This window comes from Pezoporus flaviventris, unplaced genomic scaffold, assembly GCF_033815535.1.
Source record: "Pezoporus flaviventris isolate CSIRO_AGI_PZ_B2104156 unplaced genomic scaffold, CSIRO_AGI_Pfla_v1 ptg000002l, whole genome shotgun sequence".
Classification (NCBI taxonomy): Eukaryota; Metazoa; Chordata; class Aves; order Psittaciformes; family Psittacidae; genus Pezoporus; species Pezoporus flaviventris.
The window spans coordinates 2849601-2962133 of NW_026892550.1; the positions used below are offsets into that span (position 1 = coordinate 2849601).

The 112533-nt window shown below is 44.6% G+C and overlaps 3 protein-coding genes across 11 annotated transcripts; 1 reads left to right on the forward strand and 2 right to left on the reverse strand.

The window, feature by feature from the left end:
- Positions 1-7095: 7095 nt before the first annotated feature.
- On the reverse strand, positions 7096-34127 carry RMND5A (required for meiotic nuclear division 5 homolog A). 2 transcript variants are annotated; one of them, XM_061466367.1, is made up of 10 exons: positions 33730-34127; positions 28769-28911; positions 22122-22256; positions 21855-21955; positions 16475-16641; positions 15249-15414; positions 12509-12611; positions 10191-10345; positions 8771-8857; positions 7096-7492 (listed from the first exon to the last, which is right to left on the reverse strand). In XM_061466367.1, exons 1-9 carry the CDS (start codon positions 33869-33871, stop codon positions 8794-8796), a joined length of 1176 nt encoding a protein of 391 aa, XP_061322351.1. In that variant the 5' UTR covers positions 33872-34127; the 3' UTR covers positions 7096-7492; positions 8771-8793. The 2 variants fall into 2 exon arrangements, with proteins under 2 accessions (XP_061322351.1, XP_061322340.1); XM_061466356.1 differs by having other exon boundaries at positions 7096-8857; positions 33730-34125.
- A 7138-nt stretch (positions 34128-41265) lies between these two features.
- Positions 41266-75623, forward strand: LOC133275990 (charged multivesicular body protein 3). Of its 4 annotated transcripts, XM_061466409.1 has the most exons (7): positions 41286-41583; positions 43539-43678; positions 64964-65024; positions 69199-69378; positions 72312-72433; positions 74193-74307; positions 75089-75623. In XM_061466409.1, exons 1-7 carry the CDS (start codon positions 41358-41360, stop codon positions 75220-75222), a joined length of 978 nt encoding a protein of 325 aa, XP_061322393.1. In that variant the 5' UTR covers positions 41286-41357; the 3' UTR covers positions 75223-75623. The 4 variants fall into 4 exon arrangements, with proteins under 4 accessions (XP_061322363.1, XP_061322393.1, XP_061322374.1 ...); XM_061466399.1 differs by lacking the exons at positions 41286-41583; positions 43539-43678 and adding an exon at positions 61959-62101; XM_061466379.1 differs by lacking the exons at positions 64964-65024; positions 69199-69378; positions 72312-72433; positions 74193-74307; positions 75089-75623 and adding exons at positions 53673-53788; positions 56590-58707 and having other exon boundaries at positions 41266-41583.
- A 1024-nt stretch (positions 75624-76647) lies between these two features.
- KDM3A (lysine demethylase 3A) lies at positions 76648-112235 on the reverse strand. 5 transcript variants are annotated; one of them, XR_009745756.1, is made up of 27 exons: positions 112114-112235; positions 111415-111603; positions 108763-108918; positions 106439-106549; positions 104640-104742; positions 103420-103544; positions 102855-102927; positions 102682-102770; positions 100516-100667; positions 94585-95147; positions 93118-93319; positions 91238-91452; positions 88122-88274; positions 87799-87894; positions 87347-87474; positions 85507-85690; positions 84873-85042; positions 83848-84084; positions 83101-83272; positions 82633-82723; positions 81771-81901; positions 80576-80695; positions 80349-80488; positions 78954-79130; positions 78733-78867; positions 77630-77845; positions 76648-77083 (listed from the first exon to the last, which is right to left on the reverse strand). XR_009745756.1 is itself a non-coding variant. In XM_061466422.1 (26 exons), the coding sequence occupies exons 2-26, from the start codon at positions 111583-111585 to the stop codon at positions 77765-77767; spliced, it is 3975 nt and encodes a 1324-aa protein (XP_061322406.1). In that variant the 5' UTR covers positions 111586-111603; positions 112114-112235; the 3' UTR covers positions 77085-77764. The 5 variants fall into 5 exon arrangements, 4 of the variants coding, with proteins under 4 accessions (XP_061322406.1, XP_061322420.1, XP_061322429.1 ...); XM_061466422.1 differs by lacking the exon at positions 76648-77083 and having other exon boundaries at positions 77085-77845; XM_061466436.1 differs by lacking the exons at positions 76648-77083; positions 108763-108918; positions 111415-111603; positions 112114-112235 and adding an exon at positions 108177-108719 and having other exon boundaries at positions 77085-77845.
- Positions 112236-112533: the final 298 nt, after the last annotated feature.

The following is a 112533-nucleotide window of genomic DNA, read 5'->3' on the forward strand; positions in this document are numbered from 1 at the left end:
GGAGTTTGCTTGTTTCATCTCATAGGGTGGTTTGGCTTGGAAAGGACCTTAAGATCATCCAGTTCCCAACCCCTGTCACGGGCAGAGATGCCTTGCATGCCTCATGTAACACAGTGCTGCACTGAGAAGGTAATTGTGGATTAAAGGACTTCACTTTTTAGGTTTATACAGTCCTGGGGGCTAAGGTTTGCTGCTTCCTCTCCTGATGCCCTTGTTCTGCTGTGAGCCCCCACTTCCACTGACTTCAGCAGCAGTTCTGCCTGAATCCTGGTGGGAAGAAATGGTTGAGTGGTTCACTTCACTTTGGTTAGGGAGGACTTAGAGCTTCCTGACCTGAGACATGTTGATTGAGTGCAATGAGTTCTGGTTTTTACAGCTCTGTATACGACGTAGGTATCTCCTTACTACACTTGCAAATCATGAACAGAGACACAAAGCAATAAAACACACTTTCGAGTCACACTCGATGATGTTTCTTTCTTTCTTCGCCTCCCAGCCTCAGAAAAGCTAAAATCCTTTGTGAAGGAAACAAATGAGGGTTTGAGGCCGTGATTTATGCACCAGCCTGAGCTTTAGGATGCCAGAGCTCAGCTTCCAGTTTACCACAGCCTAAAACAATCTGAAGTATCTTCCCAGGGACTTGCAAACGGGCCCCATAACACTCCGCCATGGCAGGGAACTGCTATGAAGGTGGAGGAGATAAAGGCTCTGGAGGTTCTCAGGTGTTCATGCCAAGGGGCTGATAAAAGCCTGGGGGGGAAAGGAAAAGAATGCAAGAAACCCTTTGCTGGTCTCCTCCTCTGCAAACGAGCTGGGAAGGAGAGAAATCCAGAGGAAAACAAAGTCCTTCTAAACTTAGTTTGCTTTAATATATAAACATCAGGGACCAGGTATTTTAAACAGTAGCAGGCAAGCACTGAACGACAAGGGTCCTTTCCAACCCTAACTGTTCTATGATTCTATGTACCTACATCAGTATGAAGCAAGAGAAAAGCCTTAATACTGCAATGACTGGGTTCACAGGCACTAAGAAACACTGAGATTCATTCAACCTAGTAAGGGTGAGCTCATTCAAGCCCCAGGGGCTCAGCTGGGGAGAAGAGAGGGTCTCACTGCATGTGGCCCCAGGGCAGTCAGCTCCTCACCAGTGTGCAGCCGCAGTGTGAGAGCATGAAGCAGACCTACTCATCAACCTGCTCCTAAGCAGGCTGGCTCCAACCTTTACCTTTATTTTAATATGCAATAGTTACTTAAACCAGGCCAATCTCATCCTAGAGTCAGCTCTAACCATGCAGAGGAACAGCTCACACCTTTCCCCTCTCTCCTATAAGCATCAAGTTCATTATTAACTTGCCCCAAGTCTCCTGACTTACTCTGAGCTAGAAGTTTTCACTTACAAGGCTTTAACTCAGAGTGTTTCTGCAGAACAGTTTCCAAGAGGCAGGCGCATCCCTGCCTCACTGCAGCATTCTCTTCCCTCACTGTTCTCCATCGCTTTTACACTCAGCTTTCACATTACACAGAGCTTTGGTCTACATCATGTCACGTTCCTGTAACCCAGGTTGCCAGGCAATGCTCCTGATCCAGTACTAACCCCCAGACCTCACTCCTCTGCCAAGAGATCACCTCCACACTTCCACAGGGAACTTCCCACCCCACTCTAGCTCTTTTACATGATTTTGTGGGAAGAAGGTGAAACGATCTCATTGCATCCACCTATTGCTGTTTGCCCACAACAGGACACACATTGTGCATGGGAAGCACTTCCCTCAAAATGCACTTTCTGAACTCAATTAGATTAACTGTCTAGTGTTAAACACTGAGCAGAAACCTAGCAGAAGTGGTTCTGACCATCATACAACTCCCTGCAGCAACTAACAGCTGCTGGGTCACAGCCAGATGCCTTAAAAGATACAGAAATCTCTTTGACAATAATGAGCCTTCACTCATTAATTCATGACCCCAGCAAGCTCCCAGCAGTTTCAGCACTGCACAGAAAGGACTTGCATTGCGTTAGTACTGCCTACCCAGCACATTCCCTTTTTAGAAGGTGTGTTTCACGTACAAAGGAGGCCCAGTTAAGAGACACAGTACAAATTCTCCTGCCTGCCAACATCTGGACAGTGGCATCACAGCTGTAAGCAACAAGGGCTGGGAACTGGGGGTAATCAAGCTATTCAAAATACGTGACTGATCACTCAATCCTATTAGCAGCTCTCAGCTTCTTACTTACTATCAGCCAGGCAGCATCTTCTTTATCTTCATTCATGTCTTTGGATCTCTCTAGAACACAGATCTTGGTGGTCTCTGATTTTGGTGCTTAGAGGGATAGGTCTTGGATCTTAGATAGCTAAAGGGATGGCTCACCCAAACTGCACATTAAGCTTGGCTGCAAACTGCATATAAGGTACCAGTAGAAATATGAGCCCTCTGTACTATTGTAACAGATATCATAAGCATAAACCTATCAAGAAATTAATTCTAAATGCATATCCAACCCTCCATCTGCAGACTTGGAGAGATACTACAAGTACATGTCCATGGACTGCTGTCCGTCCCAAGATACCCGGGGTAGAAGTTGTTCACTTGTGTCTTCTTACGTGGGCTTTTCTATGTAAGAACCACTGCCATTTAATGTGCTTTGGAAATACACCAAATAGGCTGGACTGAACTGCTGGGATTTGCCTTCAGCAAAGCTACCTCTGCAGAAGGTCAGAAGGCTGAGGGAACCAGAAGCAGCAGCTGGGGGCATGCACCAGAATAAACACTTGCTCTTCTCTAGTCACTGCCCTGAGCTTCCTGTTGAATACCCCAAAACTGAGGAACAATTCATGGGCAGAGAAGTTTGCTTTAAGCCACCAGCCTGACTTCACCGAGGAACCTCCAGCAGAAGTGACACAGCAACAGCTTTCCAGAGCAAGACTGAGTTTCCTTCACTAGCTCTTCCTTCCACGCAGTCCCACGACTGATCCATCTTCCAGTTCAGTCAGCTGCAGCCAGCACTGCATCTCAGAGCTAAACCTACAGCTCAGAAAGGTCAATCTTCCATTTACATGCAGAGCTGAGAAGAACATTCTTTACAATCAGCTTAGTAAGACCCAGGTTCTTTGCACAAGACATTTACCTTGGCACCCCTATTAATAAACTACCAAAAGAAGGCAAAACCCAAACCACACCTTTTACACTAAAACCTTACTAACCAGATGCAAATACCAATGCAGCAGTGAGAAGGGCAGGAGCCAAAGGCACCTCCAGCTCTGCTGCAGAGGTGACTGACTAATACAGCATCAAGCGAGAAGGCACGGAGATGCTTCTAGCACATCAAACAAGTTCAGAACAAACCTGACTGGGTTTGTGGCTGAGCAGCAATGCCTGGCCTGCTCCTTGCACCGGCAACAAGAGGAGGGCTGGCTGAGCTGCAGTTCAGAGAAGCAGCTCAAGGGTGCTTGTTTCTCCCGTGCAGGAAGCTGTTGCTGGACAGGCCTGCAGATCTGACAGCTTTTTGCTAACAGCATGGGGAGGAGGTTTTAGGTCAAAGCGAGTTGACTTTGCAAAGGCAAAAGCTGGAAGCTGTTACAGGTTAATACGAGACAAGAGTCTCAGCTATAGAATGACTTCCAAAGAGAAGAGGAAGGGATTAAGTTTGTTCAGAGATTGACAGTTACCTAACTCAGAGTTGAAAATACCACTGCAGCAGCTCAAACCTCTCAGAAGCCGATGGACTAAAGGCAAAAACCTTGGAGTTAACACTTAGTGATGGGAAGAGCAGGAGCTGATTTACAGTTTAAGCATAGCCTCAACTAATAAAGAACAAAAGGTACAAGATAGTCACTGAAAGCCCTGTGAAGCTGAGGGAGGCATGGGATGCCCTCACAACACAGAATTTGTTGGCCTCGTCAGACACATGCTTCTACCCTGAAATACTTTCTGAGTGATAAAGCATTTTGATGAGTTAAGTAAGCTCCAGATAAGTAACACAGCCAAAATGACCCCAAAAGAGCCAGTTACTGGAAGGGTTGGTTAAAGTCACTTTGTCCAAGCCTGGATTTTACTTGACAGATGAGCTGGCACAGTGAATGCAGCTAAGCTCAACCCAGACTCCTCAGACTAATGCTGGGGTGCATGTAGTGCAAGTGCTCAGAAGCCATCCCCTGGCTGCTGTTTCTACAGCATTCAGCACAGAAAAGCAGTGTAAGGTGAGGAAAGCATTGTAGAATCACAGTAATCTCTGTCAGAACAGTAACCAGACAGTGAAATACAGCCTTCCTGTAACTAGGTTTCTTCTTCTGATTCATCTGAAATCCAATCTATGTGGCATGCAGGGTCAGCATGACCTATCCATCACTGGATTCCCACCCTGAGCTGAGCAAATCAGATACTTATGATTTTTGTCATGGGAGAGCTATCACATCTGCTTGTGCTCCACGCTATTGAAAACCTCCTGAGTAATTTAGAAACCTTGGAAATACTGGAATTGACTTTCTGAAGTGGGGGGAAAATGTGAGACAAAAGAGCTGTGTTCGTATATTTAGTTCCTCCTCCAGCATGAAAGTGTCTCATGGATGATGCTTAAGACTTGAACTGAGATACTGTTTGCATCTTCCCCATCCCTTTTGTTAGCCAAAGTAAAGGAAACCCCACAGCAATAAGGAGAAAACCAAGAGCAGTGTCACTAGGTCTGAAAATAAACCTGAGGCAGATGAATGATGCTGGAGAAAAGGGGATATCCATTTCCAAGGCTGAGTTCAGGTAAGCTCTGCTCGCTCCAGACCAGGTCACAGCACACACCAGCTTCAGCGCCGATTCTCTGTTCCAGTCTGTGCTGGAACTTGTGCTACGTTCAAATTAACCCTCTAGAATGTGACAAACTCTTTGTTCTAAAGTGGAATAGGAACAATAGGAACAGGAACTGGACAACACTACCAGGGCTTTTGCATGTGAATACACAGATACAGCTGTCGTCTAACAACTGCTACAAGTCAGTATGATCTGAAAACACCAGTTGCTGCAAATAGCCCCAGCAGGATTCAGTAAGAGCTTACAGTAGGCTGTAAACAGCTCATTTCCACACTTCCCTACAGGATTGTGAATTCAATGCAAACATGAAGTCATAAGGTATATTAAGTCACCCTTCTCTCATACATATGCATTTTGTAAACCACTCTTCCTTTACACATCTTAGGGCTTGAATTGAATTCAGAATAGCAACACTACAGCTTTACTCACTACCAATCATTGCTGCCCCTCTCTCAATTTTCATTCTTCCTTTCCCTACACTGCAGTCTCCATTTCACAAAGGAAAAGGACAAGAATTTGGATAGATTAAGGTGCATGATTTTTTTCTCCTTCAAGAGACAAATCAACCTCTGCAGTGATAAGCACTGAAAGGAACACAGTATCCTGCAGCAGGCAAACAGACCTTCCAAGGACAATCTAACCCAAACTAACTGTGAAACCTGGTGAGATGGCTCTGAGTAGTCATAAACAACTTCAACCTTCTCGAGCAGCAGCCATCCTGTACAATGTTAAGAAGAAAAGCAACAGGATGGAGACAGGTGTGAGCTGACAGGGATGAGAAGCTCTAACTCGTAACACAGAGCTTACACCGCAGCTTCTGCACACATTAATTGACTTCCACAGAGAGGCAAAAATCAATAGTGTTTCAGGAGTGAAATGCTGCTTTCTAGGAGAGAAGGCTGGCTGTTCAACCTGAACCATGGAGTGCTGAAATCACTGCAGGAAAAGGCTTCACCTGATTAAAAAGTACTTCACAGAGCAGGCTAATGGGAGGTGAGGGTACGAGCTCTGTGGTAGATGACAGGCATAGTACTACAGAAGTCAGCAATACCCTTTGAGATCAAAAAGGTTAGGTACTCCTTTCATTTCCTACTACCTGTTTGTAGTGTTTGATTATGTTTGATAACTCGAAACCCCACAAACATACAACAGATTTCCTTCCCAAGAGATTTAACAGAATTAAAACTCAGTGTATTAACAGACACAGAACTAACACTACAGAGGTGCCGTGCTGCTACAGGAACCCTGCTTATAAACATCCATTACTTCTGGAGTACCCGTAAGTTAAACTAAACCTTTTATGTAAGTGTGGTGAAAAGATTCCTGGCTTGAGGCCCACCTACATTACCAACCGGTGCACTTGCTGCTGCAAAGCTGCTGTTCTGACATGTTTTGCAGTTGCAAGCCTAATGCAGTATGCAGAAGTGACACAGTGATCTGGATGCAGATATAAATGTCCACAATCTCTTATTATGCAGCAGCCTCTTGCAAAGGCACTAAGGGACTACTTAAAGGCTTCACAATCTGCTCCAAAAGTGTAATAGAGGCAGTCCTCAGATACCACTGTAGTTTTAAAAGCAAATTATTTTTTACTATGGATATTCCCAAACCCTGTTAGAGAAAATGTATGTGTATCAGGTGCTAACCTTTATGCAAACCTCAGAGGTCTATTCACTTTTTCTCCCTGCAAACTTCCTCTAGTTACCAGAATCGTATCAGGCAGTGGTAGGAGACAACCTGCATCACCTCAGAGGGCAAACTGGAGAGCTGTAACAACGAAAACAGATGGGTTTCATGAACACCCAGCCCCATATTCCACTGCCGCAAGCACGTAAGTGCTCCACATCAAACTGCTAGCATCATCTGTCGGTGGAGCTTCGAAACTGCAAGCAATTATTTAAGCAAGAGTTAGGGAAACAGTTGCAATTATGTGAAGGTTTGAATTAGATATGGCTCTGTAACATGCACTGTTTAAAAACGAGAACAGGACCAATCTGTATTAAGAACATTCTACTATGCAGGTTGAATTTGTACCCTATTGACATTTAATAACTGTGCCATTCTTGCACTTTAAGTAATGACACCATCATCACTAACCAGTGTTTGCACCAATGCCAAACTACCAGCAGCATAATGGAGGAAGAGATGCAGCACTTACTCTTAAGGGTGATTTGGGACAAGGGGGAGAGTGTATTATAGGGGTTTTTTAGATACTTCATCTGGCATTTCATAAAACTCCAAAGCAGTAAGCAATTTGACTCAAAAGATTAAGAGTTATTTCAGCACAACTAGGAAACCTACATGGAAAATAATCTCCTCACCCGTTTATTGTTGCTTTTACCACTTGGTAACGCGGTTGTTTGGAACCTTGTGTGAATACAATTTCAGTTCTGCAGAAAAAAATCACACACCTGTATTGGTCTTCCACACACACACCCCCCCCCCCCCCATGTATCAAACACATTTCAAGTTTCAAATTTGTGTGCCTTGACTTGCTCCTTTTAATGTCTCTTTAGGGTTGTCCACTGTCACTGATCCAACAGAGTCCGACTCAGTCTCTCACGTCAGGTGACAACCAAATTCAAAAGGTGTAGATTTTCTCATCAAAGACGGTCTTCTCTGTAGTGCATTGTGCTAAGTGCATTCAACCATTGTGTCAGGACTCAACCATAAAAGCTCGGGTTGCCTTTTTGAACTACACAATACAGAAAGAGAATTTTACATGTAGCTTTGCATGCCACAAGGCTGCTCGCCCTACTATAGGACAGTGCAATAAATACAAAGATATGCACACTAGAAAAGATCTAACTGCCATGATCTACGTCTGGGTTAGGAGTACAGATTTAGCTACTCAACAAGATGACAAATTCAGCAGAAAAGGTGGCAATGGCAGTAATATTCTACTACAAAAACAAGGCTAGAAGCAAAGTGTTCTCAAGCTACAGAAAACTTGCTACCTCCTAAGATATGAAGTAGGGCCCAGTTCTGCCAAGTGCAGTCGTGATCAGTAGGTTGCATCAGAACATGCTTCTCCCCCAGTTAACAATGAATACTTGTACAATTTATTTGGTTTTGATAACTGTTTATAAATAATACACTCTAATGACTAGTAAACTATACAGCAACATGACATTTATAGCCTAATCCTGAATACAAAGTTCAAAGAACATGACTACAAAGGCCAGAGAGCAAATGGCATCGACTAAAAGCATTTCCACTTCAGGGTTTATTGAATGTTCTCTTACACAAACACTTCTCCACCATGAAACCAAAAGGAACAGGCTTTCCTATTCCCTCTCTGCTCCAGTAGTAACTTAACCACGCATCACCCTTATAAATTAGTGATGGATTTTACCATGTAGCCCCTGGGGGCTATAGATTTTATATACTTTATATATATGCACATTTACTTTGCATTCTATGTAAAAGTTGAAAAAATGTTTGAAAGGAAAAAGCTCAGAATATATCACAGCTTTGTCAGCCAAAAAAATACAAATTACTTTTATAACCACTATTCAATTTATCAAACTTGGTTGGGTTTTTCTGCTGAAGTATTTACCTTTAATTATATACACGTTACAGGAAGGAAAACTTTGTCCACAAACATTCCCTAAGGTGACGGTTACCAATAGAATGACAGAATAAAAGCAGGAGGAATAGCCAACACATGGGGGTGGATCAATTTCTGCTTTTAAAAAGTAAAAAGTCACCATATCATTAAGTACAAAAACCTGCATTGAATGACAACTGCTGGTGTAGTAACTTGATCAGGTATGGAGACCAAGAGTATAGTAAAGCCCTATGGTAATAACATTTCTGTAGCATTTCCACTTGGTATGTATATACTAAATGTTGGCAAAGTTTCTGTAGCATTAGCTTATACAAACACAGGAGTCCTCAGTCTGCTGCATAAAAGGGAACGAGTGTGTCTGAACTCTCCTGAAATGCACCTGAAATCCAGAGTGTCACTTACAAACTGCATAATGAAGCTTCTCTTCAGAAAAATATCTGTTTGGCATCTCCAGGGCTCTGTTCCATAGGACAATAAGGGCATTTTAATCTGGGGACAAAGACAATGTGTTAGAATTGTGGCAGTGGGTGAGAACTAAGCATTAAAGGTATCGAGTTTGCAGTGATAGCCCTTCCTCTTTTTCCCCTGAAGCACTAAACAAATGCACTCTGAAGCTATAAAGCTTTACTTGGCTCCATTAAAAGTCACCTTTAGCTCAGAGAGCCCTTAGCATGCTTTTTCTTCTAATTGCACTTTCTCGCCTTTCACCCACACACTCCTAAATTATTGAATACCAAGAAATGAGTCTTCCATCTATTATTTCTACTTCTGGATGCGTCTGTTGCATTTTAGGCATTTTTAATAGGCTGCCAGCTTTCACTTTGACTTCCTCAGCATCCAGAGTAGTGTTTGTCTAGTCCCCAAAATGTTGTGTGATTTTACAACTCACTTAGACCAGCTCCTGCAGGCTACAGCTGAAGAGGTCAGCCTGGCCTCCCCCTGCTGAGTTCTCCACTGATACAATTCCACCTGCTTACAGTATTTCTTCTAGCATTGATCCATTATTCCCCATCTCTAAGTTTGGGCCTTTCACCCCCCCTGCCTGAGTTAATACTGTCAAAGCTGTGCTGTCACTAAAGCTGATCAATGAAAGCACCAGGGATGAGTGACTGGAGACGGGAATAATGCAGCAGCAAGTTCAGTGGCTTCAAATGGCTAAAGTCATCCACAAAGACTTTTCTGACAGGGCAAAGAATGCAAACATTACTCAACATTTTCATTCACAGCATCACTTATTTGCACACTGGAATTCACAACTTCTGGCTCTAAATGAAGCTGACAACCTCCATGGAAGCTGCTTGTCTTCAATCCAAATTACCACTGGTTTTTCCTCAAGGAAATCTGTATAGATCTCTCCCTCCCATTTCCTCCTTCCCAAAGGCCTGTAGGCACCTCACTGGTATCTAAGAAGGATTATTTCCACAGTGATAACTCAACTACCTGTTCAATTACAAAGCTTTATTTCCCCAGAGGTTTAATTTTACCTTTTAAGGGCTATTTCACACGTTACTAACCTTGCTCCCAAGGAAAACCTGCGTGTGTAAAAGCCTCCATTTTGAGTTTAAGACAACACAATGGTACTTACAACTTGGAAAATGACTGTGTTCATCAAATTCCTTCACAGAATCTCAATTGCTACAACACCAGAGGGTTTATTATGCTTTTTTCCAGTGCATCAACCAGGCTTATCTAGCTATTAGTTATCTTCCCAAGATTAACAATTCCATCAATGATGGACTCAGTTTTCCCAAAACACAGTATTGCAGTCTTAAGCTGAGTCCTTGTCTGTACATGTTGCTTGAAACAAAAGAATTGTACTTACTTGCTGCCATTAAACATTTTATTCAAAGCATCTCTTGATATAATATGACCACAGACTAATTTCATAGGTGGGTTATTATCTGTCGTTTGCTGACGAAGAATGGGACAGGCAAATATTGAATGATACCAGCACTTCTTCCCAAGGTCCACTTCAATCTGTGAGAGAAATTAACAGAACAATTTATATGAGGGAAAACCACATTTCCAGACAATTATCCCTTTAGGACATGGCCCTTACTTAACAGATTTCACAACTCAGCTGTGAAGGCAGCACAATCCATTGTGTGGATGCCTGACAATTTGCCAGCCAAAAATACACTTCACTGTGATCTTAAATGGTGATTTCTGTTGCTTCTCCCCATCCCAAATAAAGCAGAGGATTCTGCCAAGAGACAAGTGTGTATTTTAGTGCAGATCTATGCCCTGGCAGGAAAACTAAACTGATGACCCAGAGCAAGACTTTGTGTGTTTTCCAGCCAGTGATTTCCACAGTGGTTTAGATGACAGATTTCATTTAAGATGGGGGGAATAAAAGAGAAAAATCCATGGATTGATCATGTTAATGTTACACAGCTTCTTGAAAGACTCTCCCAACACCTACATGTCATGCCAACAATGAAATGTATCCAAACCCCTTATTTGCAGTGCTACCATTGGTACAGCGTAACTCTTGCCATAGTAACAAGAGGACAAAGACAAAATGATTTCAGAAAGGGACATCTCACAGCAAATAATGGGTCTGTGACTTCAGGGATTGAGAACTGCAAAAATCACAGCTTCTGTACCTGAAGCTCCTGGCTCTGACCAGTGCTCAGTTCTGACAGGTTTAACCTTCAACAAAATCTAACATGACCTTTTCATACTACTTAATCTATGTCTTTGCACAATGAAAATTAGGCTTCCTGTCCCCATTCTGCCTCAGCAGTACATGCTAGAGAACCTTATGCTTAGAAAATGCAAGGAGGCATGTATGTATTATTAACTGATCTGCATCTGACAGCAATCTTCTCCCAAATGCTCCCTAGTTGATCATTCCTGTCTGGAGAGCAGGGCATGAATCTGTCACAACTGCGGGTTATGCTCTCAAGCACTACAGGAAACATCACTGGGAGAAATTCCACACATGCACTTACACTACAAATGAATCTCTTCCAGCTACAATCAAAGAGGCTAACTCAGTTCATGCCCAGTTTGCACAAAATAGGTTTTCTCTCCAAATCAGGAGCAGGCCACTGGAGAGCTGCACACACTTGGTAAGAGCTATAAAGGGAAACTGGGGGTTTGTAACAACTGAACTTCATTTCAACTGATATAAATGAGTTGTGCTGGAAGCACAGTGCACTGGATCCCAGTTCAGCTTCTGTGTCCCCAGACGTAGCACTAATTCTTTCATCTCATCTCCTATCTGCCTGATAAAGAGTCAGTGTAAAGCAACCCGTGGACAGAGCTCAAGGTAGCTAAAGAAGTTAAATGTTTCTCAGTGGGATGTATTTCATTTCTAGTTATACAGAAACATCTCATACATCCAGTGTAAGGCTAAGTGGAAGGTGTTGATCAAAGGTAATCTGATCAAAGACCTTTTCAATGTGTAAGGGGATAATAAGTGAAAGGGGGAGCAAAAAGCAAAACTCAGAGACACAAACCTGACAGATCAACATAATAGAGACAGTAACAAAAAACAACCTTGCTGGACATCAAGAAACTGCAAGCAAACCCAGACTCTGCAACAGGCAAGAACACAAACCAAGGGTCTTGGAGGAGAGGGAGTCAGTAGAACTATACTGCAGAAGGAAAGTGCAGGGAAAGGATATTGGGGTGGAATGGCCAGAAAGGGGTATAAAGGGGGCTGAAAAGGCCTTGCCAGTATTTGAGGGCTCATGAATATGCATTTGTTTGTGACTGCGGAGTGGTGCACGTGTGCTTTCACCAGTGAATTTCAATCTTTACCAGCCAAAGGGGAGGAAGGGATCTTGGCTGTCTTATGCAAGCCCTGTACGTGGGTGCTGCCGAAGGCAGTGCCTTGTCTGTGGCAGCCTGTGCAGCTGGTTGTATCAGTGTCCTTTGTGTGTGTGTGTGGGCGCGTGTCTGCCATTCAGGCTCAGTTTAGCTACTGGTTCCAGCTACGAAGGGGAAAGCAGCAGTTACATCCATCAGCCTGGGATGGAGACCCCTGGTCTCTCTACAGCAGGAAGCCCCAAGATGCAGAGCTGCTGGAGGTGGTGGCCACATATAACATCCCTTAACATTCAGCACAAAAACCCTCTGAAAACAGCATTCACCATTAGAAACCTGTCCTGGGACAGCGCAGCATCAACTCACCGGTAGTTCATCCTTCTGGTTCCAAACACCAGTGCACTGCCTTTGTTCAATAACTGCCTTGATATTAATTAGAGCTGGTAATGCTACACAACCTGCTGAAAAACTGCAGAGAGAGGAGATGTTAACATAAGGTGCCTGTCAGGAAACCAGTACTTTTGTATTTCTACTTTAAAGGCTAAATGTCCACAAGAGTGTTGTTGTACTACTACAGTCAGTTCTTGTCTGTACTTCTAAGCTCCCTTCAAGTATAACAAGCAAGATTTTGGGGGCAGGTTATCAGTTACCCTGCACCTTAGACTAGGGTCCACATTCTGGACTGAAAACAAGAGTTAATCCCAGCTTTGAGTCTTATAATGAACTGATTTTAGCGGTGCACTTGGCAGTCCTGAGGTAAAGACTGGACTTGATGATCTTAAAGGTCTTTTCCAACTCCATAGATTCTATGATTTTCTGTAACACCTACTTTGATTTTGAGCTGTAAAGGAAGACATCATGTTGGCTTATGCAGATACTGGCTCCCAACCATGGAAGAGCACATGCAGCCTAAGAGTTTCCGTGTAACCCACACATACACACAACCCATAATCCTTTAATTACACATAATTACCATGTAAAGAAACATGTCTTTCCACCTTCCCCTTAAAGCACATGTAAGAAAAACAGAGGAAGGCAAATGAAGGAAGGAAACCACAGCCTGTGACAGGAATGGCACTATACATGTGCCCAAAGTCATGTGTCCCAACAGCTGAGCTGCTCTGGGCTTTACCCACTAACAGCACTAACATACCCATTAACATGATTTTGAAATACTTCACTGTGTTACAAAAGAAACTGACACTGAGTTTCCACAAAATAACACATTTTGATGGATTTAAGTCTAACAACAGTACTATAGGCCTGGTTTTATTGTCTCCACAAGTCATGACCTTCCTCTCCACTCTGCCCCTCCAGATACTTGGCTTTGTGTTTCTGCAGGATCATTCTAGCTAGCTTACTTTTGAGGGATGTGCCTGAAACCTATGGATCTCTTGCCTAATATTAATAGAGATCACATCCCTCACCTTCAACTGGCCATTTTAACCCTTACACTTGGCTTTTTGGTGATTTCAGCTCTGAGTGTAACCTGTGTTAAGCCTGTGGAAAGCTTAGATAAATGGTATTTGTAGAAATAAAAGTGTTATTGCTTTAATGGCTCTGTGTGAAACATGGGTTTCAGACAGAAAACACTGGTTCTGGAGCAATGGCTCTGGAAGAGCCCCTGAAGAGTGTAACAACTCAAGTGAATAGTAAATTCAAATGGTGTCCTGTAGTCTGTCAAGACCCTGAACCACGACCTCCTTAGTACATAAGAGTTTTCCTACTGAGTCCATGCAGTAAATCAACCCAAGAGGCCTGTGCAAGATTAGATAAATATTGGAGAATCCAATCAGCCTGAAAGAAGTGACCACTGCTCATGTTCTTATGTTTCACTTCAAGCTGGTTTTATTTCTAAAGGATCTGCAGCACACAAAAGTCACACCAGCTGAAAGCAGTGACAAGAGTATTGATACCACCTATGCAGTAAATACATTTCGGTGCAATCAATTTCACACACAGAGCAAACGTCCAACCAACCCCAACATCAGTAACAGGGATTTTCCACTTCACCAAAACTCTCCTGGCCATCTGTACTGAAAACTGCATTACAGCATCAGTGCAGGAGCAATTCACATGTAAAGCACTGCTGTTTGTTTGGCTGCAACAGGGAAAAGATGAAAGCCAGAAGCAGAAGTCTTATGTATCTATAAAACCCTGATATTGAAACCTGTAATGTTTATTGTGGAAAGGCAATCTGATAGTGCTCCCTTTGCTGCTTCTCTTGCGTGACAAAGGTGCACAAAGGAGAAGTCTTGACAGCTGAAATGCTTTAAACTAAGCACATTACTAGTAACAGTAACATGCAAACGATTACTATAGAATCATAAAAAGCCAAAACACCCTCCCCCCCCAAAAAAAAAAACCGAGGAAGAAGCAGCAAAGCTTCTGCTAATACCAAATCAAGCCAGAAACATAGGTGTAATTTATTCTATTTAATATCTGGCTGGTGTATTGGAGGAATTGACATCCAAAGGCTAAAGAGCAGCTAATCTCTTCTCTTCAGAGAAGCGAGAAGGAGATTAGGTTGGGGGGTTTATTCCACATTTCCAACTGCCTCCTACAGATCTGCATTTTGTCAGATTAGCTCCTTAGCTTGGAAGTGCCTCTTTCTTCTTTGCAAATGGGTCTAGCAAACAATATGGGACTTTTAGCAGCTCAAATCACAACATCACTCTTCAGCACTCTTCTGAAGGGAAAAACAGGTAAAGTAACATGGGGATTTAAAACCATGATGAACCAATGCTGACAGATTCACAGACACAGTGTTAAGGGTTTTTGCAGTTAAACAGCAGGGACAGTTTTCACACATTTGCTGTGGGAATAACTGGCTGATTGCCACCCTCATCTTTCACGCTGATGTCTGATACAGAAGCCAAATTCCATCCACAAATGCTTCCTCTTGAGCTGGGACAGTGCAGGATAAAGCCTAGCACATGGGAACCTCTGATTTCTAATCTTTGCAGATCTTGCTAGAGCTAAATGTAACTATACACTTAATTTAACATGAGACGACTTCTCAGAAGCCATTTCTTTTGTCCTGAACAAGAAATAAACCAGGGAACACTCTGTACCTGATGTGAAAAGCAAGTGAAAAGCAGCATACCTAACACTGAGAGGTGATTCAACAGAGAGACCCAGAAGAGCACAGGCATCTCTTGTAAAGATGTCACAGATGTCCGCCCACTGGTTGGCATCTAATAGATGAACGTACGGAGAGTTCTCTATTCCTTGACGCAGGTACACCAGGCTGCCCATCAAAACCTGAATATCTGACAGGGACCAGGAACACTCAGTCAGTTTGTACTACAAATAAAAGCTAGTGGCTACAGTTTTAGCTGTTACATGGAAAACAGGGAGATTGGGAGCAGCCTTCCAGTATCTGAAGGGGGCTTACAAGGATGCTGAAGAGGGACTCTTCATCAGGGACTGAAGTGACAGGACAAGGGGTGATGGGTTTAAAATGAAACATGGGAAGTTCAGGTTAGATATAAGGAAGAAGTTCTTTACTGTGAGGGTGGTGAGGCACTGGCACAGGCTGCCCAAAGAAGTGGTGAATGATCCATCCCTGGCAGTGTTCAACGCCGGGTCGGACAGAGCCTTGGGTGACAAGGTCTGGTGTGAGCTGTCCCTGCCCATGGCAGGGGGTTGGAACTTAAGGTCTTAAGGCGCTTTCCAACCCAAACCATTCTGTGCTTCTATGATATAAACCAAATCAATAATTGATTCAGTATCAATAACATCCTCACCTCTACAAAATACAATGACTGATGTCTACAGCCACAAGGGCTCCAGTCCACTATGGACAGACTGGGGGGGGGGCGTTATCTCCCGTCTGCATGCACAACATGCTGCTTACCACCTGTTTCAAACAGGTTCACCCTTATTGTAAAGCTTTGTCACACACAGTACCTAAAAACTTAAGCTTTACTGGATTCAGTTGGAGAGGATTCACTTAACTCTCATATTCCCCAGCTTTCAAGTTTCATTTCTCTTTGTATTACCCCACGCAGCAGAAAATAGCAGATGACTATTCCAAGAACATTTCTGTGCATTTTTAACACTTCACCCTGGCAGCAGGCCTATTCTGGATGTAACGTATGTATTATTTAAAGAGTCACAAACCTTAAATTCAAGCAAATGTGCAGAAAATATAATTTTCTGCCCTCTTTTAGAAAAAAAAAAAGCAGGAATTAATTTAAATTGTAAAGATTCAAGTTATACAAGATAAATACAAAATGGAGTAAAACACTTTTGGAACATGATTTATATTTTGCTATGAAGTGCCACAACCAAGTGCTTTAAATCCCCTTAATGTGACCAAAACCTCACCTTTCTGATGATTTAGGGCGAATGGCTGGAAGTTTTTTGCATACTGAAGGGCTTCTCTTTGATTTGCTGTTCCACCCATCAATAAACTAATGAAATACAATCTGTGTAGTTTAAATTCCAACGAACTATTCTGTGCCATGAGCATTTCTCTGTTGGATACGGCCCACCTGGAAGAAAAGAAGAGGTACAATGACATACTACCCAAGAGTAATTGTCAGCCCACAACGTATGAAATCATTACAATTAGCAACCATCTATTTCTGCCAGAAGGGAGACTGAGATGAGCTCTTAGGCAGAAGCTCTTCCCTGTGAGGGTGCTGAGGCGCTGGCACAGGGTGCCCAGAGAAGCTGTGGCTGCCCCATCCCTGGCAGTGTTCAAGTCCAAGCCAGGGGCTTGGTTGGAGCAACCTGCTCTAGTGGAAGGTGTCCCTGCCTGTGGCAGGGGGTTAGAATTGGATGAACTTTAAGGTTTTTTCCCACCCAAACCATTCTATGGTTCAACACTCACTGGCTGGAAGGAAAGACTGAATATCAGGTAGAGATACTTAGAATCTACTGTATTTGAATTAATACCACTCTGTATCTAGTTACAGAGAGTATTCAGCTGCATGTTGAAGAAGCCTGACCAAGCCTTTTCCAATTTCCTCATTCACCAAACACTTTCTCTAAGCCACTATGTTCCTGTGTACGCATATGTTGCCCTGGAGAGGGAAAGTGTGTCTATGGGGGCTTCAGAAAAAACATCAGAACAGGGGATAGGGTAAAAGAAAGGAAAATCAGTTTAAATTTCATACTTTACCATACTTAAACTTTGCTTTCTGTGTTATTTTCAACTAGGACAATAAAACTATTTCTCACTTTCTGGGTCTCATTCACCATGACAACTAATATTTGGCTCTGAAATAACATGGAAGAATTCTTAAACACACACCAAGTAAAATGAGCTGGAATTTTCAAAGCATTTCACTAGAAGTTATTATTTAGATTTTATCCATCCCTTTCTTGGGTGTTTTTTTTTGGGGGGGGATGTGTTGTTATGTTTTGTTTTCTTAATGCAATTTAATCAGGCCTAAATCAATCTAATCTTTCTCTTAAGAACTAAGTTTCAATGTTCTTCAAGTACATCTGTTTCTCATTAGTGTTCATTAGTTGTACTATTTTCACTGTGGGGACCCCATTAAGCAAAGAGCTTTTCACTTTTTAGCAAGGAAGTGAGGTAATCTCTGTCCCTTAAAAAGAAGGGCTATGTGAGGCTTCTGTTCTTTTCAATCAACACTAAAATTAAGCATTCTTAAGAGTGCTGGGAAACCTTTCAATGTAAGTTAGCCTTGTGCATTAAGATGCAGTGTCAATGAGCAAGTATCTAATTTGTTGTGGTGAAAAGGTCAGGAGGAGTTTGACTCTACTAAAGGCTTTGTCATGACAGCAGTTACCTTTCTGTAGGGAACAGTGGAACTAAGAACAAGTCCTCCTAATCTCAAGCAGTTTCAGATGAGCAGCCTCAGAGACTGTCACCTCCATCAGGAGGGAGGGACACACTCACTAACCATGGGTGGGTTTGTTGTTGTGATCAGTGTCTGCAGCTTAAACTGGAGACAGCAGCAATAAAGCTCATTCCCATCAGAAAACTGGAGTTAGAAAACACAGACCAATAAGCAGCTGAAAGACAAAAAGGCTGTTCTCTATAAACAGTAAGGCTAATTCAGAGTCCCATTAACGAGATATTAATCTGTATTGCATCAAACCAGCATCCATCCTCTCCCTGCCAATATTCACAGCCACATGACACGACACTTCATCTTGCTGAGATCAAGTCTATTTTTCTAAATTAGCTTTTAGGCAGGATTGCCATTTTTAGTTCTTTGAGTGGCAGCACAGATTTGTATCAGAAGCAAACAGCCACAGAAGAAAGGTCTGAGGTGTTGGGTCTAGGATGTGCTGCTCCCATTTCCGATGGAAGGATAGAAAACCAACAAGTGACGTCTAAAACATTCAACCCACATACTCCCTACCACCATTAAATCATTGGTAATCACAACACCCATGTTCCTGCCTACCCTCAAACCAACACTTCCAGAGTAGTTTTCACTTCTGAGACTCAAATACATATGGATTTTTTAAGGTTTACAGTATCCTGTGAGGGTGCTGAGGCGCTGGCACAGGGTGCCCAGAGAAGCTGTGGCTGCCCCATCCCTGGCAGTGTTCAAGGCCAGGTTGGACACAGGGGCTTGCAGCAAGCTGCTCTAGTGGAAGGTGTCCCTGCCCATGGCAGGGGTTGGAACTGGATGAGCTTTAAGGTCCCTTCTAACACAAACCATTCTCAGATTCAGGATTTAGTTAGAATGAAATCACAAAGATTAAGTTAGGTTTAAACCATATCCCAAAGGTCTCAGCAAATTCCTGGACCTGTGCACATTGCTGTTTTCCAGACACAATAGAAGAAACTATCGCTTCTTCAGGAGAATACAATCAAAAGCTTTGAACCTGCAAGTCATTCCCACCAAACCTTCACATGGGAACCCACCTGGGCTCAGAAGAGCCAGAATCTGCCCAGGAAGAACCTATGGATTTCCCTCCCCATCATTAAATTACAGTGAAAAAAGTCTCTGGAATTTAATGGGATCCTGCAGAGATAAAGGGATTACACAGCTTAGGGTGCAGGGCCAGACTGGGCAACTAGAAGTCAGATATGAATAGCAACTTCTCTCTATTACCACGGGAGGCTTTTGAAAGTCTTTTCACAAAGCCATTAATCTGACACCTCCTTTTAGATGGCAGTGACCAGGAGCCACCCATGTTTGCTTGGTTTCCAACACTGAATTAAGGTGAGCACCAGCAGAGCCAGAGAGACTGGTTATTGTTTTCATCCCAACCTTCTGCACAGCTGAACCCTGCTACACTCCCCTTCCTGGTTCATAAGCCTGTAATTCATTATCCCTATGTAACACCACTTCGCCACCACCAGCACTAGGCTACCCTAGAATAGGCTGATTTAGGGACTGCTTTTATGCACCCTGAAGCTGTATTTACTGATGCCAGCTTTAGCCATTTATTAGCTTTCTGCCCTAAGAGCACACTGTCAGAGGCCATCCCTCCAGGAGCAGTTTCTATCCCTCCAGGAGCAGTTTCTATCCCTCCAGGAGCAGTTTCTATCCCTTTTCCTGAACACCAAATCTGCTGTGAAATAGTAAGAGAATACAAGCATCGGCAGTTCTATGGAATAACCAGGCATTTAAGACATCAGTTACCACCTAAACTGTATAGTTTTGTCACATTTTGGTCCTCCTCACTAACAACCATGGGTTTTACATAAGCATCACTATAATTTTACATAATTACACAATTTTACATAAGCATCAGTATATGCCCAGAAAAGCTGTGGCTGCCCCATCCCTGGCAGTGCTCGAGGCCAGGTTGGACGGGGCTTAGAGCAACCTGCTCTAATGGAAGGTGTCCCTGCCCATGGCAGGGGGTTGAACTGGATGAGCTTTAAGGTCCTTTCCAACCAAAACCATTCTGTCAGTCTATGATTCTACGAATAAGGACCCTCTGTGCCCAGCAGCAAGGAAAGAGAAGCAGCTTCAGCACTGAGGAGTTCAAACACAGTAAACATCAGAAACAGAAATGAGATGGGATGGGGAAAGGAGCCCAGCATACACACTGGGCTGACAATACACCCTATTCTCTGTCCATTCAGCTGTCTTTGGAATAAGAGTTCCATTGAAGAAGGACCATGCCTTCTCCTTCGTTTGAAAAGCATTTAACACATTGCAGGAACCACAAGACACAACTAAGTAGCAACAAGTGAGGCATAAGGCCTGGCAAACCGGTGCTAAATGAATTCAGTGACTTCAAGTGAATGGCCATAACAGGAAGTTACTGTTCCTCAGAGGACCCTTCACAACAGCTATGTTATTACTTAAACCACAAGAACTACATGGTGTAGCTGACAGTAAATCCTGTTTCAGCTGTAACACCAGGCATTGCAGTGTTGCTTCCCTTCAATCAGCTAATTCAACAGCAATCAACCACCTGAGCTTGTAACTATATTCAAAGACCAATTATTTAGGTCAAGCTCTGTATGACCCAGAGACATAATCCAAGATTTAGTTTATGAACACCATGGTTTGAATATCAGAGTATCTCTGCACTTGATTTAGATGCCAATAAGCTTTGAACTGACATACCTGTGTTGGCTCAAATTAAAAGGGAAAATAAAGTATTTGTTAATGTGAAGATGTGCTTAACTGAACAATGGAAAAGGGGATCTTAGGAATTTCAATTAATGCTCTGCAATGAAACACAGATTATGAATTTGCTTTGGTTTCTTTGTTTCTATTTTTGAAAGGTCACTTCAGAGTTGGTTTAAGGTTTTTTTTCCTTGTTTTGGGTTTTTCCTTACTTCCAAGACCAACCCAAGCTTACCAAAGCTCTTATAACATGTTAAAAAACAACCAACCAACCGGCTGAGGGCTTATTTGGGTTTTTCTTACTTTCAAAATAAAAGCAATTCTGGAATGATTCTGCACAGTTATATATCTACTGCTATAAATCATCAAATAGTAGCCCATGAGACATTTCATCACCTTTCCCTCCTTACTGTCACTTTCTGCATCAGCTTACATTTCTAATGACTGTAAAGTCTACTAAGATTAAGAAAATACCTGGTCTAAGGTTGCTCAGACACTCCCAGATTTGGTGTTCAACTCAAGAGTTCAGCATTACCCACTGACTTGCATTAACTGAACTGTTTTGTTCAGAAGAAACCTCACTAACAGATCCCTCCATCGGTTCAGGCTCCCAGCGGCAGCTCACATCTCACCCAGCGTTCATCAGCACCAACCTGGCAGCAGCCTGCAAAGTACCCCTCTGTCCTTTCATTCCCTCTTCCCACCCTGTGGTCCTTTATCTGGAAAGGGAGAGTGACTTGAGGAAAAGTAAGAACTTTGATCCTGAGTCAAGTTGTGCTCACCCCAAAGTGAAGCCACAAAGACTTGGTGGTACCCAACACCTTTACTAAGCCCTGATATCCTTCATAATTGGACCTTTTAATATAAGGCTCACTCAATATAAGGCTAAGTACCATCGTGGCAGATAACTGTTCCTCCAAGTCATGTGTCTTCCTGAAACCTTAAAATACCATCAGAAATGATTCAAGATAATCTTTAATCTAAGAAAGGCACCCTTACTTAAGCACTGCCTATGGGGAGGGACAAAGAGGGGACAAAGGAAGGAAGGGGTTTACTCAGTAACTGGACCATTCAAAAGACAAACAGGGACATATCAAAATACACTAGAAGACAGTGTTTAAAGTGAAACACTAAGGATTTGTTAAAGCATTCAAAAAAAAGGGAGAAAATCAAGATCTGAGTAGACTCACTCTAGAGCAGGTCTCAAAACTCTGACTTTTAATGCTTCCAATATTCGATTTAACTCCACAAATGGTTCTTTTTGGCTTTGATCTATTGATAGACCAGACTCCTGAAAAAAACAGAGGCAGTTTTCAGTTAAACCACAGAACCCAATGGGATTAAAATGCTGTTTTCCTAACAGTTTAAATATTCACCTGGAACATTCAAATAAGGACACTAAGACAAAGCATAGTTCTCCAGGGTTGATAACATTCAATATCTACACTGATGGTTACCTGACAAAGCTCCTCTGCTACATCCAACATCCCCTGCCTGAAGAAGTGCTCCACCATCACCTCGTTGAGGATCCGCTGGCTGTCAGCCTGCCAGCACCCATCTATCCCCACGCTGCTGATGTCCGAGTCAAAGTTCTGAAACACACAAATCAACAGTTAATGAGCTGGAACAAATCACCCCAGGGAATTCTTTGTTCATTATGCAGGACACCACCCTGGTGCTTTCTCTGTCTTTTACTCAGTTAGCCCTTGATTCCCTCCTGTTCAAAGTGAAACCTATCAGCTGCTTCACTATCTCCTGTATACAGAAGAAGAAATCCTTTGGTTTGCTTGTTTCAAGTCTGAATCTTATTCACTATAAAGAATTACACTGACAAAGTACAAGTGTAGCAAATTAGAAATGTAGTTAATTAAGAAAGGGGTTTCCAGACTATGATGCATTTTTGAAGGAAGTATCTGCAGAAAAAGGCTTTTTCCATATGGGAAAACTGAAAATGCAGAGGGAACAGAAAACAAAATCGCCTACACTGGAATGGAAATAGCGCTATCAATGTATCACTGTCACTACAGTGCACCAAATTAGAAGGAGAAGCTTTAACTCAAGAATTCTTTTACATAGCTGGGGGGGGGGTTAGGCAATGCTGGCAAAGGAAAATGTCACTTCTCCCCACCCCCAAACAACAATGACATTCAAATCTCTGAAGACCTCAGCATCCAGGCAACAGGACGAGCTTTGAAGATCTGAGAGATCTTTAGCAGATTTAACCCCGATGATCCTACTGCCACGTATTTTTAGGCCAGTAGCCTATGGACATATTCCAGGAATAGGTAAAAATATTGTCACAGTGACTACAGTAACACTTGGCACTGCTTTGGCACTGTGCCTCTTGGCAGCAGGAGAGCAACACTTACCCTAATGCAAGATATGAACCAGGATTTAAACTGCCAACACGTTTTATGGTAAGGGCAGGCAGGTTAATTTGAATGGAAAACCTCACCCATTGCCTGAAACAAATCTCTTGTAAAAGAAATATTGTCTAGAAGTCAGTGTGTCACTTGCTGCTTGATCTGATGACTGTGGCTCTCTTCCAAGAGGGAACTTCAGAAATCAGAAGTTTACTAGAACAGCAGTTCAGCAATGTGAGAACTGACAGTCCTGCCCAGTGCAGGAACACTGACCCAGCACAAACACCTTCTCCTGCCAAAGCCCACAGGCAAACACAACAAAGCTGGTACCAGCTACCTTCCTCCTCAGCTTCACATGGCACCTTCTTTCTATTTGCCACTTATTAATTTCCTTCATCGGCCACCTTCACATCCACTTTGATGCTGCTCTGTGGCATCACGACGAAGGGGCATCATCCTGCACACGTGGCTTCAAAAGCACCACTCCCTTCAGGTCAAACTGTCAGTAAAACAGCAAGTTCAGGCTAGCAAATTGTGTCTTTATCTTTCAGAGATGGTGGAGCAAGATGAGCACTTAGGTTACTACCACTGACTCAGGTCTCACATTTAACATCTTCACTTGGGTGTTTTAACCTGTAAACTCCTTGCCATGCTGTTCATCTTTAAGCTGTATCTCAAAGAAACTTAAGCACCTTGATGACTACGTAACACTGTTCTTATTTGTGCCAACCCTTTGAAGCCTTTAAGGTTTGCCACCATTGCTGATTCTGGTATCACTGTCCAAACACCACTATCAGGTAACAAATCCACTGACAATGCATTAAAGAAATAGCAGAGGCAGCATTAACACATGAAGTTGCTTTTATTACTTCAGTTCCTGGTGAGGATCATCAGTAATCTAAAAACAATCGACCTTTAAGTCATTGTTAATGCAATTCAAAGTCCTAGCTAACATAATCCATAAGAAGAAACTGCATTCTTCTGGGTAGTTACCAACCATCAGAGCCGAACCTATACCTTAACCATCTTCACATCCTTCTCACTGCCTGGGGGCAGAGGTGGCAGTGCCACTTATTTCAGTTCCTTCACAAACCCCACATTTTGTTCTGAAACAACAAACCTCTGAGCCTTGAGAACCTTTTCCAAACCCCATCATAAATTAGAATCATAGAATAGTTAGAGTTGGAAGGGACCTTAAGATCATCCAGTTCCAACCCCCCTGCCATGGGCAGGGACAAATTAGACCTTTTAAGTCCTATTACAGATGGTAACAGTGAGCCACATAGACCCAGGTGTGCTGTAGATTCAAGTCACACCATACAACCTGGAGGCCTCAGTTCTTCAGCCTCAGCGATTCTCTGATCAACCCAGTCTTGATCAGGTTCTCATTGCAGTAACTTATTATGATTTTAACCATTTCTGAGGTCTTTACTATATGAGATTCTACAGCCCTCCCTCCTCTGGGTCCTGGGAAGCTTCAAGAACTGACTGCTCATACAACAATGACTGTCACATGTCAGAACAAATTACTGCTTGCTTTTAGCTTACATATTTCATAACTGTCATGCACACATGATATGCTGGTGACTACACAGCTCTCAGTTTTGTTTTCTAAATGCTAACAGTATGCTAACTGACAGCACGTGGGGTTTAATAAGATAGCAAAAGTTGAAATAAATTCCCTAAGTTGCAAACTCCACAAAGGTTATTTTGTGCCTTTTTTGGTATGGTTTTAAGCTTAGAAGAGTGTCAGTTGATATTCCCAAGAAACAAAGCTTTCTTTCAGAGCCTAGGGCTAAAATGTGAAACATTATGTGCCAAATACACTACTGATACAATTGAAAGAACGTGTGTAAATTGCTAGGGTGTGAGAAGGACTTCAGGATGCACACACACACAAGAAGGATCATTTTAAACAACATCCAACCTTCCATGTTATTAGTGATATAGAAACATAAAATGGTTTGGGTTGGAAAGGACCTCAAGATCACCCAGTTCCAACCTCCTGCCATGGGCAGGGACACCTCACACTAGACCAGGCTGCTCCAAGGCTCTCTCCAACCTGGCCTTGAACACTGACAGGGATGGAACATTCACCACTTCTCTGGGCAACCCATTCCAGTGCCTCACCACCCTCACAGTAAAGAACTTCTTCCTTTTATCTAACCTAAACTTCCTCCGTTTACATGTAAACCCATTCCCCCTTGTCCTATCACTCCAGTCCCTGATGAAGACTCTTCCTCCAGCATCCTTGCAGGCCCTCTTTAGATACTGGAAGGCTGCTATGAGGTCTCCACGCAGCCTTCTCTTCTCCAGGCTGAACAGCCCCGACTTTCTTAGCCTGTCTTCATATGGGAGGTGCTCCAGCCCCTGATCATCCTCGTGGCCTCCTCAACAGCATATGAAGAAGGGTGATGATTAAGGACAGTTTTATTCCTCAGCTTCCCAGTTTTTTTGTGCATTCCTCCCTTCTTCTGAATTCTGACCCAAAATACAACTAAAATGCATTTGTTCACCTTCTCTGTTCAATTTGTTTGCTCCTAAGATAAAGCTCAGCTTGCAAAGACTCTATTTACTAACCCATAATTCACAGCAACACAATTAAATGATGTTCAGTCAAGGTTTTTAGTTTGTTTGTACACAGGTTTTTACATTAAACAAATGCTACATTGGGTCAAAGTTTGGTTTCCCAAAACTAAACTGGATTAAAGTGGTGGCCTTTTAAAAACAGGTTTAACATTCAGGGATAAAGTGGAGCTACCATTTACTCCAGTTTCCTCAATGGAAGTATTTAAGCACTACTCAGATTGCTGCTAGAGGGAAAATGTTTAGTAGCCCCATCAAACACGAATTCAAATCATTCCAGAAGAGTGACTGATTTACAGGGAGACTGATGAGTGAGCTACCTGATAGCAACCTGCTGAACAACAGTGACGTGATGAGTTCTGGAAGCAGAGGGAATGCTACTACAATAAAGGAAAAACTGGATGTAAACATTTCCTTTCAAAGGACAAAATGCTCTTTGGAAGAAAGGGTAACCCTTCATGGAGCAGAAGCATGGAATCCAACTAATATGAAAGAAAAAGGTCTAGTTTATTAGGTAAGTTTTCCAGGAACTGGTAACTTAAAAGCAATGCACAAAGTTTGGGCATTTCAGACTTTAACATAGATCATATTCGATGCCAAATTTGACCTTCGTTTTTCAAACACTCAGGAACTTCTGTTCTCAGAGTGAACTCTGCAGGCAGACAAATCTAGGTCCCATCTAAGTACATAAGCAAAAACTATATTAGCGTAAAAACCAACCAGGTAAAGTTTTAGATATAGGTATAACCCTGCCTTAACATTGCCTTAATAAATAGAGCAAGTTCTTTTGAAATCCAGGCTTGTTAAGCAGGAAGTTTGTGAATCCTACATGTAACAACAGCTGTCATTTGGATGTGTGACATAAAATTGGTACCAATATTAACGCATTTCCCAATCTCAACCAGGCAATAAAGTAAGGAGTGATATTTATCTGTGCTTGAGCATAAGAAGGCCATAAGCAGTGTTCTCGAGATGTTAATGTGTCTGTAAAATAGATGAGGATTTACATGCGAGAGAATGAAATCTTCTGCATCACCAACAAGCATTTTATTCAAGAAGCAGTAGGATTTTGCCCAGAATGTATTGACAATCAATGCGCTACATCAATTCCACTTAACTACTTCTGTTGGTTAAAGCTGAAGTATATTATGATGAAAGGAATGGGGAGAGAGTGATTTCAAAAAATGCTTGGCTGGCAGGTTTCAAGCACATTTTCCAGCAGCACAGGCAAATCACATGAAGTACATATGGAACATGCCCCTGTCCAGGGAAGCATTAAATTCCACCTGGATTTAAGCGTTACACACATTCACCTGACAAACAAGCCAAGACTCCCATTTTAAACTACTTTCTTTAAGGTACTTCAGGCAGGGAAAACTAATAAAATTCAAATTTACTTGCATTAAGTTCCCACTGCTTCCCAGGTTTTGGATGTAAACACCACTGACAACCCAGCAAGACTGGAGGAATGAGCACAAGGAATGCAGCAAGCTGAGCTTGGTTTTTAACACCTCCCTGGAACAGCCCTTCGGACCCTCAACAGGCAGGGAGCAGACTGTTGGTTGGTATCCTTCCTATTTTACAAAACCACACGCTTGCCATTTTAACAATGCTTTTATTTACAGTTGTCCTTTTCCAAATAAAAAAGGTAGATAAAACAGCAAGAGAGAAGCAACAGTGGACAAACTGCACACAAGAAGTAAACCAGCTATTTGGACATTAGACTCAAGCCTAAACCTTAAGCTTGCAAGTGCAATTTTCATGGGCATCTAGGAAACACTAAGACCCATTTCCATTGAATATTCACACCCTCTATATATGACCTAGGGCTGTTCTACCTCTGAGTATTTAAATGAGAAAGGTATAGCCAAACCTGAAAGTACAAAGTCCACTTGCTAGAGCAGAAGAGGAAAGATTCAAAGTTAGGACAAGATTACACAGATTTCTTTCAGGCTTCAAGCCAGTAATAAGGATGGAATTGTACTCTAGTTAATTGGTTTAGATACAGCAGCAAGGATTAGAGACAGATGCATCCTTAAGCTTTGAGTACCAGTGACGCTTGGATTAAAGCTGTTAGTAGCAGGTTTGAGCTCTCCATGATGGTCAATTGTAGATGTAAGCAAAAATACAACAGTTGCACAGACATTCTGCCCAACAATGCAAGCATTATGTGCTTTGTGTCTTCACTGCACATCACACTTTGTTTTACCATCACAATTAAATGATGCTTTAACAGATTATCATTACTAACAAAGTTTAAATGAGATTCCCAAAGGATAACTAACTATTCTTCAATGCTGCAAGCATCTTTGTCTAGATGAAGAGACTCATTTACTAGTGTCTTCCTTAGTATGATTATAAGGTGCCCCTCAAACCAAATGTTTAGATCCTATCAACATAAGCGTGTTCTGATATAAAACTAGCCCAAAAAAGCAAGGACAAGACTCCTTGCCCACAGAACAACTTCCACACAGATGGAAAAAAGCATGGCATAAAAGCATACATCTAGCACCACAAAAAAAAACCAAGCAAGTTTTGGTGTAATTTCAAAGAATTGTAAATATCTACCTACACAAATACATTCAGATTCCAGTTATTCTTGAACCTGGAATCATGCATCTCATATGCAAAGCTTCAAAGATAAGCTGCCCTACCTTATTATTTGTTATGACATAGACACAGATACTTTGAGAAGTTGAATCTACTCTACTCACATTAAGAGCACTGTGTGTTAGAAAATTAAGCCCTGAGAACACACATGAAACAGGTACAAAACACCTTAAATCTGGTTTTGTACTGCCTTCTAGAACAAACTGCCACCTTTGTGTTATTTGCTAGTGACAACTAGAAATGTAATGTATATTACAACTCCGTATTTCTGATTGAGACACATATTGAAGAAAATATTTTGCTAAACTGACAGAACATATACCAAGTCTAGTAACAGCTACAGGGAATGATCCCTTGGAAATCAAAAGACTTGAGCTGCCCCAGAAAGAATACTCTGCACACAATGAGTTCTGGAAGCATGTACTGTACCCCACTGCCCTGCCCCAGGCACTTGGCAGGAAGATTTAATTAAGATTCACTGTAGTATAAATCCAAATTTTGCACAGAATACAGGCAATAATACAACCAAACCACACTATAAATACCTTATCTATGGCTTTTCCAACTCGGGATACGCTGCTGTGAATGTCTTTATGATCAGAGGCCAGTTTCTGAACTGTGTCTTTTATTCTTTTACAACACTGTGTCATAACAAGTGAAATTGTCCCCGATAAGTCTCCATCTTGATCTAGACAAAAGAAAGGAAAATTAGTGACTTTGTTACAAATAAATTATAACCTTACATCTCTTCATATGCAACAATACATAAAGACAAGAAATGGTATTAAAAGGAAGAAATGCAATCTAGGGAAATGCAGTCTAGGGAGTACTTGTAATGCAAGATGGGTTTAAATGAGGGAGGATACACCTGTGGAATTAGGAATCCAGTCACAATAACAGTGAACAAGAGCAACAGCTTAAAAGATTAACGTAAAGTTCTCATGTGTCTCAGTCACAGCAGATTAACAAACACATCTCAAAGAAACACCCCAACCCACCAAGCCCACCGAAGGTAATGGAAAGCTACTGAACTTACTACAGGGTTAGTTTTCTTGTAGACAGTTACCTCAAGATACAGCCTGTTTAACCTCCAGGTGGAAGCAAAATTTGGATCAATGAGGGCCCAATTCACTCTTTCCCTGCAAGCTGCTCACTCATATCAGACTCTGCCTGACACAGGGTGCCCAGAGAAGCTGTGGCTGCCCCATCCCTTGCAGTGTTCAAGGCCAGGTTGGAGTGGGCTTGGAGTAACCTGCTCTAGTGGAAGGTGTCCCTGCCCATGGCAGGGGGCTGGAACTGGATGAGCTTTAAGATTCCTTCAAACCCAAACCATTCCATGATCCTATGTAACTTTTGCTTCCTGGCTTATGGAAACAGCTCTAAACAGCCAACCAGTCTCCAATTCCCCTCAAGGGACAAGAAGCAGCACATAAAGGACCTGCCTGTGAACATCAGACCTACTCCGCCTTGTAACAAGATTTATTCCCTAGAAACTGAGACATTTTTAAGCTGTTGTCCAACCAACAGGGACAATGGTGGATGACTCATTCTGCAGACAAAATGATATATACAAAAGGTCTGCATGCCCCTGACCACATCACCACACTGAACAGTTTATATCGCCTCAATTCAAACATCACTCAACAGCTTTAATCAGATAATAAAATACACTTTCTTGTGCTTTACTCTAGAGTCCTTTCTTCTAGATTTTGATTTCAAAATCCAGGGAGAATCTCTTTTCCAGTCTTACCTTCCTCAAAGTTCATTCTACATGAAGAATTTTCCCTGTAGGGACACAGACTTTGCAGCCTGCAAAGGGAAGGCTCATTTATGTGGGAGAGCGGCCCAGAAACACTTCCCTAACATTCCGGATCCAAACCCTTCATGTGAAAAAATAAAATCCCCAGAATATCTCTTTAGAAGGAAGATTTTAAAAGCAACCACATTTTCCATAAAGCCTGTTCCTATCTCATGCTGTATTTTAACGTGCCTTTGGTTTCAGCAGCACATTAAGAGTCCAGTTTCTGGTATTATGTGGAAAGCAAAGCACCGGTGCACCCAACTGCTGCTGCAGGACCAGGAAACCAGGAACAGAAACAAACACAGCTTACACTTAACAATACGCCCCAGAGAGCAAAGAAAGAAGCTGTAATCACAGGGGAAGGTAATAACTGACCAGCCACGTACTCTATATATCTTCCTTCATGCATCCCAATTCTCAATCCTGTTGATAGCAACAGCAAAACTACCTCACTGCAAAGCAAACAGCTCCTGTTCAGCCCCACAGCTGAGGAAGCTTTAACAGCACTTTGCAACCGCCATAGCTTTTAAGAAATACTACACAATAAAAGGCTTTAACTCTTTCTCCCTCCAGTCCCATGAAGCTACGGATCACCTTACAGGCAAACAACTAATGGGGTTCTGTATTCTTCCTAGTGGATAAGTGAGGAGTTATAGCACTGAAACAGCCTCTTCACATTCACCAACTTGACTCTGGGCATCCTGAACTAAAAACGTAAGACTCACTCAACTATCCCATCTAATTCACCTCCTCAATTTATTTAAGGAATGATCATTATTTCTCAGTTGCTCTTTAATTTTTATGATACATATTTCAAATCATGTGAAGGAGCTTGAATAAGTGCCGCATGACTCCTGCCAAGAGAAAATGATCAGTCAGAGATTACACAACACGCAAAATGCAAATACTCCTTCCCCAGTAAACAGAGACGTTCAAATACACTCTCTTAACAGCCTTTTTCTTTTTGCAAGAAAAGCCATTAAGTAAAAACCCAAACAACTGACATGCAGAACTGTTTTTACCCCAAGCAAATAAGTGAATTACTGGGCCCCAACACTTACTGTCGCAAGAAAGCAAGTACAGTGAAGAAAGGAAATATCCACACAGGAAAAGCCACCAGAGCTGTTAGAAACGGTTTCCCCTCTGCACCCATCTCAGCTTTAGTTAAACCATGAGCTACTGCTAATAAATCAGCAGAAGAAAGCCTGCAGAGCATCCTCTTGGTAGTTCACTGTGCACAGAACACTAGAGCCTGGGAGCGTCCCCCTGTATCATGTACATACAGGCAGAATTAAAGTGTGTGTGTGTGTATATATATATATATATATATATGATGGCTTGGCTTCGCGAGCGAAGATTTGGGAAGGGCTTTAACCACACTTACTACAAGCACGATGACCAAGGGCATGTGGGATAGGCAAATCTGTTTGGAAAAAAGGCTGCTCAGGCAATCAGGAAGTGTCCAACCAGGACTATCTCCTGAGCGATCTCGAGCTACCCATGCGCTATAGATATATATATGTATCGATAGATATATATATACACACACATAAAAGTGAGCAGACACCAGGCACAGCGTAGAGCCCAAAGCCAAGTTTACTCAGCCAGACACATTTATACCATTCAAGAATACACAACTCCTGCCTTGGCTACTCCAGGAGGCAAGATCTGTTAAGGGAAGAGAGAACAAAAGCAACCTTTGTCTTCCTATTCCCAGGCCTTCACATGGGCCTGTTCTGTACTTGGGCTTTAACATGAAACCAACTCAGGACATTTATTTAAGTGACTCCATGAGTGAGGAAAAGAAAATCAATTTAGAGGTTGAAGCACCTTCTAAGTTTCTTCTTCTCCACCCACTTCTTTTTTATATCCAATGCCTATTTCAGGTCTTTTCCTACATCTCTGCCCTCCTATCTTGTCGCACAGCATTAAAATGTCTTCTTCAGCATTGAGGGGTTCCCCCCCCCCCAAGAAAAAACGATAGGCACAAGCTTATAGCCTGAATTACAGAGCTCCCTTTTTAGATGCCTGGCTGCTTCCACTTCCATCAAGTTTCAAACATACTCAGGATACAGTGTATAAAAGCTAAAAAAATCCCTGTTCTTATTAGAAAGTTTAAGTACCATGTTAAAGAAATACAGTAAGAATTTTACCACCTATGAGGGCAGCTTATCCTCAGATGCCAAAAGTGAACAGAGCCCACAGATGTCTGAGGGTGCACTAATAACATATTGGGTTCATTCTGGAGTACTTACTAAAAGAAAGCTCAGTCTGGGACGTGTTCTGCTGGGGCAGCATCACCACTTATTTGGGAAATGCTAAGAATGCCCAGGGCTCTCACAGGACACTGTTAATCCAAGCCTGGATGGAAAACCCAGAGAGGACCCTGAGGGAACAGCACACTGGAACCTTTTAATGTTATTACAAAGGGAGTAAAAGCTCCAGACCTGCAACAGGATTCTCACAGACAAAGCTCTAGGGTCAGAGTCTGCAAAGGTCAGTACAAGCATGAGGATCACACCACACAGCATCTCGGTGTGTGAAAACACACATTTTAGCAACTGTCCTTAAAGCACAAGCCCACATGATTTCAAAGGATGGACTGGATGACCTCCAGAGGTCCCTTCCAACCGTAATGATTCTGTGAGCAGCACAAAACACTTGGAAACACAGTTCAAAGCAGTGCCAAAAAGACCAACTATCCCAAACAAATGCCTCAGAACCGGAGTTTGATGTCTGCTCCCTATGGACATTGCTGTGTACAAACACCAGCTCTAATACACTCATGTTTGTGTTCCTGAACACACCTGTGAGTGAGCTTTGCACCTGTCCTTGTGCAGGACTACATAAAACACATTTTCACCTGAACATCACAAAAGCAGGCTCTGCAGAGCAGGGAAACGGCACAGTCTGCTCCCAAGTTTGGGCTCAGGAGTTCCTATTTTAATCCCCGAGCCATCCCTCGCTTCCTGCACGGCCCTGGGTCAATCTCTCCAGCTGTCTCAGCGTGCCCTCCCACCCCATCAGTCCACACCGCACCGCCTCCACCTTGCGCAAGGTTTAAATGGCTCATGTTCAGAGAGCACTTTGGCCACCTCGCCCGCCTGCGCAAGAGCTCGGCACCAGCTGTAAGACACAGACGAGGCTCAGGAGGCCGTGTTTACTTCTTGCTGAAGAGCGGCTTTACCCCACACGCTTCAACCCGAGCCACATCAAAACAACTCAGGGACGTCGGAGGGGAAATAAGTTAAATAAGAGGGGAAAAGAGGAAAGCAGGGCAGCCCTGCTGTCTGCTTCCCTTAGGAATGACTAACACATTGGTAACTCAACATAAAGGCACAGAAAGTACCAACAGGCTGACCTGGGTCGGGCCGTACCTGCTGATAAGGAACAAACCCTCCTCTTCAGAAGGGAAGGCCCAGGAGTGCCGATACGTGCTACTACCTTTAACTCTTCCCTTTCAGAACGGCGCACACAGCTCCGACTCCACCGGGGTGACATCCTCATAGCACAGAGACCTTCCCCGCTCCCCGTAACCGGGGCAGGAACCCCCAGAAGCGGGAGAGAGCTGTTCAGCCCAAAGGCAGAAGGGGAGAGGGGGGTCCCAGCCCACACAGGCCCCAAGTTTTGGGCCTCTGAACCCCAGAGGAAGGGAAGGGGCAGCGGGGGACGGGATGAGGACAGGATGGGGGTGTCTCCACGTACTCTCCGTCTGAAGGATCTCCCGCCGCAGCCCTCCCGCGTACTGGATGAGCTCCTCCAGGCTGCGCTCGCAGAGCTGCCCGTAACCAGAGAACTTCTGCAGCACCTTCTCCAGCTCCCGCTCCACCGTCACGCACTGGTCCATAGCGGCCGGCCCCGGGCCGCGCTGCTCCTCCACTTCCTCCTCCTCTTCCTCCTCCGCCGCCACGGGGCCCCCCTCGCCGCCCTCCGCCAGCACCGTCCCGCCGGCGCGGCCCAGCTCGGCCCGGCCCCGCTCCCAACTTCCCCGTCTACCCCAGGCGGCGGCAGTTGTGCGCAGGCAGCCCCGAAGACAGGCGGGGACCTCAGCGCCGCTTCACTCAGGCAGCGCCGGGGACACCTTCACCGAGGTTCCCGTCACAGCCGCGGTGGGCGCTGTGGCGGATAGGCTCCGCCTGCCGCGGAACCGGGGCCGGGCGTACTGGTACCGCTGCACCGCGGACAGGCGCCGGGCGGGGCAGGGTTGGGCTAGGTTTTGTTCCGGTGAGGTGGCCCATGGAGCAGGCGGCGGGGAGAGGGGATCATCGAGCGGCAGCGGCGCAGGCAGGAAGGCAGGCAGCTAAGAGCGGGGTCCTGAGGGAGGGCGCTGTTGCCTTGGCGACCGGAGGGTGTAGGGCCAGGGCTGAGGTAAACGGCGCGTCTGTGGGGGACCAGGAGTAGGGGGGGGGGGTGTCACTGCCAGGGACGCGTTGCACAAGTACATAGCGAAGAACAGGTATGTCTGCAGGAGCATGAAAGTCATCATCCCCTGTGCTGGGCACTGGTGAGGCCGCACCTCGAATCCTGTGTTCAGTTCTGGGTCCCTCACTACAAGAGAGACCTTGAGGTGCTGGAGCGGGGCCAGAGAAGGGCACGGAGCTGGTGCAGGGCCTGGAGCACAAGTGTGATGGGGAACGGCTGAGGGACCTGGGGGGTTCACTCTGGAGAAGAGAAGGCTCGGGGGGGGACCTGATTGCTGCCTACAAGTGCCTGACAGGAGGATGGAGCCAGGAGGGGCTGGGCTCTGCTCCCAAGGAACGGGACAAGAGGAAACGGCCTCAAGCTGCACCAGGGCAGGTTTAGATGGAGCTGAGGAACAATTCCTTCCCCAGAGGGTGCTCAGGCATTGGAACAGGCTGCCCAGGGCAGGGCTGGAGTCACCGTCTGCAAGTGTTCACACACCGTGGAGACGAGGCCTCAGTGCCATTGGTTAGTGGTGACCTTGGCAGTGGTGGGATAGAATCATAGAATCACAGAACGGTTTGGGTTGGAAAAGATCTTAAGATCATCCAGTTCCAACCCCCCTGCCATGGGCAGGGACACCTCACACTAAATCATGTCACCCAGGGCTCTGTCTACCCTGGCCTTGAACATTGCCAGGGATGGAGCATTCCCTGGGCAACCCATTCCGGTGCCTCACCACCCTCACAGTAAAGAACTTCTTCCTTATATCCAATCTAAACTTCCCCTGTTTAAGTTTTAACCCATCACCCCTTGTACTATCACTAGAGTCTCTAATGAAGAGTCCCTCCCCAGCATCCCTATAGCCCCCTTCAGATACTGGAAGGCTGCTATGAGGTCTCCATGCAGCCTTCCCTTCTCCAGGCTGAACAGCCCCAACTTTCTCAGCCTATCTTCATACAGGAGGTGCTCCAGTCCCTGATCATCCTCGTGGCCTTCTCTGGACTTGCTCCAACATTTCCATGTCCTTTTTATGCTGAGGACACCAGAACTGCACACAGTGCTCCAAGTGAGGTCTTACAAGAGCATAAAGTTGGACTCAATGATCTTAAAGGTCTTTTCCAACCTAGCTGATTCTGTGAAGAGTCAGGGCTGCACTGAGAAGCCTGGCATGCCAGAAACAACATTCAGCCTGTCATTAAGTTGTTAATTTGTTCATTAAACTTCCTCCTGGGTTTTCTGTTGACTTACAGAGTGAAGTCATGCAGCTGACACACGTCTGGTAAAACTGCTCAAAAGAAGTGTCTCAGCTCGAGCACCATTTGTTTAACACACTTCAGTGTCAGTGCTGGAAACAGCAGCACAAGCCACATACAACTCTTATGTTTTCTGTAGCATGGTACAACCGAAGCTTCTTATAAACCTGGACAAAGCTGACTGGAAAAGTGGTATTTGGTCTGAGGCTGGGACAATGTTGCTTCATCTATGCCCACAGAGGACAAGAAAATCCAGACATCTCCATCATAAAAACACAGGAGATGGTTACAAGTCACCTTTGTTCTGTCTGATTTAGACCCAAACTGCTACGTTTGTTTGTGTTCTTGCTCTTTATGTTAACATAGATGATGTTTAAAGATGAGCACAACCTTCTCATTTCTTAGGTCATTAGTACAGTGGTTTAACTTGTTCCATTCTTTACCACTATTGGGCTTTTTGGTCATCTCAGCACATTTGAGCAAGGTATTGTCTGTATTTATTGGGGGGGGGGGGGGTCATTAAACAGAGCCTCACTTCTCCAGGGGACAACAAATAGTTTGTCACTCTTAAAAGAAAATACCAACTGCCTAGGGGTTATAGTGTAAGCTTTAATTGATGTATTCTGCTCCTGTAGGTTGGCTTGGCCTCAACTGATGCACATTTCTGTGCTGTTTGACTACTGGATGCTTGCAGGCAAGGAAAATTGACACCAGAAAAGAGGGGGTGACTGTCAGGCAACACTGCAGACTGCATAAAGCCATGAGCAACCTGTTCTAGTGTCACAGCTGAGCCTGTGTCGAGCAGGTTGGAATTTATAGCTGCCTGAGATCCTGTCCAACCTGAACTACCAAGTGAGTCACTATTGGATCATCCAAAGAGCTGAACTTCATCTAAGGTGTCAAATATTGGTCATTTTATTACACATTAACACCTATATATTAAATTGCTTCAATTTGGCCTCTTGATTGAAAATTCCTTGACGTACACAAAACAATATCTGGGCTGCTCTTGTCTCGCTTTGAGACTCTCAGGCAGGCTTGCTGGTTTGTTTAATATCAGATAATGACAAGTTTCTTTAATATCTGATAATGCCACTGTTTCATATCACACAAAAGTGTGTTGAGATGCACCTTTGTTTAAGAAGTACATCAAGAGACTCTATGATATCAACTGTCAATTGCATTGGCTGGCTTGTAGGAAAACCAGGTTTTGGGTACTTTAAATATTACTTTGCTGAAGTTGATGTTGATATGTGGTACCATAAACTGTCCCAAAAGAAGGGTCTGATAATATTTTAACATGAGAAGGGATTGAATTGAGATTTTCAGTCCTTAGTTTCACTGTTCAAAGTGACAATACTTTTCTGAATGTTCCCCATAAGAGTCTGGGAAGTGGATTATTGTCCCAATTCAGAACTGCTTCTAGCAGAGAACAGGGGAGGAGGGGGAATCCTTGCCATTTATCAACAGGCAGCAGAACCTTCAGATTTGGCTGCTTGACAGGAGAAGATGCTGTTCCAGCCTCAGGATTTGATTTCATTCTCTCATAAATCTGAGTACAAAATTCTTACTGCCAAAATTGTTTAAAAGCAAATCCCTGATTCAGGTTTTATTTCTTAAAGGTGGAATTTATGTTCTTCATTCTCTTCCCATTCGTAATATTTGCTCTATGAGCACAGGACTGATGACTGTTTAATGCTGTTCATTAGGCAGAGTTAACCCTGGGGTCTTTAAAGATGTCAGCGTGTGTCATCTCTGTCTTCAGTCCAAATGAATTGTAATTCATTGTTAAGATATCCTCATTTTCCAGAGAATTAAAACCCCCTGAATAATGGTTTGCAGGTGACATGTCAAGGATGTTCTGGGTTGCAGCTGGAAACCAACAAAGAACATACAACATTCTCTGGTAGGATCAGCTCAGTAAAACATGGATGTAAAGGTGGGAGGAAAGAGATGGCCAGAGAGAAACCAGATCAGTCTGGGTTCTCTCTGCCAAGCCTTTGATGAGCTCCTCACCAGCAGCTCTTGGTCATACCCGTCCCCTCTCTTCATTTGCAGCCCTGCCATTGTCCTGCCTTGTTCCCCAGGTGCTTCTGCGTTGGCAGCTGTTTTGCTTTGGGTTTTTCTGGCAGGTTTCAAGTCCTGGTTCGAAGCATCATTTTTACTTTCTGGGAACGACTGCAGGGGTTTGAGTTTTGGCAGCTGATAAACTCCATCTCTGCAGGGCACTCATCATCAGTTACCACTGGGGAATGTGAGGAATTGGTTTAACTCAGCCCAGGAGCATTAGGAAGTGACATATTGGTGACAGCCTCCCCAGCAGCTGGTGTCACAAATAGTTTAGCTTTGAGCGTAGGCTCATGATTGTTGAGGGTGTTTCCTGCTGGAGGGAGCGAGGGCAACCCCAAATTCAGGCCAGATTGGATGGGGCTTGGAGCAGCCTGGTCTAGTGTGAGGTGTCCCTGCCCATGGCAGGGGGCTTGGAACTGGATGATCTTAAGGTCCTTTACAACCCAAACTATTCTGTGATTGTATGGAATAAGCTGCAGGGGAGAACCACAGGGCTCAGGGGCAGAGAGCTCTGCGGTGCTCATGAAAAACAAACCAACCAGCATAAAAAAAACCAACAATACCTTTTCAAACCAAAGTTAAATACACAAAGTTCCTCTTCAAGTGCCCAACACGCATCTCTTCCACCCACCCATCACTTCACATACACTCGAGCTGCCACTTGAAATGAAAGGTAGGGAGATCTTGTATTTGAGACAAAAGAAATGGGCCTTCAAAACACTGCTGAAAAATAACTCTGTTAACTGTGTTGGTGTGTGCTTTCAGGGCTGAGACAGCCTGCCTCTGCCCTCACAACTGGTAGTGGTAACTGTGTGGTTTGTGGAAGTCCCTTGGCTCTGGCAGCTGCAGTAAGAAAACCACCTCTTGTGCTTTTGATGGGGAAATGGATTTATCTTATCAACACTTTGGGAGATGGGCCCTGGCCCTGCTGAACAGAGTTCACCAAACTGCAGAGGTGTTGAAAGAGGGAGAAGCACTTCAGCTCCATACCAGAGGCACTGGACTGTGTGTCTGGTATGTTCTGTTGCAGCTGGACCCCTCACCCAAACCCAGCTGAGCTGCTGAAATCCCTTTGCGTTTAATCACAGGCTGGTTTGAATTGGAAAGGACCTTAAAGCTCATCCAGTTCCAACCCCTGCCACAGGCAGGGACACCTTCCACTAGAGCAGCTTGCTCCAAGCCCCTGTGTCCAACCTGGCCTTGAACACTGCCAGGGATGGGGCAGCCACAGCTTCTCTGGACACCCTGTGCCAGCGCCTCAGCACCCTCACAGGGAAGAGCTTCTGCCTAAGAGCTCATCTCAGTCTCCCTTCTGGCAGGTTAAAGCCATTCCCCTTGTCCTGTCCCTACAGGCCCTTGTCCCAAGCCCCTCTCCAGGCTTCCTGTAGCCCCTTTAGGCACTGGAGCTGCTCTAAGGTCTCCCCTTAGGAGCCTTCTCTTCTCGAGGCTGAACCAGCCCAGCTCTCTCAGCCTGGCTCCAGAGGAGAGCTGCTCCAGCCTTCGCAGCCTCTTCATGGACTCCTCTGGACTTGCTCTAACAGGTTCTTGTCCTTCTTATGCTGCTCCCCAATGAAGCTGCATCAGCAGAGACAGCGTTTGCAGCCCACCTCTCATCTTTTTTCACATAAAATTCTGACGAATAGTGTTTTAGTTGACTGCCAGTGCGAGACACAACATTTAGCAGCCCATGAGGGCTCAGTCTGAGAGTAGCTACTTCTGCCATCCCTCCACTCTTCCCCTTTACTGAAGAAAAGTGCCATGATCTTTCTTCTCAAGGAGGCCATGGTGGCTGTGTGACCAAACAGGCTGAACCTGGCGTTGGTTTGGGTTTTTTTCCCTTTTAAATCAAACCAGCACACTGGGAACCCTGTAAATGTGTTTTAGAGGCTCTGAGGAGTACAACCATTTAAATGCTTTCTGCAGGTCAATATTAATGTGCCCTTTTGCAATGCAATAGCACAGTGAGTTCAGTGTGTATACTCTGGGGGTTGTCAGTGTTGTTAGAATTAAGCTGTGCTATTTCTGTCCTCATCTGTATGAGCTGGCAATTTTCATGCAAATGATGAAGTCTTAAAATAACTAAACATACAAAAGAAGTGTTGAGTTTCCTTCCGAGGAGAGCCTGGGTCTCAAAGCAGCAGCTTGAATTTAGCATGGGGGTGTTTTTTGCAGCAGACTAAATTGTATCGTTGCAGATGAGCACTTGTTGTGTAGCCTGGGATGATGGTTTGTGGATCCACTTAGAGGAATGCACTTGGCTGAAAAAGACCTTTAAGATCATCAAGATCCATCAGATCAAGTCCATCTAGGCCCACGTGTGTGGCCCAAGCACAGAACCCGGCACGCTGCACTCCACGTGTTTCCAGTGTGAGGAATAGGCCCAATTTCACCAACAAGCTCTGAGTGCTCGAATGCCAGTGGGAATCATAGAATCATAGCATAGCTAGGGTTGGAAAGGACCTTAAGATCATCCAGTTCCAACCCCCCTGCCATGGGCAGGGACACCTCACACTAGACCATGTCACCCAAGGCTCTGTCCAATCTGGCCTTGAACACTGACCAGGATGGAGCATTCACAACTTCCTTGGGCAACCCACTCCAGTGCCTCATCACCCCTAAAGAACTTCTTCCTTATATCCAATCTAAACTTCCCTTGTTTCAGTTTGAATCCATAACCCTTTGTCCTATTGCTACAGTCCCTAATGAAGAGTCCCTCCCCAGCATCCCTATAGGCCCCCTTCAGATACTGGAAGGCTGCTATGAGGTCTCCACGCAGCCTTTTCTTCTCCAGGCTGAACAGTCCCAGCTTTCTCAGCCTGTCTTCATACGGGAGGTGCTCCAGTCCCCGATCATCCTCGTGGCCTCCAACAGCTCCATGTCCTTCTTACGCTACGGACACCACAGCTGCCCACAGTGCTGCAAGTGGGGTCTCACAGGAGCAGAGTAGAAGCTGCAGAATGCAGATTTTAACCTGGGCAGATGATTTCACTTCATCCAGTGAAGAGCTGGGAGCGGGGCTGGTGCGTGGATGCAAGAGATGGAGGGCTCAGCACCCTGAGTCCACATAAATCGTTTCCACTGAGCCACATTCAAACTGACTGACCCAACGACCTCTCCACCGGAGGGATATATATATAAATACTATACATGTAAGACATATAAAATAGGTGTATATATATATAAAATACTATGTATGTAAGACATATAAATAGGTGTGTGTGTATATATGTATTTATATATGTATAAAAATCTCTGGGTCCCAACTTGATGCCGGGGGCGATCCACATCCGCGCCCGGTGCTGAATCACCGCGGGGCCACGGCACTACCGGGTCCCCGCACCCCGCGCTCCCTCCGTTCCCCGCCCTCCGCCGTCCCCGGCTGCTCACGTCACTTGTTATGTCTCCACCGGCGGCTCCGCCGGGGCGGGGACAGCGGCGGGAGGGAGGCGGGAGCCCCGTGGCCCCGCGGCGCTGACACTCTCCCCCCCCCCCCCCCGCCCCTACACGCACCCCGCACCCCGGCCCCGCTCCGCTCCGCTCCGCTCCGCCCCGCCGCAGCCCGGCCTCCGGCTCGGCGGCCCCTCGGCGGGCAGCCCCGGCGGGAAGATGTGGGTGAAGCTGTGCTGTTTGCTGCTCTACTTCCTGGCGCTCTTCGTGCTGGCCAGGGTGTTCGAGGCCGTGGCGTGGTACGAGAGCGGGTTCCTGGCAACGCAGCTGGTGGACCCGGTGGCGTTGAGCTTTAGGAAGCTGCGGACTATCCTGGAGTGCCGAGGGTTGGGGCATTCCGGGCTGCCCGAGAAGAAGGATGTGCGGGAGCTGGTGGAGAAGTCAGGTACGCCGTGACCCTTGGGATGGAGAGCCCGACGCTGCGTCCCACGGTCGGACGGGGAATTTAGGGAGGGAGTTGGTTGGTCACACTGAGGACCCCAGGCGCTGGAGGGGTTCGATGGAGGAAGGCAAAGGGGGGAAGCTCGGGCATGGTGGCGTTGGAAGCCCGAACGGGCTGCGAGGAGGGAAGGCCTCGGTGAGCAGGGTCATCGAGCAAGGGTTTCTTCCCGCTGGGTTACGCGGGTCGGGGTCGGGGTGGTGGTGGCACAGAGGAGGGCGAGTGTCGTGTGCTGTGATAAACAAGGACGAAAGGATCCACATCTATGTCGCTGTTTGCAGCCGGGGCCAGCTTGTTTCCCTCATGTATTCATCTGGAATCCCGTTTGCTGATTTTATTACAGGTCTTGCTATCAAGATGGGTCCTGAGGAAGGCAGTGATTTTATAGCAGGAGGGATGGGTACCGAGGGATGTGGCGCTTTGATAGAAGAGGAGCAGAAGTACATCCTACGTGCAGAAAATGGCTTGGAAAAAGGCAGGGAGGCATTTGGGAAGTAGGGAAAACAGGGTGAAGGAGGTGGACTTTCGGGGAATGATGAATAGCGAAAGGTGAAGAGCTCTGGTGATGCGAGGAACGGCTCAAGTATCCTGAGAGGCAGGGTGCTGGCCTGGGGTGGCTGGAGGGAGCTGCCCCAAGGCCTGGGAGATGGGGCTGATGTAATAGCTATCGTGCCAGCCAAGCAGGAGGATATGAGTTACTGCTTAGAAATCGATGATGGAAGGGGCCAGAGAGAAATCCCCAAATCCCTGTAGTCGGGATAGGCAGAGACAGAGGAGGGTTTGGCTGAGCACAGCGAGTGCCATAACCTTAGAAAACTATGCTTTAAATAATTGATACTAATGCTGGGCATTTAAATCTGATTTCCTCTTCTTATTCGTTGTTTATTGATGCTGTTTATTCCCTTTGCTGCCCCAGCAGTAAAAAGCATTCGGTGATTTCACTTTTGTTTCCAATGCCTTTCACTCCTTGGCTGTCAGGTACTCTCATGATGTCATGATGTTTGGGTTGCATATGCCGCAGGGAAGTGTTTAACTCCAAACAAACTCCATTAACTGACTTCTCCAAATGTCATGGAAACGCTTCTCTCACCAACCAGCTTTGCAGCATTTTTCCTTAATTTCTGTTTTTTTTTTTTCTCCCTAAATTCTATGAATACTTTTGGAAACCCCTCGAGGGTTTCAGCTGCAGCACTTGTATTTCTGAAGGAAATGGTCTTTCTGGACAAGACTTCAATCCTTGAAGTAATGGATGAGTTACTAGAATGCTTCTTGTCATGAGCAGCATTTGGAATGATTGTGAAACAGAACGCGAGAGGGAAATGAGGTTACAAAGGAAATGTTACTGGATGGTTTTACTGGGAGCTCTTTACATCGCTATGACTGGTGTTGAGGGGAACTTTCTCCAACTGTGAAAACAGAAGCCAGCAGCTTGGGTGTTCTAGCTGAGGTTTTTGCTAGCAACAGGACAACAGACAGCTTTGTTTTGGTACAAAGTTACGGATTGCGATTTTGGGAGGCTGTTTGAATTCTCACCGTTAAATTGCTGCAAAATGAGTGTCCTGTGAATGAAATGAAAAATGAAATGAAAGCAAAGATATAGCAATAAAAACTCCTTGCAGCCACTGCATCTCGTTGTTTCAGAGAGTGAGGCTTGGAAGATGTTAATTTATGCTTCTGTGAGCTCAGTTACATGTGTGGTACATCTGTGTGATCACATTTGGCAGCTGAAGTCAGGTTGGTTGTAGTCGTGATAAACAAAATTAAACCTTTACAGTTACCTTTGTCCTGAAAAGGTTCTTTGAGCACCCATGTGAAATGCAGTTAATCTGTTACTAGAATTCATGAAGTGAGCCTTCTCGAGTGCTGTTTGAATTGAATGTCTTCACTTGTCTCTTTTTCAGGAGACCTCATGGAAGGAGAGCTTTATTCGGCTCTCAAGGAAGAAGAGGCTTCTGAATCGGTTTCCAGTACAAACTTCAGTGGTGAAATGCACTTCTATGAGCTTGTAGAAGACACAAAAGATGGGATCTGGCTGGTTCAGGTAAAGAAATCTGACCATTTATTTCTATGTATTTACCACATCCCAGATGTGTTTCAAAGGAGGATTTATGAGGGTTGTTAACTAGTAGTAAACGTGTGTAACAGGGAGATGGTGACAAAGATAAACTACATTAGGGAGATCATAAGGAATAAATGCATTTGAAAAAAGCCAAGGCAGGCTGGGAAGTGACAGGCACTCCTACACAGGCAGGGAGAAAAAAAACCCTGTTATTCTGTAGATTGCTTTATGAAAACCAGGTACTTAAGAACCAGAAAACAAGCAAAGCAGCACACACTTCAGTACACAGCCTCTGCAAGTACTTGGCCCTGGTGTTGTAAGAGCTTGTGTAAGTGTGAAGTGCATGAAGTATAGATGCTCTCAGCTGGCACAGGAGAGGTGCTTCTGGTGTTGCTCTTCCTTTTGGTTGCGTTACATGCTCACACCCAGGGGGTTTAAGTTTCTGTTTATCTCAGGGGCTTACAGCACTTGTAAAAAACTCTGTTGCCTCTGCACAAAGGAGGGATCTCAGTGTGCTGCTTCCATAACATATTCCAGTAGCTGAAAGTTAACCTTCCCCCAAAGCTTGTGTGCTCGCTGGTTTCAAGCGTGCTTCCCCAGGGCTGCATGGGAGGAAAAGAACATTTGGAAAAGGAAGACTTTGGCAAAGAGTCTGAGAACATTGGGGCTGTTCACCCTGTAGAAGAGGAGCTGTGTGGAGACCTCATAGCAGCCTTCCAGTATCTGAAGGGGGCTACAAGGATGCTGGAGAGGGACTCTTCATTGGGGACTGTAGCGATAGGACAAGGGGTGATGGGTTTAATCTGAAATGGGAAGTTCAGGTTAGATATAAGGAAGAAGTTCTTTACTGTGAAGGTGGTGAGGCACAGGATGCCCAGAGAAGTGGTAGATGCTCCATCCCAGGCAGTGTTCAAGGCCAGGCTGGGCAGAGCCTTGGGTGACATGGTCTAGTGTGAGATGACCCTGCCCATGGCAGGGGGTTGGAACTGGATGATCTTAAGGTCCTTTCCAACCCAAACCATTCTATGATTCTCTGAAATAGGATTCTGAAACTATTTATTATCACTCTTGAGAACGTAAGTAATCCAGACCAAACTGTAAAAAAGCTTTTCTGCATTAACTCCTCTGTTGATAGAGGTTTTTTAAGGTGTAAGTTCCCTGCTGACAGCCACATCAGGCAATGTGAATTCTGCCTCAGACAATTCGTTGTTGAGGTGACAGCTTTCCTGCCTGGTTTGTCCCGTCTCCTTCAGTTCATGTTTTCTATTTAAATACATTATCAAGATTTAGTGACTTCCTGCTGTCACCACATCAGATCTCACCCTAAAATAGAGCAGGAGAGGACAGATTACCTTCAGAGCCGAAATGGCATTTGTATTGTGGGAAAGATGTATTTGGATGTTATTGAGTCTTAAGTTTCAAGTTTAAATCATAGAGAAGGGCATTCTTCAAGCAGAGAGAGTGTGTTGAAAGGAAGTTTACACATCTCCAAGATAGTTGACAAATAGGAGCATGAATATGCTATGAACAACTTTCCCTCCCCATGCAGCTCAGAAGAGTAAAATCTGGCAGCTCTGTTGTCTGCTGCTTGCAGAGTTTTAATCCTCATATATTTTCATCTGGCTTCATAATAGCAGATCACATAGGCTGTGGTTTGATGTCTCTGGGGTGATGGATGTTGTCATCATTCTGGGAATATTTCACAGCTATTCAGTTGGTCACAATAGCTGTGGACAACAAAAATTAGTGGAATTTACTGAATAATTTACTTGCTGAGCACTATTTGTCTGTTTCGCCACAATGAAAACCACGAGATGTGCAATTTATCTTTTTCATGCTTGCTTTTGGAGTTTTCATCACTCTTGAGTTTCTTTTTGCTCCCTTCCCCACTGTAACTCCTGTCTGGGTAACTCCTGTGCTGGTTCGCTGTGTTCTGTCACAGGTTTCTCATGTTCTTTTCTTACTCCTCATCCCTGCAGAGCTGGTTTTTATCACCGCTTCCCTGTTCTTACTCTTGATCACCCTCCCTTGCCTTCTCCTTCACCATTAGGAGTCCTATGGAAACTTTACAGCCAGTTAATCAGCTCAGCGGTTAGACAGGCACAGCGCACAGTGAGGTTCCCTCGTGGATGGGTTTGGTGACCGCAGACAAGGTCAGAGCACTGCCCTGCTCTGCTGTTGGGAAGCAGAAAGGATCCCGATATCCTTTCCAGGATCCTGACCCGGGATTTCTATTCAGGGAGCTGCTGGAAAGCAGTGGAGAGAGAGGAACAGCTCTGGCTCAGCTGGCACAGTGACTGTTAATGCAGTTGGGTTTGAACACTTAGTGATGATGTATGGGAGGATGGGGACTCTGAAGATGATTCTTGTTTCCTGATGCATGTAAGTGACATTTCCAAGGTGGCATAGGCTGGCAATGTGATAGCCATGGCTGTCTGCACGGAATCAAGGGACAAAAAGGAAACAGTTGATATGTTTGACACAAATTCAGATGTGAATTCAGCAGCCAGATGAATTCCTTGGAGAAAGTAAAGAAAGGAACGGCATTTCCTGCCTTTGTTTCTTTATTCTCTGAAAATCCACATGCAAAGCATCCGGGTTCAGCAGTAATTTGTTTACTGATGTGGCTGTTCACAGGTGCCCTCTGCTCCTATGCAGAGCTTCCATAGAGCCACAGACAGCAGCGTGTTCTTTCTCCTATTAGCTTATGATCTCATACCTTTCCTTCTATGCCTTTCTTCTCGCTTGCCAGCTGCTGCTGTGCACTTCTTTGGCTGGCAAGGAGGGTGTGTAGGATGAATGGTAGCTTCTAGACCTGCTTCTCTTGTTGGAGAGGGGTAACATGTAACGTTCTAGCTTCTCCAGACTCTGCTCATGCTCTGCAGTTAGTCACTAGAAGCCTGTCACATCCAATAATGTCATAGTCATTATGACTTTCTAAAAGCATGCAGTAAATGATCTGCAGATAAAACCCCTCTTTGAATGAAGCTAAAAGCTAAATTATTCTCTGTTTTTGTCTAAAAGTCTCTACTGTAACACAGTGGTAAAGGGAAGTAAAGGGAACTTTCTTCTGGGCATTGAAACAGGAGGAGAAACTTTCTGCTCAGGTCTGGTAGAGGTACAAAGGATGTTATTATGGATGTAAAATGCTGTGGTCTATTCTGCATCTCAGCTTCTTCTTCAGGTGGTGTAGTCACAGGGCCAGGGATCTGTCTACAGGATTTTGGTGGTCTTTTCCTTCTTCCCTCCTTTCCTTTCCTCCTTTCCTTCCCCTCTTTCCTTCCCTCCTTTCCTTCCTTTCCTTCTTTCCCTTCCACGTAGGATGAGTACTTTTCCTATTTGCCTTCTCAATATTGCAGGTGCTTCAGCTGTTCCCACTACAAAGAAATTAAGTAGAAATACTCAGTTCTTTCAGACTACATAATTTGTGTATTTTTGTCTTTTCCAGTAGCCCTTCAGGATCATTGCCCAAAGGATACCTGATTTTAACTGTCAGTATCCTTGAGAGTCTTCCTACCCAGTTGAGGTGCAGAATAGCATCAGCTTGAATGTAATAGTTCTCATATTCCAGGGCATCCATGTTAATTCATTCCAGCAGCTCTTTTATTCCCAACCTCTGGCTTAACTGAGCTCTTCAGGCTGGTGCATAGATCACCCACCTCCCTTGAGAAACTACACGGGATTTTAAGGTGGTTCATTTCTGCATCCTATCATGGATGTAGTCTTCTGTCATTGCTTATTTTGATCTAATTTCTTAGTCTCTTTCTCAGAAAAGCCAAAAACCTCCAGATATCTTTAATCCATATGGGTGGATTCTGAACCAGTTGTGAGTTCCTAGGAAAGAGTGGAAATCCAGTTTTGTCAGCGTGATGCTGAATAATAAACAGAGTGAGATGTCTCAGGATTAATACAAATGCAGACAGTCATACAGATTATTGACATGCTCTTGACTAAGTGGGCTTTTCTCCATGCTTCTACTAAGCAACTCACCAGTCCATTTCAAATGAATTGTATTTCTAAAGGAGGATTGTCCAAATACTTCTGTTCTTGTATGGGCAGGCCAGTTTGTAGCATAGCTGTTGGTTATAAAGGGTTCTGTGAAGTCTGTCTGCATGGTGACCTCACAGCAGCTTCCAGTATCTGAAGGGGCCTACAAGGATGCTGGAGAGGGACTCTTCATGGACTGTAGTGATAGGACAAGGGGTGATGGTTTTAAACTGAAACAGGGGATATAAGGAAGAAGTTCTTTACTGTGAGGGTGGTGAGGCACTGGCAGAGGCTGCCCAAAGAACTGGTGAATGCTCCATCCTTGGCAGTGTTCAAGGCCAGGTTGGGCAGAGCCTTGGGTGACACAGTCTAGCGTGAGGTGTCCCTGCCCATGGAACTGGATGATCTTAAGGTGCTTTCCAACCTAAATCATTCTATGATTCTCTCATTCTATGAAGAGCACAGAAGTTTTAATTAACAGACCAGGGACTTTGAACTTTTGTGGATCTCTAAAAGTCTTCCAGTGAGTGCGTGGACTCTTTACAGTAATAACAGGCTTCCTGTTGGCAGTTTGGAAACTGCCAAACCAGACTGTCAGTTCTCCCATACGTACAACCTGGCCAGTTCATAACAGAAGTTAGAAATCACTTCTGCCTTTGGCAGAATCACAGATTGTTACCCAGTTTACATGTGTGTACTCCTGCATGCACAGACTGACTTGCTGAGGCTCGGTGAGGATTGACTGCTCCAGGAAAAGGTGTCTATTTAATAGGTTTTTGTTCTTCCTACTGATTTTAAACCTGTCACAGTGCCCTCATGCCTAGAGCTGAGGAGCACCTGGAGTTGGTGTCTTTGTGGCTAAGCTGTAAACCCAAGTTTTGACTATTTGTGAGTGTTCAACACTGTGTTCTTGGTCTGAGCAGGTGTGTCTGACACTCAGTATCCTCACTAGAACTAGAAAATAATGAGAGTTGAAACACCTTGAAGGGTTTGTTCTGCATTTGTCTGTCTCTGACTCATTCTCATGCTGTGTGATTTAGTTGTGAGTGAGCCTCAAACCATACTGACACCAAATCAGCTACAGTGACCTGTTTGGAAATCTCTACATAGCTGTCTAAAAGAGATTGAACAAGGTCTGATTTATACAGCTATTCCTTACTGATAACTGGAAATCAAGGAGCAGCATTGATGACAGCCATGAAGTAGTTACTGCAGTATCGACGCATCTCCTCAAGACACTTTTGTTTGGGATTTGGCAAGAGAGGGGAAAGTATCTTGCTGACATTGTCCTATTTTTCCAAGTGTTTGTATCTTTCTGTCTCCAGGGTATTTGCTCTTAAAAGTCTGTTTGCTTCTTTCATGTCAGAACTATGACTATTTTAACATACAGATCAAAATGATTCTGTTAATTATGCTCTTGACTGGCCTCTTTTGGGACAGTTCTATCAAATTCAAAGTCAGGAGAGCTCTTTTAGTGCAAAAGCTGCCTACTCAAATGCCCATTGAAATCAGGATTTCAGTAATTTCAGTATTCTATGTCCCTAGATGAATTCTATTTTCATGTTGTTCTCTGTGGTATCTGGAAGTCGCCTTCTCAAGTGTTTGTGGAAACTAAACAAGAACACTCAATCAGAACATGTACAAATAAAGGAGATTTCCAAACCCCCGTCTTCTCGTTTTTACTGTGCACATCTTGGTGGCATAACTTATCTGCGGTGTGGTCCTCACAAATTCACAGATGGAGTATGAAGAAACGCGTCTGAGACTTAAGAGGAGGTTTGTGGATGGATATTTAGTGAGGACTTGGGCTGTCCAGCATCTTCCACTAAAGCACCAGGAATTCACCTAAATGGAAGTTAATTTGGACCCTGCAGTCAGAGCCAGTCCTTTGGCCTGGGTTAGATGTAGGCGAGGGAGCAGATCTTCTCCTTGATGTGGGGTTATTAAATGGCAGGGTTACTGTGATCCTGTTGGATTCTCCTAGCCCATTAAGATGATTAATGGATTCATTGAGTTATCTTCCTTGGCTCTCACTCTGACATGTGTTATTTTACAGATTGTGAACAAAGCTTATACTAAGAGAAGCTCAAAGGGTTTGTGTTCCTCTGAAGGAGGTGTTTGTTTCCCAGCTGATCTCATACAAGACACTTTCTCCTCTGAGCTTTGTCTTTTATTTCTTTAAAATGAAATAGAGCATATGGCTGCAAGGGGCCTTCTTGATGAGCGAGTTCAGCTCTGCTAGACTGTGAAATATGTGTTTATAAAATGTCTTGCTGTCTGTCTTAAATCAGAAATTGGCTGAGTGTAAAACTCCTTCTGACTGTTCTGTTCTTGGAAAGGTGTATCTGATGTCTGGCTTCAGTGTATTCATCTGGCTCATTTGTTCCTATTGCACTTAAATTGACATCACCCTTTAGTTTCACTGGCTCCTGATGCCTGCTCCCAGTATATGAGATCAATCAACCAAGTTTGTTTTGTTGGGTATAATATATCCTGGGCTTTGCTTATTTCACAGCCAGTTACTAGCGAAGGCTCACAGTCCCTTTTGAATCAACTAATAGATCCCAGCTTTTCCTCCCATCGCTGTTTCTAAGTGATGAACTCCCCAAGTGTCCTGCTCATTATTGAATTCAATTTCATTTCTGACACTCTGGGTTACAAGATTTGTGCATTACAATCCTCTTTCGCATACAGCCATGCTTCCCAAGTTTATGTCATCTACAGATGGCTTTGGAACACTTAGAGTTCCTGCAGGGAGGGCATTAATAGGAATATATGCTGAACTGAGCTCTAAGGTAGATATATTAAGAAGTCTGTTAGTACTTTCCTGGCATTTTGATGTTTTCTTGCTTTAGACTATTTACTCAGTTTAAAGCTTGGTTTTTTTACTCACTATAAAAGCTTATATCCAGTTTGCATGGAAATCTTCCATGTGGCACAATATATGATACCCTTCCAAACTACAGGCAGGGTTCTACCTTCCGTTTCTCTTGAAACTTGGCTCTTTTTCTCCAGGAAGAGATGGATTTTTAACTCTCAATCAGGAATGATACCTCTTTAGTAATTGCATGCTGGAAAGGGGTGGAAAACATGACTTGAAGTCTTTGCACCTTTAAAACCTGTTCTACAGTTTTGCATACTGTTGAGATCAAATGGGTGGACTCTTAAATACAGTTACTTCTTGTTCTGCTGTCAGTGTAAATGAGTCTGACAGGGCTTTATACAAAACCTTCACAGCTTCATGTGTGATTTTATGTGCTCATTGCACTGCAGTTCTGAGATTGAAATTACCTACTTACACAGGTTAAATTGTTTGAGTTTTGGTTCCCTCTTCAAATGACAGTCTCTTCCCATCAATGCACTAACCTGTCCATGGGCAGCCATCTCCTCTGCACTGAAAACTGAGTCAGAGCATTCATTTCAGTTTAAAAACAAAGTGATCTGGCGTTTGTACCCTGTTGTCATTGTATGGTGATCCTGCTGCTTTTCCCTCTGTTCTACTCTGATTCACATGCCTGAAAAACCTTTTGGTGCAGCTTGTAATATCCTTTGTATGGTCTAATTGAATTGCTCATTTTCCCTTACTTTCTTTGCTAGCTTTTCCTTTTGACCTTTATTCATTCCTTGTAGATTTGCAAACTGTTTCTAACATCTTCTTGGAAGCACTTGCTAGGAAGAAGTACATGACTTGACATATAAACCCCTGATAGCTTGAACACCTTGGACTTAAGGAACTTCCAGGCATCTTCCACATTCAGATTCCTGCTTTCTCGGTCACAGGTTTTGAAGCTCAATTTCTTAGCTGAGCAAAACCCACACTTCTTAAATAGAATCTGTTACAAGTGTTGCAGGTTATCTCTAATTTGAACTGATTTACACTGTGATTGCTTAACCTGAAGTATTCTCTCCAACTTCCTCATCCACAGAGTTGATGATTACTTTCCAAAGCATAGCCCCTTGCTTCTGTGTGGTGAACTCCCAATATTGTAAGTGGGTGTTGTCTGCAAGGAGCAGCCTAAATTGATGTGTTTATTTGTGTTGGTTTTGGTTTTTTTTTTGCCATAATGATACAAAAAAGGCTTAGCCCAAGCAATTTTACACAGCTTCAGTGTGCAAAACCATAGTAGGGTTCTCTCTATGTAGTTACAACTGCTGGTTCTGTTGTTTGCCTTCAACATAAATAACCTTCTCCAAGGGGAAAGACTTTTTCATAGGAAGGGAGTAAAACTGGTATTAAAAAGCCCACAGTAAAACATATTGGTGACTGTATTTGCAACAAATGTCTATCTTGTCACTTAAAGTGAGTATTGTAGCTATCGGACAGAAGGAACAGCTGAACAGGATTGGTCTTTCTGCACTTACCATCAGCATACTCCCAAGGACTGTGCTGGGCTTGGTCATAACATGCACACAGAAGAAACCAGTCTCTGAGTAGTTGGAATCTAGTTATCAATGTTTCACTTCTGTGCTTACTAGTAAAACATAGTGATTCCTTACTCTGCTGGATGCATTTCTCACATCGTAGTTGCTCTGAGGATATCCTGGTGTGAAGAAGTCTGTAGGAATGTCTTCTTTTTTAGTTGAAGCACCTGAAAGGAACAAGTTTAAACTATCCAAAGTGCTTCAATTACAGTGGGGGATGCAAAGAAGGCTCAGTAATACAGCAGGCTTCCCCAGCTGGTTGTATCGATGCTTGAAGATTACACTTAGTGAACCAGAAAGGCTTTTCTATGTGGTGTGTGTGTTTTAAGAATAACTTGAAGGCTTCTAATCCAGCTGCTCACCTCTGGTTTTATTTAAGCATTTTGGGCTCAGTGTAATCTGTTTCTTCAGTTTGTTTCCCTATGGAGAATGTTCCGCTTAGTGAATTCTCTGAATCTTAAGTTTCTGAGAGGATGCTACTTAGCACAAAGCAGATAATATTTTGAGTCTCAAAGGCCAGACACAGTTTGCAGGTCTGCATCTCAGCCTGTAATGGAGCCCTGTTACTCACAGTGACAACCAGACTTCCAGAGGAAAGCTGACATTTGAGGTTGTTAACCCAGAAAATGATCAGGAGAAGTTTAATGGCAGGTAAACAAATCCCTAACAAATGGGAGATTCAAACCTTGATATAAAAATACATTTCAAGTGGTTGCCAGTGAGCCTGCGGAAGCATGTGAGGCATTTCTGAAATAGAAAATGGAATAGCTCATGGAATAAAGCATGATCAGTCATGTCAGTCAAAATTACCTGTCAACTGCAGGCAGGCAGGGCTTTCTTTTCCTTCTTTTCCTTCCCTGTATAGTTGTAAGTCAAAGGATAAATACTTACTCTTTGTCATTTGTGTCTGCAGAAGTAACCTAACATACTACTTTAATACACTAGATTAGAACAAATTGGACCTTGGGATACATCACAGTGAATGGCAGATGGGACATTGGAGTTGGTGGAACAGTCATGTAAAGTTACCAAGTGAGTCACTGGCAAAGCTGGAAGGGATCAGGGTTTTTAGGTGTTATCTGAGAGTTTAATCACTAGTTTCCACTGCTTCGAAATGGCTGTTGGCAGCCTAATTTGGTACCAGGTAATCTGAGACACCATTTCTTTGGTATGTTGTAACTTCATGGAGAATTCTAATAAAACAATAGTCTTTTTTACTGCAAAGAAGAGGAACCTGCTGCATCCGCCTCCTTTCGTATCAAGTGGTTAATGAGAGCTTTGTTATTTTCCCAAAGGTTTTGTTAAGTACCACTCATTTTAGTGTCTTAACGGGTACTTTAAATGATGCTGCACTTTTGTCTGTCTGCAGAAACTGTATTTCTGCCTTAGAGCTTCACTCTCCAAAGATACTCAGTGTGGTTCCTGATTGCACAAACCTACTCTGTGTTGTGAGAGAAGGGAAGAACTGTATCAAGGGTGACTCCGTCTCTGTTTTCATGAAAGTTGCTCTTTATTTCAGGAAGCAAGCTCACTGTGACACTAAACTGTTACTTCCTTTTGGCAACAGGTCATAGCAAATGACAGAAGCCCACTGGTGGGTAAAGTCCACTGGGAGAAAATGGTGAAGAAAGTATCAAGATTCGGCATACGTACCGGCACTTTTAACTGTTCCAGCGACCCCAGGTATGTTCCTAAAGGATTATTTAAATCAAAAGGATATCTTAAGGCTCAGCTGTGTTCTGGCAGCAGGGCTGCCTGTGGGTAAAAGTAGCTGTGACAGAAGGTGGCTTTATTCATGGGTTTATCTTTAGTGAAGTCTGTTCAGAATTCTCCATTACGTGATTTATCAGTATCATAGACATAGACCCGCAGCGTCCTAAAGCACCATGTGGGAAATGCATGATTAGACTATGTAAAGTGTAATAGAGCAGTGGAAGGGAAGGGATAGAAGAGTTTGGCCTTATAGCCCAGGCAAGAATTCTGGGGACAAGAATTCTGCTTGCGTAGGACAAAGCTGTATATATATATATATATATAGCCCTTGTAAGAGAACTGTACCAGTTGTAGAGTTGCTACATTGCCATCTGGAAAGGAGAAACACAGGTGAGCATGAACCACCCAAACAGTGCCTGTTTCTCAGGGAACAAATCCTGTTCCCTGACAAATGTGCATGTTTCTATATAAACTTGCACACACCCTTTGACGACACACAGCGTGCTCTGCCAGATCCACTGCTGTTTGCTGTTTGACTTTGAACAAGGAAGAAGAGGAGAGGCACAGGAGTGAATAGTCATTCTGTGCTGCTGTAAAAAGAAGGGGTTTTTGCACGTTTTGTTGCAAGCATTTGCCTCACATGATGGGAAATTTTGTCTGGAATTCCAGTGGCATGTATGGATATGCAGGTCTTACACAGTCCTAAATGTTTGCACAAACCTCAAAGTTAATCACAAGAGAAAATTCTTATGCAAAATAATCTTGTCTAATCAAAACACCGGTATTTGAACACCTGAGACATTTGGTAGTGCTTCTCTTTGCATAGCTCCTAACTAGTCTTAATGTTACCATCAAATCCTGTGTTTTAAATGGACTCATTTTTCCTTAATGCAATAAATGTTTTGTTGATTAAACTCTTTTGAATAGTTTTCATCAGGTGGCAGCTGAAATTCAGCAGAACGCTGCATGCCACAGCAGTCAGGATACATAGAATCATGGAATGGTTTGGGTTGGAAAGGACCTTAAGATCATCCAATTCCAATCCCCTGCCATGGGCAGGAACACCTCACACCAGACCATGTCACCCAAGGCTCTGTCCAACCTGGCCTTGAACACTGCCAGGAATAGAGCATTTACCACTTCTCTGGGTACCCTGTGCCACTGCCTCACCACCCTCACAGTAAAGAACTTCCTTATATCTAACCTGAACTTCCCCTGTTTAAGTTTAAACCCATCACCCCTTGTCTTATTGCGACAGTCCCTTTATTAGTAGGGTAATATCTTACGGCTTCTTCTAAAAATACTACATTTTAGAACTGGGGAGATGTAATTGTCTAAATAGATGTTGATTTGAGCAAAAGCAGAGAGGAGGTAGGTAAGGTGGTGAATGAATGCAGCTGATGGCCCCTGCTGCAGTGTGCAGGTTCTTAGGCACAGCTTGCATGCCCGTTGGCTGTGTCATGTTTCGGTTGTTGAAGCCTCCCAGATGTTTCCTAAAAGGAGAACTAGATAAATTGAGTGGCACAGTGATGTTGGCAGAAAAGAGGCATGAGAGAAGGGATCTTCTGAGTCATCAGGCTTTTCTCATGGTTACTGGGGTCTGCACCATGACTCGGGGTTCAGCCTTGAAGAGCCTCTTAGGTATGGATTGGAGTTCACCCCAGCCCATCTCCAGTAGGGGTGTTTGGTCTTTTAGATCAAATCATCCAGTAGCGTGAGGCTGCTTCCTCCTGTGCTGGTTTTGCGGTGATCTCTCTGAACACATCTCTTCCCCGTCTGCATCCTTTCAAAATGGTTATGGAGCCAGGCTGAGAGAGCTGGGCTGGTTCAGCCTCGAGAAGAGAAGGCTCCTGAAGGGGAGACCTTAGAGCAGCTCCAGTGCCTAAAGGGGCTACAGGAAACCTGGAGAGGGCCTTCGGACAAGGGCCTGTAGGACAAGACAAGGGGAATGGCTTTAACCTGCCAGAGGGGAGACTGAGATGAGCTCTTAGGCAGAAGTTCTTCCCTGTGAGGGTGCTGAGGTGCTGACACAGGGTGCCCAGAGAAGCTGTGGCTGCCCCATCCCTGGCAGTGTTCAAGGCCAGGTTGGAAACAGGGGCTTGGAGCAAGCTGCTCTAGTGGAAGGGGTCCCTGCCCGTGGCAGGGGTTGGAACTGAATGATCTTTAAGGTCCCTTCCAACCCAAACCATTCCATGAGTCCATCAGAATGGCCCCAGTAGGAAGTGGACACTTCTCAGCATCATTAAAGCAACTGCAAATGGACCAGTGTCCTGTTAACTTCACCCCACTGCTGCTTGGCAAAACTAGGGTGAAAGGAAGCACTGGGAGAGTTATCCTGAGGCTCAGGAGAGCTGTGGGGCATTGAGTTACACTATAGTGATCATTTTCTTGGCTGGAAGGCCAAGGAAAAATAGCTTCTCATACAAAAACTGTATAGCGAAGAGCAGAGTAAGATTGAGTATTTTTCAAATCCAGCTACAAAGTATGAACGACTGTATGGCCTTGTTTACTACAACAGCCTATAAAAATTACTACTGCTTCTCTTTCTGGTTTATGAATATGTGTCATTACAACATTTTTGTAAGCTAGATAACAAATATAAGAAGAAATACACTTGGACTGTGAATATTGTGTGCGCATATTTCCTAGTATTCTGTGTGAAGATCCCCAGGTCCTCAGCACATCTCAATTTTGGATTCACAGCAGTAATTTAAGCACTGCAGCCTCAGGGTTCTGAAACTCTGTCATCTAACCCACTCTTTTCTTTGTAGATACTGCAGGAGGAGGGGTTGGCTGAAATCCACCCTCATCATGTCAGTGCCACAAACCAGCACCTCCAAGGGAAAAGTGATGCTGAAGGAATACAACGGGCGCAGAATCGAGGTGGAGCACATCTTCAAATGGATCACAGCCCACGCTGCTTCTAGGATCAAAACCATTTACAACTGGGAGCATTTAAAGGAAGAATGGAACAAAAGCGACCAGTACCGTGTGAAAATATACCTGTTTGCCAACCTGGACCAGCCCCCAGCTTTCTTCTCTGCACTCAGTGTAAAGTTTACTGGAAGAGTAGAGTTTATATTTGTGAACGTGGAAAACTGGGACAATAAAAGTTCCATGGCAGAAATTGGTGTCTATAAGACACCATCTTACATCCTTAGGACTCCTGAGGGGATTTACAGGTATGGAAATAACACCGGTGAATTCATATCCTTACGTGCCATGGATTCCTTTCTGCGCTCGTTACAACCAGAAGTTAATGATTTGTTTGTTTTAAGCTTGGTTTTGGTTAATCTCATGGCTTGGATGGACCTGTTTATTACACAGGGAGCTACTATAAAGCGTTTTGTGGTTCTTATAAGCACTTTAGGGACGTATAATTCACTATTGATTATTTCCTGGCTGCCCGTGTTAGGTTTTTTGCAGCTCCCCTACTTAGACAGCTTTTATGAGTACAGCTTAAAACTCTTCAGGTACTCCAACACAACTACTTTGGCTTCTTGGGTAAGAGCCGACTGGATGTTCTACTCGTCGCATCCAGCCCTCTTCCTCAGCACGTACCTTGGTCACGGTTTACTAATCGATTACTTTGAGAAGAAAAGAAGACGCAATAACAACACCGATGAAGTAAATGCTAATAATCTGGAGTGGCTCTCAAGCCTGTGGGACTGGTACACCAGCTACTTGTTTCACCCCATTGCTTCTTTTCAACACTTTCCCTTTGATTCGGATTGGGATGAAGACCCAGATTTGTTCCTGGAGCGGTTGGCCTTCCCCGACCTCTGGCTTCACCCTCTGATACCAACCGATTACATAAAGAACTTACCAATGTGGAGGTTTAAATGCCTCGGGGTCCATTCCGATGAGGAAACCTTTCAAGACAGCGAAAGTGACTCTGACAGTGAAAACAAAGAGGTCTTCAGTAGTGAAAAGGAAGTCTCGGAGGACGAGGAGCTAAACACGTTCCACAAGGAGGGAGAGCCTGGTGTGGAGCCCTGTTTGTGTGCCAATAAATATTGTCACCATGAGCCATATGATGGGAAAGCAAGGTCCTACGGCTCATCCAGCATCATGGGTGACATGGAGCCGGACTGGTCAGCCTGGCCCGCTGAGATGTTGCACTGTACAGAGTGTGTGGTGTGTCTAGAAAATTTTGCAGATGGGTGTTTGCTCATGGGCCTGCCCTGCGGCCACGTGTTCCACCAGAATTGCATCGTGATGTGGCTGGCGGGGGGGAGACACTGCTGCCCCGTCTGCAGGTGGGCTTCCTACAAAGCCAAGCAGCCATACACACACCCGCCGCCTTTGGCGAGTGATACCCCATCTTAGTTGCGTGTGCCCGTGTCCTTTGTAAGCTTCCTGGGTATTCCTGCTTGCCTTTTAAATGTTAGTCACTTCCAAGATTCCGTGGTTTGAAGTTTTTTAGTTGCAATGTTAGTGCAGTGAGCTAAGATATAGCTGATGCTAACGTTAACGACAGAATCATTTGGTTGCCTTGTCTGTTGAACTGAATGCATACTTAGAGTACAGTTACTTCTTTCTTTTCAACATCTGGAAACTTGATGCTGGTTTTGGAAGCACAAATAAAACATCAAGCCTACAACAGAAGCATATTCCAGCCAACGTTTACAAGTGAGGATGTGGGTGACATGGAAATCCTAATTGGAGACAATTGCTTAATTTAAGTGTTTCTTATTTTAGAGTCTGTTCAGCACATCTTTGTTGAATAATGTATGTTGTAAACCCAGTACCATTGACAAAGAGATCAGCAAAATAAATTATTTTAAAAGGAGATTTGTAATGTTAATTGTTTTGATAACTATTCTGTGTGTACGGTTACACATGTCTTGCTGGCCTTATCTGTGAAGCCAATAAAAATATAACACAGCTTTTGTGACTAATAAATCATCTCCTAGTGGTGTAGGAATTCACTGCTCCAGTGTTAGCCACTGGGCAAGCAGAAGGTGGTGGTGTTTCACTACTACTTCCTTCATAAGTACTCTGCACTGAGGGGCTTCTCTGCTTTTGCAGTTGATTACAAACTGCTTTAGCAGAGACCTTCTTTTACTGGATGTCTCCCCAGCACCCTCATCTGCAGATACCTAGGAACACTTTAGGTTTACCCCTTTACAGCCTCAAAGGAAACCATCATGAAGTAGCAGAGTACTGTCATGCAGTGACAAAAGTGTAAGAATTGACAGATTCCAACTAATGCCATAAAAGAAAAAGAGAGTCTGCTATTTTCTTTATATTTCAATATGGAAGTGTGGTGTTTGGTGTAGCTTTCAGAAATCATCTGGCTGAAAATCCAGAGAGGAAATGCTGTTGGAAAAAGAAAGGGAAAAAATGAGGTAAGTAGAAGAAAAGGCTAACCTAGAAAGGTGTTTTCAGTTGTCTCCTTGTTTTATTTCTTTCCTAGCTCTTGCTAGTGGTATGAAAGCAGGATAATTAAATGAAGATGCTAATAGGAAATGGAAAGGCAGGTTTACATTTGCACTTCCAATCCATCTCTCCGTGCCTGTACAGAGCTGGTGCTTGCAGAGCTGCTGGGCAGTTTTGTCTCTCCAGGGCACCTGGGCACTATCTTTTTAAATAACAAATATTCCCTGCTTCCAGGCATCTTCCCAAGAGGATATTCTTGTAATTACCAGCACAACTGTTTGTAATTATGGGGGCTTTTCCCTCTCTGCTTTCCTTTTCCCTATTGCAATACTGAAGCAGGGAGGTATAAGCAGCAGAATATCACCAACTCTCCTGTGGCCCAGAAAGCCGTTTTTATTCCAGTTGAGGCCTGTCAGTACATGCCCTTTATCTGTCATTACAGCCGTGGCAGAGCAGTGGAGAGGCATAATGAGGGCAAAGATCATTTCTGCTTCCAGTTTGTGCAGCACCGTGGCACTTGGCCTATGTGCTTATCATAAGTATTAGGGGTTGAAATCCACACTGTTGAAGGGCTGTCTTGAAACCTGCACTGAACTGAGGCGCTGAACTTTTCTCCTTGACAGTGGAGATGGAGGAGAGCTTTACTGATTATAAATCAAGCTGTAGTTGATGTACTTGGGCACTGCGTGCTTGTGGAATGCACTCTGCTGCTGAACACTGACCTCCTTATATACAGCTCCACTCCATGCACGGGTTCAGCCTCATTTGCAAACCACTGTGCACCCCTGTTTCAGCTGAAGACTTGTTTTAATGACCTCAGTTACTCTGCCAGTCCAATTGCTTTGATGAACGAAACAAACTGCTATTTAATTAGCAGGAGAGGCGCAGAGGGGACATCCATATGAGCAGGTGATTATGACCAGCAGATAGCTGTGACTGAAGGCTCAGTCCCCTCGTGTCCATTAGCCTGCGTTATATAAATTGTTGTGATCCAGTTCCTGGCGCTGCATCTGTTTCAAACTCTACAGCAGCTGCTGGAGTGCATTGGTAGTCCCAGCAGGCAAGAAAAAGCAGTTGGATGTATTTACTTTATGGAGCTCTTGTGTCAGTAGCAGCAGACACATCCAAGCAGGATTGTTTTCTATGGAGTGCAGGATCTCAGGCAGCCCTTACCCAATGTGTTGACAGTTTACAACCCAGAGAACAGATCAAAGGCTGTGCCTCTAACAGGGTCAGCAGTTCTGCTCACTTGTTTTGCCTTGCGGGGCTGGGCTGGGGTGGTGTTTGTGAAGTGTCTTAACCGAGAAGCTAAACATTCTTGAAGTCATGGCTTATCCTCCGACATCTTGTGCATGCAAGCTGGTGACCAGCTGTAAACAGAAAATGTCAAACTACTGATGTCAGGTTATTGCAGTGGGTTTACTGCAGGCCACGGGTGTCTTGCGCTGATACTGAGAGAGGGTGGAATTAGAGCATCTCTGAAGGTCTTTGCCAGTCTCAATTTCAACAGTTACTGTCTTGCTACACTGTTTTTGCCACTGCTGCTTCCCAGTCCAAAGCGAGAGCTCTCCTGGCCAAAGTGTATTTAGATCTTTGTATTGGGTTTTAGAAGGAAAAAAGACCAAGTTGAACTATACACTTTTATAACTTTTCTCTGGGATATAATAATATGATATGATATGATATGATATGATATGATATGATATAACCTTTCTTTGGGAATTAAATAATGAGGGTAACTATAATTGTAAGGCATTACACTAAGCTAACAGCACCTTTTTCCTCCTAAGCTGCACTGTTTCTGTGCATCAGTGATTTACTTCCAGGCCTCTGCATCTGAGCTTGTGCACTGGGGCGTGAGGAGACGCAGTGCCCAGCGGGGTGGCTCCAAGCTGTCCCTTAGTTTTTGCCAGGTTACCCACCCTGTGCTGCAGAGAGGATGGCGGAGGGTGGAGGTGAGCCAGGCCCTGCTGCTGGGGCCCTCAAACAGCACTGGCTGCTGAAGACAGGCAGGAGATGTCTCTCCTCAGGTGTCCTGTGAGTGTTCCCTGGGCTGGCAAGAACACGCAAGAGTGTGGTTTGAGTCACCCCGTGTATGACTTGGTGTATAAGGATCCTTCATCAGGGACTGAAGCGATAGGTGATGGGTGATGGGTTCAAACTGAAACAGGGGAAGTTCAGGTTAGAGTTAAGACAGAAGCTCTTCCCTGTGAGGGTGCTGAGGCGCTCGCACAGGGTGCCCAGAGAAGCTGTGGCTGCCCCATCCCTGGCAGTGTTCAAGGGCAGGTTGGACACAGGGGCTTGGAGCAAGCTGCTCTAGTGGAAGGTGTCCCTGCCTGTGGCGGGGGTTGGAACTGGATGAGCTTTAGGGTCCCTTCAACCCGCACCAGTCTATGACTATATGATCCTACAGTGCCAGGGCAGCACCAGCCATCACCCTCTCGAGCCCTCCCCACACGGGTCACCGTGCGAGCTGGGAGGCGCGGTGGTGCCGTGGGCAGCGGGGCGGGGCCGTGCGCAGCGGGGCGGGGCCGTGCGCAGCAGAGCCGCCCCCTGCCTCTTGCCCCCCCCCAGGGGCGGGGCCGTGCGCAGCGGGGCGGGGCCGGGCCGTGTGCAGCAGAGCCGCCCCCTGCCTCTTGCCCCCCCCCAGGGGCGGGGCCGTGCGCAGCGGGGCGGGGCCGTGTGCAGCAGAGCCGCCCCCTGCCTCTTGCCCCCCCCAGGGGCGGGGCCGCCTGTCACCACACGCCCCGGTGGGGCGGGGTGGACGCGTGCGCATGCGCAGTGAAGGGCCGGAGCCAGGCGCCTGCGCAGCCGGGCGGGGCCGGTACCCCGGAAGCGGCGCGGGGCGCTGCCGCTATGGGGCTGTTCGGGAAGACCCCCGAGAAGCCGCCCAAGGAGCTGGTGAGGGCCCGCGGCGGGCCGGGGCGAGGGGCAGGGGGGCGGCCGCGGGCTGTGGGCATGGCGGTGGGTCGCTGCGGGGGTCGGGGCCTCGCCTGGCGACACCCGGCCTGGGGCTGAGGAGAGGAGGGCTTGGAGCGGGCGGTGTGCACTGGGAAGCTCCGTCCCGGTGTCGCTGGGCCTCAGCAGCAGGGGGGAGCCTTCACCCGCTCTCCCCAGAGGACCGGGACCGGTTCATTCAGTCCAGAAACTCAGCAGTCCGGCACCATGGGGAGGCTTTGGAGGGGCTCTTCTCCGGGCCGCGGAAGCAGCAGGCAAAGGAGGGATGGATGCTTCCTGTGTGGCATGGCCTGGGGAGGCGTAGCCAGCGGCTCTTGGAGGTTTAGGTTGTTGTTTGCTGTGTTCCGTAACTTTCCGGATTCCTTTGGGGCTTCCAGGTCCTGTTGTAAAGACTGTCTTACAATATGAATATCTGAGGACTTGGGTTGTTTGGGGTGTTTTTGAGTTTGCAGCTGCCTACAGATATCTAATGGCACAGTGAAATGAAATAACGGGTTTCACTGTTGCTTTTCATAAATCACTACTAATGTGTTATTAAAAAAATCTGCAGTTTGGTGAGGGGAAAGATCAAATGTATTAGACATAATGAAAAAGCAGACACCAAAGGTGAAGGCTTAGAAGAGCTGCAGTGTCCTAGAACCATGGAACAGTTTGTGTTCAAAGGGACCTTAAAGCTCACCCACCTCCAACCCCCTGCCACGGGCAGGGACACCTTCCACTAGAGCAGCTTGCTCCAAGCCCCTGTGTCCAGCCTGCCTTTGAACACTGCCAGGGATGGGGCAGCCACAGCTTCTCTGGGCACCCTGTGCCAGCGCCTCAGCACCCTCACAGGGAAGAGCTTCTGCCTAAGAGCTCATCTCAGTCTCCCCTCTGGCAGGTTAAAGCCATTCCCCTTGGCCTGTCCCTACAGGCCCTTGTCCCAAGCCCCTCTCCAGGCTTCCTGGAGCCCCTTTAGGCACTGGAGCTGCTCTAATGTCTCCCCTTCAGGAGCCTTCTCTTCTCGAGGTTGAACCAGCCCAGCTGTCAGCCTGTCACATGTATTCCCTGCCGCTCTGCATCCACCAAGTCTCAGGGGAGCAGGTTATAGTTGTTGCTTGTTGGCTGATAGTGTTAGATGAGACATACACATTCAGCAGTGTACTTCCCCTTCTCTACCTGCCTCATACACCACACAGGTTGTTTATAGTCTCCTTCATTCACGAGTGGTGTTGGAAGATGCCACAGCAAGAACTGGGGCTTGGAGGCTGCTGCTCTCAGTGGTGGGATAAAGCAGCAGACAACTGTTTAACCCACCACATTGGTGCAGTGGCTATACTGCACCAATAAGTCGTTGTTTCATGTGTGATGAACATTATTTTGCCTTCCATAACAAACAAGCTTGTCATGTATTCCAGTAACACAGTGTGTCTGTGGGTCATCCTTGAGCTGTTTGCCGAGGCACTAGAAACCAGGGAGAAGTGCCAGTGTCATCCTGCTGTCAGGAGCACGCTCTGGATGTTGCAGCCTTAATGATGATTCACAGGCTGGAAGTGTTAGTGAGATTGAGAAATCCATTCATAGTAAGAAACTTCCTCCCTGCTGCATTGAACTGCATGTTTAGAAGAAAGAAGGAGTAGTAATTTATGCGTTGTAGATGATGAGGAAACAGCAGCACTTGCCTCAGGTCTGCCAGCAGCTGTACACAGGATACTGTCCCTGAGAGAGCTGGAGAGAGCATCCAAACACCACAGGAGGAGATGCTGATGGGAAGAGGTTGACATTTTTGGAATAGTGATTTGCCCTGGATTCGTTTCTGTGCTCTCTTGATGGAAGAGAATTTATTTATGATATAAAGCAAGAATCTTCTGTCCTTGTGAGGGGCTGGTGATGCATTGCAGCCTATCCAAAGCTGGGGGTCTGCAATGCATTTAATAGCAGGTCTGGATTGTTTGAGCTTAAAAAGTGGGTTTACTTTTTTACCACAGTGTGGTCCAGGTGGTTTGTTTTATCTTACTATTTCCGGCTGTCTCTTGGGTGTGATGTAGTGCTGGGAGAATGATGTTTGTCACCAGTGTCTTTGGGACTGTGCATTACAGAGGCACAGCCTGTGCATCCTGCTGTAGTTTTAGCTTGGAGAAGAGAAGGTGAAGGGGCAAAGGTTTGAAGCCTTTCACTGCCTCTAATGGGGTTGTAGTGAAGAATTAGCCATGTACTTATCAGTTGTGCCCTGTGATAGACCACAAGGTGGTCAGAGGGGAATTTTGTATTGGACATAGCAAAGGTTTTCACTACAGGAGTGATGAAGTGTTGGAAGAGATGCTGAGAGTGGCTGTGAAGTCTCTGCCCTCACACAGTATCAAAACTCAATGGCTGAGGCCCCATACAACCTGTCTAAACTCTGAACTTAGTCCTGCTTTGAGCAGGACATTGGCTTGAAGACCTCCTGAGGTTCCTTCTGACTGAAATGGATAGTGGTACTCTTGGTGCTGTCATCCCCTGCCCACGTTTCTACCTTATGCTGAAATCCCTCATGCACAGCAACGTCACTGTGATGTAGGAAGGTGGCCCAGCAGTGAGTATCTCCAGCTCACAGATTGTGTCCTCCTTAACTCCTTGTCTGAATGTTGAGGGCTGCAATAATTGGTGGTATCTCTGCAATGTTTGGTGGTTTTATTTGAATAATGAACTATTTAAACATCACTCATAACTTAAAGCTGGTGCATTTTCAAGTGCTTCTTTTGATATTGAGTGTTTCAGTTCCTTCACATTATGAAAGCATAGTTTTAAAGTAGGAATTTTAAGTAACCCTCATGTTCTCTTTTTCAGGTCAATGAATGGTCCTTGAAGATAAGGAAAGAAATGAGAGTGATTGATAGACAGATCAGAGGTTTGTGCTTAGTCTCATTTTTTCCTTTCCCTGTCTGCCTTCAAGGGGGTTTTGTTTGAACTGGGGGAGGCCGTGAAATCTGCTCACCTGGGGTGCTCTGTTGCATCTGGAATAAAGGAGGAGGGGGAGGAATGTGATCCTGGAGCCAGACTTAGTCTGTGCCACAAAATAATGTTGCTGTGAAGTTCTCCAAGTAATATTTTCAAAGGAACTTGAATATTGTATGCTTCCAGTAAGACATAATCCTCTTAAGTCTAATTCGTCTTCTCAAATGGGATTTATTATCCAGAATTCCACCCACATGGATTTAATGAATGGTATTGGTGTGGTATATAATTCCACATGTAGAGAGTTCCACAGGTATGTACTGGGGCGTAGTGCACATGCCGACCAAAAGTAGCTGCTATCAGCTTGGGGAAATTACAAACAGGAGAGAGGAAAAGAACAAAATCCTTTTCTCGGTGGGAGTTTTGCTGTTAAATGATGAGTGTTACACCTTGAAGATGTCTTGAAAGGCAGAGGAGTTATTATCACATAGACACTAGTTTAGATTTTGTTCTGCCCACTATCCCTGAAAACAGGTTTGGTCCATGGGATGTGCTGGTAGAGGGTATTCAGTGTCAGCATCTGGTTATTATTTGGGGCCTACAAGGATGCTGGAGAAGGGACTAGAACGATAGGACAAGGGGTGATGGGTGTAAATTGAACCGGGGAAGTTCAGGTCAGGTATAAGGAGGAAATTCTTTACTGTGAGGGTGGTGAGGCACTGGAACAGGCTGCCCAAAGAAGCTGTGAATGCTCCATCCCTGGTAGTGCTCAAGGGCGGGTTGGACAGAGCCTTGGGTGACACGGTCTGGTGTGAGGTGTCCCTGCCCATGGCAGGGGGTTGGAACTGGATGATCTTAAGGTGCTTTCCAACCCAAACCAGTCAGTGGTTCTATGATTAGGCACACTCCTGGTTTGAGTCACTCCTCAAGGAGTACGTTCTCCATTCCTGCCTTGATCCCCAGCCACACACTTGTAGGGTGAAGTGGGGGGGTCTGTATGTGCTCCCACTTGTAGATTTGTACAAGTTGGTTGGAGAGAGGTGCTTGTGCAGTGCAAAGTCTGCCTTGTTCCTCACTTTCCAAATGAGGACAAGGGTTTGTGCCTCCTCCAGGACACCAGCATACAGTGATGCTCATTCCACTTGTGAGTTGTTTTATGTTCTCCAAGGCACTTCATGTGGCTGTATTGGGCAAAGAAGAGCTGCAGTGTGGCTGATCTTGTTAGTAGTGTCTGTTTTAGAGGTCACATCCTCCCTGGGAGCAAACTACCCTTGTGCTCACAATTGATGGCTTCTTGACATTATGGTTTTCTCTCAGCTTTACACATGCCATAATACTTGTAATGGCCTATATAGATACTGGGTTATGTGGTAGCTTGGTATTTTGATGTAGATGTAAGTCTAATTACTATTACAGCTCTAAACATGTCTGCATATGTATTTCAGAGTGCTGAGTTCAAAGAGGTACATTTCAGCATGAAATTGCTTAGGCTAGCTACCAACTATCTGCTATTCTGTTAATTCCCATTAAAATAAAGAGCAGAATATCTTCAGGATATTCATGTGGCTGTTAGACTCTGCCATGCTTTATCACTCCAGTTGAGACTTCCACAGGAAATCACTGCAATTTCTGTGTCAGCGTGTTGAGCTGGGACCTTGGTTTCCTCAGGGAAGGCTGTACTAGAGGGATTGTGATACAGCAACACTGGGATCCACCTGGGATGACCTGTGGGCTGGGATTGCTCCAACACTTGACTGGTCAGTGCAGCTACTAATAGAAGAGCATGCTGTTCTGAACCATCTGTGGTTGGCCTCTTGCTCTGTGGTGACTTCTGTTCGATGTAGGTTGCTTGGAGGGCTTGAAGACATGAAAGGTATCCTTGTGGCTTCAGAACAGAATGTTTTGAGGTAATATAGTTGGAGTAATACAGTTTGCAAGTCTCTGTCACAGTGCTTTGCACTGCATTGTGTCTGAGCTTGGTCGCACTGCAGAGGGAGGGCTGTAGGGACTCTGGCTCACCAGAGGCGCATAGCTGGCTTTGACCTTCAAAGACTTGTCACATATTTGTGCCACTATTTCCTATTCAGCAGTTTGTCACGCAAGTGAAAGCATGTACTCGAGTATGGGGCCACCCTGTGCTAGTTGGGTTGTAGTGACACGATGCTTTTGGTGGGTTTAGCCTGACAAAGTGAATGTAATGACAACGTGAATGTAATTCCTCAGTGCTGCTGGAGCACTCCTGGTGCTTCCTGTTCACTTCTGCTGTTTCTTACCTCTTTTGATACGCTGGGACTCGGCTCACTCCCATGTCTGACATACAAGTCTTCAAATCTTGGACATTCCCCCAAATAATAGTGGGAAAGCAGCAAGGAGTGTGTTTTCCTGATTGTGATCCTGCAAATCTCCTTTAGGATAAAGACACCACAGGCTGATACTGAGAGAATGACTCACCTTGAGCACAGGGTTCATTAACTCCCACATGAGAAGCTGCGTTGAAGTCTCTCAGTTGGCATCTGCCAGTAAGCACAGTATGTTGATGCCTTTGTTTCATGAAATGGCAACTTCTGATTCCTGCCTACGTGTAACTTCTGTCTGATGTAAATCAAGAAGACTCAACCCCCCCTAAATTTGAACAGAAATAATTGTTTCTTTACTAGAAAATAATGGTTCTTGGTCATTTCCTTCAGCTCTTTGCAGGAAGCTGAATCTAACCCTTACTGTCTGAATTCTCTATTTGCTTTAGGCTAATTTTTTGTGGACTCTTAAATCCACATTCATCAGTAGCTGGTTTGTTGCTCACTCTGGAGAAGGAAGGGGGTTGATACAGCCCCTGCTTGTTCCTGCATTTCTTACTCTGGGCTTTTTGAGGTATACAGCCAGTGTTACCTGACAAGGCAGATGTGAGCAGTCCCATCAGATTTGCTGCAGAAACAGCGTTATTTACTGCGTAATATTTCGCATCCAGTTATTTGGTGCTCATGTAGTACAGGCCTAGGCCAGCTTTCCTGCACCAGCATGCTCTTATGATAGCTGTGGAATGAAGCTGGATACCAGGAGAGTTTGAACAGGCTGTTTTAAGTTGTGTCTAACAATTTACCAGCATAGTAGTTTCTGCTGATGAATCATCCATAGCTTTGGTGCCAGCCAGCTTGCGCTCTGAATGTGCCAGTTCACACAAACACCTAATGCACGTGTGTTTAAAGGGTGAGCAGCAGAAACTCAAGACCTTAACTCCTTAGGCACAAGTGTAGACTTGGCTGGGCATCCAGTTGAGGCTCCACGACTTGTGCCTGACAAGGGGAATAAATAGGTCTATCTGCAAGGGTGAAGGCTTTTTTGGGCAGGAATTAAGAGTTCTCAGTAACTTAGGAATTCACTGTAGAAGTGGTTATGCTGTTTTCTGCAGGCAGTGTACATCTAAAGCTTTGTAACTCTGTGAGATCAACCTTCTACATCCTTTCTGAATGTATCTTTTAAGAACACAATTCAGGGCTTTAGAAAGTGACAGCAGCAGCCTTCAAATTCCCTTGAAGGTGGTCATATGGGTTAAGCTTTGATGTAGGTAGGTATGTTTGCTAGTGAAATGCCTGCCTGGCTTCTGAGACTGAGTTTTAAACTGCTTGTGACAGCTTTGTTCCTTCCTGGTGTAGTGGGACTATCAGTGATGAAGAGGTAACCTTATAAACAGCAAATCAGTCTTGAACTATGTGTGTACGTATTCTATGTCTGTGTAAGTATTTATCTATCTGTACATCAGGCCAGTTTAATAGGAAGTCATTCTGAAGTTGTAAGTCAAGTAATGGCTTTTTTCTTACTGGACCTTGAGGATTCATCTTAGCTCAGCCCAATGCAGGAATATTCCTGGAGAGTCATTTACAGTACTCATGGCTGCAGAGGGAATTACGGAGCTGCATGTCTAGTAATGAGAAATCCCTTATTAATATTCAGTTGAATTAATCAGCTGACATGTAAAACAGCTTAGAACAAGGTCTTTGAGCAACAGAGGGAGTTTGAAATCAAGCAGAAATGATTCTTTGCATTGAAAATACCCCCCAACAAATGACTGGTTTCTCTTCCACATCCTTTAGCACCTTGTCACTCTTTGCTGTGTATTTTCTGTATTCCAGATATCCAGAGGGAAGAGGAGAAGGTGAAGCGGTCAATAAAGGATGCTGCCAAAAAGGGTCAGAAAGATGTGTGTGTGATCCTGGCCAAGGAACTGATCCGCTCCCGAAAGGCCGTAAGCAAACTCTATGCATCCAAAGCTCACATGAACTCTGTTCTCATGGGGATGAAGAACCAGCTTGGTAAGAACAACTTCTGAGCACAAGCACAATGACTCCTCTGGTGTTAGAAGTGAGGTCTGAGTCAAGGTCAAGTGCAGGCAGAGCTGGAATTGGAAGCAGTGCTGCTCTTGTGAAAGGCAGCTGATTCCTGGGCTTTCAGGACCCAGGGAAACTCCTCCCATAGCAGTCCCAGAGGCATGAGGCTGCTGCAGTTCCATGTCCCCACATCCAGCCAGGCTGAGCACTTGGTCCCAGCAGGCATATGCAGCCACACATGCTTCACTGCAGTGCCTTTATCAGCTCCCCTGTAGGCACACACAGCTCTCACACAGGCATTAACAGCACTGACACTCAATCCTGGTCTTGCTCTTCAGCTGATTAGGACTAAGGTGCCCTAGTAGAACACGTATGTACACGCATACAAGGTATGGGATGTTCCAGGAGCTGCTGTCAGATGCCCAGTCTAAGCTGACTGTCTGATAGTTGGCCCCAGAACAACTCCTCTGCCTGAGCTGGTACCTGGTCCTGCAGACCCCTGAGGTGTGTGTGTTCCCTATGGTTGTTCCCTTAAAAATCCCATAGTAAATTCTTCATGTCCAGCCACATTCCTGCAGTCCCCTTAAAAGATCTGTCATGAGTCTTTCCTGAGTCCACAACACTTTTTCCCCTCACATCCCATAATGAGTCCCATATCCCTGTAGGCAATAACCCCCTTCAGTGTGCAGACCTTTCCACTGCCCTGTGTGGATGGTCTCCCACCCTGGGCTCCAAAGCAACCGGGGAGTTCACAGTTAGTTCCTGGGGTCCCTACTCCTCGTTGTTCCCTAGATCCTCATTGTGTTTCCTCTAAGATAATCTATCACCTCTCCTCAGAGCCTGAGGGCTGCAGTGACATTGGGGTTTGTGTGCTCTGAAACAGAACCTCCTTCCAGTAGTTTGGGGCATGTTTTCAGTGTGTTCCTGAGCAGTTCAAGTGTGTGCCCTATATCCTTGTGTCCTTCTGGAGCCTGTTACTGGTTTTGGCAGGATCTGTGGCATGAGGTTTATTTCCTGCACTAGGATTCCCTTCATCTGGTAAACCATTTTCTCTAGCAAGAGTCTTGTGGCACTCGCTAAGCCCCAAATGGAGAATTGGGGGCAGTGTTTGATTTCCTTGATGTGGATGAATAGATTTGTGGCTTAATATCTTTGCTCTCTGCAAACCCCACTTAGTCCTTTGTGCTCCTCCAGCACCAGCACATTCCCTCATTCCTCGTCCCCATCAGACATCTGTTGTATAGATTTCCTGCAGCATTTTCTAGACTCTGGAGTGTTCCAGCCTGTAACAAGAGCAGAGCAGAAAGCATTAAAGACAGGGAAAGACTTGGTGGGGTTAACAGGCTACTGATGTCAGAGCATGTCCCCCTACCCAGCATTATCCAAGCAGTGCCAGTGGATTTTAACACTTGGATGAGTGATAAGTGAGGTGTTTCAGTGTGAACCTTCGGTGTAATGTTCTGGTAGGTCAAATATGACTCAGCATGTACCTGATTGAGGAAGGGAAAGCAGTGGCCATCCTTGAGGTGCATTTCAAAGGAAACACAGCAGCCTCCTCCTTACTACCACCGGCAGCATCTTCATCCTGCTGGGAATGTTCTGATCCACTTAGGAAGGAATCTAACATTCAGTCTGGGATTTGTATTAACTGGTTTCATCTTGGGGAAATAACCACTAAAGGCAAACCTTCTGTCAGTTTGTTAACATTACAAGTGTCAGGCTCTTGAAGCATTAAAATGACAAGTAAATATCTGCTGTACCTTCATTTTGCTTCATGAAGGAGTGACCATTTTATACACAAACAGGTAAGTTCCCTGTGAGCAGGAAGCTGCCAAGTCAAATAGCAGGAACCTCACAGTAGGCTGGGTCGGACACAGGGGCTTGGAGCAAGCTGCTCTAGTGGAAGGTGTCCCTGCCCGTGGCAGGGGTTGGAACTGGATGAGCTTTAAGGTCCCTTCCAGCACAAACCAGGCTGGGATTGTGGCAGAGTTAGTTCCCACTACCAGGTGCTGGGCAGAAGGTGAAAGCCCCAGCAAGACCTCTGGCTGTGAGGGATATGGGCAGGAGGTCCTCAGGGATCACTCTCTTATGATCTGGGTGCAAATCTCTCTGCAGCCAACCTGGGTGCTCCAGCTAATTGTACAGGACCAGGACATTTGCTATCAATGCAGTTTTTTCTGATGCGGGCAGAAGTTGAGTTTTCAAGGAAGGCAGAGATGAATGAAGAATCCCAGACTTTGGTTTGTGTTGGAAGGGACCTTAAAGCTCACCCAGTTCCAACCCCTGCCACGGGCAGGGACACCTTCCACTAGAGCAGCTTGCTCCAAGCCCCTGTGTCCAACCTGCCCTTGAACACTGCCAGGGATGGGGCAGCCACAGCTTCTCTGGGCACCCTGTGCCAGCGCCTCAGCACCCTCACAGGGAAGAGCTTCTGCCTAAGAGCTCATCTCAGTCTCCCCTCTGGCAGGTTAAAGCCATTGCCCTTGGCCTGTCCCTACAGGCCCTTGTCCAAAGCCCCTCTCCAGGTTTCCTGCAGCCCCTTTAGGCACTGGAGCTGCTCTAAGGTCTCCCCTTCAGGATCCTTCTCTTGTCCAGGCTGCCCCAGCCCAGCTCTCTCAGCCTGGCTCCAGAGCAGAGCTGCTCCAGCCCTCGCAGCATCTCCGTGGCCTCCTCTGGACTCACTCCAACAGCTCCATGTCCCTCTTGTGCTGTTGCTCCAGAGCTGGACACAGGACTGCAGGGGGCTCTCGTGAGAGCAGAGCAGAGGGGAAGAATCACTATGAAGATGGGGGATGCAAGTTTCTCTTTTGAAATAAATTGCCCGATTCAAACACATCTGTGTCCATGTAGGGAGGATGTCATTGCTCTGCTTAATGGTGCATGAATCATTGAAGCTTTCCTCTCCCTGTCCTTCACAGCGGTGCTGAGAGTAGCAGGTTCGTTGCAGAAGAGCACAGAAGTCATGAAAGCTATGCAAAACCTAGTCAAAATCCCTGAAATCCAAGCAACGATGAGGGAGTTGTCCAAAGAGATGATGAAGGTAAGATCTAGAACAACAGGATCCGGGTGGACAGGAGCTGGTCTTTACTGTGCCGTGAGATCACTCAGGTGGCTCCTTTGTCAGAGGGATTGTGTGAGCCCTAATGAATGCAAATTGAAGCAGCACTTAATAGCTGGGATTCTCTAGCAGAGTAGATGATACCTGCAGCATGTTTGGTGTAGAGCTTGAGGTATAAAACTGTTGCTGAGTTTGAGGACGGAAGGAGGAGGATCCATCCCCATGCGGAGCAGTTGTGGCTTGGTTGTCCCAGTCCCATGGGCAGGGGCGGAGCGAGGCTGGCAGCAGTGCCAAGTGACTGCCATGGCCCTCAGCTTTTCCCTGCTCTTGGGGGATGGAGTTCCTGCTTTCAGGATGGAAATGTTCATTGAGACCCCTGACAGCCTCTTGTGGAGCAGGGAGCTCGAAGTCTCATCTCGGCAACGATGGCTGCTCTGATACTGGGTTTAGAACATCCAGCTTAGTGTCTCCATGGGATGAAGTGCTCTGGTTGTGAGCTGCACTGGTTCTCTGTTGTGGCTGGTATCTTTTCAACTACCAAAACTGGTTTGCTTTTTCCCCTCTCGCAACTCAGTTTGATTTCTTACTCATTTTACCACTGTGCACCAGAGCAGTTTGGCCGTAGACCCTGCAGAGGGAGTTTTCAAATCATAGAATCATAGCTTTGTGTTGGAAGGGACCCTCAAAGCTCATCTAGTCCAATCCCTAAATGCAGACGGAAGAAAGGGAAGCTGCGTCAAACACTGATTTCAGTGTGTTGTACAGTCTGTGTGCTGTACTGAGGTTTGCAGTTGTATTTCGTGGGCTTGGAGCATGTTCAGATGTGGAGCAACAATGACACCTTGAGGGTTTCTGAGTGAGAACACGGGTGTTTAGTCCTCATTTTTCTTATTGCTTTTCCTGTGCACTGCTTGTACAGTCATGGAATCAGCTGGGTTGGAAAAGATCTCTTAGATGATCAAGTATGACCATTCCCTGTGCACTGCCAAGGCCACCACTAACCCATGGCACTGAGGCCTCATCTCCACGGTGTGAACGCTTGCAGGGACGGTGATTGCAGCCCTGCCCTGGGCAGCCTGTTCCAATGCCTGAGCACCCTCTGGGGAAGGAATTGTTCCTCAGCTCCATCTAAACCTGCCCTGGTGCAGCTTGAGGCCGTTTCCTCTTGTCCCATCCCTTGTTCCTTGGGAGCAGAGCCCAGCCCCTCCTGGCTCCATCCTCCTGTCAGGCACTTGTAGGCAGCAATCAGGTCCCCCCTGAGCCTTCTCTTCTCCAGAGTGAACCCCCCAGGTCCCTCAGCCGTTCCCCATCACACTTGTGCTCCAGGCCCTGCACCAGCTCCGTGCCCTTCTCTGGCCCCGCTCCAGCACCTCAAGGTCTCTCTTGTAGTGAGGGGCCCAGAGCTGAACACAGGATTCGAGGTGTGGCGTCAGCAGTGCCCAGTGCAGGGGCACGATCCCTTCCCTGGTTCTGCTGCCACCCTGGTGCTGATACAGGTCAGGACGCTGTTGGCTTCTTGGCTGCCTGCATACAAGGTGCTCATGTTTAGCAAGCTCATATATGTACTTAGACTGGAGGCAGGGGTGTTAGGCCCCCTCCTGCAGTGGGATGGGCTTGATCCAGAAAATCTGTGTTGTTATGCCTGGATAGGCATAACCTGAACGAGGAAGTAGGAAGCGTGTCCTTACTCTGCTGCACATTACAAGCACATCACACACTTGCCTTCTCTGCTTTCTGCTAGGCTGGAATTATAGAGGAGATGCTGGAGGACACCTTTGAAAGCTTGGAGGATCAGGAGGAAATGGAAGAGGAAGCAGAGATGGAAATTGACAAAATCCTGTTTGAAATCACAGCTGGTGAGTTCGCATTGGCTGGGAGCAGAGCTGGGACCCTGCTGTGCTCAGCAGGACACAGCACTTCACATCCTCTCTTCTGAGCTGTGCTCTCCCTCAGGTGTCTTGGCCTTTGCCACCAGGCAGAGTGCTTTTGGAAACTGATTTCTCAGGGGGCACTGGATGAGGAGGCCGGTGCGGTTCAGTGAAGCAGTAGTAATGTCCGTGTAGTTCATCAGTGAGGTTGCAGCAGCTCGGTGTCTGTCTGTGCATCCTCCTGATGAGGGGGAATGTGTATGACTGACTGGACAGGCTGTTATTAATGAAGCTGTGAAATGAACTTGGCTGCATCACCTCGAGTCTCGGGCCAAGTGGTGACTCCTGGCTGTAAAGTGCTGTTGGGGTCTTGAGGGTTTGGGGAGGGAGAGAAAATAACACAAACCCAATCACAAACCCCAGCTCCTGCAGTCATGATTGACTGGCTCTTACTTGACTGAGATAATGCTTTGAATGCTCCGTGCCTGGATTTCTTGTGAGGTGGTGTGAGATGCCCAGCTCCACAGCACCTACCCTGCTCTTGCCCCATGCCCAGTCCCTGGTGTGTTGCCCTCCCTTGTTTCTCACATCCTGCTTCCCTTTTCCCCATCCTGTTTCCTGGCTGGGAGCTGCTCCCTTCCTGCCTCTCCCAAGCAAGTTGATACTGACTGAGTCAGCCACTTGTGCCCAGCCTCTACCAGAAGTGAGTGGCTGGATTCCTTCAGCTGCATCTCACCACGAAGACCTAACGCACACCCTTTGTTTGCAGGGGCCTTGGGTAAAGCACCCAGTAAAGTCACAGATGCTCTTCCAGAGCCCGAGCCCATGGGAGCGACGGCTGCTGTGGACGAGGAGGAAGACATCGAGGCGATGCAGTCGCGGTTGGCCACCCTCCGCAGCTAAGGGGTGACCAGCGTGTACAGATGGCTTCTGGGCCATTGTCCTGCCTTCAGAATGCAAAACTTAATACGTGAGAGTACTTTATGTAATATATATTGGTATTTTTTCTTCCTGGGGTTGTGTTCTCTAAGAACCTACTGTAACGTACCTCTGACTGGGGAGGGTGAGCTGCAGCGGTCACCCTTTGCTCGTCAGCCCATCTCCCCTGTGAGAGGCCGTGGTGAAATGGTAGCAATGGTGTAACCTTATGGGGTTGTAGATAGAAGGTCCTGAAATCCATCCTTAGCTTCAAGAAGCATCTTGTCCTAAAAGGCACTTTGTCTGCTACCAAAAGCCTTCAGCAGTGTAAGAGTGTGTTCTTCCTGAATCACTACACATTTTATTAAAGCTGCTTTTAACAGTCAGTTCAGTTTGCATCACTTCAACCTCTCTTCCACCTCCACCAGCTCCCTTCTGGGTTTAGAACACCTTTGGGGTTGTTTCTTTAGCACACAGGTGAAGAAAAGCTTTTAGTTGTTAAATAGTTGCTGTGTTCCAGTGTGGCCCAGGTGGTGTATGTTCACTGCAGTGCCTTCTTCAGCAATGAACAGCTCCATTTCCCTTATCTCTACAGCCACACACCCACAGTGTAAGGCTTTGTGTCATTAACTGAGCAGCCTTGCTGTCAAATACAATGGGGTTATGGTAATGCTGTTGTATGATCTGTCCTTACACAAAGCAGCTGATTTACCTCTGTGCCAAACACCACAGCCCACGGGATGGAGCTGAGCTAAGATGACACTGCCTTGCTGCTGCTGGAGCTGGGACCCTCCCAGAGAAAGGAAATGACCCTGCACATACTTAAAGTCATACTATGATCATTTCTGTAAGGATCAGAGGCTGCGAAGCCTTAATTGAGCTACAGCTTATTGAAAGGGCTTCCTTAAATGCCAATCTCCATGCCAGCACCTAAATTCATCCTTTAGAAGCTGGAGAATTGAATTTTTCAGGATAAATGAAGAAAGATGAAATGAGATTTCAGCCTGGAGAAGGTGCGGTGGGGAGACCTCATAATGGTCATCCAGTGCCTAAAGGGGCCAACACGCAATCCAGAGAGGGACGCTTGCCAAGGGCATGTAGGGACAGAACAAGGAGGGATGGCTTTAAACTGACAGTAGTTGTCTGCATGAGCCTCCCTCAAGTTTTAATCTTGGTGGGTGCCACCTTTTCTCTATCTTGAGAGGAAGGCAGCAGCTGTACCTGTTCTCAGTGCACACAGCACTTGATCCTAACTCTCTGCGAGTCACTGCACATTCTGCTGCACTTCATGTACTGAGAGTTAATGCAGTGAGGTGCAATGGGGAGGGGGAATCAGCACTGCTTGGCAGCGTGTTACATGAAGTTCAGAACCATGACTTGTGGCTAACCAGGGCATTTCCTCTCACACGTGGCTCTTCCCAACAGTTCTCCCATGCATTTCAGTGCCAGAAGGGACACTGGAGAACAGAAAGGCTTGGATTATGGTGGCGGATGGGAGATGCACTTTCCCACTCTTGCCCCCATGCCTGTCTTATGATGGTTTCAGTCTTTCTCAAGTGATTCTGGAGCAGCGTGTGTGCTATTATTTGAGAGTGCAGCTGCAAAGCTCCTTTAATACAGACCCTGATGCTGGCTGAGAAGCAGCCACTGAGCTACATCACGCTTCAGTCAACCAAAGAGAGCTGTAATCAAACCTGTCTGAATTCAGTACCCCAAAGCCTGCAGGTGCTTTACAAACCAGCTCAAGCAGTATATAATACACCATTTTCTTTTGCATTTCAAAGCACTGCCTCAAATGAGTTACTTTTGAAAGCCTCAGTTGAAGAAGCCATGCAACGAACAGTATCTGAAATAGAAGAATTTTATGTAGACCATTCAGTGTTAAAAACCAGAGGATCAAACATCAGTTCAACTGAAAGAGCAGTTTCAAACAGAAGCTGTTTTGATTAAAAGTCTTTGTTTTTAACATTTAGAAATTTAAATACATTTATCTAAAGATGGTTTAACCCCCATCTCTATGGTACTATACAATAGCTTAAAGCTACTTTTAAATGCTAGTTCTATGTTAATGTGAAATCCCAGAACTGCATTCTTACAGGAAAAAAAAGGAAATCAGTTATTAAACTGGGTGACTCCTGCTTCTTCTCCCACCCCAAAATACATGTGAAAAACTGGAGCTTTACAATGCCTTGGAATAATGTTCTTTTTTAAACAAGGAATTTGGAATAGTTTTCCAACAGTTCTCTAAGGAGGTATATTTGTACAGTTTGGAGAGCAACTCCGTATAAAGTTCTATTGCAACTGAGCATTCACAGTATGCCACAGTCCATACATATTACTACATATACATATCAGGTTTGTAAACATTGGAAGAATACACAGAATATAGTACCACGAGCCTCTGGTACTGCTGAAAGGAAGATGAGGTAACATTCATAGAAGCTCAAAGTCCACAGAGGTCCTGACTGAGTAGGTAAAACAGCTGCCAACGCTTCTGTTTCAGAGTGTGTGGTTAAGGCTTTCTGCTTCACGGTCTGCTAAGGCTGGATTCGTTCGCTCTCAGTATCCCAACCGCATCTTTAACAGCGTGGTAGATGACATTCTTCACCTGGGAGGAAAAGAAAAGGCTTTGAGTTCTCAAAGGAACAGCATAGCCAGGGTCAGGTTGGAAGCTGTATGAAGGCAGGCTGAGAACACTGGGGCTGTTCAGCCTGGAGAAGAGAACCTGCATGGAGACCTCAGAGCAGCCTTTCAGTATCTAAAGGGGGACTACAAGGATGCTGGAGAGGGACTCTTCATCAGGGACTGTAGTGATAGGACAAGGGGCGATGGGTTCAGACTGAAACGGGAAGTTCAGGTTAGATTTAAGGAAGCAATTCTTTACTGTGAGGGTGCTGAGGCACTGGCACACGGTGCCCAGAGAAGCTGTGGCTGCCCCATCCCTGGCAGTGTTCAAGGCCAGGATGGACACAGGGGCTTGGAGCAAGCTGCTCTAGTGGAAGGTGTCCCTGCCCGTGGCAGGGGTTGGAACTGGATGAGCTTTAAGCTCCCTTGCAACCCACACCATGCTGTGATTCTGTGATCTACATGACCTTCAAGTAAATCACTAACTCAGAGGAAAAAAAGGTTCAAATTCTGACAGGACAGAAATTGAGACCCCATGGCCTGAGCAAAGTATTGCCAGCTCAGCTAGAGGAAACATGGAAGAGACACGGAGACAGGTAGAGAAAACATGGAAGAAAACACATCCAAGTAATCTCAGGCAAAGCTTCAGAAGCTTCTTCAGAACTACTAACAAACAACAATTCAAATCCCTATTGAAACTCCTCTTTGAGATCCAGTGCAGGAAGCTGACCTCAACATGAAAGCAACCCGAGTTGTGTGGACACAGCCCTTGTGCTTTGGTGAGGGCTGGTTAGTGAGGTTTGGTGGGTGTTATAGGGTTAAGAAAGGGGTTAAGAGGGGCAGGGTTCATCTTGAGCACTGATAAGTTACCTGCAATTTATCTTCATGGTTCGTATGCGTATGTGACAGATATCTAAATTCCTGAGTGAGCCAGAAGCAGTGTTTGACATGCTCTGGGGATACAAAGTCTTCTGCAACTTTAATACAACTGTACAAGTTATGAACCTGGAGAGAACAAACACAAGCGTCAGTGCTGTGCTCAGAGCTCTCTGCCCACAAGGTCAGGCTGGAACAGCGCCCCTGGGCCTTGCCTGGTGTGGAGCTCCTGCTGGAATGAAAACTACATCTCCTAGAAACTGTACAATAGCCCAGCCTTGAACTCCATACTCCTGATGAAGGCGTTTTCTTAGCGACCGATCCAGGTACCAGCTCTGATCATGAATGGGATCGTGATCAACAGGGTTTTCTTGACCTTGTTCCTCTGCAACCTGCAAAGTCACAACATGACAGGTATTAAAATACACCATCCTCAAGATGTATCTGTGGTATTCCATACACATGCACTCCAGAGTGACTTGTACCATGTGTTCAGGTCTAAGAGGCACACAGTGAAAGGTTTGGGTTTAGTCCTTACCTTGTCACGGGCTGGCCATTTTTCAGCCCCTCTGGCTTCACAGACACATTGCAAATGTGGGTATAGGGAATGGAAGTGAACCCAATTTGCAGGAAGCAGCATCAGAGGGTTAAGGGACTCACGTGTTCACAGTGGGAACCACTGTCATACAGGATCAATACTCTCACACCATAAGAGGTTGTAATTGGAAGAAGCTACTGAGTTGGGGGTTCCAGAGGTGTCTGCCCAGAGACCAGCACAAGTCAGTGCACATCCAAACAGAGGATGTGAATAGATTTCTGGGAGACAGGAGGCTGGGAGCACAACAGGCTCTTCAGGAAAGAAATCTGAGGGCTGCAGGCAGCAAATTTCTGCAGTGTTCCAGTATAAACCCGTTTGCTGCAATCATTTACACCAGGAGTGTGGCCCAAAACCTCATCTGGGAGGAGACAAACACCTTGGTTCTGCTGGAAGCCTCACATTTGCAGGCAAGTGCTACAAGAGGTGAGACACCGATGCCAGAACTCAAAATGCCAACTCTTATCAAATTCAGTATCATGTTTTAACAAGTATAAGATCTGTTCTTTGTTAATACTGAACCAACCTACTGTAGCCTCTCTGAGCTTCCACCCAAGACAGCAGCAGTTCAGGCTGACAAAGGTGACAGTTGTTCACACCATCCCATTTATCATTTTAAACCATCAACACATCAGTAATTTCCACTTTCAAAGCACCAGAGAAGTTCCAGAACTGAGACCACAAAGAACTCTGGACCATTCGTGGTGAATTCAAACTCTGAAACAAGCCTTTTGGGATGTAGTATCACATCTCTCCTAAGCCTTAAACTCCATGGAAACATCACCACGAACACCTCATGCTTTTTCCTTAATCCAAACCTCATAAAGGAATGAGGAAAAATAGGTAGGAAAAGGGAGAGAACAAGGGAGAACTTCAGGCACCACATACTGCTCTGCCATTTCCCAAGAGCATCTCCTGTGCATGCTTTTAAGGATGTAGTTTAAGAAAAGTCCAAGGATATGTACTTACGAGCCCACACAGAGAGAAAATCAGTTTTTAGGACATCACAGCTTACCTTTTTAAGGAATTCCCGGATCTTCTCTGTATCTTTGGCAGCATAAATGTGCCATAGAGCTCCAGGTTTCTCTCTGCTTTCAGTAAAGCGCTTAATGGTCAATTCATCAGAATCACCATCCTGTATGGTTTTAAGCACTTCTGTTGAGAGGAAACATGAGCAGTTACAGCAAAGGACTTTCCCTCCAACCACAAAAATAACCTCCATCAGCATAAGAAAGACTTTACCTTCTTCTTGATCTGCCTGGCCTTTGGGGATACCCACATAAACCATAACGTTGGCTGCATCAGACACATCTAAATGGAGGTTTGTTGTGCCGTATTTTCTATCCTCTGGTGTTATTAAGCCTGGGAAAGAAGAGAACAAAAAGAGTAGCAGCACATTAGCAAGACAATAAGAAACCTTAGACCCCTCTTAGCAGCACCAGAGAGCTTTTTCTTTCTGTTCCAGGACAGCAATATGCTTTATAGCCAGGATCCTGCCCCATCCTGGGTCTTCCCAAGTGATCAGTTTACAGGCTGACAGTGATCCATGCCTATACCCTGCCTGTACAATATATAAAAGCCACATTTAAGTCCTGACTAAAAGAGAGTTTCTTCCAGTGCCTAAAGAGGCTACAGGAAACCTGGAGAGGGGCTTTATTCATGGGCCTGTAGGGGTAGGACAAGGGGGAAATGGCTTTAACCTGCCAGAAGGGAGACTGAGATGAGCTCTTAGGCAGAAGCTCTTCCCTGTGAGGGTGCTGAGGCGCTGGCACAGGGTGCCCAGAGAAGCTGTGGCTGCCCCATCCCTGGCAGTGTTCAGGGCCAGGTTGGACACAGGGGCTTGGAGCAAGCTGCTCTAGTGGAAGGTGTCCCTGCCCGTGGCAGGGGTTGGAACTGAATGAGCTTTAAGGTCCCTTCCAACACAAACCATGCTGTGATTCCATGGTTCTCCAGCAGTCTAAAAAGCAGCCACTACAGTATTTACTAGCCATGATCTTTTACTGGTCATGGTCATGCTTAGTTTTAAATGCCTTTTGAGTGACAGCAGATGAACCAACTATGGAAAGAACTGCTCAAGAGAGATTAAAAACTAAACAATACAGCCCCAAAAGGAGAAACAACAAAAGTGATACAGCAGAAGCAGCTATACAACAAATACATGGGGCTGTCTATAGAAAGAGAAGCTGTGTATACACATGTGGAGCAAGCCGATAGGGAAACTGGAAATACTATTGGCTTGAAACCATCTAGACAAAAACACATTTAATAAAACCATGTAATGCTCTGGATATCACTAATGCCTGTAAGTGAGCCAAAGTTAGGGTTTTAAATCAATGGGATTAATCAAATTGTCTGGAACAGCAAGGATTCATTTTGTTTACAGTGAAATCTAATCTGTGTGTGGTCAACATGACCTTCAGAGCAAAACACTCCTTACCGTAGGCATTGTACATCTTGGGGCCCAAATCTGGTCGTACAAAGTAGTTGGGCAGTCGAGAGGCAAGGTTGAGCTTGCCACCCCTCCTGGTGTATTCTGGCAAGGGAATATTTTTCATCAAATCATCAAACCTAAAGTAATACAATTCAATGTTAGGGACTGACAAAAAGCAAAGGCAGTCTAAAATAGACCCAAGAAATGGTACTCCTTCCCCCCAGGGGGTTACAGAACACCAGGAAAAGGAACCAAGCAAGCAAGACAGGATGTATAGTAGATAAATAAATTTAACTGCTCTGGGGTAATGCTATTTCCTTGTGTAATCACTTCAACTAATATCAAATAGAGTAAGGCAGAATACCTAAGAGTTTGGCAAAACAGAAGCTTCAACTGAACTTTACATTTCAAAGTGACTTAGGGTTTTAGGGAGCTTCCAAAGTTTATCCAACTATGAACCAATTTAGGTACCTGCTTTACTTAGGAATCCAATGAACTACATGAGAACTGGTCATAAAACAAGTGATGAGGCACTGGAATGGGTTGCTCAGGGAAGTTGTGAATGCTCCATCCCTGGCAGTGTTCAAGGCCAGGTTGGACAGAGCTTTGGAAGACATGGTCTGGTGTGAGGTGTCTCTGCCCATGGCAGGGGGTTTGAACTGGATGATCTGAAGGTCCTTTCCAACCCAAACCATTCTGGGGTTCTATGAAAACTTGCTTAGCTCTGTCAGGCATCTCAAACAACATGGTTGCACATGACCAGGTGCTTCCCAAAGCTGAAGCAGGTGTCAAGCACAGCAGGATTCCTGCATTCCGGTATTCTGGGGGGGTATCACACATTATGAACAGTTTCTTTGTGAATTCCTACCGAGAAGGCATCATGTCTCTGAAGTCTTCTCCTGGAGGCCAGTCTTTAAGCTTCAGCACCATTGGTTCTCCTTCTTCTGTTCTCAGGCGACCTGTTGGCAAATGTTAACAGGTCTGAGCTTTTAATAGTTATACAACTCAAAATGCAAAGAACTGAGACAAAGAAATCCTTATCCTCACTTAAAATCATGTTCATTCCACAACTATTTCTGTGGCACTATTTAACTAGTTGGTAGGAAGATCCCAAACTTCCTCAGAATGCTCCCCCAAAAGACTAAAGGCGGCCAAACATACTCCGGAAGACGAGTCGTGACAGTTTCTACTCTTTCCACATGGTGGGAATACACTGCAAACACACTGCCCAGTATGAAGAAAACCCCTGGAACATCTTGTAAGCTATTTAAGGATGATAAATTTGTGCTATTTGTTGAATATTTTGCCTATTGGAACAAAAATTCACACTACTTACTTGAGATATCTTCAAATCCATCCCAGAAGTCTCCTACAGTAGCTCCAGTGATGATTTCATTGGTCCTGCAGTTAACCAGATCCACTTCCTGTTGGCCAAATTCTTTCCTAAAGGATTCTGGTCTCCAGAGGTCTGCATTTAATTTGTGATGCACTCCTGACACCATTACAGGCTGTGAGGAAGAAGAATATATAGTGAAGAACTATTCAGCACCAGAAGTTCTAATTCCAACCAGAGTAATGTTTTTATACAGTAGCAACACTGAAGACAACCATGGGTAGAATAAATACTAAAAGAAAACCCAAGACCCCACACTATTTAATCCTTAGAGGAGGACTCAAAAGATGCTTTCACAAGGTGAAGTATTTGTACCTATGGACCTCAAAGAAGGTGAATACAATGAGCTTTTCATTTGAGTGCACATCTTAAGACAGCAACCAAGGTACAGAGACTTTCTACCTAGTCCCTCCCAGTCTGAAAGGTGCTGTTTCTATATTGGTCATTGCTTTGCCCAGTAGGCAATGGGAAAGGCATTTTCCAGGAAATAGATGATTTAACCACACATTGTTAAAAGTGTGTTTAGAAACTGATATTGAATAGTAAAACACACATCCTTTTATCCAAGGATTTAACAGTGCTCATGTCATACATCTCATGTATGGTTTAGTGTTGCTCATGGTTGCAGGAAGTTTATACCAGCACAAAGGGCAAGGAATATGAATTCTGAAAGCAGGAAAACTTCAATACCTGTCCCTGCTTCCAGCACTCCCTGAAGACGTTCCAGTTACTTTCATTGTTGGGGTCTTGCAGACACAGCAAGCGGTTATCACATAACCAGTAGTGCGGCGTGTCAAAGCCCATGATCGTAGGCTTTATAGTCAGTCCTTGAGGTTTCTTAGGCAGGTCTGTAATGGTTCTATTTTGCACCAGGGAAGCAAAAATGTCGTCAAGGATTTTGGGTGTACTCTTGAGTCCGTTGTCTGTCTGATTTAAAAAGAGAGACAGAAGAACACACAAAGAAGTTGGTGCACTTTAATGTTCCTTGTCCTGCAGACTTTAAAGATGGTATATCCCACTTTCAGAACTTGCACTTGAGTTCACAGTCATGCAAAGAAACAAAGATCTGCAGAGCTTTGCTGTCTAGAAACTCACCAACATTAAATGTCAATGCCATTTCTGACCTTTGTCTACAGTGTTCTGGCATAAGTAGTTCTGCTCTGCTCTACGTGTCAGCAATGCTGCAGAAAGCCATGAAATACAGCAGGGAACAGGGCTTTCTTTATTATAAAGAACATCAAGGAACTCAACACCAATATTTTACCCCACCATTTTGAAGTCATATCTAAGAGTAAACAAAGCTCAGGAATGCCCCAAGTGAACCAGTCTGCAAACAGGATATGAGATAGTTACCCATCACAGAAGGTTTTCCCCTTCAGCAAGGTCCTTGATGCTTCTTTGAGTCTAATGGCCATATCAGTGAATGCACCTGCCAGACACTAGCCTAAGGAAATTAACCTGCTCTAACATAAAACAGTTTGGGTTGGAAAGGACCCTAAGATCATCTAATTCCAGCCCCCTCCCTTAGCAAGACTTGCTGATAGTACCACTAAGCTGCTACTCTGAAAAGCATTAACTGGAGCACTGCAGTATAGAGACTGAATAAGTCTTTTCCCAAATGAAGGCAGGATTTTACCTGCTGTGACATTCACAGGTTAGAACAGTGCCTAAGCCTGGTATTAACTCAAACCTGTAAACTTCAGTTTTTCATATACCTTTCCTCCAGAAGAGTTTAACAGGTTCCTCAAGAAGCCCGTGTTGTTGTTGCTCACGGGTGTCAGTATTGCACTGTTGAACGTCTGCAGGGCTGCAGCAGGCTTGGCTAAGCTAGGGAGTGTCTGGAGAGGTTTGTTCTCATTCTTTGGAATAGGTATGAGGAGTTTCTCTGAAATGAAAAGAACATGTGAGAATGGAGGAAGGATTCCGAACCATGAGAAGTGCATGCTTTGGGTTTTGAAGACAACAAGATACCTCATGCATACATGTATGTATGTACATATATATAGATCTCCTCTCAACACATGCAGATGAAATACTCCTTTCACTCAACTTTCTTCAGTACTGTAAAGCTTTTTAAAATCACACATTCTGAAATACACACATTCTCACATTGAATTTAAGAATCCTTGCATCAATGGGATATTAACCCAGTTTTCAAAGCAGAACAGGCTAACCCTGCCAGGTTTTACTCCCAGCTGTTGCCATGGACCAGTTTGGCAGCAAGGGCACTGAACACCCATCCCAGCAGGCAGACTGCATCTTTCCCACTACAAGATACAGCTGGGGCTGGTCTTCATTCTTCTGACGAACAGCCACAAAGGGTTTACTCTTCACTGGTTCTGCACATACCTTTGTTTTCTTTATTCACATTTCCACTTGTTAGATTTGATAACCAACTTAATGAAGGAGTATTTACTGATGCACTTTGTTTACTTCCAATTGCTGACTTTAGAGGAGGATCTTGTGTAGTGGCCTGTGGGCTCAGGACAAAGCTGTTATGTTGAAGGCTGGTCCTTTCTCCAGGTACCAAGTTCTGAAAGAACAAAGTGAGAACTTGATTAGGCACACACAAACTCTGCTCTGAAAGGGGAAGCAGTACCATGTCCAAATTCATTCTTTAAAACCGAAACTGAAATGGTTTGGCCCTTCAAAATCTATCTGGTTTCCACAAGAGGTCAGCATTGCATCTCAGTAGCAGCCAGAGATGATGATCCAGCAGGATTTGGGATGTCCTGACATTTTAAGAGCAGGCAAGAGAGTCTATCACCCCTCAAGACAAGCATAGAAAGCAGAGTTTCCCAGATGCATCTTCTGGGTTGCTTTGGGAACTAAATGCAGCTGTAACAGCAGTGCTCTCTCAATTCTAGTGATAGCTGATGTTCAGACCAGGGCTAAGCTGGGGTCCAGTCTGGTAGACTAAAACAGATATGTAGTGCTCCTAAAAGTGGGGGCAAAAGTCCATTCACCTGCCAAAAATACACCTGCATATGAGCACAGCACCAGCCTGGCCAGCACAAACAAGCACAGGACTGCTGCACATCTACTCAGCTGATTTATCTGCTCTTTACCAGATATGCTAATAACAGACTAACCAGAACTGCTGCTCTGACCTGGGATTCCTGCATAACCAGCTGAATTTCTTCTCTCTGCTCAAATACTTTCCAGTCAAGAAATTATTCTGCACCTGTACCTGCTTACTGCTACCTTCTTTATTTCATCTCAATGTCTGCTGATGTTTGGGAAGGATTCCAAACATAATACAATGCTTCACACTTTAAGCTGATCCTAATACAACCAGTGCAGGACCTAATTTTACACAGAGAGGTACAGATATATTTCAATCCTGCTCTTTGCCCAGGGTCACAGAGGAAACAAACAGAAGACTGAAGCTAGGTCAGTCATAAGCTAACTTCTGAAACCCATAGCCATCTTCCTCACAATATTTTTCAACTCTCCTATTGATTACCAGCACCAAAGTCAAGCTCAGCCTGCTTCTTACACATTTAGTTTCCAAATAAGCTTATGAATAATCATACAACAAAATCGAAGTTACTTAATTCAGTTGTTTTCTTGCAAGATGCTGCAAAACTAAGCCCTTAATTTGTGCTCTGCTTTCAAAAGCAACACACATTACATCCATTTACAGATAAGCACATGGTGGGGGACTGGAGTTGTTAGAATCTTTTATATAATGAACAGCAAAATTCCTACCAGGATTCACAGAGAAACCAGTACTTCTCCATGCTGCTCTAGCCCTTAGTTTTATTCCTGTTCAGTTAATCTATGGATTCCAATGCTCTTCCACCCTACTTATTCTTCTAGATGCTGCATGTATTACATCTCCAGGAGCCAAGGGGTAGTCCCCACTTTACAACCATTTCCATTAGTCTGTTCTTAAGACTTTTATGGGTTCTCTCAATCTAATCCTATTTTTGTCCTAGGAAATCCTCACTGAGCATATTTCAAGGATAGGTCACTTCCTGAGGCATGAGAAAATGAGATTCCCCCCCCCCACCAAAAAAAAAAGAACTGAAACAGAAAGATGAACACTGAACACAAGGTGTGAAGAAAACCCTACATGATGGGTTAGCAGTAATGGTCAGCACTGGCACCCTTATAAAGTCAGTTACCATAGGCAGTAGCTGAGGCAAGCCTGTACCACAGACATAACATGAGACAGTAGCAATACCTGTTTTGAATCCTCCTTTAGAGTTGGCTTTGATAGTGCTTTGAACTGCTTATTTGCACAAGGACAATTAGCCTTTATTCCCCATTTTGTTCTTATGGAGTGAACAATATCACCTACATCGTAGAGAGCTGAAGGAAAAGAGTCATTAGTGAGCTCATGTGGAATTAGAGCATCCAGCATTCAATAAGCCTTTATAAGAAATGGTGTATCTATGCAGGTAACCAATAGTACATGAAGAGAGTTCATCAGTAAATGAGAAGTTGTGATACTTCTTTATAAAGGTCAAACATAATAAAGCAGTACTAAGAACACAAAGGCTATTCCACGCTTTGGACTAAGCTTTTACTAACTTCATTACTAAAACCTCCCCTCATTCAGTACTATCTCAACAACATACAAAGGACAGTAAAAGCCTACAGCTTCCTTTCAGCCCAACCTAATATTTAAGATACCTTTTCCAGGAATGATTTGTGTAGGCATCAGATTCTCTGGTTCATGTACCTGCCCCTTCACACATTTAAACCAGGAGAAAGTATCCGAGTCATCATCTGTAAGACAAAACCAATACATTGTTTTATTAGCACAGCTTTCACCCTTCTCTAGAAGGTTGCATGTTTTACTGCTATTGACACACCAAACCATAGGTCTATAATGAGTTCTTTTAGTTGGGCAGGTTTATTGTCTTGTTGCTGAGGGTTGTTACTGACTTCCAAGTTCAAATTACATGTTTGAAGGCTTGAATTCCTTTGTTGGAAGTAGCAATATGCATCCTCACCTTCATGCAAGCTTTTCTTCTTCATCCTGTAGCAATCTACACACACACCAAAGCCACACTTGGAGCAGACCCAGTGAAGGTTGAAGATTGTGGTGTCACACACGTCGCACATCTCCCGGACTCCACGAACTGCACGCTTCCAGGCGACCTGTCCTGAGGGAATTCCCAAAGTGTTAGTTTCATAGAATGGTTTGGGATGGAAAAGACCTTAAGATCATCCAGTTCCAACCCCTTTCCCATGGGCAGGGATGCCTCACACCAGACCATGTCACCCAAGGCTTGAAACCGAAACCATTTAGTTTAACCAAAACTAAGTATTTGCACCTTAAATATAGCTCCATTGAAGCACTTCAGTGTTGCTGTCTCCTGTGCAGCACCAACTGCATCTCTTACTCCCAGCATGTATTTGCCCAAGTGAACATGCACACTGCTGACATCCACCCAAGTGGAAGTTCCACAGCTACCTCAGAAAGAAGTTATTAGCAAGCTAAGCTTAATGTCAAGATTGCTACACACAGCTTGTCCTTGTTTTCTGCTCTACAGTGTAATGGTAAAGTAGTTCTTTTCAGCAGGTTTTCTATGTGTTTACAGGTGTGTATCATTCAGAATGGTGAGTAGCTTCTCCAAAGAACTCACTACTGCTGTTCAGGTTTCTTATCACCATCACACTCCACCTCTCCTCATCCCAAACCACTTTTTCAGTTCACTCAAAACATCCCAAACACTGACAGTATCTTACAAGCCCTTTCAGGGCTGCATGATGTACAGATTATTTCAGCCTGCTCTCAGTTTCATTATGACACCAGTTAGAAAACTAGACTAGACAAAAGCACACATCTGTCTGCTCCTCCTACCACCTTCCACACTTGTAACTGCTCTGAAACTCCTCTGCCCACAACACCTCTTCATTTTAAAAGCAAGTTATGAGAGACCATGTCCTAATGTAGGCTAAAAACACCACACCAGCATCCCAGACATCTGTTGCTTTCCTTCTGCAGAATGCCCATTAGCTATGTATGGAACAGAACTAGAATAACTTGGCACAACTTGTTCTTAAGTAGGAGGTAAGAATTCTTTTGATTACTTTGCTTCAGAATTCTTCCAGGAAGCTGAAATCCAGATAGCACCACCTCCATTCTTCTCTGCTTTTAAACACACGCACTATGGTTACCATTTCCTAGGCCAATTTCCCCCCAAAACAGGATGAAGGGGGGATTTTTGTTACCTTTTGCATGATATTTCAGTTTGGGACGTTTTGTCCTTTTCTACTCCTCCTATTCTTTTATTTCCTCTCAGTAGTTTGATTGCATCTCCTCTTTCCATAGACTCCTTTCTGGCACTTGATGGCCAAGGAGCAGTGTGACCCAACAAGCTGTTCTTTCTACACTGGTCAATCTTTTATTACACAGGGATAGTTTCACTTGTGCTTTTCTACTAATCCTTTAAGGAACTCTCTTTAAGGAAGCCCTCCCAAATAATCATCATCTTCATGCTCGTTTGTGTTTTAGCTCTGCCTGCCAGGCTAGTAACTCACTGGTAACAGAGAAGAGGGCTTGACCCTGAGACATACTATGGGTGCAAAAACACTCAAATACAAATGATCTCCTAAAAAGCAATACCTGAATGAGCTGTTGTGGCTTCTGGAAAAGGTCAGTTTGTCAGAGACTGACTTTTAATGACAAGGAAGCGTTTCACCTGAGCCCTGCAAAGAAAGCTTTACCATAGCTTCAAACTGTGGTGTCAGAAAGAATCTACCTCTGTCCTGTGCCAACTGAGTGAGGGCTCTTCTCCTGAATTGTTCAAAGCAGAAGAATATCCAGACTGTAAATCACTTCTTTCCTACCCAGAGCATTAATAATACCCTCCAGTTTAATGAAATGGAGTTTCTTCACTCTCACCAGCCAGGACAATAAGTGAAGAGGAATTCATGACGTTTTGCTCCTTTCAAACCACCTCCAGAACTCACACGCGTCTTTGGTTTCTGTAGCAGAGGGTGTCTCTGGTAGGTACATTAGTAGATGCATCCTCTGCTATTAAGAAACACCACACCTCCCTTTTGTTTCATAAATTCCAGCCAAAATGTCATCCTTCTCAAAGTGTTTCAGTATTCCAGTCTGTACCTCTCACTCTGCCTATCGATACTCTGGCTCCAAAGGCCTAAATACGTTCCAGTTCAAGCAAAGAGCACAGCTTGCAGATTCCAAATGGTGCAGGGTAAGATATTCTAAAGTATCTCAAGTCTTCCCTTCCCTTGTGAAGGGCATTCAAGCCTGTTCAGGTTTTTGTCTTCTATTCAAAACCCTGCAGTGACTCAAACTGGAATTATCATTATATAATGTCAGTACTATCCAAATGCATAAGACATAGGGTAGACAGTCTTTTAAACTGCTCTGCTTCTCAGTCAAGTACTCATAATCCAAAGAACAAATATGGTTTTAAGAGTCATTCTACTCTGAGAAGTGATTACACAAGATCACAGCCTTCCCCATTTGTCTGCTCATGTTTGCTACAGAAAGGTTCTGACGTGGCAAGAAAACCTGTCTTTGAGGACACAAGGTTTGCCCTGTCTGCTATATACAGATAGCAGACAGGAAAGCATACACTATATGTATATATAGTTACTTAAAGCAGTCCTACTGGAAACTTTCAGATGGAGGAAAAGGTTTTCCTTACTGACTTGACAGGCAGCACTAGGTCCATTATGCAAGAACAAAGTAGGACCAAAGCAATCCAGTAGGATCTGTTCAGCCAAAATGAAAGCTTTATTTCATTTACATGCTAAGAACAGACTGTTGTCAGCTGCCTGCTGGGTTTCTTTACACTTTGTTTCATAACAGAATTACACTCTCTGCAACAGGAAAAGTAATTTGATAAACTGAGAAAAGTCTTTGACAAAGAGGGTAGAATTTCTCTTCCTTTTCCCCCGCCTGAGAGCAGAGCTGTTGACACAAGTTCACACTGGCTCTTAACCATTACCCCTCTCAGAGGAGGGGCAAACACTGAAGTCTCACATGAGATTTCCAAATGCATGCAATATACTTTCACATAGGTCAGAAGCCTGAAGTTTCACATATAGTTATTAAAACACAGGTTATTTTAATACAAGTTGATCTTACTGTGTGGTTCAATTGTAGACATCATTTCCTTTTCAGATATCACCAGCTGACAGAAGTGGTCTCCAATGTTGGCCAGGATGTACTTGGCTGTGTCAAGATCTAGACCCACAACATTTCTTGATAAAGGCAGCCACAAGCTAATAGCCTCAGGATCATACTTATTTGGAGTTAGGAAGCCTTCCTCACGTAGTATTCCATGCTTATTAAACTGCAACCTGTGGGAAGAAAGAGGGAAGAGGAGAAACCCATCATCTCAAATGCTTTCTTAGTTTACATTCACTCCAATGAGTCAGTGCTTGAATTGTAAATATGTATCCTGTATGTCAATGAGTTTAGCTCTTAATGGTTATAATAGGCATGGATAAACATACTAGTCATTAGCATTAAGCACACTTGATGTCCTCCTTGTTTAAAAAGACTCAAAACATTAGGAAATCTTCTACAAAATCCTGAAGATTTATACTGTTTCTTATTCACACAAAACCAAAATCAGGTTAACAGGTTTTAAAATGCTTTGTCATGAAGGATCCCACCTTCACTAAAAAGGGATGGTTCTATTAGCTTCATGCTTTTAACCAGAGGATTCAATGGCTTTGAACTGCACTGCAAGTCTGGATTCTTACCCCGAGAAGGTGAATCAGCAGTCTGTTGTTACTCTGGTCTCGCACATTTTTGAATGCTTCAGTTAATGTCAGATTATCCCAAGATTTACTACAGGAAAACCTCTAATCTGAGATTAAACAACAGATTAGTAGCACTTCTATAAACCTTTAGCTACAAAATGTGCAAGAGGGACAGTGTTGTAGTGGAAGACTAAACCTCAAGAAACAAGCAGAAGAGTGGAAGAGGTTCTTTTCTCATTGTCTTTGTAACCTTTCTGCTTTCAGTTTTCTCTGTTCAAAAGGTCTTGCAGCTTTTTTTACAGCTTTTCTAGTCTACCTAGAGCCTCTAAAGAAAGTCATCCCTCTGAAAGCCAAAAGGAAAACTGAGAATAAGTCAGCTCCCCATCTCCCTTGTGGGACAGTAAATAGTATTCTTGCTTTTCCTCTCTAATATCACAGGTGTTACCTTCTTCCCTGGAAACACAGTCCATGCTTCAAAGTGTAAGTGGGTGTGGGGGAAAACGAGAAGCATGCAACAACATCTGGATGTGAGATCAAATAGCTCATGGAAAAATATTTACACAACTTAAAAACAAAGGGAAGGACATGTTAAACACAGTCAGACAACATGCAGCCTGGGCTTCCAGACAGGCTTATGTTACAGTAACAGCTTAAGCACCTTTTTGAATGGTTTCCTCATGGTATCTTAAGAATTCAGTAGATTAAACAAAGGTTTTGACTCTTCCACTGACAATATCAGAGCCTACAGCTCTTCTGCAGCTGGGGGTATAGGTCTGACATTCCACACATCCAACTGATAAACTTCACGAGACATGCACAGAATCTACACTCTCACTCGTGCCTCCAGTACTACTGAGAGCACTCAAACCAAACTCATGTTGTCCCACTGGCACTCACCCCAGAACAGCAAAATCAAGAGCTCAAAGTACTGCCAAAATATTTTCTACTCAAATTAAGCAGTTACAACATTTCTAAGGGCTTCAAAACCAAAGGCAACCTCTCAGTAGTTAGGTATAGTCCTAGAGCTGAACAGCTACACACTGACATCTAGCTAGGTTTGAACCAGAGATCTAAATGAGACCACTTGGACCAAATAACTGGTTTCTGTGTGTCCTGGAAGATGGAAGTCAATGTTACAGCTACACAGAGAGCACTCAACAGACTCCCTTTCAGAAAGGAAAAAAGGTCATTCAACTTGGACATGTTATTCACATTTAAAGAGCATTAGGGTCTATAAAGAGTCAAAATGGTTCTTACCTTCTAAAGTGAAAGAATCGACAGAAGACAGTGGAGTCTTTCTGCTCTTTGTTCTTCCTGTAGCTATCCAAACGGCATTCCCTGCATTTGTGCAAGTGAGGTGCAATGTTATTGCAGGAACCATCCTGTACAAATGCTTCTCCACTTTGCTGCAGCTTCTTCACTTTAGAAGCATCTGATAAAATGGACTTGCGAACTAGTACTGCAGGGAAGAGCAGTGGAGATTAGACAAGATGCAGTTTCTTACATAAAAGGTGCAAGTAACTGCATTTTAGTAAAAGATCCATATCAGATTTTCCTATTTCACCTTACATGGAAACAAAGTTATGCTGAAGTGTTTGCAGTTGGCAGAGAGCTCTTTTCAGGTGAGTAGAAACTGTCTCAAGCAATAGTTCCACTGGAGTCAAGTCCACTGTGGACTCAAGTTTAACAACTCCTTTTGCTCCTCCACAGAGGAATCAGCATCTGCTTTCAGTGAAAATCCTTCAGCTCTCAAGGCTGGAGTAGTTGAGTGCTGGGCAGACCAAGGCACAAAGCAACCACACTTCACAAGTACTGAAGACAGCTTTGTCTTCAAGCATCCCTATCAAAACACAAGACTGTCAAAAGCACAACCTGGCCATTTCTCAGTCCTGTTTGCACCCTTCATGCTGCAACTGCTTTTGGCACCTTGCTGTAACAGATGCCAAACACTTGTCTTCCTCCCACACTGGAGGTGAGGCCTACCAGGGCACAACAGCCACTGCTTGGCTGGCTCCATACTCACATTATTTATGGAATAGCACATCATAACCCCACGCCAAGCAACAGGAGACTGGGAAGGAGAGGTGGGTGTGCCGGGAGATTCCCAGAACCCTGAACAATCAACTGATGCACAGCACAACACATAACATCAGCAGTCCAGCTCTTTTAAGAACTACAGCCTTTCCCACTCTGTCCCATGTGGAAAACTTGAAGAGCTCCCCACATGGAACTGAGCACAGGAAAGAGATGAGGTGGGTTATTCTGGGGTTGGGTAGTGTTTGACTCTGGGTTTGGGGTTTTGTTTTCAGAACAGTAATGAAACGAAAGCTCCTTTTGAGCTAAGCCCTGTTGAGAATACTTTCCCTCTCACCTTGCTTACAAGATTTAGAAGCAATGCTAAAAAAAAAAAAAAAAAAAAAGAGGTCTCACTATGCCATCAGCATTTGCATTCCAAAGAGAACCTTGCTTTTTGTAAGCTGTTCTGTTCTTGCATACATTTGGTAACAACTTCTTTCTACAATTTAACAATTAGTCCTTTTCCTTCATCAGGAAGGGACATTTTTCCTCAAAATGCATTCCCCTTGTAAAAGAACTCATAAATTACTCAAATTCCAGATTCACTCACACAATTTAACTTACTAATTTCGCAGATGTTACAAAGGACTTACTTGTACGTAGTTACACAAAGACTTTCAAATGACATGAGGTTTTGAAAGTACTCACTATTATCCTGGACCTTGGCACTTCCAGTCCAGAAGCCTTCACTCTCAGTTCTGTCATAAGGAATCTCAGCTGAATTTCTTCTAATAAAAAGCTCCATGTCTGCAAGTTCATCTGGTTTGTTTCCTTTGTGGCTGTTGCAATTGCTGTGTGATTTAAATCCAGACTCAGTAAAACAGTGAAGATGAGCATCTGAGGTGGAGGGTCTGCAGTCTAAAGTCCGCTGCAGCTCAGCAGTGCTGCTGCCCCGGGGTATTGCTATGGAAGGGTTTGGATGCTGCAACTGTTTTACAGCAGTGTATTCTTTTGGAAAGTTTGTGGTGGGCTTCACAAGAGGTTCATTGGTGGTTTTCATGCTGGTTCCTTTTTCCTTAGCTGAATCAGTCACAGATGAAGATCTTGAGGTTGTCAAAGAGGTATATTTACCATTTGGATCGGTAAGGTTTTGTGTTTGTTCTTTAGATACAAAGCCCACTTTAGGAAAGGCTGGCAGATCCTCCTTCAGTGGTTTCATTCCAGTATTAAGACAAGAAGGATGAGTTTCTGGTAAGCTTCGTCTACACGTGCTAGAAAACAACATGCAATGATCAGACATATATCAAACAAATCAGCACATCTAATGCTCAAATCTAGTCGCGTTTAAGGCCCGAAAGAATGAATTTAAATATGTTATTTTGAATTATGATGTTCCAAGATTGTAAACTTGGTGTTAAGTAGGTTTGGGGGGTTTTAGGTGGGATTTCTTTTGGCTTGATTTTTCCAAGAGTTGAACAGAATGAGCAAGCTGTACACAAATTGGGAGACACACAAACTTCAGTACTGCAGCTACTCCACTACCTTCTCTCACAATGAAACAGTTACTTTCTAGCTTTGTCCATGCGACAACTGTATAACCAAATCCATTTCACTTGCGTGTCTGTGTGAGAAGATTTTAATGCTCAAGGAACTCCTGGCTGATAATACAAGTCTATACTGAGGTATCAAAACTGCTCCCACACAAAAAAGCTCAAATTGAAAACATCTTTTCTGCATTTATCTTGTGAGATACACACAAAAAGTTACAAAACCCAGCCCCAAACCTACACCACTTCTTTTAACGTTAATACACAGAATTAGTGTTTTCCTGTCACATTATTTCTACCATTATATTCGTTTTTGTGACAGAAGCAGGGTGCCTGCCAGAGGCTCCAGGTAGGACCATTCTCCCCAGCTGCGGTATAGAGCACATGGTTTACATCTGGCCCGGTCCAGACTGGTCCAAGGGCTACTGCATGAACTATCTCTTGTTTAATTTGCTCAAAGGCTTGTTGCTGCTCAGGGCCCCATTTAAAATCATTCTTCTTCCGGGTCACATGATAGAGAGGGCTTACAATCGAACTGTAATCTGGGATGTGCATTCTCCAGAACCCCACTGCACCCAAGAAAGCTTGCGTTTCTTTCTTATTAGTTGGTGGGGACGTTGCTGTTATCTTGTTGATCACATCTGTGGGGATCTGTCTACGTCCATCTTGCCATTTTATTCCCAAAAATTGAATCTCCTGTGCAGGTCCTTTGACCTTATTCCGTTTTATGGCAAAACCGGCTTTCAGCAGGATTTGGATTATTTTCCTCCCTTTCTCAAAGACTTCTTCTGCTGTATCGCCCCACACAATAATGTCATCAATGTATTGCAGATGTTCTGGAGCTTGCCCTTGTTCCAGTGCAGTCTGGATCAGTCCATGACAGATGATAGGGCTGTGTTTCCACCCCTGGGGCAGTCGGTTCCAAGTGAACTGGACACCCCTCCAAGTAAAAGCAAACTGTGGCCTGCATTCTGCTGCCAAAGGAATTGAGAAAAATGCATTGGCAATATCAATCGTGGCATACCACTTGGCTGCCTTTGACTCCAGTTCATACTGAAGTTCTGGCATGTCCGGTACGGCAGCACTCAATGGTGGTGTGACTTCATTCAGGCCACGATAGTCTACTGTTAGTCTCCATTCTCCATTAGACTTTCGCACTGGCCATATGGGGCTATTGAAGGGCGAGCGGGTCCTGCTGATCACCCCCTGACTCTCCAGTCTACAGATCAGCTGGTGGATGGGAATCAGGGAGTCACGGTTGGTGCGATATTGCCGCCGGTGTACTGTTGTGGTCGTGATTGGCGCTTGTTGTTCTTCGACCTTCAGCAACCCCACCACAGGAGGATCCTCTGAGAGACCAGGCAAGGTGGACAGCTGCTCAATTTCCTCAGTCTCCAAAGCAGCAATACCAAAAGCCCACCGGTACCCTTTTGGGTCTTTGAAGTACCCTCTCTTGAGGTAGTCTGTGCCAAGGATGCATGGAGCCTCTGGACCAGTCACAATAGGGTGCTTTTGCCACTTCCTCCCAGTCAGGCTGATTTCAGCCTCCAGTACAGTCAACTCTTGGGATCCTCCTGTCACTCCAGAAATATAGATGGGTTCCACCCCTTGACAGCTTGATGGCATCAGGGTACACTGTGCACCAGTATCTACTAGAGCCTTATACTTCTGTGGGACTGATGTGCCAGGCCATCTGATTCACACAGTCCAGTAAATCTGATTGTCCCCTACCTCCACCTGGCTGGAGGCAGGGCCCCTCTAATGGTCATCACAACATCGGTCACTTACGTCTTGTTGACAGGGATTAGTCTTTATCACAGGAGCTGGAGTAAAATCAGCTCTTTCACTCCATCTGGGAACCTGCTCACCAGAGACTGAAGCCGCAGCTTTCATGGGATGATCAGCCTTGACGTTTGTTCTCCTCTTCAGTTCATGCACCTGTTCCTCCAGAGCTGAGGTAGGTTTTCTATCCCACTTCCTCATGTCATCTCTATGATCCCGCAGGTAAAACCATAGGGTGACCCATGGCATATACCTTCTATATCTTCTCTCTTGAGCAGTAGGATGCCTTTTGCTAATAGCTGAAATGTGGGTTGGCACACGCGCAGAGCTGGATAGATCAGCTAGGTCATCTCTCAATTGTTTGAACTCCTGGGACGGTTTTTCCACAGCTGAAATCATGGAAGGGGGGAGACTGTCTTCGAACTCTCAGAGATGACGAATCACTTCATCCACTGCTGGTGGTGCTACATCACGCCAGGTTATTGATGCCGATGAGTGGGCGCATGATGATGGTGAACATGCAAATTTCTGCCACATGGGTCGTGTACATTCAACTTCATATGGATCTATGGGTGCACTCCCAGCATCCGGCCTACGACATATCATCTCTACAATGGCTGACTCCCTCAGAGACTGGATGCCTCTCTCTAGCATGGTTCAGTTGACCAAATGACTCGTAACATCATCCTTGTACAGAAACCTTTCCTTCACAGCTGCCAAGAGCCGCATCCAAAGGCTGAGGGACCATTTCTCTTTTGCAACTGTTTTGTCAATTCCCCCTTCTCTAGCAAGTGATCCCAGCTGCTTGGCTTCTGTACCTTCTAGTCCATGACCATGATCCCCATTGTCCCAGCATCAGAGCAACCAGGTGACAATGTGCTCCTCTGGATGATGGGTGAAATCTTTTCACATATTCGGTAGCTCAGTTGAGGTCCAGGGTTGAGAAGTCACCTCTTCTTCTTCCTCTGATCCACATAATGATAACTCTTGTTCAGATGATGTCCCATGTAGTAAGTGCATTGTTTCTACATATTTCTTCACTGTATGGGTTGTTTTTTTGTCTCTTTTGTTTGCTTTTCCTCTTGTGTACAGGGGCAACTGATATTGGCACGAACTGGTCCTTTGGTTTAGCTACAGTGACTATCACTGTGGCTGGAGTGGCTGCAGTGTCTGTCACTAGGGTTGGAGTGGCTGTAGTATCTGTTGTTGAGGTTGGTGCAGCCACTGTGCTTGGAGCCTGAGTAGCACCAGCAGCTGCACTGTCTATTGCTGCTGGGTTTGGGTAGCTGCTGTACTTGTTGCTGGGGCTGGTGTAGTTGCTGTGCTTAGAATTGGAGTAGCTGCATGGTCTGTTGTAGTCAGTTTGAGCAGCTGCTGTACTTGCAGCTAGAGTGGCTGTGTTGTCTGTTGCTTTGCCATCAGATCCAGAGACATCTTTTTTCCCTTTGAAGGTGCTGGATAGTGTTGAACAGGGCTCTGTAAGCATAGGCCAAGCCCCAGCACATTGCCATGATTTGTCCCTCTCTGGTATGACCAGGATGACAACACACCTCATTTAAGTGTTTTACTAGTTTTTCTGGATTTTGCCCTCGTTCAGTGGTGAAGTTCCAAAGCACTGCAGGGGCCCACTGGCCTAGATACTTGCCCATACTGTCACACGCACTCTGCCACTCATGACTGTCCAACCTCAGGGAAAAATCTCTTGGTCTTCCTATATTGTCATCTAACCCTAGACAAGACCCAAACCTGACTGCTTAACTTTCGAGATCAGACAAAATGGTTGCGAGTAAAACACACTCTGTATGTGTGCCAACATGGTGATCCCCATCACAATCAGCAGGCACGTCTCAAGGGTATCCAAATGCCTTTCAAAACCTTCAGAACTCTCAAATGATGCTGTAAATAGTCTGGCAGGGGAGCTGGGAAGGTAAGGGAATGTCTCTTATAGGTTGACCAGCCAAAGAGGAAAAAAATGTGTAATTGCTAAATACTTTCATTATATACCTCCCGAAGTACAGAGGTGAAGACCACACTGGGAATGCAAGCCAGACGAGTTTCATGATCAATGAGCCTATTGTATTACAAGTCATTACCCTAAAGCACAGTGAAACAACAACCTTAGCCCAAGCCCCCCAGCTGATAAACACTAAAAAAGCAGCTGTAAGTAAGGTACAACATGCTGAAACTCTGAGATCAAGAGCAACAACTCTGAGAGCCAATAAACCAGCATTGTGACAAGTGACTATTAATCCAAAATAATAAATGCTTATCACAAATATGGTTAGAAACACTCCAGTCAGATCTGTCATTATCTCAACCCTCTGTGCTCCACACTGGGCATCACAAAGAACTGTCATGGTTTAAGCCCAGCTGGCAACCCAGAACCACACAGCCGCTCGCTCACTCCCCCCCCTTCTTTCTTCCCCTGCTCACAGAGGGATGTGGGAGGAGAATTAAAAGAACATAACTCCCATGGGTTGAGATAAGAACAGTCCAGTAACTAAGGTATAATACAAAACCACTGCTGATACCACCAATGGTAATGATAAGGGAAATAACAAGGGAAGAGAATACAACCGCTCACCACCCACTGAATGATACCCAGCCCAACCCAAGCAGTGATCTAGCCCTTCCAGGTAACTGACCCCAGTTTGCACACAGGGCATGATGTGCTGTGGTATGGAATACCCCTCTGGCTAGTTTGGGTCAAATGTCCTGCCTCTGCTTCCCCCTGGTTTCCCTGCCTCCTTGGCAGAGCATGAGACTCAAAGTCCTTGGTTGGAGTAAACATTACTTAGCAACAACTAAAAACACTGGCGTTATCAGCGTTGTTGCCAGGCTGAAAGTCAAAAACAGCACTGCACCAGTTACTAAGAAGGAGAAAAATGACTGCTACTGCTGAACCTAGGACATTGGGGTAACAAAGAAGTTTAAAGCCTGGCATTCAACAGGAATATAACTAAGGACCTGTACTTGATGTGCAAGAAGCTGGCATGCAGGACATCTGCCTGAATGTGTTCCATTTCTCTTGGGAGAAATATGTTTGACAAATGCAGGCACCACACCTACGTATAACCCAGCAGTTTAGAGGCGGGTACAATGAAGCAGCGACATTGGCTTGTGACACTGAAGAGCAACTACCTCAAAGATAAAGTCCAGAGCAATCAAATTTAACAGTTTTCTATGCCAACATTACAGAAGACTGGTTACTTCAGTTCTTTAAGATGACCTCCGAGTTTGTGTTGCTAAGAATTGGAGTTACTTTTGGAATTTGGAGTTATTTATGCATAAGCATCAACTGATTCCTTACCCCTGAGGAGTTTCTGCACCAAGATTGGGTGGTGAGTTAGCTGGCAGGGGCAGGCCTGGATGCCTTTGGTCTTTATTAGCAGGAGTACAGCCAAGCAATGCTTCACCCAACACAGTTGGTACTGACTGCACAGCTCCCTGACTGGGAGAGACCTGTAAAGGGAGATTTTCAGTTAGGAAAATTCAGGATAGCAGAAATACTGCTTTGCAGGGTTCAGCTTAAAAAGACAAATACATTAATGCCATTCCCAGTGTGTTTTATAAAGCTTGTTGAAGACCATTCCTCACTCAGCCCATAAGATGGAAAGACCTTAGAATAACTTCTTAAACCTCATCTGAAATCCTAGAGAAAATTAAATCTGTGAAGTTAGTCTGACAACCTCACTAAAAATCCAGATGTGATCTTCCTTGTAGTCAGAAGATCTTTTTACTGGGATTCTAGGAAGTGTCAAATAAAGAAGTGCCGTGCTGATGAAATCACATGTACAGTTCTTGTAGGAATAAAACAGGCCTATCAAATTAGTGTCTTTAAAACCAGTCATTTTCTGTAGGGGTCCTTCCTCAGCTCTAACATCCACATTCCACTCCCACATACTCCACTTACGGCTGGAAGTTACACTACAGACCCATTGCCATCAACTCCAAACTATTTCCCTTTCAGCTTTGGTATAACACAGCTGTCAGGCACTGAGGCAAGCTCTCAAAACAACACTGAAATTAACTCCACATTAGAAGTCAAGAGTACTCAGATACCAAGTGATAACAGAAAAAAAACATGACTTCATAGAATCATAGAATCGTTAGGGTTGGAAAAGACCTTAAAATCATCTAGCTCCTTATCAATCCCATACATTCACAGCCACCAAAAATCAGAGAAACAATCAGACTTCCTGTTTTCTGTATTAAAAAGTACACTCACTTGTAACCATTTGCAAGACATTTCCCAGAGAGTACAGAAGTGCTAAAGGATCCAGTCCTCTGAAGCAAAACTTTGAGGAGAATTAGAAGTATCTCACTTCACTATTTTAGAGAAAAAAACTGTGGTGAAACAAGCTATGAATTCAGATCATAGCAACTCCTCTGCGGGACATTTGGAATATGAAACGAAGAGCAGCTTTTTGTGTACCAAGCAGGCTGCTCCATGGCTGAATACACAGAAAGCAAAAGAATGGCAAAGTGAGCACCCAAAAGATGCTAAAGGTACTCAAGCATGAGCTACAGAAACATCAGCAGATTATGACCGCAATGCATTAGCTGCTTTGTACTTATTTGCTGCACACTTTTCCTTAGCAGTAAATAAAAGTAGACCACTCTTTCCCTTGGGGAATCTTATCCTGTACTCGCTCCTCATGCTCTATCTTTGTGAAGCCATTCAAGGTGTCTAATAGCAATACCCAGTCGTTGCCAGATACACACAGCTGCCTTAGCACAGGACTGCCTACACCAAGCCAGAAGAACCCGAACCCCAACCCAAACCCCAACCCTCCCACCCCACCACCACTGCAGAGCTTCCAGAAGGCCTGCCTAAAATGCAACTTTTGGACTGAAACATTGGGACAAAATTATAGGGCAAGTTTGAAGTGCTGTTCTTTAGCCAAGCCAAGATTTTTCATCAGCATTAAGTTACCCAGACCATCTTCTGACCTTTGAGACTGTTTTCTTAGATCTCAGTGACACTTGGCAGGTCACCCATAAAAGAAATAACAGAGTTGAAAGTACCAGAAAAGTAGTTATATTCCCTTTTTTACTGAAAAAACATTTTCCAGACTGCTGCTTGAATCCTCAAAGCATGAAAGTGTACCTGACGGTTTTGAGTTTAAGTACAAAACAGTTAAAGAACATGAGAAAGCAGAGGTTATAGACTTGAGAACTGCTTTGGGTTTTCTCCCACTCCAGAATACATGACCAGGCAGGTTAACTCCAAAGAGAAGGAGGGGGCAAAAAGCACAGTTACCAAAACAAAAGCCAACCTTTAAGGCTCAGTTAACTTTTTGCTGATTATCACAAGATGTTTCTCTCATGCCTAGACAAGTTTCAAGGAACTCAACACACCCTCCCAGGGATTATATTTATTATTTTACTTTTCTGTCTAATCCTTATTTAAGGCTGTTCTGAGAAGTGACATAACCTTTATATAACACTCATACATAACACAGCAAGGTATTACCTCAAGAGAAGATTTTGGGTGTTTAGCATCAACACTTCCACTGTTCTCAGATGATTTCCTTTTCATGCCCCCAACTCTTTTAGATTTATCTGGAAGAGAAGGTGATCAGGATTAGTCTATTTATCACAAATCTGCCACTTAGCATTTGAAGGACAAACAATAATAGATCTTACCAGATTTTCCATTGCTGTCATATATGATTTCAACGTGAATTAACTCTGGATCGAGAGTTTTTAAAGCTGGAATCTTGGAAAGGAACAAAAACACAGAAGCAGACCTTTAAAGAGGTGAAAGTTTCTGTTTGAATGGATTTATCTTAGATGCTGTGGTATAGGCTGAGCTTAGACACTTAACTCCCAGGTTCTTTGAATACCAAGCTGAATTTAACAATATTTGTTGTGACAGTGTCTCTGCACAAAAACACACACATAAACCAGTGCTTCAGAGCACTGTCTGCACAGCACAAAGCAAAGAAACCATGATTAAGTTTGCCTTACTCTTCAACTAAGAATTTCAAGTCTCCCTCATTGTGCATAGAAGCCCACTTGCTGTCTGATAATTCCCTCAGCACCGGATAGAAACACTTTGGGGTAACAGGCTTTTCTGCACTACACCAACCTCTACTTTCTTTAAGCTTATTACAGTAAGGACAGAATTAAAAGTGATGTTGGTGGGGATAGAAATACAAGTTCTCACTCATTTCCCCATCTTTGTAAACCCACAGCAAGTGGTTCTTACCTCCTGACAGTTGACCTCTAGAGTTCTGGTGGTTGGATTACCATTGACAACAACTGCTGTGAACCACTGAGTAGATGGATCCAGGCTATAAATTCTGATTTTTGAACCAATGATGTTTTTCCCACCTTAAGAATTGATAAAAAATACAAGAAAAAGGAGCTTAAGAAAAAAAGGAGCATGAAGATCAGTTACCAACATAAATTTGCTGACAGTATTGCATGCAGGATGCAAGTAAGCAAACAAACTGAGAACCTTAAGACAACTTCCATAGAGCTGAGAAGGATAAAAAAGCATGATAATGCTATGTACAGCTACCTCCTTCCTGCAATAGTTCAATGAACTTTTCTGGAGGTTAAGGCATACAGCAGAGGCCAGACTGACCTCTGCATTTCACAGTGAGACACGGAAATGAAGATTCAATTCTTCATCTCTTCACAGTATTGGAAATGACAACCCTAAGTTGCAATATTTGTCTTTCCATAAAAGTAAGATATTTCTTGCATATGCAAGCACATGGCTCCAAATATCTTGTGTGAATCCAGTAATCAAGAATTTGACGCTGGCAAATATAAACCCAACAAATTAAACTTGACTAAAAAAGTCTCTAAAACTTGGGAAGTTTCATAAGCAAGAAGCAGACTAAAAAAAAAAAAAATTAGGTTACTCAAATGTATAAACAACTCCACATAATGGCTTTAACCTGAAAGAGGAGAGATTTGGATTAGATAGTGGCAGAAGCTCTTCCCTGTGAGGGTGCTGAGGCGCTAGCACAGGGTGCCCAGAGAAGCTGTGGCTGCCCCACCCCTGGCAGTGTTCAAGGCCAGGCTGGATGGGGCTTGGATCAACCTGCTCTAGTGGAAGGTGTCCCTGCCCATGGCAGGGGGTTGGAACTGAATGAGCTTTAAGGTCTCTTCCAACCCAAACCATCCTATGACCCTATGAATTCCAGTGAGAATTGCTACAAATCTGATACCTCTTCATAATCACCAAGTCATCTCTATGCGCCCAAAATACATAATCAGTCTCAGAAAGAGAGTTCTTGAAACTTAAATCTCCATAATCCTTCACATCTTGCATTCCCTGCTATGAAAGCGGTATCAGTATTTTAAAAAGGCTTTTACCCCTAAGCCAGATTAGTGTCATTTACCCCATCACTGCAAAGATTTCCCTTTAGACTTGAGTATTTATTGCCAGTTTTCTGCTACAGAGCATGCTTGTACCTTGCACCAAGCGTGTTTCATCCAGGTGCTTCTTAACCAGAGCCTGAATTTCTTCATTAACATTTTGATCATCCTTAAGAGGAAGCCTGGAATTGTCCACATCCTATTCAGGAAGCAAAACAAGAAGTTGGTATTAAGAGTAATGCTTTTGATTAACAAAACACCGTAATATTTAGAGACAAAATAGAAGCAATTCAAAGAAGTCCAACAGGTTTCTCATTAGCCTGTCTTCCTTCAGCTCCTAGGATACTGGATTTATTGAGGCAGACATCATTTCCTTACCACTCATTTGGATGGAGCATCTGCAAGCCAGACTGAAGTGAGCTCTCCAGGTCCACTTTAATATTGTTCTGAAAACAGCCTAGCTTTGGCTTCCTACATTGCTAATGAGCACTGACTTTAATGAAACCATCAAGATTTTTTAATTGGGGATTTTAAGTTCTCAGAAACAGCAACTTTAAGTAGTCCTGAGCAGATGTCAATGCAAATATTTTCAGTTTTCTGTTTCTATTTATAACACCAGGATCTAGCCCATCTCAAAGCACCATTACAAAATGTTCACATGAATGGAAACAGCTACATCAAAATCATTCAGAGTTATTCACAGAATCATAGAATAGTTACGGTTGGAAAGGACCTCAAGATCATCTAGCTTCAACTCCCTGCCATGGGCAGCGACACCTTGCAATAGACTAAGGCTCTGTCCAACCCGGCCTTGAACACTGCAAGGGATGGAGCATTCACAACTTCCCTGGGGATCATGTATTTATATTTCAGGGGAGGGTTATTTCCTCTATTATCAACTACACCAAATGGAAAATGGAAGTGGGACTTTTAGAGCAAGTTTTTACCAATGGCTCAGAGCTCTAATGAAAAAAAACAACAGGTTTTGCTGGTTTTTGCATTTGATCCCAAACACTGCTTTGGTACCTGTAAGAAGCAGAAGGCTGAAGAGCTGATAGTGAAGAAACTATTATTCAAGCTGCCAGAAGAGCAATCTTCCCTTCTGCAGTATTGAGATAAGACTGCTATGTACAGAAATCTCTACTCTGCTGTTGAGCCAACACAGGCAAGACAACAATCTACAACTCAAATTTAGCTTAAAGTGATTCTTTTGTTAGTCTCTCAAGAAGAGTTGTCTATTTGCTGACTTAACAAGTCAAAGTAGAACACTAGTGATGGCACTACCACCAGCCTCAACGTGAGACATCTATAACTAGTTTCATTCAGACTGTTTGTAGGTCTTGAGAGTATTTTTCTGAAATGGTTAAATCCTTTACCATTAGGAGATACTGTTCTTAAAACTGCCTGACGAGTCATGCAGGGCAATTCTCACTAATCAGCTTCCTTCCTGGTGCTCAATAAGGGGACTGTAATTCAACCACCTTATTTACATCCTGACCAATTCATCATTTGTTTAGGATGTGATGAGTTTCTATGAAACAGCAAGATTTATTCCAGACATCCCTGCAACTCCTTTCACAGCAAGAACAAAATTAAACTATTCCAGATTATCCACACCACCAACAGGATGGGATTGCTGTCACCTGTGCCGAGTAACTGTCCTAGCACACACCCTCAGCAGCTCTTTTAAGTAACCACATCCTGGATCAGCTTCAGAAGGTTTTTATTCAGCAGACACATTCCATTCAGAACTGATATTTATGAGCTATAGCAACAAACACCTACTCCAAGTTTTCACCCATCTAAAGTCTGCATTTAGAATACATTAACTTGAGTTATCTTCAATACCAAGATATAAGATTATCTTCCATCTTTATAATGTCATAGAAGGTTACCTGAATGGGTGTCAAAAGGTCTTTAGAAAGAAAAACACATCTCTCTTCACCAAGATAACGTACTGAAACCATTGATCCCAGACCAGCTTTGTCCACTAAGGATTTGTAAGTCTAGAAAAGCGATAAACATTGTCTTAGAAACAGAGTAAGAATACCTCATCATTCCTCATTTGCATTTAAACAAATACTTTAGTTTTGCATCTATTTCTCTGTTAAGATACCACATCTACACACAGCTCTCGAGATAAACCAAGTTTCTAATACATGCTTAACAGGAGTTACTGGACTATACTTGAAATCAATTTAATTTATTAGAATAAGTTAAAAAAATCAGTTCAGGGGACTGTCATTAACAACAATTAATCATTCAGCTCAACAGAAAGAATTTACTAATACTAAAAGTTCCAATTGCGGCTATGTTAATGGAAGCCCTCCTTATGGTAGGTTGAGGGAATAACTAGAAATCAATGAAGGCTGCTGTATGGCTTACATTAAAGTTCTCAAAGGTTATGCAACATTGACAACACACTGAACCCCAGTTTAGGCATGTATGATGCTTGGAGAGCCTCACAGCTGTGATACCACTACAAGTACATTGCTGTAGTATATACAGCATACTATGGGGCTATACTTCTATAGTCTCATGGTTGTTATAACACTGCAGTACCAACACAGTTATACCAAAGGCTTTAAGAACAGATAAGAAACAAAGATTTCCTTTAAAAGCTTCAAAACTGTTCCTAGGTTAAATTTTGTCTGGTCCTGCAGTAGCAGCTCTGAGTGGGAAAGCATCAGAGAGCCTGGAACACCAGAAGTATCCAGAATAACTCCTTCCTACATGAAAAGTATATTTGTCCCCCATTTAAATTAAAAAAGAAAATCATTTTGATAGAGTATGTGTTTGGATTTCCAAAGGATTGATCAAGCAAGAAAAGACTTTCTTCCCCTTTATCATTTTCACTTCAGTCTGGACAGCTCTGTAGGGGCAGTATTACCAGAAAAGGAACAAGACTCTCTCCAGGAGCAACTGGGTATTACAGCTCTGTAAAGTTATCCTGTTCATCAGAAACTTTTATATACGTGAATCAACAAGTTGAGACCAAGATTTAAATAAGTTAATACACACACCCCCTTTGTGACCCCTTCTTTCCTGCCTGTGTAGTGGTAAAAGCAGCCTCCAGTATTGTGCTTGTCTTTATCCTACATCACTCCCCTGCTAAATGAGCTTTGGAACATGTACACTGCATGAACTGACACGTCAATGCATCATGAGGAAAACCTTATGCATAAATTGAAGACAAGTATCCAGTAAGCACTGTTCAGGTACTTGGAAAGGGACAACAGCTAAGTTTAACTAAGCAGGTTTTCAGAACATTGTATCAGCAAAATCCACTGTTAGAACTACTGATATTAATGCACAGGTCAGGAAATAAAATTAAGGATTCATCTTTCCACTTCCTCTCCCATCCTGTTTGGCCCTACCAGCAATAAAAATCTGCTTAGATTAGCTTTGCTTAAGAAAAAAGCTCAGCTAAAATGCAGCAGCACAAATTACACTGCATACCTTATACTTAGCAGATTTAAGAGTATTAATTATGCTGAAGTTGTAGCCCGTGTTTTAATGTTCAGAACGTTTACATCTTTGTTTATTTAACAACTACTTTTAGGAGTAGCAATATTCAAAGTAGCCAAGTAAAACTATCCTGGCTGAATACATTAAGAAATGTGCCCTGTTCACCTCCACTGACTCATTTGCCTAGCCAGCCATGCATGGCAGTTACAGGAAGCTTAGTTCTCTGGCTTGTACAGTGTAGCTCAGGTTTTTCTATGCACTAAGTCCAAATCTCACAAATCATCTGTGCCAGGCAGCCATCATATCAGTCATTCCAATTCTTGTTGTCTCAGACCAAGGATCACTGAAGAATTAACAGCACTTGAGGCAGAGTAAAACAAGATATAAATATACACTACCCTTAGAATCCTATTATTGACCCTTTTTCTTTCTTTGCTTAGCTGCAGTTTCATGAAAGGAGGAAGAAACATGAGACTAGAGGGAGAAGGAATTAACTTTGTACAGAACAGCGGCTTGGGAGGGAAGCAAAGTCATAAAAATACATCCCTGTATCTTAGGCAGAACATACCAACTTCAAATGCTTACAGGCTCTGCCTAGCTCTAGCTATACAAGGAGATTTAGTCTCCCTTCATATTACATGTTACAAGTACAAAAGTGAAGCTATACTTGAGAAATTCACACTTGTAACAACACTGTCCTCAGAAGGTAGAACTGCAAAACCAAAGTGAGTTAGGCCAAGTGTATACTTGCCATAGCAGGCCACTGGACAGGAGACACAGAACCGGCATGAGATTTTCTTTCAGCCAGTACCAGTTTTTGCTCCACCAGAAATGCTCTCATTTTATGGCTGTAGACTTCTATCCATCTTCGTTTTTCCCATGACTCATCATCAAATTCTACACAAATCTACAGAAAGGAAACAAAGCAAAGGAGTGACTAACCAGAAAATTCAGACACATGCAACATGAAAAAGGATAAGCACCAATTTCATGAAGAAAAAAAGAAAACAAAAACCAAGAGTACTTATAATGCAAAGATGGTTATTGCTTTTCTGTGACACCATCAAGCAATCACTACAGCATCCCAGCCTGACCTAGTAGTTTCTAGGGGAGAGCCAATGTTAACTGGTTTATCATCACTGCTGTCTCATAAAACATTAACATTCTTATTTAACTCTACAACCACCCCACCTCAGTAAGTCCTCTGCTGCTCAAGGACAGCTACATGTGATAACTCTGCCACCAGTGTTTACAATCAGGTCAAAACCATATACATATAAAACTCTAAAGAACTGTACAGAATAGTGTCAGATGCATTTGTAACAAGCTCCAAATCAGAGTACTTGAATAAACAAGATGAAGTTTTCCAGAAATACTAATAATAAGAGTCCCAAAGAACAGCTTTAGTTAATATATTGAAAGCAAATGACAGTTAAGGTGATCAAGTCATATAATGTGAAAGTCACTTGCTGCCTGCTTTGAACTGGTATTTATCTTTGAGTCTGAAGTATCTACACAAACTTTAAGAGGAAAACAGTTCTCACTTCTTGGCAATACCATGCCCACTTCCTTTGGGATGGCATTGTCCTTCTTTCAAAGACAATACGAAGAGATGAGCAAAGGCTTAGGAATGACAACTCTGCCTGAATACAGGAACTGGACTGCCTACCAAGACAACAGTAGAGCACTACTCAGACAAATCACTCCCTCTTCCCATAAAATAGCAAGATCCAACCCAAATGCATTTAACTAACAGCAGAGAAAGCTCGGTTGAGTGAATCTTAGAAACAGTCCCTTGTGTTTAGCTTCCTTCTCAGGGGAAAGGCAAGTAAAAGCATGCACACAATATAGCATTACCACAGGAGTGCTAATGGGTTCACAAATTAATTTAGTCATTTTGAAGTTCACAGAAACAATTAAAGAGATAAGCAAACAGCACAAGTACCAGAACGGCTTGGTTTTTTTTTGCATAGGATCAACACAAATGGGAAAACACAGCTGAGAAAATACTTTTTAGAAGTAGCTGATAGTCCTATTTACAGCTTGTTTTTCTGTACAGAAAGCAAAGTTTAGAAGAATAAATATTCCTACTCCTTTAGAGACCTCTTCCTCTCCCCCTTGCCCAATCTATTACTATTTTGGGTCTAACTATACATTGCTCTTCCACAAAGCTGTGAGAGAGAAACGGAGATGGCACGTGGGTTGGTACAAAGAGCTTTCTACACCTCAGTTGTCTATTCTGCAACTTTTATAACACTTTTACTGGAGAACGCACCAACTGAATCGCTTCTGGCAGAACTGTAACCAGTTACAACCCAAACCATGCTGTGATTCTATGATACTCCTCATATATAAGGAGGAGTATCACTATAAGTACAGCATGGGCACAGTCCCACTGCCTAGAGAGCTTCACCCCTGCTGCAAACACACAACAAGCAGCTCAGCTCCTAACAACACGGAGCTCTTCGTAATTACGTTCACACTTCCAGAGAAGAGTTACAAACAGGTAGGTTTTCCTTCTGCTTGACATGGATCAGGTGCTTCTCCAGTTAATCAGAGGTTACAAAGATTCCCATTAAAAAGAAACAGTTTCAACTGAAAAACGTCACTGTTGATGCCTCATAGAACAGCATATCACCAAAGTCCCTTGTAGAAACAAGAGGACCATGTAACAAGATGCAATGACTATAAGGGAGGTTTGTCCCTTAGTGAGTACTTTGTATACTATAGTAATTGCCCAGGCATGTTTGAATGGTTTTACTGAGAGCAGTTGCCAAATAGCCCCTTTAGAACTTAGTCTCAAACAGTGAAGTCAAAGAGTGGAAGTCCCTTGACTTCCACCCAAAAAGTAGTTACAGAATTACACTCGGCTTGCAGTAACTGAATGTGTGTTTAAAAATCCCTTTGGTAAATCATGACTAAGAAGTAGCCACTACTCAAGAAGAGTCTGAGAAGCCTCCAACACCATACATGAACTTGGTACATCTTTCAAGACAGCAGAAGTACTTTGCTCATCCAAAGAGCAAGAAAAGTCACCAACACAGGATAGCTTTGGTTTCATCTCCAAGGAAAACGTCCATAATTGACAAGATCTTAAATGACATCGAGGAAACACACAGAAAAAAGCCCAGGCACAGCAGGTGCCATAACAATATGCGTATTTTTAATTGCTGGTGTTAGAAAGAACATTTATAACTAGTTTGAGGCAATTTCCAGCATTAGCACAAACATGCTGAAAGCTTTATCAGAAGCGCACGTGTTTTCAAGCATGGTACGCAGTGAAGTTGACCAAGACAACTTCTCTCCCCAACAACAGCGTGTATATACACACACCCACACGAATTTCCAGGTCACAGGGTAAGCGCTTTAGTTTAAGCAGGTGTCTTTGAAAGTTCCCGGTTACCTTCAGGTCTTGTTTGGATATATCCGTATGGGAAACTGCTCGGATCCTGCCTGACTTCCAGGGCCATTCCAAGATGCGGTTGGTATCCCACGACCTGTCCTCTTCTTCCGAGAGGCTGAGGAACCTCTTCCCCACGAGCAGCGACCAGCTCCCCTCGAGCCTCAGCACCATTTTAACTCATTGGGAGACCTCCAGAGCAGAAACCGATGAAGAAGAAGAATAAGAAACCAAACCAAGACCAACGGAGGCGGCCGTCAGCTGGCAGCCCCCCGCCCGCCTTCCCTCACGGGGAGCCGCTGGGTCCGGGAGATGCGTTGCTTTCCTTCACCCTCTCCCCGTCCCCTCCCTCCCCCGCTTCTTCCCAAGCGGCTCAAGCCGAGCCCTCGGACACCCGCAGTATGCCCACGGTCCTGTTAATCATTGCCTCAGTGGGGGTGGCTGCAAGGAAACACCACAAGCTGCTGCAGTGCAGCTCCCGAAGATCCCCACGGCTGCCGACAGTCTCCCTGCCTCCTCGTCAGCCCCGCCGCCTCTTTGTTCCCTCCCTCCCAAGAGCCGAAACGGGGGACGGCAGCTGAAGAGAACGCAGGGGAACAAGCGGCCCGGCCGAGCTCCTTCCGGACGCCTCTCCGCGTCACCAGCACCCGCTCCTGCTCATCTCAAACACCCCTCTCCTTATGCCCTTGCCCTTACCCTCACCTGCTTCTCCCTCCCCAGCCCCTGCCGCCACCCGGCGCACCCCGCCGTGGGTCAGACGGCCCCGGCCCGCGCTCTCCGCGAAGGGCCCCGCCGGCAGCCGCTGCGCAGCGCGGCACTGCCCGGCCCCTCAGCAGCGCGCCCTCCCGCCCGCTCCCCACCCCGGCGCGCAGCCGGCCCCCGCCGCTCCATCCAGCGTTTCTATTGGCTGTAGGGAGGCAGCGGGGCGTGGCTAAAGGCAAGCCTCCCGCTGTGATTGGCCTAAAGGGGCGGTGCCCGCGAGCTCGGCCACGCCTCGAAACCGTTGCTCAGCAGATGGCGGATCACAAAAAAGGGGTGGTATTCTTCCGCGAAGCGTCGAAGGAAGGAGTCCTCCAGCACGCCCACGTTGACGGAGAGCCCGAAGATGGGGCCAAGTGTGGA

Coding starts and splice junctions, on each gene's coding strand:
- RMND5A (XM_061466367.1), bottom strand. CDS start 33,871: ATGGACCAGTGCGTGACGGTGGAGCGGGAGCTGGAGAAGGTGCTGCAG. Junction 22,257..28,768: donor TTGGAAAAGCCATAGATAAG/GTATTTATAGTG, acceptor TGTGTGTTTCAG/AACTTTGACTCGGACATCAG. Junction 16,642..21,854: donor GTTTTGAGACCTGCTCTAGA/GTGAGTCTACTC, acceptor CTTTTCTTCCAG/GTGGGCCGTATCCAACAGAG.
- LOC133275990 (XM_061466379.1), top strand. CDS start 41,358: ATGTGGGTGAAGCTGTGCTGTTTGCTGCTCTACTTCCTGGCGCTCTTC. Junction 43,679..53,672: donor ATGGGATCTGGCTGGTTCAG/GTAAAGAAATCT, acceptor TTTTGGCAACAG/GTCATAGCAAATGACAGAAG. Junction 53,789..56,589: donor AACTGTTCCAGCGACCCCAG/GTATGTTCCTAA, acceptor TTTTCTTTGTAG/ATACTGCAGGAGGAGGGGTT.
- KDM3A (XM_061466422.1), bottom strand. CDS start 111,585: ATGGTGCTGAGGCTCGAGGGGAGCTGGTCGCTGCTCGTGGGGAAGAGG. Junction 103,545..104,639: donor TGAAACACGCTTGGTGCAAG/GTACAAGCATGC, acceptor TCAATTCTTAAG/GTGGGAAAAACATCATTGGT. Junction 102,771..102,854: donor TGACAGCAATGGAAAATCTG/GTAAGATCTATT, acceptor CTTCTCTTCCAG/ATAAATCTAAAAGAGTTGGG.